The sequence below is a fragment of the Coregonus lavaretus genome (assembly GCF_964263955.1).
Source record: "Coregonus lavaretus genome assembly, chromosome: 10".
Taxonomy (NCBI): domain Eukaryota; kingdom Metazoa; phylum Chordata; class Actinopteri; order Salmoniformes; family Salmonidae; genus Coregonus; species Coregonus lavaretus.
The window spans coordinates 56,143,416-56,287,594 of NC_139997.1; the positions used below are offsets into that span (position 1 = coordinate 56,143,416).

At 43.0% G+C, this 144,179-nt stretch overlaps 5 protein-coding genes, 1 long non-coding RNA gene and 1 pseudogene across 7 annotated transcripts; 5 read left to right on the forward strand and 2 right to left on the reverse strand.

The window, feature by feature from the left end:
- Positions 1 to 24,019: 24,019 nt before the first annotated feature.
- LOC311136061 (forkhead box protein I3-B-like) lies at positions 24,020 to 25,365 on the reverse strand (the record flags this gene model as incomplete). Its single annotated transcript, XM_084170124.1, has 2 exons — positions 24,020 to 24,567; positions 24,771 to 25,365. 2 exons carry the CDS (start codon positions 25,363 to 25,365, stop codon positions 24,020 to 24,022), a joined length of 1,143 nt encoding a protein of 380 aa, XP_084026250.1.
- A 7,207-nt stretch (positions 25,366 to 32,572) lies between these two features.
- LOC311136661 (lymphocyte cytosolic protein 2-like) lies at positions 32,573 to 53,239 on the reverse strand. The gene is made up of 21 exons (XM_084170876.1): positions 52,984 to 53,239; positions 52,778 to 52,840; positions 52,562 to 52,608; positions 51,890 to 51,955; positions 51,768 to 51,796; positions 51,604 to 51,644; positions 51,267 to 51,471; positions 51,027 to 51,124; positions 50,863 to 50,929; positions 50,652 to 50,753; positions 50,540 to 50,565; positions 48,782 to 48,801; positions 48,431 to 48,532; positions 46,335 to 46,359; positions 45,737 to 45,749; positions 45,509 to 45,599; positions 41,906 to 41,949; positions 41,696 to 41,781; positions 36,094 to 36,168; positions 35,689 to 35,838; positions 32,573 to 35,345 (listed from the first exon to the last, which is right to left on the reverse strand). The coding sequence occupies exons 1-21, from the start codon at positions 53,059 to 53,061 to the stop codon at positions 35,208 to 35,210; spliced, it is 1,566 nt and encodes a 521-aa protein (XP_084027002.1). The 5' UTR covers positions 53,062 to 53,239; the 3' UTR covers positions 32,573 to 35,207.
- On the forward strand, positions 42,492 to 45,219 carry LOC311136662. The gene is made up of 3 exons (XR_014613886.1): positions 42,492 to 42,713; positions 43,339 to 44,308; positions 44,542 to 45,219. It is a non-coding gene; the product is annotated as an uncharacterized lncRNA (long non-coding RNA).
- A 3,944-nt stretch (positions 53,240 to 57,183) lies between the features above and the next one.
- LOC311136389 (putative ammonium transporter 1) lies at positions 57,184 to 60,907 on the forward strand (annotated as a pseudogene). Its single transcript has 6 exons — positions 57,184 to 57,252; positions 57,797 to 58,021; positions 58,557 to 58,658; positions 58,753 to 58,869; positions 60,543 to 60,755; positions 60,902 to 60,907. The product of its transcript is annotated as a putative ammonium transporter 1 (transcript).
- Positions 60,908 to 73,376: 12,469 nt separating this feature from the next.
- Positions 73,377 to 80,869, forward strand: LOC311136390 (uncharacterized protein; the record flags this gene model as incomplete). Its single annotated transcript, XM_084170487.1, has 6 exons — positions 73,377 to 73,381; positions 76,499 to 76,582; positions 76,863 to 77,009; positions 80,200 to 80,376; positions 80,456 to 80,618; positions 80,699 to 80,869. The coding sequence occupies 6 exons, from the start codon at positions 73,377 to 73,379 to the stop codon at positions 80,867 to 80,869; spliced, it is 747 nt and encodes a 248-aa protein (XP_084026613.1).
- A 1,269-nt stretch (positions 80,870 to 82,138) lies between these two features.
- LOC311136062 (protein FAM53C-like) lies at positions 82,139 to 93,500 on the forward strand. The gene is made up of 5 exons (XM_084170125.1): positions 82,139 to 82,439; positions 83,764 to 83,985; positions 84,124 to 84,181; positions 88,230 to 89,074; positions 92,275 to 93,500. Exons 2-5 carry the CDS (start codon positions 83,911 to 83,913, stop codon positions 92,542 to 92,544), a joined length of 1,248 nt encoding a protein of 415 aa, XP_084026251.1. The 5' UTR covers positions 82,139 to 82,439; positions 83,764 to 83,910; the 3' UTR covers positions 92,545 to 93,500.
- A 517-nt stretch (positions 93,501 to 94,017) lies between these two features.
- Positions 94,018 to 114,817, forward strand: LOC311136725 (C-terminal-binding protein 1-like). The gene is made up of 10 exons (XM_084170986.1): positions 94,018 to 94,107; positions 94,960 to 95,074; positions 110,211 to 110,365; positions 110,574 to 110,718; positions 110,840 to 111,046; positions 111,296 to 111,510; positions 112,924 to 113,054; positions 113,242 to 113,369; positions 113,643 to 113,763; positions 113,943 to 114,817. Exons 2-10 carry the CDS (start codon positions 95,017 to 95,019, stop codon positions 114,136 to 114,138), a joined length of 1,356 nt encoding a protein of 451 aa, XP_084027112.1. The 5' UTR covers positions 94,018 to 94,107; positions 94,960 to 95,016; the 3' UTR covers positions 114,139 to 114,817.
- The last annotated feature ends 29,362 nt before the right edge of the window (positions 114,818 to 144,179 follow it).

Genomic DNA, 144,179 nt, shown 5'->3' on the forward strand with positions numbered 1-144,179 from the left:
GACCCCACACAATACATCAAACAGAGGATTAACACCACTTACAAATATTCGTAACAGGTGGGTTGTGTTTGTGGTAAACCGTAGGGTAAAAACAAACAAAATGGCCTTACTTAATTTGGGAGCTCCGTTAACAGACGGATCCGGTTACCTTTATACTAACTCCCAAGGAACCTGCCTCAGAAAGCATTTCAAAGGAAGATATACAGAATAATTGATAAACATGTTAAAAAAAACTTGGTAGCGGACATTCCATAAGTCCTGGAAAAAAGAAAATAAACATGTACTTAGTTTGCCCATCTTAATCAGTCCTAAAAATTCTTAATCTTAATCGAGTTTACTGCATCTTGGGCAGGAAGTCTTGATAAAACCATGCATATACAGAATTATACTTCACATCAGATGATACGGTGTCCTGTAAAGCTGAATAGGAACCTTCTAAAGTAAACAATCCCAGTGCCCTTCTCTTGTAATCCTATCATTTTGACCTGTTGCATTGATATATGATCTGTACTAACTGTCCCTGGGACATAAACTAGTCAAAATATGAAACCTGTTGTTTAACAAATCTGCTAGGACCTTCAAAAGTTGGTGCTGGCTTATTAGCTCAATATTCGGTACTAAAAACATTTACTTGAATCTACTTCAATTCTGGACACAGTTCCACATAATGGAAACATATTATTGTTTTAGATGACATTACTTTCTTACTTAAATAATTTGTGTTACGCAAACTATAGAAATGAGTAATAATAATTGGAAATTGTCAAAAACGTCTCTTATTCAATTATTCATACCTCTGTCCCAAATTTCCAGCCTGTTTGAGTTCAGTGAGTACTGGCGACTATCTATTGTTCCACTTATCTCTAACCCAAACACCAGATTGCGGCCTCTAATTTAATATCAGTCCCAATGCTCAATCCCTCTGTTCGTCTTGTGACCTTGTATTGAAACATTTACTCTTCAAATTACTAAGATATTGCATTATTAGAGTGCTATCTGAAAGCCACTAATATTACCATTCACTTTGTTACTTTCACTAGTCTCCATATCTGTTTCCCTCAACTAGGACTCCCTTCTTCCCAATAGGAAGACCTTCAAAATCTCTACTGCTAATGCACACGGATCACCCTCAAACAATGTTCTGCTTTCCCCCCTATTACCAGGTTTAAAAACAAAACAAACATGATAACTTTCTCCGTATTGGAAGGCATTGTTTTCATTTTAGTCTACCCTAACAATGTTACTCTTAATATTTATTATCAATTTCTGTTGGATATTCACTTTCTGCTTCACACTTATTACATGTCTATTATTTTAAGATGAACATGTAATGCGCTGAATTTATAAAATACATTGTTATACCATCAAACTCCACTGATGAGACATGTTATCCTCGTTATCTCGAATGAGTAATTTTACCCTCTGAGACATGTTATCCTAGTTACTAATGAGACATGTTATCATGTTATCCTCGTTACTAATGAGACGTTATCCTCTGAGACATGTTACCCTCGATTGAGATCCTGAGTTATCCTCTACCTGTAGATCCGACGGGCGGTGGTGGACTTAGGTATCTACATCCACACCACCCCATGTGCATCTTCAACGATTCCTAAATGCCTAAAATAACAATAACACCTCGTACTATTATCAGTGGTACAGGCCATGTAGACTTTTCTATCATTACATCCTATGCACCATATGTATCTTCAACAGTTCTCTTGCCGCTACTTCCATATAAAACACCCCGTGCTCAATAGCACTTGTTCTAGTAGTCCCAGACCACGATGGGCAGTGGTGGACGGAACGCCTAGATAACAGAACCGTAGTGCAGAGTGTCTGCAGGTTTTTGTTTTTTCCTTTCAAGACAACCAGATGAGGGGAGTTCCTTACTAATTAGTGACCTTAATTCATCAATCAAGTACAAGGTTGGAGTGACAACCCGCAGACACTCGGCCCTCCGTGGAATGAGTTTGTATGCGTAAAAAAAACATGGCATGCTAGCTCCATCCTGTTGGCGCAGTGGACTAATTCCAGCAATAGAGAGCAGAAGATCACAATGCCACAATAAAAAAAGATGTGTTTTCATGATTAATGCATATTTGCATTATTGATGCACGCCTAAGCAGATGAATTTCCATGTATCCTATCTATGCGTGGAGTTCAAAAGAGTTAACCCAAAATAAGCCAGCAGTGTTATTTAAAGTCTTATTGAAAAATTCAGTGAAAGTTTTAAGGAAGTTGTTCAAAAACCTCAAAATAACCTTTAAATTCTGTTCTTAGTGTGTTAAGAAAACTCAATAATACCATAAAACATTCACAACATTTAGAGAATGTTCTCAGAATGTTATTTCATTACCTTAAAATAACCTATGGAAACTCCCATGAAAACTTTCAGGGAACCAGAGTAAAACGTTCTCAGAACAGGCGAAATTGTCACTTCTGTTCTCAGAATGGCTTCGTTCCCACAACCAATTTGAAACCAAAAACATACGTTACACAACTTCCAAGGAACCAAATGGGTTAGCTAGGACACCGCCTCACACACTACCAACAAAGATATGGGATCAGGGGGAGTGTGTAGTTTAATGGAAGGGATTCTATGAACAACTTAAACTGTTTTCTTAAACTGCCACCTGTGCTGTCAGTCATATACAGTATTTCAGTCAAATACTAAATCAACTGCATTATAATTTGCCATCGTTTCTCTGTACGTGTGTGTGCTTGCGTATGTGTGTGCGTTTGCTGGTGCAGTGCCTGTGTTCTTGTGCATCTGTGTAGGTTTGTGTGTAAAAGTAGGTTGTCAGTGAGCCAACAGGACAACCTTGGGGCGACCTGTTTTTGCTCTCTCTGGCGGCTTGTGGGGACTTGTTCTAAGATCTCTCACCTCTGTCTCACTGTTCATAAACTCCTGTCAGCTCCAGCAGTTGACACCTGAGTAGGGCTGTTGCGGTGACCATGTTACCGCTACACGGCGGTCACCAGTCTTGAAGGCAGTCAAATTCCACGTGACCATTTAGTCACAGTAATTAGGCTTCTCCATGCTCTGATGCTGCTGATGGTCATTAGTAGCCTACCAAACTTGCTAACTGCCTGTACTCAGCACTCTATTGTCCCTCTAATCACTCTGACATCAATGCAAATGTATTCAAAAATGAAATCAAACACTTCATGAGAGCCCATGAGCTCATGTTGCACAACATTTCTATAGGCTATCAATTGCGGGAGAAAACAGAGTGATGGCCTCTATTAAAAAGAGGAGGATCCCATCAGCTTTCTACAGGCTAGGCCTACTATATTTATTTCTCCATTTTCCTAATATTAAGCACATTGCTTATCTTCTACAACAGGAGTATAGCCTACCTGGCTGGCATGAAAATGAACCACGGGAAAAGTGTCCTCCATTCGCTATTTAAGTGCATAGATTTTCCCCGCTGCCCCTGTTTCGAGACAGGTGCAGGATAATGGTCCATTCTAAATCAAAACAAATTTCACACATATTTTATTTAGTATATGTAAAGACAAGATTACATCAAGAATAATCTGATGGGTGACAATATTAGCCTATCACGTGTGAATTATATATTATCACTTGTGAATGATGTCCAGCATAAGAAACGATTCCTTTTTGATTTGCGATTTTTACAAATCATAGTCGCACACCTCATGTAGCCTAGCCCATAGGCCTATATGTTTTGAAATGGTTTGTATCACAACTAAAGTGGCCAAATAACTTCTTAAAATTATGCACATTAATACGCTTTACAAGGGGTGTAGAGCCTAACTGGCATACATAAGCAGTGCGTGAGTTTCAAGTTTGGGGAAGATCATTTTCACCATAAAATGCACCTTAATAATAAAAGCATTACATGCAAAATGTCTTTTGCGGTCACTTTTGATAATGGTGTTTTCCCGCTAATGGAACATTCTCACTTATAGCCTACTGCCATGTGCGCATTGATGCGCTTATAATGTGAAGAAATAGCCTAATAGTTTATCAACATTTAAAGCTAAATGTTCTGATCTGTTGCGTCAGCCACATTGCGAAAAAAAAAAGTTTTTTTGATGCTAGTGGTTGTATTAATTTGCGATCTATCGGATCCCACAACTGTCCCAGACTATGTTTGGAATATTTATTTATCGTACAGAATAGAATAGGTCAACTTTTGTACTACAGTATGGGGGATAGTAGATTGACATAGGCTAGTGCTTTTGCTGTTCATTAGGCCTACTCATCCTGTTGGCTGACGAAAAGTAAATATGGACAGTTCTTCCAATATCTTCAATATGCACCTCGGAATTGGATAAGGATGCGCGCAGTTGTGTCCCTGATGTGTCTGTCTTCACTTGTAGCCTGTGAGAAAGACCCGATCACGTGATGGAGAGCCGTGTGAGTGAGAGGTGCTTAGAAGCGTGCAGCACTCAGGGAGAAGTGCACAACGGCCACTGGCCGCAAAAGGCATGGATCTTTTTTTAGAGTGCATTACGGTAACACAATTTGAGGCATTTTCAAGTGCTTGTCAAATTGTGAATGAGAGACTGATGAAGTGTGTACAGCCTGCGCAAAAAACAAAGCAGAGCTCATGCCTTTCAAGCGACTTTAGTCCTATCATGCAACCTTACAATGTATTAAAAATAAAAACATATAGCTCAACGTTTGTAGGACAACTAAAGTTACATTAATAACTCTAAATTAAGCATAAACTAGTACCTATTTCTTTGTTAACCGCTCAACACAGAATAGCCACATGTGCGCACTCCCTCAACTCGTTTGGAGAAAATATCCTTTCTATTTTATGACTGCCAGGGCTTGTTTCTGTCTCTGTTTGATGTGACCAAAAGGCTACCAGAGAGTATGACGACAGTTTGTCAGAAAAGTGTAACTGGTGAAAGGTCAATGGGAAATGTGACAATTATCCTCACCAAGCCTCTCCAATCCATCTACTGGACCTGGACAACTCAGTATGTTTAAGAGCACAGTAGTAGTTGTGGAGGTTAAACTTGTGTTTGTGGTACCTGGAAATGTGGCCTAGAGGGGGTATGGGGTTTACCTCTGCAGTTTGTCTCTGTTCCCCCTTCCTGGCTCTGTTCCAACAATGGTGAGATGCTGAGATAAGTGTCTGAGTGTTGGAAGACCTAGACTCACTGGATTCCCAGCTAGCACATTTGGTTCCTTGGAAGTTGTGGGAACGTATGTTTCTGGTTTCACATTGGCTGCGGGAACAATCTGAGAACAGAAGTGAACATTTAGCCTGTTCTGGCAACGTTAATTACGTTTTACTCTGGTTCCCTGAAAGTTTTCCTGGAAGGTTTTATTAACGCTCTGAGAATGGAAATTATAGGTTATTTGAAGGTAATTAAATAGCATTCTCTAAATATTGTGAACGTTTTTCCCCCCTTTCCCCCCCCCATTCCAGATACAAACGTATACATACAAACAACAACTTACAGATGCACACAAACAACGACTACGTCTCATCTGCCCAGACCCGCATGTTCACACCTCCATCCCTAGTGCCTGCATTATTGTTTGCCACTTGGCCTTAAATTGTACCAATTTGTTTTTCTCGGTCACCCTTGCAATTTCAATATGTCAATAATAAATCATTAGATTTTTCCATTGTGTTAATGATGGTGGATTGTTTGATTTCCGTTTTTAGTATACATTTTTTCAAGATGAGTGATGAGAAGAGAATCGTCCAGCCCATTGGGTATCTCATTACATCCCCACATGCCATGTCTTGAAATATGCAGATGGATTAAAAGTAAGTTTACATTGTAATACTTCTGAAAGCCAACTTTCTAGCTCCGTCCATAACTTTTTGACTTTATAGCATGGATTATTGAGTCATTGTGTCACGCCCTGGCTCTGGGGACTCTTAAATGTTGAGCCAGGGTGTGTAGTTTCTATGTTAGGTTTTCTATGTTTAGATTCTAGATCGTTTAGATCTATGTTGGCCAGGGTGGTTCCCAATCAGAGGCAGCTGTAGCTCGTTGTCTCTAATTGGGGACCATACTTAGGCAGCCTGTTGGCACCAGTTAGTTGTAATATCTTGTTCTGTATAGGTTTGTTTTGTGTAACCTTTAGACTTCACGTATCGTTTGTTTGTTGTTTTGTCGTGTTCAGTACTTGAATAAATATGTACGCTTATCACGCTGCGCCTTGGTCCTTCTCGTCCGTAAACGATCGTGACAGAAGATCCCACCAACTAAGAACCAAGCAGCGTGTCCAGGAGCAGACAGCCTGGACCTGGGAGGAGATCCTGGACGGGAAGGGATCCTGGACTTGGGAGGAGATTCAGGCCGGAATGGATCGCCGTCCTTGGGAGGAGACAGTGGAGGCGCGGTATAGAGAGGAGCAGCGGCAACGCACAAGGTGCCGGCTGAGGAGGAAGGCTGAGAGACAGCCCCAATATTTTTTTTGGGGGGGGCTAAAAGGGTGGTTGGCGGAGCCTAGTGTTAGAGCAGAGCCAACTCCCCGTACTCATGCTAGGAAGCGTGTGACTGGGCAGGCTCCGTGTTATGTACGTCCTGTGCTAGCACCACACACGTGTCGTGCGAAGTTGGGCATTCAGCCAGGACGGGGTGTGCCGGCTCAACGCTCGTGGTCTCCAGTACGCCTCCTCGGTCCCGTATATCCTGTGCCGGTGCTACGTACTGTATCGCCAGTACGCGTGCACAGCCCCGTACGTCCTGTGCTAATGCCTCACACATATTGTGTGGAGGTAGGCATCCAGCCAGGACGGGTTGTGTCAGCTCTCCGCTCCAGACCTCCAGTCCGCCTCCACAGTCCGGTACGGCCCGTTCCTGCTCCCCGCACTAAGCCAGTGGTGCGTGTTCCCAGTCCGGCCCGGCCCGTTCCTGCTCCCCGCACCAAGCCAGTGGTGCGCGTCTCCAGCCCGGCCCGGCCTGTTCCTGCCCCTCGCACCAAGCCAGTGGTGCGCGTCGCCAGCCCGGCCCGGTCTGTTCCTGCTCCCCGCACCAGGCCAGTGGTGCGCGTCGCCAGTCCGGTACGTCCCGTTCCTGCTCCCCGCACCAAGCCAGTGGTGCGCGTCGTCAGCCCGGTCCGGCCCGTTCCTGTCCCTCGCATCAAGCCAGTGGTGCGTGTGTCCAGTACGGCACGGCCCGTGCCTGTCCCACCGGTTAGCTGCTCCACTCCGGAGCCAGAGTAATCCGCTCCACCGGGGTCCAGTCCAGCTCCGGTCAGCGGATCCACTCCGGAGCCAGAGCAGTCCGCTCCACCGGTGCCCAGTTCAGCTCCGGTCAGCTGCTCCACTCCGGAGCCAGAGCAATCCGCTCCACCGGGGTCCAGTCCAGATCCGGTCAGCGGCTCCAGTCCGGAGCCTGAGCAGTTCGCTCCACCGTCGTCGGGTCCAGCTCCAGTCAGCGGTTCCAGTCCAGACCCAGACATCAGCCCCTCTCCAGGTTCGGGGTCTACCACACCAGGGTCCAGACAGGACTTGGTATGTCGTGGGAGGAAGGAGAGGGGAAGCAGTGCACCAAGGTCCAGACCAGACCAGGGGCGCAACAGGGAGGCGGATAATAGGTGGTGGTCACGCCCGGAGCCGGATCCGCCTCCGAGGCGGAATGCCCACCCGGCCCCTACCCTGTTATGTTTAGGTTGTGCGGTCGGAGTCCGCACCTTTGGGGTGGGGGGGTACTGTCACGCCCTGGCTCTGGGGACTCTTTAAATGTTGAGCCAGGGTGTGTAGTTTCTATGTTAGGTTTTCTAAGTTTAGTTTCTAGATCGTTTAGATCTATGTTGGCCAGGGTGGTTCCCAATCAGAGGCAGCTGTAGCTCGTTGTCTCTGATTGGGGACCATACTTAGGCAGCCTGTTGGCACCAGTTAGTTGTGGGATATTGTTCTGTATAGGTTTGTTTTGTGTAACCTTTAGACTTCACGTATCGTTTGTTTGTTGTTTTGTCGTGTTCAGTACTTGAATAAATATGTACGCTTATCATGCTGCGCCTTGGTCCTTCTCGTCCGTAAACGATCATGACACATTGTTAGTTTTACACTTAAGAATCTGCCGTAAAATCTGTAGAATTGCAAAGAAAAAGCCATATCTCAGACTGGCCAATAAAAAGAAAAGATTAAAATGGGCAGTCTGAGATATGGCTTTTTCTTTGCAACTCTGCCTAGAAGGTCAGCATCCCGGAGTCACCTCTTCACTGTTGATGTTGAGACAGTTGTTTTGCGGGTACTATTTAATGAAGCTGCCAGTTGAGGACCTGTGAGGCGCCTGTTTCTCAAACTAGGCACTCTAATATATTTGTCCTCTTGCTCAGTTGTACACTGGGGCCACCCACTCCTCTTTCTATTCTGGTTAGAGCCAGTTTGCGCTCTGTGAAGGGAGCATTTACATTACATTTACGTCATTTAGCAGACGCTCTTATCCAGAGCGACTTACAAATAGGTGCATTCACCTTATAGCCAGTGGGATAACCACTTAACAATTGTGTTTTTTTTTGTTTTTTGGGGGGGAGGGGGGGGGGGGGGTGGGTTGGAGTAAAGGGGGGGGGGGGGGTAGAATGATTACTTTATCCTATCCCAGGTATTCCTTAAAGAGGTGGGGTTTCAAATGTCTCCGGAAGGTGGTGAGTGACTCCGCTGTCCTGGCGTCGTGAGGGAGCTTGTTCCACCATTGGGGTGCCAGAGCAGCGAACAGTTTTGACTGGGCTGAGCGGGAACTATGCTTCCGCAGAGGTAGGGGAGCCAGCAGGCCAGAGGTGGATGAACGCAGTGCCCTCGTTTGGGTGTAGGGACTGATCAGAGCCTGAAGGTACGGAGGTGCCGTTCCCCTCACAGCTCCGTAGGCAAGCACCATGGTCTTGTAGCAGATGCAAGCTTCAACTGGAAGCCAGTGGAGTGTGCGGAGGAGCGGGGTGACGTGAGAGAACTTGGGAAGGTTGAACACCAGACGGGCTGCGGCATTCTGGATGAGTTGTAGGGGTTTAATGGCACAGGCAGGGAGCCCAGCCAACAGCGAGTTGCAGTAATCCAGACGGGAGATGACAAGTGCCTGGATTAGGACCTGTGCCGCTTCCTGTGTAAGGCAGGGTCGTACTCTGCGAATGTTGTAGAGCATGAACCTACAGGATCGGGTCACCGCCTTGATGTTAGCGGAGAACGACAAGGTGTTGTCCAGGGTCACGCCAAGGCTCTTCGCACTCTGGGAGGAGGACACAACGGAGTTGTCAACCGTGATGGCGAGATCATGGAACGGGCAGTCCTTCCCCGGGAGGAAGAGCAGCTCCGTCTTGCAGATGTTCAGCTTGAGGTGGTGATCCGTCATCCATACTGATATGTCTGCCAGACATGCAGAGATGCGATTCGCCACCTGGTTATCAGAAGGGGGAAAGGAGAAGATTAGTTGTGTGTCGTCAGCGTAGCAATGATAGGAGAGGCCATGTGAGTATATGACAGAGCCAAGTGACTTGGTGTATAGCGAGAATAGGAGAGGGCCTAGAACTGAGCCCTGGGGGACACCAGTGGTGAGAGCACGTGGTGCGGAGACAGCTTCTCGCCACGCCACTTGGTAGGAGCGACCGGTCAGGTAGGACGCAATCCAAGAGTGAGCCGCGCCGGAGATGCCAAGCTCGGAGAGGGTGGAGAGGAGGATCTGATGGTTCACAGTATCAAAGGCAGCAGACAGGTCTAGAAGGACAAGAGCAGAGGAGAGAGAGTTAGCTTTAGCAGTGCGGAGAGCCTCTGTGACACAGAGAAGAGCAGTCTCAGTTGAATGACCGGTCTTGAAACCTGACTGGTTTGGATCAAGAAGGTCATTCTGAGAGAGATAGCAAGAGAGTTGGCTAAAGACGGCACGCTCAATAGTTTTGGAGAGAAAAGAAAGAAGGGATACTGGTCTGTAGTTGTTGATATCGGAGGGATCGAGTGTTGGTTTTTTGAGAAGGGGTGCAACTCTCGCTCTCTTGAAGACGGAAGGGACATAGCCAGCGGTCAAGGATGAGTTGATCAGCGAGGTGAGGTAAGGGAGAAGGTCACCGGAGATGGTCTGGAGAAGAGAGGAGGGGATAGGGTCAAGCGGGCAGGTTGTTGGGCGGCCTGCCGTCACAAGTCGCAAGATTTTATCTGGAGAGAGAGGGGAGAAAGAAGTCAAAGCATAGGGTAGGGCAGTGTGAGCAGGACCAGCAGTGTCATTTGACTTAACAAACGAGGATCGGATGTCGTCAACCTTCTTTTCAAAATGGTTGGCGAAGTCATCCACAGAGAGGGAGGAGGGGGAGGGGGGGGGGGGGATTCAGCAGGGAGGAGAATGTGGCAAAGAGCTTCCTAGGGTTAGAGGCGGATGCTTGGAATTTAGAGTGGTAGAAAGTGGCCTTAGCAGCAGAAACAGATGAAGAAAATGTAGAGAGGAGGGAGTGAAAAGATGCCAGGTCTGCAGGGAGTCTAGTTTTCTTCCATTTCCGCTCAGCTGCCCGGAGCTCTGTTCTGTGAGCTCGCAATGAGTCATCAAGCCACGGAGCTGGAGGGGAGGACCGAGCCGGCCGGGAGGATAGGGGACATAGAGAGTCAAAGGATGCAGAAAGGGAGGAGAGGAGGGTTGAGGAGGCAGAATCAGGAGATTGGAGGGAGAAGGATTGAGCAGAGGGAAGAGATGATAGGATGGAAGAGGAGAGAGTAGCGGGAGAGAGAGAGCGAAGGTTGCGACGGCGCATTACCATCTGTGTAGGGGCAGAGTGAGTAGTGTTGGAGGAGAGGGAGAGAGAAAAGGATACAAAGTAGTGGTCGGAGACTTGGAGGGGAGTTGCAGTGAGATTAGTAGAAGAACAGCATCTAGTAAAGATGAGGTCAAGCGTATTGCCTGCCTTGTGAGTAGGGGGGGACGGTGAGAGGGTGAGGTCAAAAGAGGAGAGGAGTGGAAAGAAGGAGGCAGAGAGAAATGAGTCAAATGTAGACGTAGGGAGGTTGAAATCCCCCAGAACTGTGAGGGGTGAGCCATCATCAGGAAAGGAGCTTATCAAGGCGTCAAGCTCATTGATGAACTCTCCAAGGGAACCTGGAGGGCGATAGATGACAAGTATATTAAGCTTAAATGGGCTAGTGACTGTGACAGCATGGAATTCAAATGAGGAGATAGACAGATGGGTCAGGGGAAAAATTGAGAATGTCCACTTGGGAGAGATGAGGATTCCTGTGCCACCACCCCGCTGACCAGATGCTCTCGGGGTATGCGAGAACACATGGTCAGACGAGGAGAGAGCAGCAGGAGTAGCAGTGTTTTCAGTGGTAATCCATGTTTCCGTCAGCGCCAAGAAGTCGAGGGACTGGAGGGTAGCATGGGCTGGGATGAACTCTGCCTTGTTGGCAGCAGAACGGCAGTTCCAGAGGCTGCCTGAGACCTGGAACTCCACGTGGGTCGTGCGTGCAGGGACCACCAGGTTAGAGAGGCAGCAGCCACGCGGTGTGAGGCGTTTGTGTAGCCTGTGTGGAGAGGAGAGAACATGGATAGGCAGAGGCATAGTTGACAGGCTGCAGCAGATGGCTACAATAATGCAGAGGAGATCGGAATAAAATGAACTAAACATCTGGGAAAGGAGAGAGCGGGGCCTCCCTCACCACAACTCCCAAATATAACTCTCCCAACTTCCACCTCAGAAACTATAATTGTTGTAAACTACAGCGGTTCAATGTTTTCTAGGAATAGACTAACCTAGTTTATTCAGCTAGCTAACTAGGTGCAGTATTATTCAGTGAAAAACGTCCGGGCACCTCGTCATAAGACGCCACAGCCAGCTAGCATGCCGTTCTCCAGCAGCAGGGTTTAGCGCCAATACTCAGCCACAACAACCACCAGTGTATCAACACACAAGCAGATCGTTTGTGTCCGTGTCTAACGTTGTGGGTTAGTCCCGACAGCTTGAGCGAGTCCGTCGTCAACTTATTCAGCCAGTTAGTTAGCTAGAATAGTTAGCAAACTAGCTAGCCATTGCTTTCAGACAAAGAAGAACCCCTCCTTTCACGGCACAAACACACAGAGAGAGCCAAACTAACGTTAACTAGTCACCCATGTCCCGAATTCCTTGAGCGACTCGGGCTATCAATATGTAAAAAAACAAAACTCAAGTGTAGGTTATGACTTACCCCTAGCAGCTACTGTTAGCTAGCCAAGTGCAAAGCTAGCCACTGAATTGACTCAGCCAGTTCGCGTCTGTTCGCTCGGTCGTTCCAGCTATTGTTTACAAGTAGCTATCCAGGTTGCAACAAGCTTGCTAATTTTCAGGCACAGTAGCCACTTGCTACCTAACGTTAACGGTTCAGACAATGAGGTTAGAAAACAGCTGAATGGTAGGCAGTTATTGTATGTAATTATTGTAGGCAGCCAGCTGGCGTAATTACAGGCACTCTCAGGCGTGAAACAACTATACCGTTGCTAATAGCTACTCACCAGCTAGTCCAGGTGGTGAGTTAGCTAGCTTCGTGCTACACCCGGCACCGCCGAATACAATACTAACCTACAATAATTACATACAACAACTACCCACAACAACCCACGATACCTACCTACAATACCTAACTACAATCTAAATACATAGTTTAAGCCTTACTCGACAAAGCCCAAGCTATGTATAAAGCCAAACTTACCCGACGACCTCCTCCCAGCTCAGCTCAGCTCAGCTTTGTACGAGATCTTCAGTTTCTTGGCAATTTCTCGCATGGAATAGCCTTCATTTCTCAGAACAAGAATAGACTGACGAGTTTCAGAAGAAAGTTATTTGTTTCTGTTTTGCTGATGCTCCAGATACTCAACTAGTCTCAAGAAGGCCAGTTTTATTGTTTCTTTAATCAGCACAACAGTTTTCAGCTGTGCTAACATAATTGTAAAAGGGTTTTCTAATGATCAATTAGCCTTTTAAAATGATAAATTTGGATTAGCAAACACAACGTGTCATTGGAACACAGAATTGATGGTTGCTGATAATGGGCCTCTGTACACCTATGTAGATATTCCATAAAAAATCAGCCGTTTCCAGCTACAATAGCCATTTACAACATTAACAATGTCTACACTGTATTTCTGATCAATTTGATGTTATTTTAATAGACCAAAAAAGTACATTTCTAAGTGACCCCAAACGTTTGAACGGTAGTGTAGTAAAAATATTACTTTAAATAGAACCACATCGGAACTTGTGTGCAATGGTCTGTTGAAGTACTGAAATTCCCAAAGAAGAACCTTGTTTCTTAACATTCTCAAAACAATTTGAGAACATTACCTTAAATAGAACCACGAGGAAACCTGTAGGAAATGTTATGCTGAAGTACTGAAATTCCCACAGAAGAACGTTGTTTCTTAATGTTCTTGGAACTATTTGAGAACATTCCCAATGTCAAACCAGTTGGAGAACGTTAAAACGTAACCATGTTTGAACTTTTAGGAAACATTCTGTTAACAACCACACTCTTTTCCAAGCTCTAAGAAACATATGGTTCTCAGAACGTTATGTGCTAGCTGGGTTGTTACCATAGAAATAGAATCACTAGAATCTGCTGATCCCCTCAGACCGCAGCAATTTGGTTCTAGTGATTATTCTTCTATGGTTGTAACTCTATGACTTTACAATATGTTGAGGTGTATCTGTCAGGGGATAAACGCCTCTGTGGTTTGATATGATGGATGACTGTGTTGATGTGTTTGGGTGCAATTGAAGATGTGAGAGACAGGGGGTATCAGTGGATCTGAGCGTCGTCACACAGTCTGTCACCAGAGACTCTCATCAGACAACGAACACGTAATCCTCTCCTCAGACAGGGACTCTGTGGTGCGGGGGTTAGCTGGCGACAGTCGCCGACCTCTCTGTTTCACTATGTGTTTATGTGTGTAGGTTTGTTTACTCCTGTGTGTGCCCGTCCCGTTGAATGAAACCCGTGGGACGAGTGGATGGGTATAGGGGCGAGGCGGTTCGTATAGGGGCTCACAGAGCGGCCCGCCAGGGTGACAAGTGAGGCAGGCTGGGACAAGACCACAGGCAGGCGACCTGGGAGTGGGACACACACTGAAACACATAGGGAGTGCTTCCCCCATATTCTTCTGTCTGCCACCTCCTTAATGGTGCACTTCCACATAAGACTTACCTCACACCATTGTGTCGCCAGTGTTTTATGTTAAAATGATACAATAATGTATATTTCGTCTCTCTCTGTGTTTTCATAATTTTCTGTCAATTCGCAAGTGGCTGAATCTCACCAGAGAAATCATCAGAGCGAGGGAAAAGGTGCCCATCGGTCTCAGTATGTGTAGCCCATGTATCTGATGCTGTCTGGACCAAAAGAGAACAACATGTTTCCGCCGTAGCATTTGATTGATTGATGCCAGCAAGCATTTGGCCTCCCTTGATAAAACATTTTATAAAATAATTAGCCAATCAGGGTTGAGCTGAGCTGAACTGTGGGTTGTCCTGGTGCAGTAAAACGCCCCCCAATGGAGGCCAGTCTGGATTTGGCTTCACAACAATTAAATCAATTTCTAAGCAAAACCTAATTTTCAGAAAAATGTGTCTGTTTCAGGTCTGCTTGTGTTGATGTCCTGCAGTAGCATTTGTCTTTTTAATCCCCCATCCCCGCAGGAGGCCTTTGCCTCTTGGTAGGCCGTCATTGTAAATAAACATTTGTTCTTAATTGACTTGCCTAGTTAAATAAAGGTTAAATAAATAAATACATTTTAAAAAGTAGCTAGCTTGCTAATTTGGCCCTTTCCTAAGCCATGGATGGAGATGGGGATTTGGACTTGTGGTTTTGACTTAGTTCTCTGTGCAGCCCAATGATTATGATGGCGATACTGATCTAACCATACATTAATATGTTGTGCCACTGGCCTGAGACGATTTAAGTTAAATATGTAGCCTAGATGTAGCCTAGTAGGCTCACGTTAACTAGCAAGCTAACCTAGCTGGTTCATTGTTGCCCATTCGAGGATGTTAGGCTAGCAAGCATTTTAGCTAGGTAGCCTATGACAACAAAAACTAAAAATGTACTGTATGACAGAGCCATAGACCATTTTGCCAACATGAAAGAGAGGAGGATGGCATTGGCATTCAACTAGTCTATAAGTAGGATGAGTAACGCACGCACAAACACACACACACACAGACAGAAATCAGTACCATGGACAGCCACATGATTGGACTAAATAGTTTTTGGTATCTTTAAGTGTGTTTTCAGTGTATTAAACTAAGCATATATAGCCTTGTTGATTTGATGATGTTTAAATGTTTAAATTGAAATTATGCTGGAATAGAGAAGACAGTGCTCCTGTTGTCTTTGTTCTGACTTGCGGTAACTCCGTGGTTCTAAATCAGTAGCTGTTTAGTAAACTGTCAAAAACATGAACTTGCTTGACCATGCTGCAGGTGATATAACTGTTTGTTGCATGCAATATTTGCTTTGTGGACTTCACCGGACAGATGTTGCTCTCCAGTTTTGTGATGAAACAAACATACAGTACCATTGAAATGTTTGGACACACCTACTCATTCAAGGGTTTTCCTTAATTTTTACTATTTTCTACATTGTAGAATAATAGTGAAGACATCAAAACTATGAAATAACGCATATGGAATCATGTAGTAACCAACAAATTGTTAAACAAATAAAAATATATTTTATATTTGAGATTCTTCAAAGTAGCCACCGTTTGCCTTGATGACAGCTTGGCACACTCTTGGCATTCTCTCAACCAGCTTCATGAGGTAGTCACATGGAATGCATTTCAATTAACAGGTGTGCCTTGTTAAAAGTTAATATGTGGAATTTATTTCCTTCCTCAACTGAGCCAATCAGTTGTGTTGTGACAAGGTAGGGCGGGGTATACAGAATTTGGTAAAAGACCAAGTCCATATTATGGCAAGAACAGCTCAAACAAGCAAAGAGAAACAGTCCATCATTACTTTAAGACTTGAAGGTCAGTCAATACAGAACATTTCAAGAACTTTGAAAGTTTCTTCAAGTGCAGTTGCAAAAACCATCAAGCGCTATGATGAAACTGGCTCTCATGAGGACCGCCACAGGAAAGGAAGACCCAGAGTTACCTCTGATGCAGCGGATACGTTAATTAGAGTCAACTCCACCTCAGAGTGCAGCTCAAATAAGTGCTTGACAGAGTTCAAGTAACAGACACATCTCAACATCAACTGTTCAGAGGAGACTGTGTGAATCAGGCCTTCATGGTTGAATTGCTGCAAAGAAACCACTACTAACGGACACCAATAATAAGAAGAGACTTGCTTGGGCCAAGAAACACGAAAAATTGACGGTGGAAATCTGTTCTTTGGTCTGATGAGTCCAAATTTGAGATTTTTGGTTCCATCCGCCGTGAGACGCAGAGTAGGTGAACAGATGATCTCTGCATGTGTGGTTCCCACCGTGAAGCATGGAGGAGGAAGTGTGATGGTGTGGGGGTGCTTTGCTGGTGACACTGTCAGTGATTTATTTAGAATTCAAGGCACACTTAACCAGCATGGCTACCACAGCATTCTGCAGCGATACGCCATCCCATCTGGTTTGGGCTTAGTGGGACTATCATTTGTTTTTCAACAGGACAATGACCCAAATAACACCTCCAGGATGTGTAAGGGATATTTGACCAAGAAGGAGAGTGATTGTGTGCTGCATCAGATGACCTGGCCTCCACAATCACCCGACCTCAACCCAATTGAGATGGTTTGGGATGAGTTGGACCGCAGAGTGAAGGAAAAGCAGCCAACAAGTGCTCAGCATATGTGTGAACTCCTTCAAGACTGTTGGAAAAGCATTCCTCGTGAAGCTGGTTGAGAGAATGCCAAGAGTGTGCAAAGCTGTCATCAAGGCAAAGGGTGGCTACTTTGAAGAATCTAAAATCTAAAATATATTTTGATTTGTTTAACGCTTTTTTGGTTACTACATGATTCCATATGTGTTATTTCATAATTGTGATGTCTTCATTATTATTCTACAATGTAGAAAATAGTAAAAATATAGAAAAACCCTTGAATGAGTAGGTGTGTCAAAACGTTTGACTGGTACTGTATGTGTAGTTTAATTTATTCTGTCACTGTGTGACTGTTGTCTTTTTGTTGTCACGGCCTTATTGTATATCACGGTGGCGTATGAACGAATGGGTTATAGAGCAAACAACTAAATTATCACAAGATAGATTGTAATATGGCTTTTTTACTGGCTTGGCGTGGCTTGGCTTCCTCAGTGATTTTACCCACGCACCACTACTGCATAAAACACTGGCGACACACTGGTGTGTGGGTAAGTCTCCATGGAGATGCTGGTGAAAGCGTTCATATCATCATCTTATCTGTTCTATCAAGTTTTACATCAGTGCCTCTTGCGATATCTTGAGGTGGCCTGCCAAATACAATATAATCTAGCTTGTGTGCATTAGCTGACAAGCATGGTTGTGTAACATTGCTTCTGTCCCTCTTCTCTGCCCAACCTGGGCTTGAACCAGGAACTTTCTGCACAAATCGACAACAGTCAACCTCGAAGCATCGTTACCTATTTCTCCACAAAAGCCACGGTCCTTGCAGAGCAAGGGAAACAAGTACTTCAAGGTCTCAGAGCGAGTGACGTCACCGATTGAAACGCTAATTAGCTAGCCATTTTACACCGGTTACACTCACCCCCCTTTGACATCCTCTTTCTCTGCAGCAACCAGTGATCCGGGTCAGGGCACCAATGTAACGTATTGCTTCTGTCCCTTTCTTCACCCCATCCTGGGCTTGAACCAAGGATGCTCTGCACACATCGACAACAGTCACCCTCAAAGCATCATTAGCTATTTCTCCACAAAAGCTGCGGTCCTTGCAGAGCAAGGGAAATAAGTACTTCAAGGTCTCAGAGCGAGTGACGTCAACGATTGAAACGCTACTAGCGCGCACCGCTAATTAGCTAGCCATTTCACACCGGTTACAGTTGCTTAGGGATGTCCTCAAGTTTGCACCATCCAAAGGTCATCTATCTATGTGTTGTGATCAATGATGTATACAAACCCTGTATTGCTGATGCTATGTCATTGGGAGGCTTTGAAGCCACCGGTCTGCCATATTGGCACTCCCCAGTAGGCGTGTCAATACAATTAAATGTATATAAGTATATTTTTGTTGTTGTAGTGGGCACAGTAACATTAGTTATCTCTAAAAATTATACTTTAAGAAAAAAACAAAAACATGTTTTATTTGTATGTTTAGTTCAAATAATATAATTTAAAAGTATGCATTAAGGTGTCTGTAATAGAATAAATGTGGCATTTTGTTTTGCCATTAATACATGCATTGCTATAGCTTGCAAAATAGTTTTTTACACCGGTGGGGGAGTGCCAAGATGGAGGCAAGGTGGCTTCAACACAGCGCCCCTGTCAGTAATATAGTGTATATATAAATAATTGGTTGTGACCCATTTCCTTCCTCTAATCTTATCAGACAGTATTTGAACTAATGCCACTTTTCTGTTTTATAAATTGATCCATAACCTTCAGTATGAATGGGGAAATAATGGATGTACTGCACATAATAGAATATTGGAAATAAAAGGGTTGTAAACAATCCTAAAGTATTGTCATTCCATGTCTTGTGTTTGAAATGGATCAGCATGGATTGTGTACAAGAGCCTTGAGAGTACAAGAGAGTGTACATGACAGTGTACATGAGCCTTTTGTTATGTGATCTGGACATCTGAAGTGGGCCATAGAAACCCACTGAGCCCTCTGGTTTCATCAGATACACAGTAGAATTAGCATTAGTCTAAAAAGGTGAAGTGGAGAGTAACTGTTGTAAACCCCAAATAAACACACTTACAATACAACAAAAGTAAAGTGAAAAATTTCATTAAGTTCAGTGAAATCAGTAAGACACAACATTTTTGGTAGTTAATATAACATATGTAACGCCAGACAGGCAACTGGGGTCATGTTTTCTCAATCCAAGTATCACTTTGGCAATGTGCTGTACCACCCATATTCCTATGCAAATTGTCTGGAGCTATAATTGTAGGAATAACAAGAATGAGCACTGGGCCAAATTTATCAAGGATAATGTCTGTGGTAAGAGGAATATTGTATCAACAATGGCACCATTTAAGATCATGTTTCCCGGGGCAAAGCACTGCAGGCCAAAACTGGATTATGTTCTGACATATATAAAGAAACGTGTAATTAATTTAGCGATATTTTAGATACATAAATTCCAACTGAAGACAATGTATGTTTGGGTTTAACGTCAGTCTAACCGAACAATCCCCCAATGATGCTTTTGTTCTTCTACAATACCTGCAATAAGAGAATACTATCTGGGGCAAAGTCATAATCAACTTTCTCAAATGTCTTAAAATGTAATTAATATCTTTGATGCTTTTACTCAACACTGATCATATTTTTGAACAGTACCAAACAAATAAAAACACAATTGTCTTCTACATACGCTGTATCCTTCTTCTTCTTTCTTTGGGTGGATCCAACAGTTTGTTCCAGACCTGTATGATTGAGCTCGAGGGCATAGTGAGGTGTTCATCTCTACCCGCATCAGCATCAGTGTTTACCAACAATACAGTCCTATTGATGTGGAATGTGTCAGTAAACACAAGGCACACTTACTGTGTCGTTGGACGTGAGGCATCTCGTCAGACTTACACATCTGAATGGGGGGCCCATCTTACCAAGGGCAGATAGAGATAGCATTATGCCTGCCCTGTTGTATCACCAAAGATGAAGGCTTGTGTCATTTATAGGGCGGGGTCAATAAGGTGAAGAGAAGTGTGTGTGTGTGTGTGTGTGTGTGTGTGTGTGTGTGTGTGTGTGTGTGTGTGTGTGTGTGTGTGTGTGTGTGTGTGTGTGTGTGTGTGTGTGTGTGTGTGTGTGTGTGTGTGTGTGTGTGTGTGTGTGTGTGTGTGTGTGTGTGTGTGTGTGTGTGTGTGTGTGTGTGTGTGTGTGTGTGTGTGTGTGTGTGTGTGTGTGTTTGTGTTTGTGTTTGTGTGTGTCTGTGTGCGTGTGTGTGTGTGTGGCACATGCCGGCCTTATCAATGTATTAGTGTTGACTGGGTGATTATTGCCCCAGTGTTGCCAGGCTGGGATCTTGGTATTAAGATCCACATTATTCTCCCCCACCTCTCCTTAATTAGAGTCATTGAGTGATTGACCCAGTTGGGATGGTAGCACACCTTTCTCTTTGTCAAATGGGTTTACTGGTTTGGATTAAAAGTACTCACATTAGGGTTCGTACAATGAACTGTGCATGTGGTGTATTACAGAAATATACTTAAATGATTACTCAGAAATTACCTACCTACATTATGATCATATGTAACTTCCTAAAACAACGTAATACATGTGCAGGTGGACATTGATACAAAAGGAGATGACAGTTGAAAAATATTGTTTCAGCATAGGACACAACATCAATAAATCACAGTCAAACTGTTCAACCCTGTCTTTTGGGATACAATACTGGTCCAAAGTTATTTTAAGCAACTGGAGAGAAATAACTTCTTAACAAAATATAATGTCTGATAGAGCCTTTTCATGTCAGAGAATGTCAGCAGGTCTTTTCAAATGAAAATAAAGAACCTGCCTGAATTGACGTGGTAGTGATGAAAAGGCCTTTTTGATCAAGACACTAGAAATATTGATATAAGACAGTGAATCAGGAGAGAAGCATTTGAACAGGTAACTGGTGTTAGACTGAGCGGGTGGATGAGCAGAGAGACGTGTACAGTGAACAGGTAGAGGGGGCCGGGGTTTCAGGATGCCGTTTGCCCCTTTTGGCCTCAGATGGGCACCTGCTGTGAGCTAGAGACACCTGTGAACTAGAGACAGACCACCGGCACATTCCACATGTCACACAGGACAGATTAATCCCCTCATTTACAACCATCTGGCAGCTGTTGATCTATTTGACTTGTTAGAGACATTCATTTACATATTGGGTTTTTATATGATTATTATATATATTTTTTCTAATCCAGGAAAATTGTTTATGTGTAGCAATTGTATTTATCTCAATTAAATCGGCATGGCTAAGACCTTTAAACATAGGGAGCCTGAGCTGGTTACAGCATCCTGTATTGAGATGGGGATTTTTTCCCCTACTGTCATGCAGAAAGCTAAAGGCAAAATCTCTATCTTTCCCCATAAGCAACACTGACAGATACAATCGAAGAGGCTCAAGACCATAAACACAGGGCACACTTACTGTGTCGTTGGTCGCGTATTAATCACCTCTTTATGACACATCTGAAAGGGGAGGGCTGTTTCATCCAGTCAAAATAGTATTGTGTCAATAAAAACACACAAGGATGGGGTTCCTGGAGCATGTGGGTGGGGTGGTGGCGGGGATGGGGCTATAGTTAGAGATGTGTGGCCCATGCCATTCTTATCAGTGTTGACTGGGTAATGACGAGCCTGCTGTTGTCATGCGCTGACAGAGGGATTGGACGCTTGCCTCTCTGAGGGTTCATTAGGCTAATAAGACAAGGTAGGGTGATTACTGTATATCACCTGATCAGGTGGGGTAAATACTGATTATCACGACTCCTCACGAGAAGTCTCTCTAGACAGACAGGTTGCCTCCCGCAATGTACCAATGTCTGCTGTTGCTCCTAAGTCTGGGTTTCCAAGACTATATCACGAGGCCTCTTTCAGCTATCAAATTGAAATCTTTGACTCACTCTTATATCTTACATTTTCGATACTGCAGAAGTGTGGAGTTTACTTAGCACAAGTAAGAGTAAGGACACATACTGTATTGATGTTTGACACAATTTAGTGTCCAAACCAACCATTCACAATCACTCTTCTTCTCTAAGTGAGGAAAGGAAGCATCAAAGTAAAGAACAGAGGCGAATGATTATACCTGTGAAAATCACACAACCAAAACAACTAAGACAAGTGATCATGCTTCCATGTTAAGGGAACCCTCTTCTCCCTTCGCTCTCCTTCCAGACTGAGTAGTAACAGGAGAGGTGTGGAATGAGGGGTGTGAGGAGAGGAGAGATGGCTTGGAGGTGAGGCCTGTAGAGTAGAGAGTATCATTACCCACGTGTCCCTCTCTCCAAGTGGTGATCTCTGAGAATGATCTTAAACAAACACTTCCCCCGTCTCCTCATTATCCCCTTCATTTTCTCACTCCATGTTTCTCTCGTGCCTCTCCACAGATCCACGTGGGAATGGTTCCTCAGACCTGTCCTCTACTCGTCCTTTGCTGCCTGCTACTCAGAGGGAGACATGGGGTGCTGGTTCCCACGGCTCTAAGCGTTGGGCTACAGATGTTGACCTCAGCATCTCACAGACCTCCTCAGTGGTATATGTTGAGTTTACATGTTTTTTAGCTCATGTAAATATTGGAGGTGAGATTTTAATGTTACAGTCAGCAGTTTTTACATTGTGCTGAGATGAAAGCAAATAAATACATGCCATATACTGTATGTAATGAGACAAGTCTACTTTCACATTGATTCCCAAGTTAAACATTTACATTTTACATTTTAGTCATTTAGCAGACGCTCTTATCCAGAGCGACTTACAGTTAGTGAGTGCATACATATATATTTTTTTCATACTGGCCACCCGTGGGAAACGGTACAGTTGTACAGTTGTGGATACTCTACAAAATGGCATAGAGAAGCTAAAAGAAGCTTCAAGCCAATAGTGTGCTAGAGAGATCTTGAAGTCTACATGTAATAATGTGACTTGAACAGAACTCAATTTGAATTGTAAAAAGGGTTGGGCAGAGTGGGGACAGGTGTGTAGTCTACATTTTACATGTCCAAAGGAGAAAAGAGGCCATCCAAAGTTGAAATGCCACACCCACCTCCAAACCCTTGCAGAAGAGTTCATGGAGTTGTTTAAAGATTGTATTTACCAATATGGGAAATATAATACAATTGCAAATAGCCTTTTAAAGTTTTCAGGAGTGCTGTTCATATAGTTTAAAAGGAAACCGATCTGTTAAATCAGTGCTAGCTGTGCCACTAGAGATCCTGGTTCGAATCCAGGCTCTGTCGTAGCCGGCCGCGACCGGGAGACCCATGGGGCGGCGCACAATTGGCCCAGCGTCGTCCAGGGTAGGGGAGGGAATGGCCGGCAGGGGATGTAGCTCAGTTGGTAGAGCATGGCGTTTGCAACGCCAGGGTTGTGGGTTCGATAAAATAATGTATGTGCTAACTGTAAGTCGCTCTGGATAAGAGCGTCTGCTAAATGACTAAAATGTAAATGTAAATGTTAAATATGTTATTATATCTCCAAAAGCATGGCTGACTGATGGTGAGAGGCATTAGCTTATACCCTGAACCCAAGAGAGGCAAATAAAGGGTGACTGAGGTGAGGAGAAGTGACTGTAGCTGTAAGTGGGAGCAGAGGACAACCTTGAGGAACAAGTTCTGTTGCATCTATCTTTTTTTCCCTGGCTCTCACCTGGCTCTCCCCCCCCGTTCAGTGTTTAACGGTTTCTTTGCCTCGCTCATTTCACACCCTGTCTCTCAGATTATTGACTGTAATGGGAGCTTGACTTGTCTTATCTCAAACAAAAGCACTGGCAATCAAATCTTGATAAAACTGCATGATATGTACCATCCTAAATAGGTATTTCAGAATTAATCATGACCCCACATTTTTTTTAAAGTGTGACCATATACTGTATTTGCCTCTTTTATTCTGTTTTCATGCAATAAATACTCCCCGAAAAATAGCATTGAGAATTCTTATATTTGTTGTTCTTTATTTTACAAATATGAAAACGCATGATGACAGGACATTTATGTACATCACAAACAAAACCCACTAGTTTTTTATTAAAGCCAAGAATCCCTCAAACATTTTACAGATAGTTCAGTTTATATTATAAAGACAATATATGGAACCCGCAAACAATATGCATATGTACAATCAATTAAGAGAGAAAAAAAACATTGTAAATCACCTTCTTTAGTATGAGTTCAGTGTAGTTTCATTCTCTGCTGGGGAAGACATTGCAGTGAGAGTTTGCCGCCCTATGGTGTACAGTAGCTCTTTCAGTTGTTCTTTACACCTCTGTGCCTTCCTGTGGGTAAAGCATTGAGGCAGAGTCCAAGGCTGGGTATAACTGGCTGCTGAGCCGGCTGAGGACAGAGTCCCTGTAGCCCCCAGGGTAGAGGGGAGGGGAGGAGGTGATGGTAGGCTGCTGTGGATGGGACATATGGACCTCCCAGTGAGGCACTGTATCGTTGGGAGAGTAGGAGCCGTATCCTTGGGACGGAGAGGCCCGTTGGAGTACCTCTATAGGCAGGCTGGGTCTGTGGAGGGTATCTGCCACTACTGTGTTTGATACTGCCTCCACTTCAGCCATCTGAGACAGGAAGCTGTTCAGGCAGAGGGAGGGGGCTGAAGAGATGGGGGAGGGGCCAAGGTCAGAGGAGCTGGACACATCACTCATGTTGTTGGGGTGTTTGGGGCTGGACTCTAACGACTCAGAACCTGAGGAGCCCCCGTCGCCAGGCAGGGATTCCGACTTCCTCTTCCTCTTGCGACGGAAGTTGCCATTGTCGAACCTCTTCTCACAGTTGGGGTCCAAGGTCCAATAGTTACCCTTGCCTATAAGGAGACACATAAGACATGTTTGTTAAGGAATTGCTCTCACATAGTTAGGCAACAGTTAATATCAGTCTGAGACACATTACACCATTTTTTAAAGGTTATAAATGTATACATTTCCCTTTTGTAAATCAAAAATTGTGTAAACATGGAACACCTTGAAATTAAAAGACACATTTTTAAAACCAAGGAAATGTTCTTACCTGGATCATCCTCATCTCGGGGCACCTTCTTGAAGCAGTCATTGAGGGAGAGGTTGTGGCGGATAGAATTCTGCCACCCGGCCTTGCTCTTGTTGTAGAAGGGGAAGTTGTCTGCTACATATTGGTAGATCTGGCTCAGGGTGAGCCGTCTCTCTTGGGCCCCATGGATCGCCATGGCAATAAGGGCAGAGTAGGAGTAGGGTGGCCTGACCAGCTTCATCAGCTCTTCCTGAGAGGGCATGGAAAACCAGCTCAGGTCCCCGACACCACCCCCTGCTCCGTCAGCACCCAGATAGGGCCTCTGCATGTTGTAGTGTTGGGGTACATAGGGCCCACAGACTGGCCCCGTGGGTCCCCCTAGGTAGGGAACACTGTTGAGCTCTAGGCCATTGAACCACAGGTAAGGGTTGGTAGGAGGGCTGGTGTAGTCTCCCAGGTCGTAGGCAGGAGGGGTGGCCTGCTGCAGGCTAGGCAGGGCTGGAGGGCTGTAGAAGCTGTCGCTGTACAGGCTGAACTCTGGAGACTCCTGTCCCAGACTGGGGTACTGGGTCCCACATGGAGGTGGAGAGAGGCTCTGTGGCACAAACGACATCATGCTCACCCACAGACTGGTCCTTGGATTGGCAGCTGGTCTCTTCAGTCTGATAAATGGCTCTGGTAAAAAAAATCTATTGATCTCACTTTTCTTCAGTATTATCTGTTCCTCTGTTTCCAGCTAAGAGGTGTATTTGCCTTTCTCTCTGTTCAATACTATTTTGTGTCCAGTACAGGTGCATCACAAGCTGCCAACTGTCTCACCTGGTCAATTTATAGTACTACAGCGACACCCACGTTTGCTCTGATTGGTTGTTTCTGTAATCGTGTCACACTTTGCATTTGAGTGAGTTTAGGCGTGGAGGATTCCCTTTGAATAGAAGGTGGAATTCCACCAGTACTCCACCAGTAGTTAGTCTAAGCTCTGTGAAATGTTTTGCAATTTTAATTGGACACCCACCCAGTCACTATGGTTAAGAACATGTGAAAAGTGGTTGTTTTACAGCATAATGGGAAATTGGTGCTAAATTTACAAATATTACAGTAATTTAAAAGCAGGTATAACAATTTCGACTCCAATATAATAGGTCACTTATTCTTTGGAGAAAGCCTATAGATGGGTTAGCTAACAACATCAAAATGATGCGCACGCTTCAATTGGGCAGAAGTCCGTGAGTTGTTGTGATTCTGGGTGGCCAGATAGCTACCAACAATGAAAATAAACTGCCATGTGGGGAATAGTAAGTGACTCGTTTCAGCTAGTTTCATCTTGTTCTTGATACCCAACCTGGTCTCAGAGCATTTCGTATTATTCTGTATGTAAATCCGAGACACTACTTTTAGTATGATATGGTATGTATTCATTTGTGGATGTCCATCATCTATTTCAGATGATATGTTCTGAATTATAATTTGTACATTATGTTCCGAATTTGCTAAATGTACAATATGTTACGAATAGGGCCTAAAACTAAGTTTTCTGTCTACCAGCCACTGTGGCAACTAGATAAAAAAAATCTACCAGCAACTAAGATTGTTTTACCAGCCAAAATATTTTTTACAGATTAATTACACCAAAAAACACTAAACAAAATGGATGAGCATGCTTTGTAATGTTTCTTAAACAAGGAATATATTACTATTAAGAAGTAATGTGGTATATTGCTCAATTTAATTTAATATTTTGTGACCTGTCTTTTAACAAAAATATCACAGATGAGACAAAAATGTTCAGCTGCCCCTTTAAGGTTACCTTGGTAGTGGGGCCACTCAATTCCTCAAGTGAGCCTGTGAGAATCTCACTAGTAGAGGCCGACTATATCTCTTCTCTTCGCTAGCAGTGGAAGCAAACTCAAACAGTGAAAAACAACCTAACTTGTGAACAAAACAATGTAAATATCAAAGAAGCACGAGGATAAAGTCTCACTTTAGTAGTTAGACCAGCTGTTATGCCTGTGCGCATTGCTTCTAAAAACTAATCTTTCCCCAGCAGGCAGTGTTGCTGCGCGAGGTGGGTTAGCTATAACGTTAGGATTCCTATTTATTTGTGCATTACCAGATATTAAACAAAATGGCAGAAATACTTAGATTTGTAGAGCCCTGTGTGTGACCATCCGCCAACGTGGCTGGTGAATTAGACATTCATAACCGCCAATGACAAAATCTACCCGCATTTGGCGGGTGGGGGGTGTTAATTTTAGGCCCTGTTTACGAATTTGCAAAATGCACAATATGTTACAAATTTGCTAAATGTATGATATGTTACGAATTCCAATTTGTTGTGACTAAAGGGTTAAGGTTAGGGGACGGGTTAGCTAACATGCTAAACATGTAGACAATGCCAAAATACATTTTAAAAAATCTGGATGCTCATCACAAAATGTACAGTTAATGTATGTTTTTAGTTTCTTCAGGTAATGATTTGCTGGGTAATACTTATGGATAATTCTGAAAGAGACCTTTTGACCAGGAATTTGTGTGGTAATAACCAAACCTTTTTCCAACAGATATTATTTAAACAATAAGGCCCGAGGAGGTGTGGTGTGTGGCCAATATACCACAGCTAAGGGCTGTTCTTAAGCACGACACAATGCGGAGTGCCTGGATACTGCCGTATTAACTGGTTACCAAAGTAATTAGAACAGTAAAAAGTTGTTTTTGTTGTCATACCCGTGGTATACGGTCTGATATACCGCAGCATTCAGCCAATCACCATTCAGGGCTCAAACCACACAGTTTATAATGACAAATGAATTCCAGTAAGTTGTAACATCAGGAATAGATACAACATCCCTTTGAAATAAAGCATGTATAGATCTGTCATTGAACTGAGGGAGCAAGGAGAAACACATTTTTCCTACTGGATAGTCAACTGGACAAAGCAAGGGTATTTCAAAAACGTGAGGTCTGGTTACACTTCTAAACAGCATGTGAGTTCCAGATGGAATAGTATCAGACTATGGCGTACTATCAAGGATAGCGTATATATTGTTCTTGTTTGTTTGTTTGTATACTTCCTGTATGTATACTGGTGGTTTGTGCAAAAAAAACTAAATAATAATAATGCAAAATTAAATAAATGTTAACAGAATTTTTTTTTTGCAGAACTGGGCGATTTCCGCTAGATGGGCCTGCTGCAAAGTCAAAATTGGCTATATAGTAAAAATTAGCTTTTTGGTCTTAATTTAAGTTTAGCAGCTTGGTTAAGGTTAGGTTTAAAATATGATTTGATGACTTTGTGGCTGTGCCAGCTTGCACTCTGCAGAGCTGCGTCTAGTAGGCTACATGAGACATCCCAATAAATGCCACCTGCAATTCTCACTGCATGTTTTTGTCAACTGGGTGCCAGATAGTTGGTCAGTCAGATTTCTGCTGCAGAATGTGAAGACAGATGCTGTTCTCCATCTAGCTAACTACAGGTAAAAGTCAGTAAATTAGAATATTTTGAAAAACTTGATTTATTTCAGTAATTGCATTCAAAAGGTGTAACTTGTACATTATATTTATTCATTGCACACAGACTGATGCATTCAAATGTTTATTTCATTTAATTTTGATGATTTGAAGTGGCAACAAATGAAAATCCAAAATTCCGTGTGTCACAAAATTAGAATATTACTTAAGGCTAATACAAAAAAGGGATTTTTTAGAAATGTTGGCCAACTGAAAAGTATGAAAATGAAAAATATGAGCATGTACAATACTCAATACTTGGTTGGAGCTCCTTTTGCCTCAATTACTGCATTAATGCGGCGTGGCATGGAGTCGATGAGTTTCTGGCACTGCTCAGGTGTTATGAGAGCCCAGGTTGCTCTGATAGTGGCCTTCAACTCTTCTGCGTTGTTGGGTCTGGCATTCTGCATCTTCCTTTTCACAATACCCCACAGATTTTCTATGGGGCTAAGGTCAGGGGAGTTGGCTGGCCAATTTAGAACAGAAATACCATGGTCCGTAAACCAGGCACGGGTAGATTTTGCGCTGTGTGCAGGCGCCAAGTCCTGTTGGAACCTGAAATCTCCATCTCCATAGAGCAGGTCAGCAGCAGGAAGCATGAAGTGCTCTAAAACTTGCTGGTAGACGGCTGCGTTGACCCTTGATCTCAGGAAACAGAGTGGACCGACACCAGCAGATGACATGGCACCCCAAACCATCACTGATGGTGGAAACTTTACACTAGACTTCAGGCAACGTGGATCCTGTGCCTCTCCTGTCTTCCTCCAGACTCTGGGACCTCGATTTCCAAAGGAAATGCAAAATTTGCTTTCGTCAGAAAACATGACTTTAGACCACTCAGCAGCAGTCCAGCTCTTTTTTTCCTTAGCCCAGGTGAGACGCTTTTCGCGCTGTTTCTTGGTCAACAGTGGCTTGACACGAGGTATGCGGCAGTTGAAACCCATGTCTTTCAAGCGTCTCTTGGTGGTGGATCTTGAAGCCCTGACTCCAGCAGCTGTCCACTCCTTGTGAATCTCCCCCACATTTTTGAATGGGTTTTTTTTCACAATCTTGACTAGGGCGCGGTGATCCCTATCGCTTGTACACTTTTTCTGACCACAGTTTTTCCTTCCCTTTGCCTCTCTATTAATGTGTTTGGACACAGAGCTCTGAGAACAGCCAGCCTCTTCTGCAATAACCTTTTGTGTCTTTCCCTCCTTGTGCAATGTGTCGATGGTCGCCTTTTGGACAGCTGTCAAATCTGAAGTCTTCCCCATGTTTGTGTAGGCTTCAGAACTGGACTGAGAGACCATTTAAAGCCCTTTGCAGGTGTTTTGAGTTAATCAGCTGATTATTTTGTGGCACCAGGTGTCTTCAAAATGTAACCCTTACACAATATTCTAATTTTGTGACACACGGAATTTTGGATTTTCATTTGTTGCCACTTCAAATCATCAAAATTAAATGAAATAAACATTTGAATGCATCAGTCTGTGTGCAATGAATAAATATAATGTACAAGTTACACCTTTTGAATGCAATTACTGAAATAAATCAAGTTTTTCAAAATATTCTAATTTACTGACTTTTACCTGTATAATAAATAACTCGTAACAATGCTACTGTTTATAGTGATCTTTATTTAGGGACAGTGCTAAAGTGGTGAGAGTATTTGTGATTGTGAAAATGATTATCAAAGGAATTTCGACAGGAGAGATCACATGGATCTTCTTGCCTTGGCTAGCTAGCTATCTATACGCCACCCTTGGGCCAGCTAACGTTTGCTGGCTAGCTAGCTAGATAGCTAACCTTTTGTTCACAGTACATTTAGCAGAAAGGGTCTAGCTATATGGTAACTTTTGATCAGAAATACCATGGCACAATTATTTTCATGTGGTAGCCTAGTTAGCCACGGTTTGCAGGCAGCATCAAGTAACCTTCAGTCTTATGTAACCATACCAAACGTAACAAATGATACTCATTTGTATCCTGGGTTTTAATTTACTATGTTATGTCTATTCTATGAGACCAGGCTGCATGGCTCCAGAGAGCTTGATGACAATTACATTTTAGTCATTTAGCAGATGCTCTTATCCAGAGCGACTTACAGTTAGTTCAAACCATTTTTTAAATTATTTTTTTATACTGGCCCTCCGTGGGAAACGAACCCACAACCCTGGCGTTGCAAGCGCCATGCTCTACCAACTGAGCTACACGGCTTCTTCATGCAGAATAATTCATTTTTACTTAGACAGGGACGTATGTACAGTGGCTCGCGAAAGTATTCACCCCTGTTGGCATTTTTCCTATTCTGTTGCCTTACAACCTGGAATTAAAATATATATATATATATTTATTATTATTTTTTTTTTGGGGGGGGGGGGGCTAATCATTTAATTTACACAACATACCTACCACTTTGAAGATGCAAAATATTTTTTTGTGTGAAACAAACAATAAATAATATTTTTAAAAAAAGAAAACTTGAGCTTGCAATTACAGCTGCAAGTCTCTTGGGGTATGTCTCTATAAGCTTGGCACATCTAGCCACTGGGATTTTTGCCCATTCTTCAAGGCAAAACTGCTCCAGCTCCTTCAAGTTGGAAGGGTTCCGCTGGTGTATAGCAATCTTTAAGTCATACCACAGATTCTCAATTGGATTGAGGTCTGGGCTTTGACTAGGCCATTCCAAGACATTTAAATGTTTCCCCTTAAACCACTCAAGTGTTGCTTTAGCAGTATGCTTAGGGTCATTGTCCTGCTGGAAGGTGAACCTCAGTCCCAGTCTCAAATCTCTGGAAGACTGAAAACAGGTTTCCCTCAAGAATTTCCCTGTATTTAGCGCCATCCATCATTCCTTCAATTCTGACCAGTTTCCCAGTCCCTGCTGATGAAAAACATGGATGGTGTTCTCGAGGGGATGAGAGGTGTTGGGTTTGCGCCAGACATAGCGTTTTCCTTGATGACCAAAAAGCTCAATTTTAGTCTCATCTGACCAGAGTACCTTCTTCCATATGTTTGGGGAGTCTCCCACATGCCTTTTGGCGAACACCAAATGTGTTTGCTTATTTGTTTCTTTAAGCAATGGCTTTTTTCTGGCCACTCTTCCGTAAAGCCCAGCTCTGTGGAGTGTATGGCTTAAAGTGGTCCTATGGACAGATACTCCAATCTCCGCTGTGGAGCTTTGCAGCTCCTTCAGGGTTATCTTTGGTGTTTGTTGCCTCTCTGATTAATGCCCTCCTTGCCTGGTCCGTGAGTTTTGGTGGGCGGCCCTCCCTTGGCAGGGTTGTTGTGGTGCCATATTCTTTCAAAAAAATGTATAATGGATTTAATGGTTCTCCGTGGGATGTTCAAAGTTTCTGATATTTTTTTATAACCCAACCCTGATTTGTATTTTTCCACAACTTTGTCCCTGACCTGTTTGGAAAGCTCCTTGGTCTTCATGGTGCCGCTTGCTTGGTGGTGCCCCTATCTTAGTGGTGTTGCAGACTCTGGGGTCTTTCAGAACAGGTGTATATATACTGAGATCATGTGACAGATCATGTGACACTTAGATTGCACACAGGTGGACTTTATTTAACTAATTATGTGACTTCTGAAGGTAATTGGTTGCACCAGATTTTATTTAGGGGCTTCATAGCAAAGGGGGTGAATACATATGCACACACCACTTTTCCGTTTTTTTTAAACAGGTTTTTCTTTTCATTTCACTTAACCAATTTGGACTATTTTGTATATGTCCATTACATGAAATCCAATCCATTTAAATTACAGGTTGTAATGCAACAAAATAGGAAAAACACCAAGGGGGATGAATACTTTTGCAAGGCACTGTACCGCCATGGACTTTTTCGGGGTGAGCGAAGGTTTTGATTTCAGTGATCCATGCAGGCTTTACTGCAAACATTTCTGCACAGTCATGGGTAATTCGAGCCTGAATTTGGGCAAACAGAGGCATACGGCAGTTGGATAGTTTCTGCTCTTCATCATTCGTGAACATGGAAGTTGCTCCCAAAGATACATCCCACCTTATCAGCTCAGAGTTGTCGCTCTCAAGTTGCCTGCAAGGACAGGTAAAGTGTTCGATTATTCATTTCCAGGAGAAAAAAAATATTGGAGGCTGCCAAGGATGGCAGTTAGTGGGATTAAGTAATCCTCTCCTGCTGTGCTGACACAGACATAACAGCATGTCTGTCTCTCCAGGGGGTTTATATTGTCTGCTATTGTATTTGACATACTGTATGCTTTAGATCTTCTCTCTAGGCAGAGGAGTCAGGTTTCAAATGTATTACACAAGGCTTGTGTAAATTATAACAGACAAATGAGAGATTAGGGACATAAAGCTTTTATACACAGATTATGATTCCGGTGGTGAGGCATTATGTTTTACAACAGGTTAGTGGTGCAGATGCAACATACTTACATTTTTTAAAACATGTATTAATTTTACACTGCCAGAGCAGCAGTGAGACAACCCTTTTATCATCTTCTATGTTTCAGGCAAGTTAGAGAAACAATGGAAGTCGTTGACAAAAGTCAATTTAAAAAATGGGGAGAATTTGGCACAGAGGTCAGTAAAGTTTTTTTAGTGTGCCACCATCAATGACCAATGATTTGTAGAATTTCTGCCACAAGTTTCCAATAAAAAAAATAAAAGCTTGTTTAAACAGTGAATACAGCTACAGTTGAAGTCGGAAGTTTACATACACTTATGTTGGAGTCATTAAAACTCGTTTTTCAACCACTCCACAAATTTCTTGTTAACAAACTATATTTTTGGCAAGTCGGTTAGGACATCTACTTTGTGCATGACACAAGTAATTTTTCCAACAATTGTTTACAGACAGATTATTTCCCTTATAATTCACTGTATCACAATTCCAGTGGGTCAGAAGTTTACATACACTAAGTTGACTGTGCCTTTAAACAGCTTGGAAAATTCCAGAAAATGATGTCATGGCTTTAGAAGCTTCTGATAGGCAAATTGACATAATTTGAGTCAATTGCAGGTGTACCTGTGGATGTATTTCAAGGCCTACCTTCAAACTCAGTGCCTCTTTGCTTGACATCATGGGAAAATCAAAAGAAATCAGCCAAGACCTCAGAAAAAAAACTGGTTCATCCTTGGAGCAATTTCCAAACGCCTGAAGGTACCACGTTCATCTGTACAAACAATAGTATGCAAGTATAAACACCATGGGACCACGCAGCCGTCATACCGCTCAGGAAGGAGACGCGTTCTGTCTCCTAGAGATGAATGTACTTTGGTGCGAAAAGTGTGAATCAATCCCAGAACAACAGCAAAGGACCTTGTGAAGATGCTGGAGGAAACAGGTAGAAAAGTATCTATATCCACAGTAAAACGAGTCCTATATTGACATAACCTGAAAGGCCGCTCAGCAAGGAAGAAGCCACTGCTCCAAAACCGCCATAAAAAAGCCAGACTACGGTTTGCAACTGCACATGGGGACAAAGATCGTACTTTTTGGAGAAATGTCCTCTGGTCTGATGAAACAAAAATATATAATGACCATTGTTATGTTTGGAGGAAAAAGAGGGATGCTTGCAAGGCGAAGAACACCATCCCAACCGTGAAGCACGGGGGTGGCCGCATCATGCTGTGGGGGTGCTTTGCTGCAGGAGGGACTGGTGCGCTTCACAAAATAGATGGCATCATGAGGAAAGAAAATTATGTGGATATATTGAAGCAACATCTCAAGACCTCTGTAGCTCAGCTGGTAGAGCACGGCGCTTGTAACGCCAAGGTAGTGGGTTCGATCCCCGGGACCACCCATACACGAAAAATGTATGCACGCATGACTGTAAGTCACTTTGGATAAAAGCGTCTGCTAAATGGCATATTATTATAAGACATCAGTCAGGAAGTTAAAGCTTGGTCGCAAATGGGTCTTCCAAATGGACAATGACCCCAAGCATACTTCCAAAGTTGTGGCAAAATGGCTTAAGGACAACAAAGTCAAGGTATTGGCGTGGCCATCACAAAGCCCTGACCTCAATCCTATAGAACATTTGTCGGCAGAACTGAAAAGGCGTGTGCGAGCAAGGAGGCCTACAAACCTGACTCAGTTACACCAGCTCTGTCAGGAGGAATGGGCCAAAATTCACACAACTTATTGTGGGAAGCTTGTGGAAGGCTACCCGAAACGTTTGACCAAAGTTAAACAATTTAAAGGCAAAGCTACCAAATACTAATTGAGCGTATGTAAACTTCTGACCCACTGGGAATGTGATGAAAGAAATAAAAGCTTAAATAAATCATTCTCTCTACTATTATTCTGACATTTCACATTCTTAAAATAAAGTGGTGATCCTAACTGACCTAAGACAGGGAATTTTTACTAGGATTAAATGTCAGGAATTGTGAAAAACTGAGTTTAAATGTATTTGGCTAAGGTGTATGTAAACTTCTGACTTCAACTGTACATAATGGAACATAGTGTCAGATATTAAATAATATTGTTTTCATTTAACCATTAAACAATGCAGGAAAGAAATACTGTTTTATTTAGAAGCGGATAAAATTCCATATTATGAAAGCTCAGCAGTTGTGACTGACTGTTTAAACCACTATTTCCTTACTTGGATAATTGCATGTAACAGGAAAATAAGAGAGCAACAAACATTTACAGAACTACACACGGACATGTTCAGCTTCTGTGCTTTCCATACTCAAATAAATATATAAGTAGAGAAAAAAAAACGACAAATATTGTTGAACCCGTATTGACTTTTCTTTTTGAGGTCCATAGAGTAAACAGTTGACAGTGGCGTACTCTTCATCCAAGAGTCACTTGGCTTTACATGAAATGACTGTACATGTAAAGACAATGAACTGGAATTCAAAGGTTGCATAATTAATTCCCCCATAATGTTAGTGGTATTATTTTATTAAAACCAATGTGAATCTTGACTATTGCTCCATGTCATTGTTCTCCCTCCCCCAGGTGTCTATTAAAATGATGGATGGAGACCTGCTGGGTAGATCAGAGGACACTGGTTCTGCTGACCTGATTCACGGTTCTTAGCATCAATCAGCAGAAGTGGTGACTGTCTGTAATGGTTGATGATGTGTGCCACCATCAGAAAGGTCTGAAACATAAAACATGAACCCATCCATTAGTAGGGTTTCATTGAGCCGTATCATAACAGAAGCTGAAACATACTGTACATGTCAGATGGCTGTACATCTAATCAAATCTTCTAGTTGATGTTTTGGCAAAAAGTACTATATAACAAACTTTCAGATTACATATACATGGATTCAGTTCACAAAGCTCAATACGTCATCCCCAGAGTGATTGATAATATGATATAGAATTACACATATTACTCTGACTTGTCATAATTAGGGCTCTGAATTTATTTCTGACCATGTGACATGATCAGGAACAACTCCTGGCCCTGGTCAGGATGAATGAGGTAGATAATGTACCTCTGAGGCCTTAAGACCAGTTCCCAGCAGAAACTCATTCTGTTCGCAGCGAATCTGGATATTGTAGACTTTGTCCTGGTAGAGTACCATGAGCGTATAGGGCTGGATGGACGAGCGTTTCGAACTGTCTCGTACCAGAAATGCACCATCCTAATAGGCAAATGAAACAGAAAAACATTGCTCATCATAGTGGTGTTTGTGCTGTATTCTATCACCACAGAGCACTGGTGAACTATACACATTTAAAAAAAAAAATATTGACATTGGACTATATATGATATTTCATTGTCCCCTTCAAAAACCATTGTCACGTTTAATCTATGAGTACAGTGCATGAATGAGAGTTTGCCTGTTATTACAGTCAACCAGGTGTGTGAGTGATATTGGCAGCAGAAGACGTCTCACCTTGTTGACCTGTCTGAGACAGCCCTCTGCTTGGCCCCGCGTCACCTTGCCAACGTACCACTGAGGGTTCATGTCCTACACATTCACACAATCACACATCAATACTATGGGATTTGTGACTTTGTGACCTGTTGATCATTTCTGTAATAGGCTTCAGACAAAAACCATGACACAACAAACATTTGATACATTTGCAACGTTTCCACATTTTTCAATATAAATGATTTGTCGTCTTTTGATGAACATATCAATAATATTTTTTACATCTTCGGAACATTGCAAAAATCAGAAACATTTGGTCCAAAAATTTTGCAGAAAAGCTAATCCGTGCTTTTGTCACTTCTAGATTAGACTACTGCAATGCTCTACTCTCCGGCTACCCGGATAAAGCACTAAATACAACTTCAGTTAGTGCTAAACACGGCTGCTAGAATCTTGACTACAACCAAAAAATTTGATCATATATTACTCCAGTGCTAGCCTCTCTACACTGGCTTCCTGTTAAGGCTAGGGCTGATTTCAAGGTGAGTTCCTCCTGAGTGGCGCAGTGGCGCAGTGGTCTAAGGCACTGCATCGCAGTGCTAACTGTGCCACTAGAGATCCTGGTTCGAATCCAGGCTCTGTCGCAGCCGGCCGTGACCGGGAGACCCATGGGGCGGCGCACAATTGGCCCAGGGTAGGGGAGGGAATGGCCGGCAGGGATGTAGCTCAGTTGATAGAGCCTGGTGTTTGTAACGCCAGGGTTGTGGGTTCGATTCCCACGGGGGGCCAGTATAAAAAATATATGTATTCACTAACTGTAAGTTGCTCTGGATAAGAGCGTCTGGTAAATGTAAGGTTTTACTGCTAACCTACAAAACATTACATGGGCTTGCTCCTACTTATCTCTCCGATTTGGTCCTGCCATACATACCTACACGTACGCTACGGTCAAGATGCAGGCCTCCTTATTGTCCCTAGAATTTCTAAGCAAACAGCTGGAGGCAGGGCTTTCTCCTATAGAGCTCAATTTTTATGGAATGGTCTGCCTATCCATGTGAAAGACACAGACTCGGTCTCGACCTTTAAGTCTTTACTGAAGACTCATGGTGAAAGCCAAGGCACTGGAGCGACGAACCGCCCTTGCTGTCTCTGCCTGCCCGGCTCCCCTCTCTCCACTGGGATTCCCTGCCTCTGACCCTATTACGGGGGCTGAGTCACTGGCTTGCTAGTGCTCTTCCATGCCGTCACTAGGAGGGGTGCGTCACTTGAGTGGGTTGAGTCAGACGTGATCTTCCTCTCTGGTTTTGCGCCCCCTTGGGCTCGTACGTTGGAGGAGATTTTCGTGGGCTATACTCAGCCTTGTCTCAGGGTAGTAAGTTGGTGGTCTGTTGATATCCTTCTGGTGGTGTAGGGGCTGTGCTTTGGCAAAGTGGGTGGGGTTATATCCTGCCTGGTTGGCCCTGTCCGGGGGTATCGTCGGACAGGGCCAGTGTCCACGACCCCCCCTGTCTCAGCCTCCAGTATCTATGCTGCAATAGTCTATGTGCCAGGGGGCTAGGGTCAGTCTGTTATACAGTGCATTCAGACCGCTTGACTTTTTCCACATTTTGTTGTTACAGCCTTATTCTAAAATGGATATACAGTGGGGAGAACAAGTATTTGATACACTGCCGATTTTGCAGGTTTTCCTACTTACAAAGCATGTAGAGGTCTGTAATTTTTATCATAGGTACACTTCAACTGTGAGAGACGGAATCTAAAACAAAAATCCAGATTATTAATTTGCATTTTATTGCATGACATAAGTATTTGATACATCAGAAAAGCAGAACTTAATATTTGGTACAGAAACCTTTGTTTGCAATTACAGAGATCATACGTTTCCTGTAGGTCTTGACCAGGTTTGTACACACTGCAGCAGGGATTTTGGCCCACTCCTCCATACAGACCTTCTCCAGATCCTTCAGGTTTCGGGGCTCTCGCTGGACAATACAGACTTTCAGCTCCCTCCAAAGATTTTCTATTGGGTTCAGGTCTGGAGACTGGCTAGGCCACACCAGGACCTTGAGATGCTTCTTACGGAGCCACTCCTTAGTTGCCCTGGTTGTGTGTTTCGGGTCGTTGTCATGCTGGAAGACCCAGCCACGACCCATCTTCAATGCTCTTACTGAGGAAGGAGGTTGTTGGCCAAGATCTCGCGATACATGGCCCCATCCATCCTCCCCTCAATATGGTGCAGTCGTCCTGTCCCCTTTGCAGAAAAGCATCCCCAAAGAATGATGTTTCCACCTCCATGCTTCACGGTTGGGATGGTGTTCTTGGGGTTGTACTCATCCTTCTTCTTCCTCCAAACACGGCGAGTGGAGTTTAGACCAAAAAGCTCTATTTTTGTCTCATCAGACCACATGACCTTCTCCCATTCCTCCTCTGGATCATCCAGATGGTCATTGGCAAACTTCAGACGGGCCTCGACATGCGCTGGCATGAGCAGGGGGACCTTGCGTGCGCTGCAGGATTTTAATCCATGACGGCGTAGTGTGTTACTAATGGTTTTCTTTGAGACTGTGGTCCCAGCTCTCTTCAGGTCATTGACCAGGTCCTGCCATGTAGTTCTGGGCTGATCCCTCACCTTCCTCATGATCATTGATGCCCCACGAGGTGAGATCTTGCATGGAGCCCCAGACCGAGGGTGATTGACCGTCATCTTGAACTTCTTCCATTTTCTAATAATTGCGCCAACAGTTGTTGCCTTCTCACCAAGCTGCTTGCCTATTGTCCTGTAGCCCATCCCAGCCTTGTGCAGGTCTACAATTTTATCCCTGATGTCCTTACACAGCTCTCTGGTCTTGGCCATTGTGGAGAGGTTGGAGTCTGTTTGATTGAGTTTGTTGACAGGTGTCTTTTAGACAGGTAACGAGTTCAAACAGGTGCAGTTAATACAGGTAATGAGTGGAGAACAGGAGGGCTTCTTAAAGAAAAACGAACAGGTCTGTGAGAGCAGGAATGATTACTGGTTGGTAGGTGATCAAATACTTATGTCATGCAATAAAATGCAAATGAATTACTTAAAAAATCATACAATGTGATTTTCTGGATTTTTGTTTTATATTCCGTCTCTCACAGTTGAAGTGTACCTATGATAAAAATTACAGACCTCTACATGCTTTGTAAGTAGGAAAACCTGCAAAATCGGCAGTGTATCAAATACTTGTTCTCCCCACTGTATATTTTTTTTATCCTCATCAATCTACAGACAATATCCCATAATGACAAAGTGAAAAAAACAAAACAGATATACCTTATTTACAAATATTCAGACCCTTTGCTATGAGACTCGAAATTGAGCTCAGGTGCATCCTGTTTCCATTGATCATCCTTGTTTCTACAACTTGACTGGAGTCCACCTGTGGTAAATTACATTGATTGGAGATGATTTGGAAAGGAACACACATGTCTATATAAGGTCACACAGTTGACAGTGCATGTCAGAGCAAAAACCAAGCCATGAGGTCAAAGGAATTGTCTGTAGAGCTCAGACAGGATTGTGTCGAGGCACAGATCTGGGGAAGGGTACCAAAAGATTTCTGCAGCATTGAAGGTCACCAAGAACACAGTGGATTCCATCATTCTTAAATGGACGAAGTTTGGAATCACCAAGACTCTTCCTAGAGCTGGCTGCCCGGCCAAACTGAGCAATTGGGGGAGAAGGGCCTTGGTCAGGGAGGTGACCAAGAATCCAATGGTCACTCTGACAGAGCTCCAGAGTTCCTCTGTGGAGATGGGAGAACCTTCCAGAAGGACAACAATCTCTACAGCACTCCACCAATCAGGCCTTTATGGTAGAGTGGCCAGATGGAAGCCACTCCCCAGTAAAAGGCACATGATAGCCCACTTGGAGTTTGCCAAAAGCCACCTAAAGGACTCTCCGACCATGAGAAACAAGATTATCTGGTCTGATGAAACCAAGATTGAACTCTTTGGCCTGAATGCCAAGCGTCACATCTGGAGGAAACCTGGCACCATCCCTATGGTGAAGCATGGCGGTGGCAGCATCATGCTGTGGGGATGTTTTCAGCGGCAGGGACTGGGAGACTAGTCAAGATCGAGAGAAAGATGAACGGATCAAAGTACAGAGAGACCCATAATGAAAACTTGCTCCAGAGCACTCAGGACCTCAGACTGGGGCGAAGGTTCACCTTCCAACAGGACAACGACCCTAAGCACACAGCCAAGACAACGCTGGAGTGGCTTCGGGACAAGTCTCTGAATGTCCTTGAGTGGCCTAGCCAGAGCCCGGACTTGAACCAGATTGAACATCTCTGGAGAGACCTGAAAATAGCTGTGCAGCGACGCTCCCATTCAACCTGAGAGCTTGAGAGGATCTGCAGAGAAGAATGGGAGAAACTCCCCAAATACAGATGTGCCTAGCTTGTAGCATCATATCCAAGAAGACTCGAGGCTGTAATCACTGCCAAAGGTGCGTCAACAAAGTACTGAGTAAAGGGTCTGCATACTTATGTAAATGTGATATTTCCGTTTTTCATTTTTAATACATTTGCAAACATTTCTAAAAATCTGTTTTTGCTTTGTCATTATGGGGTATTGTGAGTAGATTGATGAGGGGAAAAAAAACAATTTAATCAATTTTAGAATGTAACAAAATGTGGAAAAAGTAAAGGGGTCTGAATACTTTCCAAATGCACTGCATCTGATGTAATTCTCCTGTCTTATCTGTTGTCCTGTGTGAATTTAAGTGTGCTCTCTCCCCTCCCAGAGGACCTGAGCCCTAGGACCATGCCTCAGGACTACCTGGCCTGATGACTCCTGGCTGTCCCCAGTACACCTGGTCGTGCTGCTGCTCCAGTTTCAACTGTTCTGCCTGCGGCTATGGAACCCTGACCTGTTCACCGGACGTGCTACCTTGTCCCGGATCTGCTGTTTTCGTCTCGCTCTCGACCTCTCTCTCGACCTCTGAATGCTCGGCTATGAACAGCCAACTGACATTTACTCCTGAGGTATTGACCTGTTGCACCCTCTACAACCCTGCTGGTCATTTATGAACATTTGAACATCTTGAAGAACAATCTGGCCTTAATGGCCATGTACTCTTATAATCGCCACCCGGCACAGCCAGAAGAGGATTGGCCACCCCTCAGAGCCTGGTTCCTCTCTAGGGTACTTCCTAGGTTCATGCCTTTCTAGGGAGTTTTTCTTAGCCACCATGCTTCTACATCTGCATTGCTTGTTGTTTGGGGTTTTAGGCTGGGTTTCTGTATAGCACTTTGTGACATCTGCTGATGTAAAAAGGGCTTTATAAATACATTTGATTGATTAAATGCTCAATTACCATTATTTGCATATACATTATTGTATGAGGGCCTACTGAAATATTTGATTTATTCAATAGGATCTGACTAGTCTCACAGAGTCAAAGGGCTCAGCTTGTAGACACTACAGCTATTAAGACTAGGGGCTGCAGCCAGAATCTACAATACTCCCTTAGAAGAACAATACAATGGCGCTACCTACTGAGCTATGCAAGTCATTGCATCACTAGATCAGGTTCAACGTAAGTACGTTCATATTCGAGAGTCTGTCTGTCTGTATGGTAGGCGGTCACCTGTTCATCCTCTTGGTCTGCCGGTGGGGGCATAGAAGCTTGCACAGGTAGCGGCGCGGGCATAATCTTGCTCCTGTGTGAGAAAGCTTACAAAGGAAAAAGGAGAATCCAATCAGTTATCAATCGAGAAATTGTGAGTCATATTTACACAGTATCCTTTACCACGGTAGTGTCTGATAATGGGGACTGAAGTGAAAATACAGCACTCACATGCCTGCAGTCTTGAAGCACTTGAAGCGATATTAGGTGACAAACTGGAGAGAGATGGAACAAGAGTTTGCAGATTACCATTCAAATGTGTGCACCTTTTAATTCCATCACCTCTGCAAAATTATGTCCTCCATATAAACCATATAGCCATTTTCCTTCCTAACTTTGACATGACAAAACAACTGATCTTACCTGCAGTTGTGTAAAGTAATGTTACTGTACTTAAGTAGTTTTTTGGGGTATCTGTACTTTACTATTTATATTTGTCGACTTTTACTTTTACTTCACTAAATTAAAAAAATAAGTATACTTTTACTCCGATTCATTTCCCCTGACACCTTCGTTACTCGCTACAAAATCAAATCAATCTGAAGCTGGAAGAAAAAAACGAATCATGTTGGAAAAAATATGCAAGCAACATCGGCGAGTCGGCACACTCATGGGTGAACTTGTTTTGCAATGCAGCAGGCGACGACATTCAGAGTTGATCCAATCCTCATCAGTTTGGGCAAATCCAAGGGTCCTAAAGTGCAAAGGCCAAACACCGGGAGCCTGTCACTTGCAAAACAGTCATCCACTCAGTAGCACTTTGGCCAAGCGTGTCCGAAATCGCACAATCATGTCAGACATCGCTCTACCACCACCTCCCGATGAAGACGAACACCCTTCGCTGTATCTAAAATAAATGTTTTATTTTCTCAGAATGAAGGATTCATCCTACCGGTTGAAACGTCTGTTATGTTTACCAAAAGTTCAGGAAATACTAGCGTTCAAGAACTCGCCTTCGAAGCTAACAAAACACATTGAGGTAAGCCTACTGTTAGCTTGCTAGCTAGAATAACGTTAGCATGCTAGCTAACCTTGCTAGCCCACATTTGCTAATGCAACAAGCAGTGTTCGTTGATGCTAGCTAATCCTATATACCTAAATAGTTCACTAGCTAGTAGCTACCTACTTTAGCTGGCTAAAATGTGCCCAGATTCGAAAGCTTTGTTAGCTAACGCAATCTAACTAAACTGACACGAGCTAACTAGCTGGCTTGTTAATAAGCTAGCTAACTAGTAGGTTTCCAAATCTGGGCACATTTTAGTCAGCTAGCGTTAGTCTAGCCAAATACATTTTCTGTGAACACCTGGTCTAGCTAACTAACTAATGTTAGCTTTCGGGTGTTAGCTAGCCATTTTATTAATTGTGTTAGTTGATAAAGTTGTTCCTACCTAGCTAATTACTGTAGACTTCAGTTATTGTCTTAACCTACTAGCTAGATCAATTAACATAGTTTTTTCTCATTGTAATATTAAATGGTGGTCACAAACTCTCACTTAACTAATGTTTATAGCTTTAAAATTAGGATCCTATACCTTAAGTATTTGGTGATGGTAGTTATGTAGCTAAGTAACAGTCTTTCTCTTTTCCTTTTCTTCTTATTTCAGAGAAAGCATGTACACCATCTTAAGAAGTATGGAGAACTGATGGCAAACACACTGAAGAGAAAACATGCCCCTAAGACTCCCTCCCCCACCAGGCAGAGCGCATTACTGAAGACAGTCTCAAAAATGCATAGACAAAGCTGTGGTGAAGTGTGTGGTCCAAGGGCTCCAACCATTCGCTGTTGTAGAACAAGAACCGTTCAGAGAGTTTGTCCAGGATCTGCAGCCTAACTCAAAGATCTTATCATGGCCCACCCTGCGCTCCAGGATTGATGAAGCCTCCACGGAAATGAAGAAGGTGACTGAGGCCATGAGAGGAGTTGACCGCATCGCCACCACCACCGACTGCTGGTCTGCAAGAAGACGGAGCTTCATTGGTGTCACAGCCCACTGGATAGACCCTGACAATCTCAACAGATGCTCTGCAGCCCTGGCCTGTAAACGGTTGAGAGGATTGCATACCTTTGACGTGTTGGCAGGCGCCCTAAATGACATCCATTCTGAGTTTGAAATCCGGGGTAAGATTGTGAGAACAACAACAGACAACGGCTCTAACTTCTTGAAAGCTTTCCAAGTTTTTGGAGAAGATGAAAACCCCAAGACAGTGGAAGCAGTGGGTGGGGAAGCAGCTCAGCCAGGACAGGAAGATGGTGAAGAGGAACAAGAGGAGAGTGAAGAAGTGGAGTTTGTTGATGTGGCAACGATCCTGAATGAAGATGATGGTTTTGAGTACCAGCGTCAAAGACAAAGGTGAGGCGGCCGTCAGAGTTATCAACTACCAACCTGCTGATCACAAAACTTGACCGACTCAAGTTGTCCCTGAAGTACTGTAAGCCTCTGGTGGATGCGCTACAACTGGGACTGAAGAAGCACTTCAGCTACATGTTTCACGACCCTGAGCTGATCGCAGCTGCAATCCTTCTCCCCAAATGCAAAACAACGTGGGCAAAGGATGACGCCACCATCAGAATGGGTAAGACAACATGGTTAATTAACAGTATTTTATTATTCATAAACAACTGTGTATAGTGTACATTTTGACACTTCATAGATTTGAGAACCACCCATTTAAACTACAGTCCTGACTTTGTGGTTCAGTCCAATGGGTAGCCTACTTAGCCCTGTTGCTTGGTTTATATAGATGGGGATGGATTAATGTAGGCTCATAACGGCCTGATTTCTATTGTCATCTTCCTTGTATATCAGGAATGGACTACATCAAGGACCACCTGGAAGAACCCTTGCTACAGCTAGGTGATGGCACCAGTTCATCAGATGAGGAGGACTTCTTCTCAGCTGGATGGATACCTGGCCTGTTCAGCTGATCATATGGAGTTGCTCAAGTCCTTCCCGTCAGTCTGTAAGCTGTCTCTGAGGCTAAACACACCCTTACCTGCATCAGCTGCATGTGAAAGGCTGTTCAGCATTAACGCTAGCAAGCCCAAGGACACGGATGCCTTATGCGTTTTGTTAATTTATGTTTAGAATTCACAAGTTATAGGTGTCCTTGTTACAAAGGCATGACCTGACACACTGATTTGTAATACAGTTCTATCAGTGGTGATGTCCTCATATTCCTACAGTGAGGTTGTGTGCAGTTCTGTACATGTACTTTTGATAAGCTCATCAATTTTTTATGTATAGGGTTCTATTATAGGATGTTTTTTCTAAAGCAAAGTGACTGTGATTGTAAGTGCTTACGTTTACTGGCTATATTCCTTTGTAATTAAGGAATAATTATATTTAGTCTGTACGAGATGTATTTTGAAGTGATGCCTATTTGAGAATCCACGTTCTTTCTTTTTTTTATCTGAGCTCTTGTGTCTGTAAGATTGTTACCTTTCAGAAAAGCTCAAACCAAATAAAAGGTCTGGCTGTTTTGGATTTACGGCTCTTACGTTTCATACTTTTACTCAAGTATGGCTTTTGGGTACTTTTTACACCACTGCTTAATATAAGGAATTTGATGTATAACATTTTACTTTTACTCAAGTATGATGATTGAGTACTTTTTCCACCACTGTACTTGAGTACATTTAAAAACAGATACTTTTAGACTTTTACTCAAGTAGTATTTAACTTGGTGACTTTCACTTTTACTTGAGTAGTTTTCTAAGGTATCTTTACTTTTACTCAAGTATGACAATTAAGTACTTTTTCCACCACTGCTTACCTGTCTGAATGTAAGTGCAATCCGGGGAGCATTGGTCTAGGGAGCCCTGGTCTAGGAAATGTGTTGGAGATGAAGGGTTTGGCCATGGGCACTAGAAGAGAGATACATATAATCATTATGAGAACTAAATACATACTGCATAGTCCTTCAAGGTAAAACAGGATGAAGATGAAGTACAATGTAAAGTCCCCTTATACAAGAAGAAAAAGCTTTTAGAAAATGGCTTACCTTCATCTCGTACCTGTTGATGACATAAGAGAGGAACATGGTATGAGGTGGAACTGCAGCCTTTTCTCAAGCCCCGTTTATACCTGGTGCTAACATGAGTCCTTTGTTTTGATCTTGTCCACATACTGATTGTGCCCACTTTTTCAGATGTGTCTACACATGGTATTAAAATGTATTTTATCTGTCCACTATGTCCGCATTGTGACCGAATTTCCTGGTTATTATTTGAAGGGATATTCTTTCAAAAGAATATGTATTTATTTTAAAACACATGACACCTGTCAATGATTTTAGAGGGCGGGATATTTATGATTTTAAATGTTTTCACTATCCAGATCCATCTACACTTGCAAGATATCCAGAGACACAATGAGTGCCTGACGACCTCCAGAGGTGGTCAGGAAGATCTGATCACAATGCGTATTTTATTTGTTTACTATATCTGTCAAATGTGGGCACAATCAGAATGTGGACAAGATCAGGACAAAGGATGCATGTTAGAACCAGGTATAAACAGGGCTTTAGTGAAGCTAAAGATAGTTTCAAAATCCTTATTAGCAACTTCCACCATTGTGGTGATCCCGTGAAATAGCCTTACCTCATTTCTTGGATCAGGCACATATCTGCAACAGAAATGGACGTTACAGATGAATGAGTTGTTATATTAACTTGCATATTGCTAATTCGTGTCAAACTGAGTAAGCGAGCACAAAGATTTGGCCAAATATGTGCAACAACCAACAAATCAAACGAAACACGGATGGAAAACTGGAAGGGTAATCATAAAACGATTCACATGTTGTGATGCAAAGAGTTTCTCCTTTGTACCACAAGCAAAGGTCCTACAAAGCTGTGATCTGTGGCAGTGATTCACCCCAGCTCAATTAGCTCCCACTAAGTAAACAACCACAATTCCACTCCGCCACCCCATTTATTCCTGATTGAGTGTACTGTACTTCCCTAACCATTGAACACAGTGTGTTTATTTAAGGATCAGTTGATATGTAATGTACAGTGAGGGAAAAAAGTATTTGATCCCCTGCTGATTTTGTACGTTTGCCCACTGACAAAGAAATTATCAGTCTATAATTTTAATGGTAGGTTTATTTGAACAGTGAGAGACAGAATAACAACAACAAAATCCAGAAAGACGCATGTCAAAAATGTTATAAATTGATTTGCATATTAATGAGGGAAATAAGTATTTGACCCCTCTGCGAAACATGACTTAGTACTTGGTGGCAAAACCCTTGTTGGCAATCACAGAGGTCAGATGTTTCTTGTAGTTGACCACCAGGTTTGCACACATCTCAGGAGGGATTTTGTCCAACTCCTCTTTGCAGATCTTCTCCAAGTCATTAAGGTTTCGAGGCTGACATTTGGCAACTCGAACCTTCAGCTGCCTCCACAGATTTTCTATGGGATTAAGGTCTGGAGACTGGCTAGGCCACTCCAGGACCTTAATGTGCTTCTTCTTGAGCCACTCCTTTGTTGCCTTGGCCGTGTGTTTTGGGTCATTGTTATGCTGGAATACCCATCCACGACCCATTTTCAATGCCCTGGCTGAGGGAAGGATGTTCTCACCCAAGATTTGATGGTACATGGCCCCGTCCATCGTCCCTTTGATGCGGTGAAGTTGTCCTGTCCCCTTAGCAAAAAAATACCCCCAAAGCATAATGTTTCCACCTCAATGTTTGACGGTGGGGATGGTGTTCTTGGCAGATTCTTGGTCATAGGCAGCATTCCTCCTCCAAACACGGCGAGTTGAGTTGATGCCATCTGACCACATTTGGTCTCATCTGACCACAATACTTTCACCCAGTTCTCCTCTGAATCATTCAGATGTTCATTGGCAAACTTCAGATGGGCATGTATATGTGCTTTCTTGAGCAGGGGGACCTTGCGGGCGCTGCAGGATTTCAGTCCTTCACGGCGTAGTGTGTTACCAATTGTTTTCTTGGGGACTATGGTCCCAGCTGCCTTGAGATCATTGACAAGATCCTCCCGTGTAGTTCTGGGCTGATTCCTCACCGTTCTCATGATCATTGCAACTCCACGAGGTGAGATCTTGCATGGAGCCCCAGGCCGAGGGAGATTGACAGTTATTTTGTGTTTCTTCCATTTGCGAATAATCGCACCAACTGTTGTCACCTTATCACCAAGCTGCTTGGCGATGGTCTTGTAGCCCATTCCAGCCTTGTGTAGGTCTACAATCTTGTCCCTGACATCCTTGGAGAGCTCTTTGGTCTTGGCGATGGTGGAGAGTTTGGAATCTGATTGATTGATTGGTTCTGTGGACAGGTGTCTTTTATACAGGTAACAAGCTGAGATTAGGAGCACTCCCTTTAAGAGTGTGCTCCTAATCTCAGCTCGTTACCTGTATAAAAGACACCTGGGAGCCAGAAATCTTTCTGATTGAGAGGGGGTCAAATACTTATTTCCCTCATTAAAATGCAAATCAATTTATAACATTTTTGACATGCGTTTTTCTGGATTATTTTGTTGTTATTCTGTCTCTCACTGTTCAAATAAACCTACCATAAAAATGATAGACTGATCATTTCTTTGTCAGTGGGCAAACGTACAAAATCAGCAGGGGATCAAATACTTTTCCCCCCCTCACTGTATATGACATGATGTGTGTCTGGAGCTGTGTTGTATGGAGTATGAAGGGAGGCTGGGTGCACTGCAGACCTGTTGCCCACCGATGAGCTGCTCCTGATGACTCTAGCTGACACAGGGAGGGGAGGTTTGGGCATCCTGGGAGGGTCTGGACTCCTCTCTTCTGCCTGAGGCCTGGAAAGAGAAGGTATGTGAAGTCAGATGTTCCCAGACAGTTCAGTGTAGTGAGCATTTCAGTTATAGCTTGTTTAATTTCTTAAGAAAAGGTACAGTTCTATTACTGAGTGTATGTACAACAAATGTGGCACGTATACACGTGCAGTCACAATTCAAACAGGGAAGGAGGTGCATTGTCAATGACATGAAATAGAATTGAGAGAAGTTATATGAAGGAAAGCAATAGACAAAAAAAAAATGAATTACCTCCATAAATGTGGAGCAGGCTGCGTGTGTGAGGAAAAACAAACATGTCATACACTTCATTGTGAAATCTTCCTATTTCAAACTATTAGTAAAGATTCTGGGATGGCCTTTAAACACTCACATATAGACATGCCTATAGCAGTTATATAAAAGCAAAATATAACTTCAGCAAGCACATAAAATATATAAACTCAGCAAAAAAAGAAACGTCCTCTCATCGTCAACTGCATTTATTTTCAGCAAACTTAACGTGTAAATATTTGTATAAACATAACAAGATTCAACAACTGAGACATAAACTGAACAAGTTCCACAGACATGTGACTAACAGAAATTAAATAATGTGTCCGTGAACAAAGGGGGGTTCCAAATCAAAAGTCACAGTCAGTATCTGGTGTGGCCACCAGCTGCATTAAGTACTGCAGTGCATCTCCTCCTCATGGACTGCACCAGATTTGCCAGTTCTTGCTGTGAGATGTTACCCCACTCTTCCACCAAGGCACCTGCAAGTTCCCAGACATTTCTGGGGGGAATGGCCCTAGCCCTCACCCTCCGATCCAACAGGTCCCAGACGTGCTCAATGGGATTGAGTTCCGGGCTCTTCGCTGGCCATGACAGAACACTGACATTCCTGTCTTGCAGGAAATCACGCACAGAAAGAGTGGTATGGCTGGTGGCATTGTCATGCTGGAGGGTCATATCAGGATGAGCCTGCAGGAAGGGTACCACATGAGGGAGGAGGATGTCTTCCCTGTAACGCACAGCGTTGAGATTGCCTGCAATGATAACAAGCTCAGTCCGACGATGCTGTGACACACCGCCCCAGACCATGACGGACCCTCCACCTCCAAATCGATCCGCTCCAGATTACAGGCCTTGGTGTAACGCTCATTCCATCGACGATAAACGCGAATCCGACCATCAGTGAAGAGCACTTTTTGCCAGTCCTGTCTGGTCCAGCGACGGTGGGTTTGTGCCCATAGGCGACGTTGTTGCCGGTGATGTCTGGTGAGGACCTGCCTTACAACAGGCCTACAAGCCCTCAGTCCAGCCTCTCTCAGCCTATTGCGGACAGTCTGAGCACTGATGGAGGGATTGTGCGTTCCTGGTGTAACTCGGGCAGTTGTTGTTGCCATCCTGTACCTGTCCCGCAGGTGTGATATTCGGATGTATCGATCCTGTGCAGGTGCTGTTACACATGGTCTGCCACTGCGAGGACGATCAGCTGTCCGTCCTGTCTCCCTGTAGCGCTGTCTTAGGCGTCTCACAGTACGGACATTGCAATTTATTGCCCTGGCCACATCTGCAGTCCTCCTGCCTCCTTGCAGCATGCCTAAGGCACTGTCACGCAGATGAGCAGGGACCCTGGGCATCTTTCTTTTCGTGTTATTCAGAGTCAGTAGAAAGGCCTCTTTAGTGTCCTAAGTTTTCATAACTGTGACCTTAATTGCATACCGTCTGTAAGCTGTTAGTGTCTTAATGACCGTTCCACAGGTGCATGTTCATTAAATGTTTATGGTTCATTGAACAAGCATGGGAAACAGTGTTTAAACCCTTTACAATGAAGATCTGTGAAGTTATTTAGATTTTTACGAATTATCTTTGAAAGACAGGGTCCTGAAAAGGGAACGTCTCTTTTCTTGCTGAGTTTATGTATATTTATCTTCACTTGACATTGAGCGATGATGTAGGGATGAGAAGAAAGTTGTTTGGACACAATATAGGACTAATCAGAACATAATCAAATTTTATTCTCACCCTATCTGTTGTGTTCAACTTCCTTGCTGTGTGGACAAACAGAGCAGGTGTAAGAACAGACAACTACTGTAGTAAACTTTTGCTTGCTAGGTTTGGATTGGTGTGAGAGTACCTGGTATTGGAGAATCATTAAGGCTTGTTCGATCCAGTTTGGTGGGCTTTATTCTACGGTCAATTGGTGGAGCAGGAGGAGCACTTGAGAAAGGAGCAGGCACTTTGAAAGACAATACAAAAAGACAAGGTAAAAATCTAAACAAGTGACTAAAAAGTGTTCAAATGCTGTATTTATAGTGAGATATTAACATTCCAGAGTGTACACTTACTCTTGCCAGGTAGTCTGCCAGGGCGCTGGGGAGATTGCTCCCTTCTGGGTGGGGGAGGCTCCACTAGCTGCAGATACAAGGAGTTTAACGTAATGGTGAGGGACTGAGTGAAAGGAGAGAGTGGAGGATTGAAAGAGGGGTGCAGTCAGAGGGAACATACTTACACTAGGGCGACTGGCGGAGGGGAGTGGAGGACCAGGCCCAGGGCGTTGAGGTGGTGGAGGTGGCTGGCTTAGAGCTGTACCGCGGTGCGGGGTACTATCTAAACACAGACAGACATACATACAGACAGATAGATGCAAACATTCACACACAAAATATAATCAATGTGGGACAATACAAAGACACAACATATGTCCTTTGTGAGAGGAGAGCAAGGCAGTGTTGTACTGATGTCTCCGTACCAATGTAGTAATCGTCAGCATTGCGCTTGGCAGCACAGAGCTGATGGGGAATCTCATCAGGCGGCTCAGACGGAGGTGGCTCATAGTCGTTGTCACTGTCCTCACCTCCAACCTCCGGCCCCTCTGTTGGTGACTCGTAATCGCCCCCACTGCCGTCATCAGCATCAGCATCTGGGCTCTCATAGTCATCGTCACTCACCTCATCCTGGGAGTGACAGACAACCAAGTTAAATATTGATGAAAAGATAAATAATCCAGAGAGGAACAAGACACTTGAACTGAATAAAACAGGGAGGAATGGAATGCAGTAGAGTAACATAGCCAAAGACAGACTTACAAATTCATCAGGTCCCCAGGGCTGAACCTCTTGCGATGTATCTGCAGTAAGTAGCAGTACAATGGTAAAATTGCCCATTTATCATGTTCCAATTGCTTCTATGTTGATCATAATAACTTGATCTAGGGTAAGGTCTATCCTTTCAAATTCAAAATCATCCATACCTGGTTCATTATATTTTGGTGCTGCAGATCTAGAGAAAATACAGAGGAGAGCAAGGTTGTGCTTGGATATTGCTTTGAATTAAACTACTTATGTTGAATAGCTAAGAATTGCAATAAGTTACCTTTTAGTAAAGAATGGCCTTTTTTCTTCTTTCCTGTTGATTTCACAGCAGATTTTGGAGATGAGTCTGTAAAAAGAGCAGACAACATTGTGGCAGTCAATACTGCTACCATATTTTGGAGCAAACAGTGTTTCCATCTTTTGTCACACAGTCGCGTATCGACACAGTCAATAATTCCCTTATAGTTTTGTTCTGAGCATTTGTCACATGTTCAATATTGTGAGCAGTGATTGGTGAGTGCTACTTGAGTCCGCCTGTGACAGGATGTGGTATCTTAAGTAGATTGAAGTTTCAATGTCATGCTTTGGCTCTCCAATTTGTATTTTAAAATAAGGCACCCTACCACTCTCCTCCCTATCTGTCTATCCCTCTGGTCGTTCTTGGTCCCCCTCTTTACAGTTTCCTGCCCTAAAACATTCATGTTGCTCCATTTTTTTTTTTTATCTCTGTTGAATAGTTTCCTCTCCCTGTGCAATTATCATACTTCCCAACATTTTCATTGTTCAGGGGCATAAGAAGCTGAGTGGTCTTCATTTTGCCTCACAATGGTCCACCCAAAAGTGTACCTGGGTGCCTATGCTGGTTTTCCGTGTGAGCATGTAAAAATGGTTTGATGTAATTGTTGAAATGTTCAGTTTCACATAATTAAAGAAAAAGTAATGGAATACTCACGGTGAATGGATTTTGGGGAATTTCTGAAGCTCATTTTCACTCATGTTCTACAAAATGATAGATTAAGTATTTCCATCAAGTGATATATTACATGACAGTCCCCCCCCCCCCAAATAAAATGAAATCCTTAATCAAAGATTAATTATTTTGTCTTCTAGTCCAACTATACAAGGAAAACATGGGAAAATGGACACACATTTGCTTCATATCACTTACCAAGAACCTTTGCCCATTTATTTTACATTTCATGATGACTTTGTCACATCCACTTAACTCCAACTGTAAATTCAGAAAAAAATGAATTAATATGGGCACTGTTAAGTAGCTTTGAATATGATGTTGTAAGACAGAGAATTAAGGAAAGCTTTTACAGGTTGTGAACTGTCAACAAAAGGTGCAAAATTAACCTGAAAATGACTTACCCTCCTCATGTAGTCTGACAATTGGTGTGGATTCCAGCCCATGACCTCTGACTTGGATGGCACTCGGTCAAAACTCATTTTTCCCCCTCTGTCTTCTGAATATAAATTAAATATTTACAAACTCCTTTGAAAGACAGCTGGCTTGGACACCTCCTCTGTTACGGTGCAGTCATATCCATAGCCATGTTTGACTTCGAGGCCTGTCAGAAAATGGCTCCTTGTATCTTGCTGTGACGCCCTTGGCAATGCTCTGTCTGGCGCTGTGTGGAGGAAGTGTGCAGCCTGAACCGTGTTCAGAGAAATAAAATGGGAAGATATCACTCTTTCACAACACAGAAAAGAGGCAGAACAACACCCACCACTATCTGAGGGCTACAGTAGAAAAAAAATAGAATATTCTGTGAAATCGTGTCAGGTGTGATGTCAAGTGCCTGGTAGGTGATGAAATCCATCCATCAAGAGTTATGTATGATCTGAAGTCCAGACAACAGCAACACATACATTTAAATGTCAATATTTTCAAAGTTAAGTTAGTCAGTTCTCAGAGCTCTGAGAAAAGAAAGAAAGCAAACTTCCTCTTGCGTTTCCTGTCGATGATGACAGTAGTGGTGGCAACAGCAAGGGGAAGTACAGCCCCTTTTAAGAAGAATACCAGTTAACATAGATAGGAGTAGAACATACACAATAGGCCTAATGACACTCTCTAACATACATACACACACACACACACACACACACACACACACACACACACACACACACACTTCACATACATTGGTGCTATTACTTTAATGATTTGAGACTTCTACAAGGTCATTAACTTGTAAACAAGGTCCAAGACCAAGGCCAGTCACACAGGCCTTTTGCACGCTCCTCGGGGAGGTCCATTATTACGTAGCTAGCTAATCACACAGGTAAGGATCTTTGATGTAATAGAAGCACCAGAATCTATGTATCGTGTCTGCCTCCATCACGATCAATCACTCACAAGCCTGAAAACGTGAACAACACATAGCTAATGTGCTTATACTTGTAGCTATTTGTTTAGCTAGCTACTTGCTTTTTTTTTCATTGCATAGTTAGCTAATGGTTGCGCTAACGAACCTGCTAGCAAGCTAATAGCTATTTGTGCTATCAAGCTACAGCTGGCTAGCTGTATAGACAGACCTGTCTTTGGACATGGCTTTCTCTGACTCGATGTGTTCATCCTCCTCTGCAGCTTCTTTGCATTGTGTGAGTATGGTTCATGAATCTGGCTGTCCAACGGGCAAGCTAGGTAGCTTGCTAGTTAGAAACAGTGGGGGGAAAAAGTATTTAGTCAGCCACCAATTGTGCAAGTTCTCCCACTTAAAAAGATGAGAGAGGTCTGTAATTTTCATCATAGGTACACGTCAACTATGACAGACAAAATGAGAAAAAAAATCCAGAAAATCACATTGTAGGATTTTTTATGAATTTATTTGCAAATTATGGTGGAAAATAAGTATTTGGTCACCTACAAACAAGCAAGATTTCTGGCTCTCACAGACCTGTAACTTCTTCTTTAAGAGGCTCCTCTGTCCTCCACTCGTTACCTGTATTAATGGCAGCTGTTTGAACTTGTTATCAGTATAAAAGACACCTGTCCACAACCTCAAACAGTCACACTCCAAACTCCACTATGGCCAAGCCCAAAGAGCTGTCAAAGGACACCAGAAACAAAATTGTAGACCTGCACCAGGCTGGGAAGACTGAATCTGCAATAGGTAAGCAGCTTGGTTTGAAGAAATCAACTGTGGGAGCAATTATTAGGAAATGGAAGACATACAAGACCACTGATAATCTCCCTCGATCTGGGGCTCCACGCAAGATCTCACCCCGTGGGGTCAAAATGATCACAAGAACGGTGAGCAAAAATCCCAGAACCACACAGGGGGACCTAGTGAATGACCTGCAGAGAGCTGGGACCAAAGTAACAAAGCCTACCATCAGTAACACACTACGCCGCCAGGGACTCAAATCCTGCAGTGCCAGACGTGTCCCCCTGCTTAAGCCAGTACATGTCCAGGCCCGTCTGAAGTTTGCTAGAGTGCATTTGGATGATCCAGAAGAGGATTGGGAGAATGTCATATGGTCAGATGAAACCAAAATATAACTTTTTGGTAAAAACTCAACTCGTTGTGTTTGGAGGACAAAGAATGCTGAGTTGCATCCAAAGAACACCATACCTAATGTGAAGCATGGGGGTGGAAACATCATGCTTTGGGGCTGTTTTTCTGCAAAGGGACCAGGACGACTGATCCGTGTAAAGGAAAGAATTAATGGGGCCATGTATCGTAAGATTTTGAGTGAAAACCTCCTTCCATCAGCAAGGGCATTGAAGATGAAACGTGGCTGGGTCTTTCAGCATGACAATGATCCCAAACACACCACCCGGGCAACGAAGGAGTGGCTTCGTAAGAAGCATTTCAAGGTCCTGGAGTGGCCTAGCCAGTCTCCAGATCTCAACCCCATAGAAAATCTTTGGAGGGAGTTGAAAGTCTGTGTTGCCCAGCGACTGCCCCAAAACATCACTGCTCTAGAGGAGATCTGCATGGAGGAATGGGCCAAAATACCAGCAACAGTGTGTGAAAACCTTGTGAAGACTTACAGAAAACGTTTGAACTGTGTCATTGCCAACAAAGGTTATATAACAAAGTATTGAGAAACGTTTGTTATTGACCAAATACTTATTTTCCACCATAATTTGCAAATAAATTAATAAAAAATCCTACAATGTGATTTTCTGGAGAAAAAAATTATCATTTTGTCTGTCATAGTTGACGTGTACCTATGATGAAGATTACAGGCCTCTCTCATCTTTTTAAGTGGGAGAATATGCACAATTGGTGGCTGACTAAATACTTTTTTCTCCCACTGTAAGTAAACTAAGCTCTTATTAGATTTATTTTTGTGACCAACTTTTTATTTAATGTTGTCTTTTTTTTTCAGGGGTGGTGGGGGGTGGGTACAGTTTAAAAAACAATCAAAGAAATGCATACAAAGACAACCCCAACCCATTCCCCACCTCAGTCACCATCCACCTGACCGCATCCTCCCACCCCACCCGGAAACCACGTTATCCAACCCGGCTTGCACCATTTGACTAGCTCCATTCATTCTCCACTGGTTAAATGGGAGAGAGTGAGGTGGTTGCCATCTTAGAGCCAACATTTTTCGCTCCAGAAGTGCTGCCTGCCAGCAGTAATCTTCTCTGATTGATTGAGAGATTGAAGGGGCTATCAACGTTAAGTAACAAAATAGATGCAAAGCATTAAATATTTACATTCATGCAAATCCAAATTAAATTTTGTAACTTTGCCCCAGAAGCATTTAACTGCAGGGCACTCCCACATCCTATGAAGGAACAGTTAGAAGTTGGGGCCAATTTCATCATAAAACATTTCCTTGGTGTTAAATACAGTCTGAGATTATGGGATGCCAAGCTCATATTTTTCCATATTCTGTTCCAGTTAAAGGGTTGCTCAGATTCAGTTAGGTCTATGGACCATACTTTTTTAATATAAGCTTTCCAAAATGTGTTTATATATATTATAGAGATCAGTCCATTCGGGAGCCCGGATAATTTATTTATAAATCCCATTACTGGATGATTGGGTAGTTGGGTTTCCCAAGGGACTCCATACGCCAGCATAGCTATACAAAATTGTTAATATAGAAAAAAGGAGTTGCCTGGTAATGTGTATGTATCTTTGTGCAGACTCTCCTCTGTTTTAGGGGGCCCCTATAATAATGTTTTCCAGATGTTTCCGCAAGCAGAGCCAAGTTCCTCTAACACACCATTTGCACATGTCAGCAAAATCATAAACTGTTTAGATACTACACTCCAAATAGAGATTGTGTGAGCAATAATAGGACCAAAGCACAGTTTACATTGTTTAAGGGATATATCAGTGAAGACCACCTCTTCCAGGGCAATAGGAGACACCATATTTCTCTCTATACTCAGCCAGGGGCAGAAGAAACATGTCTAAACCAATTTAGGATGGGGCGAGACGCTAATGCCTGGAAATACAATTTAAAGTTTGGTATGGATAGTCCTCCTACATTTTTCCCTCTTTGTAAATTTGTTAATTTTATCCTTGCCATATAAAAGCTCTTATTTGTGTATAAACAATTATTATAACTAATACCTACAACTTTGATTGCACATGACTCAAATTTGGGTTTGCGTTTGTGGAGGCTGACAAGACAGATCCAAAGAACGTCTCCAATGTCATATTTAAAAATGTTTAGCAGACAGTTGAAAACAAATTGAACGTTTTCACAATTTGTTTCCAATGGTGGGTGGTGGGGGGGCACTTATCTTGAGCTGCACACCCAATTTAGGATTTTTTTTTTGCCATCTTCAATAACACCTTTTGCAATATGTAAATGTTAACTGTGAAGAAGATCATTGTGTAAGTGTTTAATCTATGAAGAATCAAGAATCACATCCAAAAAATGAGACTGATATTTCAGGCTACTGTAGCTGTCACATGCTCACAGGCCTCCACTGACACCAACCCATAAACAGGTTGTAAGCTTTATGCTTGCATGCATGCTGCTTGCTGTCTTGACAGCAGTTGTTTCAATAGCACAGTTTCCACTTCCTGGTGACTGATGTGGCGTAGTGGGAGTTTGTGAACTATGTTTACAGGTCAAAGAAGAAAATGAGTAGGTGACTGTTTAGGTCATGAAGATCTTTAAATCTGCTGGAAAAAAGTATTCATGCTTTTATGCAAAACAACTGACAAAACAATAGGCCCCACGGGTAAAGCAAAGTTCACTATTTCTTTTAACCCCTTTTCCATCCCTTGTTTGCTTCCACAGTTGTCACTTTGCTGGCCCTGCATTTGTCTTTAGGGAGCATAACACTGTTATCAGAACCCAATTCTTCCTCACACTGGACAACACAAACATGGTGCACTTCTTCTTCAACTATGTTCGCTGTGCTGTGGCCACTACTCTGGCACTAGGGGCCGCCAACAAGAGGACAGAACCCATCGGCTACTTCATTCTGCAGGGTTGGGGAGTGACTGATTACATGTAATCTGATTACTAAAACCCAAACTAATTAGTTACGTTACAAGCAAGAATATTGTAATCAGATTACAGATATTTACAAAAAATGATATGTTACTTGTTGATTACTTTTAAATTCAGATGTATACGAAAAAATACATTATGACACCTTGCTGTTTTCACAATGACATTCAATTCAGCATTAAAAAATGTGCACAAGTTTAAGTTTGTTCCACCTGAGCGAGTCTGACCACAAGTCAGAGACCACTATGATGACACCCTAAATGTGTTTGATGGATTGTTTTTGTCTTCTTCTAATGCATAAGGGGAAAGTAATCCAAAAGTTCCGTTACTGATTACAATTTTGGACAGGTATCTAGTAACCGATTACATTTAGAAAGTAACCTACTCAAACCTGCATATGTTTTCTCAGGTATTCTCACTCACTGATTCTAAAACCACGGTTTTTGTGCCACTTTCTCTCAACTCAATACTTTTGAGGTGAGGTTTGTTATATGGCTTGTGTTGAGAGTTTTCTTGCTTTCTCAGAACTAATCTACCCCCTGGCTTGTCACTGTGTCTGGGACCAGCAAGGCATCTTCAGTCAAACTTCCGCCTCCTACCCATCACAGGTGTGAACCAGTCACATACCATACTCAAATTCAGGATTTAGGTATGTATTATAAGCAGAGAGAGTATCTCGTATTGACCCACATCTCTGTTCAGGACTATGTAGGCATCAATGTGATCTTGCTGGGTTGTGCAGCCATCTCACTGCAGGTTATAGGATCACGGGCTTGATGCTGGAGTCCCCATTTCAAAGGCCATCAGAAGACTACACAAGTAGATTCTGTTACATGCTTCTGCATCCACCAACTCCCTGGGGTTTTCTCGCTTGGGCAAAGGACCATCTTCCATCCTCTCTCCTCCGTGACCCGGAAACCGATAAAGGTAGAGTGGTCAAAGAGTGTGTCAATTCGTTAGTAGGCAAACGGAACAGCGTCCTCCCCTCCTCGATAGCCACCTTTCATCAAGTATACTCATGTGTATCCTACCGCAGAAGAGTTTTGAAATCTGCCCCCCCCCCCTTTGAATCAGCTTTTGTTTTGTCAGAGGAGAAAAACGTACACACATTTAACAATATGCTACATATTGTTTTATCTATTTAATGTCTTGCACAACTAACTTAATTTGTTTTTAGCATCCACATTAAAAAATACTACAGTACTTACTATAGAATTCTGTAGTAAACTGTAGTACAGTGCATTCGGAAAGTATTGAGACCCCTTGACTTTTTCCACATTTTGTTACGTTACAGCCTTATCCTAAAGTGTTTTAAATTATTTTTCCCCTCATCAATGTACAGACAATACTCCATAATGACAAAGCAAAAACAGGTGCCTTTTTCTGAGGAGTGGCTTCCATCTGGCCACTCTACCATAAAGGCCTGATTGGTGGAGTGCTGCAGAGATGGTTGTCCTTCTGGAAGGTTCTCCCATCTCCACAGAGGAACTCTGGAGCTCTGTCAGAGTGACCATTGGGTTCTTGGTCACCTCCTTGACCAAGGCCCTTCTCCCCCAATTGCTCAGTGATGAAGGACACTGTGCTCTTGGAGACCTTCAATGCTGCAGAATGCAAATGCACTGTATACTGTAGAATAGTATACTACACACTGTAGTATCCCTCGATCATGTGTAGTACTTACTATAGAACGTTGTAGTATACTGTAGAATACTATAGTAAATACTACAGTATTATCCGCAAAAGAAACTGTAGTAAATACTACAGTAATGTAACAGTAATGTCCACAAAAACACTACACTTTAACTATAGTAAATACTACCGTATTCAATTTGCATATACCGTGCACATTCCCCTCCCCATATCCCAATTTGTGCAGCCCATAAGTGAGAAAGCCAAGTATAGACCATATATTGTGTTCCATACTTTTACCCATGTACCAATAGGTTCCCTTCTTTGTGAGGCATTGTAAAATCTCCCTGGTCTTTGTGGTTGGATCTGTGTTTGAAATTCACTGCTCGAGTGAGGGACCTTACAGATAATTGTATGTGTGGGCTACAGAGATGAGGTAGTCATTCAAAAATCATGTTAAACACTATTATTGCACACAGAGTGAGTCCATGCAACTTATTATATGACTTGTTAAGCACATGTTTACTCCTGAACTTATTTAGGCTTTAGTAAAGTCCGCAAAATCACTACAGTGAATACTATAGTATTTATACCATAGTATACTATAGTATTTTTTCATGTGGGCACTTTACACATTTACTTTGGGATCCACCCCTGTAAACGTAATTTGCTTAATGATGCGCGAGTGGAGAAGGACCGTCTCATTTCAAGCAAGCGCATTCACATCCACTTTCCCTCTCCTCGATTAACTTTGACCTGTTTCAAAAGGAGGCGAAAGAGGACGGAGGAGAGAGGACGCAGGAGGTGAGCACATCTAATTGATAAAAGGCGCTTATGTCTCCCTTGTGTATGACTGTTCATAGATGGCGGTGCTGGGAGGATGCCTTCAAATGCTGGGCTTCTTGGGCCTGGTGATGGGCGCTCACCCCCATGTGTTGGATGCTGATGAAGGCTGGGCACTACAAACCTGCTGCATGCCGCTTCAAGCGGAGGACTCTACGGACTATTGGTCCAACGCATCGACAAGAACTACTATGATCTCGACAGCATGCTCTCTGGGGCCATTGCTGGCATGGGTAACACACTTCGGGGCTTGAAGTTGTTGTCTGTCTGTTCTGATTGCACATAATCCAAGGGGCTTACATTGACCAGTGCATTATCAATAACAAAGCATTTCTTTTTACGCTGACTTCAGAGTCCTGTCCTTCCTTGGTGTTTACAGGTGTGAAGAAACCTACAGTACATGCCTGGTGTGGCAGTCATGTGTGGGGCCAGTGGTTCTCTCCTCTTTCTCGGCTTTTGCCATTCCTCTGTGCTGTAAAGGTGGATATCTCCCGTCCCCAAAACCCACATGAATCATGTGTCTCACTTTCTTTTTATATCAGGATACTTAATTCCAGGGGTCTGGGTTTTATGCTTGCTGGTTTATTCTCTAATTATGGGGCTCGTGGAGGAAATAGCCAGGTGAGGAATAAAACAGAACACCCTGAATCTGATAGAATAGTACAGACAGCAAAGTTTTCTTTTTGATCAAATACATTTCTTTAGGTAATTTGTCTTTCTTTGAGAAACCAAACCCTGAGAATCCTATCATATCAGCCATTTCATCGTTCTCCTGGAAGAGATCCTCCTCTGCTTTCTGCTTCTTTTCTTTCTGCTTCTCTTTCTTTCTCTTTCTCCTCCTGGGAAAATAAGTAGCAGGGATACATGCTTTCACTATTTGTTGTAGCATAGCTTTAAAGCCATTAAACTCAAGTGTTTTACATGCTGACCAAACCGGCTCCGCGCGTTTGTCTGCATGCGCATGTTGATTCTGTCTATCCCCACCCGATGCGTTCATGACACGCAAGTCAAAATACCAAAACCGAACTGTGAAGCAACTATATTAATTTTGGGACAGGTCGAAACACACATGAAAAGTTCATGGACATCTATCTAGCATGCTGCTGCTAGCTACTTTGTCCTAAGGGATTAACATTGGGTTGTTATTTCACCTGAAATGCATATGGTCAATTTTTTTGCTGGATCTTTGTAGAATTGTAACCCATTTTGAGTCATACAAAATCATGTGTTCTCTACTCTTCTCTACTAGTTTTTTTAAATTTTGTTTTTAAAAAATGTATCTCTCCTCGTACATCATCCTTCTTCTTCTTCTTCTTCTTCTTCTTCTTCTTCTGTGGATTTTATATGGAGGTTGGCAACCAACTTTAAGGTGAATTATCGCCACCATCTCACAGATAAAGGTTTCCACTATTTACCACAGCCACAAAGTCAAAATATGTGGCTATATCGGTGCATGGATTTTTTAAGGTTAATTTAAGGTTAGGGTTAGGCATATGGTTAGCAGAGTGGTTACGGTAAGGGTTAAAATCACATTTCAAGAAGGGAAATTGTAGAAATAGGTGGGGTTTATGACTTTGTGGCTGTCGTAACTAGTGACGACCCAGCTAGAACAATGAGACGGAAGCATCCGGTTGGCATTTACACTCACAACCAAATATTGTGATGAGAGGAAGCCCAGTGGCCGGCAGTAGTAGAAGATGGAGCAAGATGGATTTTGGCCGATGTTTTGCTAATTTTCTCATCTATGAAACATTTTCATCTCATTACAGTTTTCTGTTCTTCCATGGCCTACATACTCACCAGACATGTCACCCATTGAGCATGTTTGGGATGCTCTGTATCAATGTGTATGACAGCTTGTTTCAGTTCCCGCCAATATCCAGCAACTTCGCACAGCCGTTGAAGAGGAGTGGGACAACATTCCACAGGCCACAGTCAACAGCCTGATCAACTCTATGCGAAGGAGATGTGTCGCGCTGCATGAGGCAAATGGGGGTCACACCAGATACTGACTGGTTTTCTGATCCACGCCCCTACATTTAAAAAAGGTATCTGTGACCAACAGATGCATATTTGTATTCCCAGTCATGTGAAATCCATAGATTGTGGCCCAATACATGTATTTTAATTGACTGATTTCCTCATATGAACTTTAATTCAGTAAATCTTAGAAATTGTTGTATGTTGCGTTTAAATTTTTATTCAGTGTAGATGACAATGTTGTACATACTCACGTTTCTTGCCATTGACGGGGTCCAAGATGTTGATGGAATCCTTCACGACACAATCACACACATTGCAGTAGTACCTGAACGTGAGAATAGAAGATACTAGCACTCATAATGCTTTTATCACACGCCTGTATCACTGTTGTCAAAAAGACAAGGACCTAACTAATACAGCAATTAGGTTTAATCTGTATCAAACAATTAAATGCATACAACCATTAGATAAGGGAGTGAAAACCCATTGTGAAGTTAATTTCAGGAGTATCTTTGGATGACAGCCTCTTACCCCCCCATCTCAACCTGTGTTGTGGTCTTGGTGATAACAATGGTATTCCCCAGCTTGGACTCAATTACCATGTTTTTTGTCCCTCTCCTCATTGAGTCGTTTTTGAGCCAGTTGTTCATACTCATCTTTCTCCCACTTTCGTAGAAAATCATTCTTGCTGCTATTACTGCCACCACCACCACAGTTAGTTTGAGAAATGCATGATGACACAATACATTTCAACACAGAACATCCGATTTCTTCAAGCACAATTGCTTTTACTTATAGCATTTACTTGCTACGTACATTCAGTTAGACAAAGAAAAACAACAGCCATTGGTAACACACGCTTTGCTAGCCCAAGATGGCTTTAGCCGGCTTCATCACAGTTGCAGCCGACAGTATTTTTCAGTGACAACACGTTTCTGGCGGTCTTCACAGGTGTTCGGAGCATGCTAGAAAGCTAATTAGCACAGGTGGTCCCTCTGTCTTCTGTCTGTCGTAAACGCGCTGTAACATGGAGATATGGCCGAGTGGGAACACTAACCCTAACCCTATAAAGGTGAGTATCAATTTAACGTTTTATTTTTGGATTTAAAACATCTTTCTGATATGAAAGATAAGGTCCTTATGCTTCCAAAACCGCAAGCAATGCGTGTTAACAAAACTCTGCTGTGCAGAAGGCGCCTTATGTGTAATGTAATGGAACTGAGAGTCAAATCAAATCAAATCAAATTTTATTGGCCACATGCGCCGAATACAACAGGTGTAGACATTACAGTAAAATGCTTACTTACAGCCCTTAACCAACAGTGCATTTATTTTGTAATAAAAAAGTAAAATAAAACAACAAAAGTGTTGAGAAAAAAATTGCATAAGTAAAATAAAATAACAGTAGGGAGGCTACATATACAGGGGGGTATCGGTGCAGAGTCAATGTGCGGGGACACCGGCTAGTTGAGGTAGTTCAAAATTGTCAAAGACTCCAGCCACCCTAGTCATAGACTGTTCTCTCTGCTACCGCACGGCAAGCGGTACCGGAGTGCCAAGTCTAGGTCCAAAAGACTTCTCAACAGCTTCTACCCCCAAGCCATAAGACTCCTGAACAGCTAATCATGGCTACCAGGACTATTTGCACTGCCCCCCCCACCACATCTTTTTACGCTGCTGCTACTCTGTTAATTATTTATGCATAGTCACTTTAACTCTACCCACATGTACATATTACTTCAACTACCTCAACTAGCCGGTGCCCCCGCACATTGACTCTGCACCGGTACCCCCCTGTATATATAGCCTCCCTACTGTTATTTAATTTTACTATTTTTTTCCTCAACACTTTCTTGTTGTTGTTTTACTTTACTTTTTTATTTAAAATAAATGCCCCCGCCTGTCGGGCACGGCTTTCTCTGGTACACAGCAGGCCGGAGGAGGGGGCGACACCATGTGATAGCTAGCTAACTAGCAAGATAGCTCACGGTGTCACCACAAATAGAACAATGAGACAGATATTTCACCGGATGTATAAATGTGAACCAAATATGGTAGTGAGAGGAAGCCCAGTGGCCGGCAGTAGGAGAAGATGGAAGGGGATGGATTTTGGCCAACATTCTGCCAACTTTGTCATTGATTAAACATTTGTTCTCAATACAGTTTTCTGTTCCCAAAACTAGAATATGTTATGAACAGAGTGGACTAGGTTTTGTAGACTTTACCCTTTGCCAAAGTTTTACAAAATCGCATTGTTTAGAAGGAGTGCAAAAGCGAATGGCATTATTGCACACGCGCACTTCACAGAGTAGGCGTTCCCTAACGGAAATATACAGATGTATGCTAGAATGGGCCAATAGGATCTCGCTAGCTCGTGCTTGGCTCTGCCCACCTCCATGCTTGTTCTGCCCACTATGACTCATTTGTTCCCATTGGAAATGACAGGCTGTGGTCTATCTTGGTTTTGTAATAAAAATATTTTGTGTCACTAACTAGCTAGTTAGCACACATTGTCACCCCAGCCTCCCGCCTGCAGTGCTAGCGGGAGGCGGGGGCGACCGGTAGACAGTGTCCTTGGCCCCCGCACGGTTTTCTCGGGTACATAGCAGGCGGGAGGTGGGGGCAACAACGTGTGCTAGCTAACTAGCAAGCTAGCACACGGTGTCACTAACTAGCAAGCTAGCTAGCTAGTTAGCACACAGTGTTGCTCCAGCCTCCCGCCTGCTGTGTACCGAGAAAACCATGCCCGACAGGCAGGGGCCAAGGACACTGTCCGCCATTGTTTTGGTAAGGGCTCGGAGCATAGCTCAATCACAGATAGAACATTAAAATATTTGTCTCAATGGCTCGGAGTGATAATAATAATAATAATAATAATAATAATAATAATAATAATAATATGCCATTTAGCAGACGCTTTTATCCAAAGCGACTTACAGTCATGTGCGCATACATTTTTACGTATGGGTGGTCCCGGGGATCGTAATATCACTCACCCAAGAAGGCTCAACCAATCATCCAACGTATAAAATGACTTTGCCTTTGGCTGTCCTACGAAAGGACATTTCGCCCACTGTGACCAAAGCAAATTAGCAAACATGGCTCTGGTGGGACTCTTTTTTTAAAAGACGGGGGCAGCCATTTTAAACAGACCAACAACCTTCAAGAATGGTGCCGGTCAAGTGCCCTCCACATCAATGTGGAAAAGACAAAGAAGCTGATCATCAATGGCAACAACATGCCAATGTCCCAACCGCTCTCTCTGAACGACCAACCAGTGGAGGTGGTTGAGTGTTTCAAATACCTAGGGACACAAATTGATAACAAGCTGACTTTTACAGAGAATGCAGACTGTATTTTTTTCAAAGCAAGCAAGCGCCTGTTTTTAAAAGAAGGCACTGGCTGTCGTTTGCATCCCCTCCCACCCTCTACACCCTACAGAGGCTTCCCTCTGGCCGGCGCTTCAGAATGCGTATGGCCAAGAAGAACGTGTTCAAACATTCATTTGTTCCTTGTGCTTTTGGACTACTATATGCAATGTAAATTGTATCTGTATATGTACTTAAATACAGTGGGGGAAAAAAGTATTTAGTCAGCCACCAATTGTGCAAGTTCTCCCACTTAAAAAGATGAGAGAGGCCTGTAATTTTCATCATAGGTACACGTCAACTATGACAGACAAAATGAGAAAAGAAAATCCAGAAAATCACATTGTAGGATTTTTAATGAATTTATTTGCAAATTATGGTGGAAAATAAGTATTTGGTCAATAACAAAAGTTTCTCAATACTTTGTTATATACCCTTTGTTGGCAATGACACAGGTCAAACGTTTTTCTGTAAGTCTTCACGAGGTTTTCACATACTGCTGCTGGTATTTTGGCCCATTCCTCCATGCAGATCTCCTCTAGAGCAGTGATGTTTTGGGGCTGTCGCTGGGCAACACGGACTTTCAACTCCCTCCAAAGATTTTCTATGGGGTTGAGATCTGGAGACTGGCTAGGCCACTCCAGGACCTTGAAATGCTTCTTACGAAGCCACTCCTTCGTTGCCCGGGCGGTGTGTTTGGGATCATTGTCATGCTGAAAGACCCAGCCACGTTTCATCTTCAATGCCCTTGCTGATGGAAGGAGGTTTTCACTCAAAATCTAACGATACATGGCCCCATTCATTCTTTCCTTTACACGAATCAGTCGTTCTGGTCCCTTTGCAGAAAAACAGCCCCAAAGCATGATGTTTCCACCCCCATGCTTCACAGTAGGTATGGTGTTCTTTGGATGCAACTCAGCATTCTTTGTCCTCCAAACACAACGAGTTGAGTTTTTACCAAAAAATTATATTTTGGTTTCATCTGACCATATGACATTCTCCCAATCCTCTTCTGTATCATCCAAATGCACTCTAGCATTACTGGCTTAAGCAGGGGGACACGTCTGGCACTGCAGGATTTGAGTCCCTAGCGGCGTAGTGTGTTACTGATGGTAGGCTTTGTTACTTTGGTCCCAGCTCTCTGCAGGTCATTCACTAGGTCCCCCTGTGTGGTTCTGGGATTTTTGCTCACCGTTCTTGTGATCATTTTGACCCCACGGGGTGAGATCTTGCGTGAAGCCCCAGATCGAGGGAGATTATCAGTGGTCTTGTATGTCTTTCATTTCCTAATAATTGCTCCAACAGTTGATTTCTTCAAACCAAGCTGCTTACCTATTGCAGATTCAGTCTTCCCAGCCTGGTGCAGGTCTACAATTTTGTTTCTGGTGTCCTTTGACAGCTCTTTGGTCTTGGCCATAGTGGAGTTTGGAGTGTGACTGTTTGAGGTTGTGGACAGGTGTCTTTTATACTGATAACAAGTTCAAACAGGTGCCATTAATACAGGTAATGAGTGGAGGACAGAGGAGCCTCTTAAAGAAGAAGTTACAGGTCTGTGAGAGCCAGAAATCTTGCTTGTTTGTAGGTGACCAAATACTTATTTTCCATCATAATTTGCAAATAAATTCATAAAAAAATCCTACAATGTGATTTTCTGGATTTTCTTTCCTCAATTTGTCTGTCATAGTTGACGTGTACCTATGATGAAAATTACAGGCCTCTCTCATCTTTTTAAGTGGGAGAACTTGCACAATTGGTGGCTGACTAAATACTTTTTTCCCCCACTGTATCCAGTGCAGTTGGGACAGCGGTCAGTTATGCGTGAATGTATCGATGTCCTCTATGTTTTTAGTGTATGCAATATGATCGACTGACTGGTTTAAACATGTATGATGTGAGACTGTACTGTCGTGGTCAAAAGTTTTGAGAATGACACAAATATTAATTTTCACAAAGTCTTCTGCCTCAGTTTTTATGATGGCAATTTTCATATACTCCAGAATGTTATGAAGAATAATCAGATTAATTGCAATTAATTGCAAAGTCCTTCTTTGCCATGAAAATGAACTGAATCCCCAAAAAACACTGCATTTCAGCCCTGCCACAAAAGGACCAGCTAACATCATGTCAGTGATTCTCTCGTTAACACTGGTGAGAGTGTTGACGAGGACAAGGCTGGAGATCACTCTGTCATGCTGATTGAGTTATAATAACAGACTGGAAGCTTTAAAAGGAGGGTGGTGCTTGAAATCATTGTTCTTCCTCTGTTAACCATGGTTACCTGCAAGGAAACACGTGCCGTCATCATTGCTTTGCACAAAAAGAGCTTCACAGGCAAGGATATTGCTGCTAGTAAGATTGCACCTAAATCAACCATTTATCGGATCATCAAGAACTTCAAGGAGAGAGGTTCAATTGTTGTGAAGAAGGCTTCAGGGCGGCCAAGAAAGTCCATCAAGCGCCAGGACCGTCTCCTAAAGTTGATTCAGCTGCGGGATCGGGGCACCACCAGTATAGAGCTTGCTCAGGAATGGCAGCAGGCAGGTGTGAGTGCATCTGCACGCACAGTGAGGCGAATACTTTTGGAGGATGGCCTGGTGTCAAGAAGGGCAGCGAGGAAGCCACTTCTCTCCAGGAAAAACATCAGGGACAGACTGATATTCTGTAAAAGGTATAGGGATTGGACTGCTGAGGGCTGGGGTAAAGTCATTTTCTCTGATGAATCCCCTTTCCGATTGTTTGGGGCATTCGGAAAACACCTTGTCCGGAGAAGACAAGGTGAGCGCTACCATCAGTCCTGTGTCATGACAACAGTAAAGCATCCTGAGACCATTCATGTGTGGGGTTGCTTCTCAGCCAAGGGAGTGGGCTCACTCACAATTTTGCCTAAGAACACAGCCATGAATAAAGAATGGTACCAACACATCCTCCAAGAGCAACTTCTCCCAACCATCCAATAATAGTTTGGTGACGACCAATGCCTTTTCCAGCATGATGGAGCACCTTGCCATAAGGCAAAAGTGATAACTAAGTGGCTCGGGGAACAAAACATCGACATTTTGGGTCCATGGCCAGGAAACTCCCCAGACCTTAATCCCATTGAGAATGTGTGGTCAATCCTCAAGAGGCGGGTGGACAAACAAAAACCCACAAATTCTGACAAACTCCAAGCATTGATTATGCAAGAATGGGCTGCCATCAGTCAGGATGTGGCCCAGAAGTTAATTGACAGCATGCCAGAGCGGATTGCAGAGGTCAAGAAAAAGAAGGGTCAACACTGCAAATATTGACTCTTTGCATAAACTTAATGTAATTGTCAATAAAGGCCTTTGACACTTATAGAATGCTTGTAATTATACTTCAGTATACCATAGTAACATCTGACAAAAATATCTAAAAACACTGAAGCAGCAAACTTTGTGAAGACCAATACTTGTGTCATTCTCAAAACTTTTGACCACGACTGTATGTGATCCTTTTAATGTAAGGTGATGCCAAAGAAACATTTCCATCCTGGATGGTCAATAACATTTTATTTTATTATATTTAAAAAATGTTAGCTGACATGGGTTAATTGACTGACTATGAGTGGCTGACATAACAAGAGAAAAACTGCTGATGCGCAACCTGTCACGATCGTCATAATGAACGGACCAAGGCGCAGCGTGATATGAGTACATACTTTAATAGGTACTTTCAATATAACACAAAACAACAAAAACGATACGTGAAGTCCTCAGCCATAACACAAACCTACACGGAACAAGATCCCACAAAAGACAAGTGCACAACAGGCTGCCTAAGTATGGTTCCCAATCAGAGACAACAAGACACAGCTGTCTCTAATTGGGAACCACCCCGGCCAACATAGAAACACTTAAACTAGATCGTGAACATAGAAAACGAAACATAGACACTACACAAAGAAACTAACACCCTGGCTCAACATACAAGAGTCCCCAGAGCCAGGGCGTGACACAACCACATTTCGAAATAGTACCTTGTGTATCCTGCTATTCGAACTCACAACAGTAAGTTGAGACCCGACTGAGTTCCAAAAATATATTTATTTAATTTTTTTCAACCTTAACCCTAGCCTTAACCACACTGCTAACCTTATGCCTAACCCAAACCTTAAATTAAGACCAAAAAGCTAATGTTCTTTTTAAATGAATTTTTCAGATCTAGCCAATTTTGACTTTGTAGTCGTTGCAGGACGCCATTTTGTTCAGGTCGGTGCTATTCCAGTCCTTGGAAAGTCCCCACCCTAAACTCTAACCTTAACCCCATACCCTAACCTTAACCATTTCACATTTAAACTTAAATGGGGTAGGGAAGTAAATTGCAGTTTTTATAGCAAGCGCCCTGTTTTTATTACCAAAATAAATAGCCTATTTCCCCTATTCATATCAAGTAGTAGAACCATCAGATCCTCCTCTCCACCCTCTCCGAGTTGGGCATCTCCGGCGCGGCTCACTCTTGGATTGCGTCCTACCTGACAGGAGAATCTGTCTCCGCACCACGTGCTCTCACCACTGGTGTCCCCCAGGGCTCAGTTCTAGGCCCTCTCCTATTCTCGCTATACACCAAGTCACTTGGCACTGTCATATCCTCACACAGCCTCTCCTATCATTGCTAAGCAGACGACACACAATTAATCTTCTCCTTTCCCCTTTCTGATAACCAGGTGGCGAATCGCATCTCTGCATGTCTGGCAAACATATCAGTGTGGATGACGGATCACCACCTCAAGCTGAACCTCGACAAGACGGAGCTGCTCTTCCTCCCGGGGAAAGACTGCCCGTTCCATGATCTCGCTATCACGGTTGACAACTCCGTTGTGTCCTCCTCCCAGAGTGCAAAGAGCCTTGGTGTGACCCTGGACAACACCCTGTCGTTCTCCGCTAACATCAAGGCGGTGACCCGATCCTGTAGGTTCATGCTCTACAACATTCGCAGAGTACGACCCTGCCTTACACAGGAAGCGGCACAGGTCCTAATCCAGCCACTTGTCATCTCCCGTCTGGATTACTGCAACTCGCTGTTGGCTGGGCTCCCTGCCTGTGCCATTAAACCCCTACAACTCATCCAGAACGCTGCAGCCCGTCTGGTGTTCAACCTTCCCAAGTTCTCTCACGTCACCCCGCTCCTCCGCACACTCCACTGGCTTCCAGTTAAAGCTTGCATCTGCTACAAGACCATGGTGCTTGCCTACGGAGCTGTGAGGGGAACGGCACCTCCGTACCTTCAGGCTCTGATCAGTTCCTACACCCAAACGAGGGCATTGCGTTCATCCACCTCTGGCCTGCTGGCCCCCCTACCTCTGCGGAAGCACAGTTCCCGCTCAGCCCAGTCAAAACTGTTCGCTGCTCTGGTACCCCAATGGTGGAACAAGCTCCCTCACGACGCCAGGACAGCGGAGTCACTCACCACCTTCCGGAGACACTTGAAACCCCACCTCTTTGAGGAATACATGGGATAGGATAAAGTAATCCTTCTACCCCCCTTTACCCCACCCCCAAAAAATTTATTAAATAAAATTGTAAAGTGCTTGTCCCACTGGCTATCATAAGGTGTAAGTCGCTCTGGATAAGAGCGTCTGCTGAATGACGAAAATGTAAATGTAAAATGTAGATTTATCATATAATACATTTTCTAAACAAAATCTAACCCCTTTCTTTGAATTTTCGCCTGATTTGATGGAATAACTGATTGCATTGCATTAAGATAAACAATCACATTGTTATCTGCTGTACATCAGGTAAGATTGTTAAATAAATTACTTTAATCATACTGGGATGCGAACCAAAGAGGCATTAACCAACCCCTAAAATAGCAGCACACAGGGAACAGGGATCGCAATGTTACTCAGTCAAACTACACGTGATAGAATGACAACAAAAAAAACATACAGATAACTGCACCTTTAATTGCGTGCGGTTTCGACGCGTATTGGCGTTTTGAGGAAACGTGTAGTTCAGTCCAAACCGTAGGCAACGTAACAAACATTCAATCGAACTGAACGCACCCAAGATGAGGCTGGCGCACACCCCTGCCGCCCCGCCCTGATGGCGCCTGGCGTTAATTTAAGACCTGTCCTTGCAGTAATGACGCATTTACTGCAGACAAATTCATCATGTCAACACGTGTCGAAACCGCATTTCAAGGTCCATTAATGGAGCCGAGGTCTGTATGTTCTTTTTTGTCATTCTATCATGTGTAGTTTAAAACAACCCTACTGACTCGACATTTAAGATGATTAGCCTATTTTCAATATTTACATGACCGAAAATCCCCTGTCCATGAAGTTGCCTACCACTTAAATTGTTTGTTTTAGTTTTATCTGCCACTAATTAATGTCACCATTAAGATGATCACATAATTGATTCTGACAAATTGCTTAGGCCTTCCCCCAAAGTGTAATGCAAAGTGGTATAGTTTAACAAAGAAACTCAAAATCATGTATATCAATGACAGGCACCTCCAGCCCTGGGGGGGCCCTGATTGGTTACCTTTGCCGCTAGTAAACACCTGAATCCAAGAATAAATTAACCATGGTCTTTAGTTTAGAACGCAATTAGTTTAATCAGGTGTGTTAGCTATAGGGCTGAGGGAAAAGTGACACCAATCAGGCCCCCGATGACTGGAGTTGCCATCCCTGATGTATATTGACAGAGTAACATTTTGGTCCCTGCTCCCTGTGTGCTGTTGTTTTTAGGGGTTGGTCAATGCCTCTCTGGTCTGGCATCCCAGAGCTGCCCCCTGGCTTCAGGTCCAGAGCAACTACTCATTCATGCAGCCCTGAACCTTGGCTTCTTCCAGGCTGTAGCTCTGTGTATGACAGTCTGGTCAGGTAAGGTGGCAGGAGAGCCCTCTAATTGAGATACCAGAGTTTCTTTGTTGATTGAGCACAACAGCCAAACTAAAAACATACCCAGAGAAGCAGGTTTAGGCCAAAAAAGATGGTGTACTTTTAGACTAGCCAGCAGATCCGACTCGCTTGCTTACAGCTGCACTCGGGTAAGACAGCATTCCTGTGTAGTTTAAGAAACGAAAAATGGCTCGGAAAACGTACCTCAATCCAGGAATAGAAGAATGCGTTGTACACCGAATTGTCCTATTAGCCCAACTGTTACAGAGGAGATTGTACAACTGCTAGTTTACGGAAAACTGTCTATTTCGTCCTCATGCTAGGTAGCAGAAGCCACAGCAGCCATTTTGGAATGGCAGTGTCAGCCAATCGGCTCATTTGTTGTTCAACGCGACGTGCAATTCCATAATGGCTGCTGTGACTACTGCTAGCTAGCACGAGGACAAAAACGGCAGTTTACGTAAACAGCAGTCTTTCAATCTTCTAGGTGTTTTCAGTTGGGACAATTCAGAGGACCACTCCACAGATCAACGAAGAGACAGATATTTCACTTGATGTATATATGTGACTCATCCGGTTGGAGTTTCAACTCACTACCAAATATGGTGAAGCCCAGTGGCCGGCAGTGGGAGAAGATGGCGTGAGATATATTCTGGCCAAACTTATCGATGAAACATTTGATCTCCATACAGTTTTGTTTCCAAAACTAGAATCTGTAGCAGAAGACTGCGTTTTGTACTTTGCCAAAGTTTATTAAAAATGGTTGTTTAGGAGTGAAAGGGCGAATTGAGTTATAGCACACGTGCACTTCAGAGTAGGCGTTCCCTAACGGCAATATGCAATAAATGCTAGAACGTGCCAATAGGATCTCACTAGCTTGGCTCTGCCCACCTCTTGCTTGGCTCTGCCCATTGGATTAATTTGCTCCCATTGGAAACGACAGGCTCTGGTCGATCTTAGGTTAGTTAAAAAAAATATTTGACTAAGCATTTCTCATCCCTGGATTGAGGTACATTTTCCGAGGCATATCTCGCGGCGGCTCTGCAGGGTCTTAATCTACACAGGAATGCTGTCTGACCCTAGTGCAGCTGTAAGCAAGCGAGTCGGATCTGCTGGCTATCTTTACACAGGCAGAAAATGAACAGCGGTGCTTTAACCAATTTCAACTTTTATGCCTTTCCCTAACACTAACCCTTACCTTCACCTTACTGAAACTATACCTAACCTAACCCTTGTTCCTTAACCTAACGTTAAAGGTAGACTCAGCTAAATTAAGGACGCCACGAGCAGCACCGCAGATATTGAGATGCAAGACTTCGCTGTCACACACAGTGTCTGTGCATGGGTTCGCTTCACTCTGTTCGAGTGTGGTAGGTACAAAACACTGCGGGGAGTTTAGCCTTGCGCTTCAACGCTCTTAGTTTCGGAAATTGACCCACTATGCCATTTACTTTGTGCACCTACGTCATATTGCTGATTCTACCTTTAACCCTGACCTTAATTAATTTCAACCCCTATGCCTACTCTTAAATATTTGTTCAGTCGGTTGAATATCCATTTCCCTACTTTTTTATGTTTATCACGTTTTTAATCACCAGTTACTGTCCCTTTTTAGTAATGCAGCCCCAGCCATGCCTCCCTCACCCATGAATGGTGAAAGGGGACCTACTATGCAAAAGCCTCGCAGGTACTGTTCATGACTATGGTATTCCAGCGCCTGCCTTGGACTTCCACTCATCAGGGTTGTATATACACTGCTAAAAAAAATAAAGGGAACACTTAAACAACACAATGTAACTCCAAGTCAATCACACTTCTGTGAAATCAAACTGTCCACTTAGGAAGCAACACTGATTGACAATACATTTCACATGCTGTTGTGCAAATGGAATAGACAACAGGTGGAAATTATAGGCAATTAGCAAGACACCCCCAATAAAGAAGTGGTTCTGCAGGTGGTGACCACAGACCACTTCTCAGTTCCTATGCTTCCTGGCTGATGTTTTGGTCACTTTTGAATGCTGGCGGTGCTTTCACTCTAGTGGTAGCATGAGACGGAGTCTACAACCCACACAAGTGGCTCAGGTAGTGCAGCTCATCCAGGATGGCACATCAATGCGAGCTGTGGCAAGAAGGTTTGCTGTGTCTGTCAGCGTAGTGTCCAGAGCATGGAGGCGCTACCAGGAGACAGGCCAGTACATCAGGAGACGTGGAGGAGGCCGTAGGAGGGCAACAACCCAGCAGCAGGACCGCTACCTCCACCTTTGTGCAAGGAGGAGCAGGAGGAGCATTGCCAGAGCCCTGCAAAATGACCTCCAGCAGGCCACAAATGTGCATGTGTCTACTCAAACGGTCAGAAACAGACTCCATGAGGGTGGTATGAGGGCCCGACGTCCACAGGTGGGGGTTGTGCTTACAGCCCAACACCGTGCAGGACGTTTGGCATTTGCCAGAGAACACCAAGATTGACAAATTCGCCACTGGCGCCCTGTGCTCTTCACAGATGAAAGCAGGTTCACACTGAGCACATGTGACAGAGTCTGGAGACGCCGTGGAGAACGTTCTGCTGCCTGCAACATCCTCCAGCATGACCGGTTTGGTGGTGGGTCAGTCATGGTGTGGGTTGGCATTTCTTTGGGGGGCCGCACAGCCCTCCATGTGCTCGCCAGAGGTAGCCTGACTGCCATTACGTACCGAGATGAGATCCTCAGACCCCTTGTGAGACCATATGCTGGTGCGGTTGGCCCTGGGTTCCTCCTAATGCAAGACAATGCTAGACCTCATGTGGCTGGAGTGTGTCAGCAGTTCCTGCAAGAGGAAGGCATTGATGCTATGGACCGCCCGTTCCCCAGACCTGAATCCAATTGAGCACATCTGGGACATCATGTCTCGCTCCATCCACCAACGCCACGTTGCACCACAGACTGTCCAGGAGTTGGCAGATGCTTTAGTCCAGGTCTGGGAGGAGATCCCTCAGGACACCATCCGCCACCTCATCAGGAGCATGCCCAGGCGTTGTAGGGAGGTCATACGGGGACGTGGAGGCCACACGCACTACTGAGCCTCATTTTGACTTGTTTTAACCCTCCCGTTGTCCTAGGGTCAAAATGACCCGCCACTGTGTTGAACCAACTTTATTTGCTCCTGTAAGTCGCTCTGGATAAGAGCGTCTGCTAAATGACTAAAATGTAAAATGTAAATGTAAATTTAATTTTTATATTTTTGGGATCATTTGTGAGGAGGCAGTGAGACTTTAAAGAAAGTATCACTGCCTCCTTCTCACAAATGTTCCAAAAAATATAAAAATTAAATAAAGTTGGTTCAACACAGTGGCGTGTCATTTTGACCCTAGGACAACGGGAGGGTTAAGGACATTACATCGGTTGGATCAGCCTGTAGTGTGGTTTTCCACTTTAATTTTGAGGGTGACTCCAAATCCAGACCTCCATGGGTTGATACATTTGATTTCCATTGATCATTTTTGTGTGATTTTGTTGTCAGCACATTCAACTATGTAAAGAAAAAAGTATTTAATGAGATTTATTTCATTCATTCAGATCTAGGATGTGTTGTTTAAGTGTTCCCTTTATTTTTTTCAGCAGTGTATTAGTGCACACGGAGCAAAATGTCTTCCAAATGAAAATATACATTTCTTATTGGACAAGTTCACTTAGTCCCTTCCCGTTTAGGTCAGTTTTCTTCCACGTTACCGTGAGTACTCTAACCTGACCTTTTGTCTGGTTGCTTTTCCCATCAGGTCATCCATCCTTGAGCGATGTATCCTAAGGATGTCTACTGCCAGTGTTGCTGTTGGAACCGAGGACATGGATGGTATCAGGAGGTCAGTATGAAAAATGTATGCACTCACTACTGCAAGTTGCGCTGGGAAAGAGTGTCTGCTAAATGACTAAAATACAGATCATTTTTATTTTCTTGTCAACCTAAAGAGCACAATGAAGGGCCTCAGTACCTCAATCGGTGGAATACAACCATTTACCATTCTACATTACCCTTCCTCTTTTGAAATGTATTGCATGTTCTCTATTTAGATGGAAAATTCCATGCACAATATTATTTCCACCAATATTATAGGGGAAATCATGGAGGCTTGTTTTTGCTAGGTCCCAGTCAGGGATGCGGTGGGTCCCACGAAACCTGGATCCAGCTCACACAGAAGGCAATGAATCGGTTCTGAAACGACGGCAGAAACAGATTCAGTACGGCAAGAACACGTCTGGCTACCAGAATTACCTGGAGCAAGTTCCCAAGTATGACAACTGATTATTCTACAATACATTTTTATTGTAACTAGGTTCTGAAAGGGAGCTGATGGCCTGTGAAGAGCCCACAAAAACACATTTACTGAACTGTTTATTGGTTTAAACCTACAGTGCATTCGGAAAGTATTCAGACCCCGTGGCTTTTTCCACATTTTGTTACGTTACAGCCTTATTCTAAAATAGATTTTTTATTAAAGAATCCTCAACAATGTACACACAATACCCAATAATGACAAAGCGAAAACAGGTTTTAAGAAATATTTGCGACTGTATTTAAAAAAAAAAAAAAAAAGATACCTTATTTACATCAGTATTCAGAAACTTTGCTATGAGACTTGAAATTGAGCTCTGGTGTATCCTGTTTCCATTGATCATGCTTGAGATGTTTCTACAACTTGATTGGAGTCCATCTGTGGTAAATGCAGTTGATTGGACATGATTTGGAAAGGCACACACATGTCTAAATAAGGTTCCACAGTTGACCGTGCATGTCAGAGTAAAAACCAAGCCATGAGGTCGAAGGAATTGTCCGAAGAGCTCCGAGACAGGATTGTGTCGAGGCACAGATCTGGGGAAGGGTACCAAAAAATGTCTGTAGCATTGAAGGTCCCCAAGAACACAGTGGCCTCAATCATTCTAAAATGGAAGAAGTTTGAAACCACCAAGACTCTTCCTAGATCTTGCCGCCCGGCCAAACTGAGCAATCGGGGGAGAAGGGCCTTGGTCAGGGACGTGACCAAGAACCTGATGGTCACTGACAGAGCTCCAGAGTTCCTTTGTGGAGATGGGACAAACTTCCAGAAGGACAACCATCTCTGTAGCACTCCACCAATCAGCCCTTTATGGTAGAGTTGCCAGACGGAAGCCTCTCCTCAGTAAAAGGGACATGACCGCCCGCTTGGAGTTTGCCAAAAGGCACCTAAAGACTCTCAGACCATGAGAAACAAGTTTATTTGGTCTGATGAAACCAAGATTGAACTATTTGGCCTGAATGCCAAGCGTCAAGTCTGGAGGAAACCTGTCACCATCCCTACGGTGACGCATGATGGCAGCATCATGCTGTGGGGATGTTTTTCAGCGGCAGGGACTGGGAGACTAGTCAGGATTGAGGGGAAAGATGAATGGAACAAAGTACAGAGATCCTTGATGATAATAACCTGCTCAGGACCTCAGACTGGAGCGAAGGTTCACCTTCAAACAGGACAATGACCCTAAGCACACAGCCGAGACCTACGCAGGAGTCTCAATGTCCTTGAGTGGACCAGCCAGAGCCCGGACTTGAACCCGACCGAACATGCTCTCTGGAGATACCTAAAAATAGCTGTGCAGCAATGCTCCCCATCCAACCTAACAGAGCTTGAGAGGATCTGCAGAGAAGAATGGGAGAAAATCCCCAAATACATTTTTACATTACATTTTCGTCATTTAGCAGACGCTCTTAATCAGAGCGACTTACAAATTGGTGCATTCACCTTATGATAGCCAGTGGGACAACCACTTTACTATATATATTATTTAAAAAAAAAAATTTGGGGGGGTGGTAGGATTACTTTATCCTATCCCAGGTATTCCTTAAAGAGGTGGGGTTTCAAGTGTCTCCGGAAGGTGGTGAGTGACTCCGCTGTCCTGGCGTCGTGAGGGAGCTTGTTCCACCATTGGGGTGCCAGAGCAGCGAACAGTTTTGACTGGGCTGAGCGGGAACTGTGCTTCCGCAGAGGTAGGGGGGCCAGCAGGCCAGAGGTGGATGAACGCAATGCCATCGTTTGGGTGTAGGGACTGATCAGAGCCTGAAGGTACGGAGGTGCCGTTCCCCTCACAGCTCCGTAGGCAAGCACCATGGTCTTGTAGCAGATGCGAGCTTAAACTGGAAGCCAGTGGAGTGTGCGGAGGAGCGGCGTGACGTGAGAGAACTTGGGAAGGTTGAACACCAGACGGGCTGCGGCATTCTGGATGAGTTGTAGGGTTTAATGGCACAGTCAGGGAGCCCAGCCAACAGCGAGTTGCAGTAATCCAGACGGGAGATGACAAGTGCCTGGATTATGACCTGTGCCGCTTCCTGTGTAAGGCAGGGTCGTACTCTGCGACTGTTGTAGAGCATGAACCTACAGGATCAGGTCACCGCCTTGATGTTAGCGGAGAACGACAGGGTGTTGTCCAGGGTCACGCCAAGGCTCTTTGCACTCTGGGAGGAGGACACAACAGAGTTGTCAACCGTGATGGCGAGATCATGGAACGGGCAGTCCTTCCCCGGGAGGAAGAGCAGCTCCGTCTTGCCGAGGTTCAGCTTGAGGTGGTGATCCGTCATCCACACTGATATGTCTGCCAGACATGCAGAGATGCGATTCGCCACCTGGTTATCAGAAGGGGGAAAGGAGAAGATGAATTGTGTGTCGTCTGCTTAGCAATGATAGGAGAGGCTGTGTGAGGATATGACAGAGCCAAGTGACTTGGTGTATAGCGAGAATAGGAGAGGGCCTAGAACTGAGCCCTGGGGGACACCAGTGGTGAGAGCACGTGGTGCGGAGACAGATTCTCGCCATGCCCACCCAGAACTGTGAGGGGTGAGCCATCCTCAGGAAAGGAACTTGTCAAGCTCAATGATCAACTCTCCAAGGGAACCTGGAGGGTGATAAATGATAAGGATGTTAAGCTTGAATGGGCTAGTGACCGTGAGAGCATGGAATTAAAATGAGGAGATAGACAGATGGGTCAGGGGAGAAAGAGACAATGTCCACTTGGGAGAGCTGAGGATTCCTGTGCCACCACCCCGCTGACCAGATGCTCTCGGGGTATGCGAGAACACATGGTCAGACGAGGAGAGAGCAGTAGGAGTAGCAGTGTTTGTAGCGTCATTCCCAAGAAGACTCGAGGCTGTAATCGCTGCCGAAGGTGCTTCAACAAAGTACTGAGTAAAGGGTCTGAATACTTATTTTTAATAATTTTGACAACATTTCTAAACCTGTTTTTGCTTTGTCATTATGGGGTATTGTGTGTAGATTGATTGGGGGGGGGGGGGACTATTTAATCAATTTTAGAATAAGGCTGTAACGTAGTGGTCTGAGAACTTTCCGAATTCACTGCTACTTGCGAACACAAAAGATGGAAATAAATGTAAGTCTCCGTCACGAGAGTGGGTGGAATATGTATTTTTGCTTGTCTCCCCTCTCTCTGATAATAGGCGTCTGAGAATCCCTGGGCTGCACCCATCCACTCCAAACAAATATAGAAAATACAGCCGCCGATCTTGGGACATGCAGGTTCGTCTTTGGCGGAGAGCTCTGCATGGGTGGGACCCTCCATCTAAAGCGCAGAGAGAAGCCAAGGGACTGGAAGGACAGGACCCTGTTGACCAACTGTAGGTATTGGGTGATTTTACGTTTGTAATGGTATTTCATTGTCTTAAGTTGACCTCATCGTTGCTTGACTATATGCAGGAAGGGGTTGCTTGAGCAGATGAATTGCAAGCTATATGAAGACAGTGGTGTTAAAGAGGGGGCCAAAGGGAGAGGGGTGCCTTCAGATTCAAAAGCCCCCTTCTCCCCTAAACCTGCTGGAATGTCATTCAACAGTCCCTGGATGCTGCCCCATGGATCCCAGGTCTGAGTTTTACTGTTCTTAGGTTAGCAGGCATTTTCTTGTTTGGAGACATCCATTCACTGTGTGGTTTGGTTCTTTAGGTGGATGTGTCTGGTCCTCAAGTCCCATCCAAGCCAGGCTTGGGGTACTCCTTTAGCAGTGGCCTAACAGCTGAAGAGAATGTTTTGGGGTGGCTGAGATTTCTCCTGGAAACGGACCACGATCAACAAGTGCCCATGCAGGGAGACCGGCTACCGTGGAAACCATACTGATCATGGCTGTCAGTCACAGTGGTATATCTCTGGGGTATATCCTAATAGACTTGCAGGGGTACACTGGGTGTTGTGTTGACTGAAATAAGTGATTGCTGTAAAATATTGACCACACACTTTGTAATGTCAGTTTGGGTCCCTTTTTACACACTTATTGTTTGGAATCAAACACACTTTTTAAGCAGTATATGCTTCACTAATGGTGTACCTAGATGTTTATTTGGACCCACTATTATTCTTCACTTTTTTGCACCATTTACTTGTTTATTTACTTGTCTGTCCCAATTACATTTTATTTATGTTAGGTTTTCTTCATGGCCCAACCCTTTAACACCAACGTTTCTCTCTTCTCACCCTGCCAATTCTGTTTTCTCTGTAAAGAGTAAAGAGGTCTTAAGCTTTATGTTGCTTTTGGCCCACTATCCACTTCACCATGTTCACCAGTCTGTGACCCAACTGACTGTCAGGCTCTACTGCCTCATGCACAATCTCTCCTGCCTACCTCGGATGTTTTTCTAAAAACAGAATGTTGATGCGAAATATGCTATCACTTTGTTTTGTCGTTTTTTTAAAATGATTTTCTCAGTTGTCATTTGTTACAACCTGAGTACTGATGCAAAGCGAAATTAATAAAGATGTGTTCAAAATTGAATATGTGGAGAATTAACTTTTTCCACACACAATTCTCAGGAGATTTATCCACAATAGAAATGTTTGGAATGTAGGCAGTGTCCGCAAAGTTGGCTTAATGGGTCTCCGGGATTGGGACACAGCGCTGAGCGCTAACGTCTTGCGCTTTCATTTGGCCCGTCCAACATGCAACACTAACTGCAGTATTCAAAGCATCCACAAGATTACGGTATACGCTATTTCTTGTACTTGCCTCACCAATACCTTGTACGGTAGGATGATATCGAGACCCTTCAGTAGGTAATATGAAAAGTGCCATATCCAGTATTAAGGCGTGATTGTAAAATTGTCCCAGGGCCTATCAATTTGTCACAAGTTAACTGATCCTAATATAGCGAACTACAAGTACCACACGTTATAGCCATCTAATAACCCTCCGTCTGTTCAGTCAAAGTTGTGCCATTTTCAAGCATGAATGAACTCTTGCGACTTGACAACCTTTAAAAAAATGTAATCCATGGTTTTAAAATTCTACGCTATTGCACGTCAACTACATTAAATATTTTGTTTGAATTATCATTGAATGCGCCCATTCTCACGCAGTGATGTTATTTATAAATTCCAATCGCTCACTGGCTTGAACGTTTTTTTATTTATTTTAAATGGACGACTGAATTGATTGTACGCTATGCTATTTTTCTAAGACTATGTCTTGTATATTTCAATGGCACGTTGATTATGACGTGCATGTTATGTTCCAGATATTGTAATCAACGAATGGTCTGGTACATGTTATGCTTTTAATAGGTCAATAATATCCGAGACGCATAGACACTAGTGTGGCTGCTAGTCGCATGCTGCACAGGGTCCAAATTGGTTTATCCTTCCCGAGCAGTATTTAATCCTTGTCTGAGGTCCGGTGGTGTTCTTGGTCGTCAAGGTAAGAACGACCATTTAATCAAGTAGCCGTTACAAAGAAAGGTTATTGATAGCAGCTTTATTTCTCTGAAATGTCTAGCTGCATCATATTCTGCATGGCCGTGTTTTGCTAGCACGCGTCCTAGAGACAGCACAGCGGTCCAAGGCTGTAGCAATATATGCATGCAATGGCTAGTGATTAAATCGGATAGTGGGGAGTGGGTAATTCATTGTTTATTTATTACAGGATAACAAGCTATTGTGTTTTCGTGAGTATGTGTGTTTGTCTTCATAATCAGTTAAATGGACGTACGCTAAGCTAGCTAGCTTGCTAACCATATAAAATGACGATTAGCGTTAGCTAACGGAGCTCACTTAGTATCAGATTGTCACAGTGCGGCTTGCTATTGCTAACGTTAGCCATCTTGACTTAGCTAGCTAAGTGAATGCTTCATATTCTGTGAAGGGGTTTAGACCGACCTTCAAAACGATGATATACTAATTGTGAATGAATAGCTAGCTACCACGCATTGCTCATTTGAAAGGTTTGTAATGGACAGCAAGTATACCATAATTTAGATATCTACTATTTATGTAGCTATCATTCTTGCTTTCCAAATGCCCTCATCAAAATGGTAGCTACCTGGCTAGCTAAGAAGCTTTTTCTCAATCTGTTCCGTTGCAAATGTTATTATTGAGTGAAGAAGAGCATGCCAGTTCTTGATAGATCATGACATGCTTGGTACTTTGCCAGATTGGACCTCAGTATGCACCCTTTTCAAATTCACGTATCCATAATCCAGGTTACTGGTTGAGGTGTTCGTTTTTGGTTACATTTTCTGGTTGTTGGACATGTGCCTAGTGATCTTGAGAAGGTATTTAATAAACCCCGAGTGGCATCAGGCAGGCCATCCCTGGACAACAGGCCCCTTGAGTCGTTGTACTTGCTTTCCCCAGGCACCTGTCACCATTATTTCTGCACTCACAGAGATGGTGTGTCTGAACACATCAGTGAGCACGTTTGGTCAGTGGTTGAGCATCTAAAGACCTGTTAAAGTTATGGCAGTCCATCTTCTAGGTCTGGAAAATACCAAATTTTGACATCTAGGCCTATTTTGTCTACTTCGTAAGATACAGAGAAAGTGATGGGTTTACCAAAAGTCAATATGGCGAACTGTACAGAACATGAATATGTGATTATTACAAATGTCCGAAAACATTAACAGTTTTTTTGCATTTGAGAGGTACCACCACTGTTTGAAAACCCCTGCACTGTCATTTCCTGTTGAGAAAACAAAAGTGGTTCCAAACTAACAGTGGTCCTGCTGTCGGACTTGACTGTTCAGGTGAGCTGACTACAGTGATGATCATGTCCCAGTGAGACTGGGCAGGGCAACCTGGCCCAGAGGAGGAGTGGAGGTGCCAGAGAAGCTCTGCCGCTCACAATTAGACAAACAGACAGAGGGACACCCCCCTGCTCCTCGCAACCATGCATGGTCACACTGATCATCGAGCATCTGCAGAAAAGTAGTCTGGACAGCAACGCTCACCAAAGGGCCCTCAACGTGGTAAGGTGTCTTCACTTGTGTCAGCCTATGACTCTGCTTGCATGTCCTTGTCTTAATTGTAACACAGTGCTCAGCTTTATGACCATTTATGTCTCTTGCTGTCAATTGCTCCTCCAAATGAACATGTCTGTCTTCCAGTCTCAGCTGGACCCCAACAACCTAGGAATTTGCTGGCCTACAAATGGATTGATGCCTGGTGAGTATGTACAAGTAAAGCCACTTAGCCCGTTATTCAGCAATGTCTTGCATTAGGCATTGCAACTTTGGCTTTGCACTGTGCCAAGTTAACGAGAACAGACTAATGGAGGTTAATTCCAAATTACAGAAGGGAAATGGTTCTATAGCTCGTTAACAAACAGGAAACCACATTACGTAATCTATTACATGCATGTACCTTCTCAGGCTGATCATGCAAAGGGAGTCTTCTTAAAGGTAGACTCAGTGATACAGTGCATTCGGACCCCTTGACTTTTTCCACATTTTGTTACGTTACAGCCTTATTCTGAAATTGATTAAATTGTTTTTTTTTTACCCTGATCAAGCTACACACAATACCCCATAATGACAAAGCAAAAACAGGTTTTTATACATTTTTGCAAATGTATTAAAAATAAACAACTGAAATATGACATTTACATAAGTATTCAGACCCTTTACTCAGTACTTTGTTGAAGCACCTTTGGCAACGATTACATCCTCAAGTCTTCTTGGGTATGATGCTACAAGCTTGGCACACCTGTATTTGGGGAGATTCTCCTCTGCAGATCCTCTCAAGCTCTGTCAGGTTTGATGGGGAGCGTCGCTCCACAGCTATTTTCAGGTCTCTCCAAAGATGTTGGATTGGGTTCAAGTCCGGGCTCTGGCTGGGCCACTCAAGGACATCGAGACTTGTCGCGAAGCCACTCCTGCGTTGTCTTTGCTGTGTGCTTAGGGTCGTTGTCCTGTTGGAAGGTGAACCTTCGCCCCAGTCTGAGGTTCTGAGTGCTCTGGAGCAGGTTTTCATCAAGGATCTTTCTGTACTTTGCTCCGTTCATCTTTCCTTCGATCCTGACTAGTCTCCCAGTCCCTGCCGCTGAAAAACATCCCCACAGTATGATGGTGGTGGCAGCATGCTTCACCGTAGGGATTGTGGCAGGTTTCCTCCAGACAGAACTCTTTGGCCTGAATGCCAAGCGTCACATCTTGGTTTCATCAGACCAGAGAATCTTGTTTCTCATGGTCTGAGAGTCCTTTAGGTGCCTTTTGGCAAACTCCAAGTGGGCTGTCATGTGCCTTTTACTGAGGAGTTGCTTCCGTCTGGCCACTCTAACATATAGGCCTGATTGGTGGAGTACTGCAGAGATGGTTGTCCTTCTGGAAGGTTCTCCCATCTCCACAAAGGAACTCTGGAGCTCTGTCAGAGTGACCATTGGGTTCTTAGTCACCTCCCTGACCAAGGCCCTTCTTCCCCGATTTCTCAGTTTGGCCGGGCGTCCCGCTCTAGGAAGAGTGTTCGTGGTTCCAAACTAATTCCATTTAAGAATGATGGAGGCCACTGTTTTCATGGGGATCTTCAATGCTGCATAAATGTTTTGTTACCCTTCCCCAGATCTGTGCCTCGACACAATCCTGTCTCGGAGCTCTACAGACAATTCCTTCGACCTCATGGCTTGGTTTTTGCTCTAACATGCTGTGGAACCTTATATAGACAGGTGTGTGCCTTTCCAAATCATGTCCAATCAATTGAATTTACCACAGGTGGACTCCAATCAAGTTGTAGAAACATCTCAAGGATGATCAATGGAAACAGGATGAACTTGAGCTCAATTTCGAGCAAAGGCTCTTAATACTTATGTAAGTAAGGTATTTTTATTTTGTAATACATTTGCAACAATTTCTAAACCTGTTTTCGCTTTGTAATTATTGGGTATTGTGTGTAGATTGATAAATTAATTTAATCAATTTTAGAATAAGGCTGTAACGTAACAAAATGTGGAAAAGGGGAAGGGGTCTGAATTCTTTTTGAATGCACTGTATGTACAGCAGTAGATATACTAGAGTAAGCTGTCAAGAATCCAGTGTATGTGTATATATATATATATATATATATATATATATATATATATATATGCAGTGTGTATAAACAGCGTAACTAAGATGTAAAGTAGTAGAAATATTAGAATGAGCAATGTCGAGAATACATTATTTAAATACACACTACAAAACCCCATGGTAAAATGGATAGAATTGTAAGAAATTAGCTTCCGGACCAGTGTCAAGCTGCAACTACATTGTATCAGGAATGAATTGCCTTTTTTCCATTTTCTCACATATCATTGAATTAAATAAACCTCAACAGTAGTTTCTATTAATGTTAGAGCTGGGCGATATGGACAAAAATCCATATCACAATAAATTGACTGAATTATCACAATAAATAAATAGAACGATAAGTCTAACAATGTGCACCATAGTTACGTTAGTATACTTTTAACTGCTACTACTACTTTGAATGTTGTAGTTATCAAATGTCCCGTTAGCAATTGCCCAAATTAGCAGACTTTTTTTTAAACTTCACATTTCTCTAGTATAGTAAAAAAATATATAGCTCAAAAAAATAAAGGGAACACTTAAACAACACAATGTAACTCCAAGTCAATCACACTTCTGTGAAATCAAACTGTCCACTTAGGAAGCAACACTGATTGACAATAAATGTCACATGCTGTTGTGCAAATGGAATAGACAATAGGTGGAAATTTATAGGCAATTAGCAAGACACTCCCAATAAAGGACTGGTTTTGCAGGTGGTGACCACAGACCACTTCTCAGTTCCTATGCTTCCTGGCTGATGTTTTGGTCACTTTTGAATGCTGGCGGTGCTTTCACTCTAGTGGTAGCATGAGACGGAGTCTACAACCCACACAAGTGGCTCAGGTAGTGCAGCTCATCCAGGATGGCACATCAATGCGAGCTGTGGCAAGGTTTGCTGTGTCTGTCAGCGTAGTGTCCAGAGCATGGAGTCGCTACCAGGAGACAGGCCAGTACATCAGGAGATGTGGAGGAGGCCGTAGGAGGGCAACAACCCAGCAGCAGGACTGCTACCTCCGCCTTTGTGCAAGGAGGAGCAGAAGGAGCACTGCCAGAGCCCTGCAAAATGACCTCCAGCAGGCCACAAATGTGCATGTGTCTGCTCAAATGGTCAGAAACAGACTCCATGAGGGTGGTATGAGGGCCCGACGTCCACAGGTGGGGGTTGTGCTTACAGCCCAACACCGTGCAGGACGTTTGGCATTTGCCAGAGAACACCAAGATTGGCAAATTCGTCACTGGCGCCCTGTGCTCTTCACAGATGAAAACAGGTTCACACTGAGCACATGTGACAGTCTGGAGACGCCGTGGAGAACGTTCTGCTGCCTGCAACATCCTCCAGCATGACTGGTTTGGCGGTGGGTCAGTCATGGTGTGGGTTGGCATTTCTTTGGGGGGCCTCACAGCCCTCCATGTTCTCGCCAGAGGTAGCCTGAGTGCCATTAGGTACCGAGATGAGATCCTCAGACCCCTTGTGAGACCATATGCTGGTGCGGTTGGCCCTGGGTTCCTCCTAATGAAAGGCAATGCTAGACCTCATATGACTGGAGTGTGTCAGCAGTTCCTGCAAGAGGAAGGCATTGATGCTATGGACTGGCCCGCCCATTCCCCAGACCTGAATCCAATTGAGCACATCTGGGACATCATGTCTCGCTCCATCCACCAACGCCACATTGCACCACAGACTGTCCAGGAGTTGGCGGATGCTTTAGTCCAGGTCTGGGAGGAGATCCCTCAGGAGACCATCCGCCACCTCATCAGGAGCATGCCCAGGCGTTGTAGGAAGGTCATACAGGCACGTGGAGGCCACACACACTACTGAGCCTAATTTTGACTTGTTTTAAGGACATTACATCAAAGTTGGATCAGCCTGTAGTGTGGTTTTCCACTTTAATTTTGAGGGTGACTCCAAATCCAGACCTCCATGGGTTGATACATTTGATTTCCATTGATCATTTTTGTGTGATTTTGTTGTCAGCACATTCAACTATGTAAAGAAAAAAGTATTTAATAAGATTATTTCATTCATTCAGATCTAGGATTTGTTATTTTAGTGTTCCCTTTATTTTTTTGAGCAGTGTATATTTGAGTGGTCGGTTTGGTCCATGTCGATAATTTTCGGTTTATCATCCCAGCTCTAATTAATGGTATCATCTTTCTCCTTATTCTCATAGAGAGCAGTTATTGGCAGCTCTGCCCTCCCTCCAAGCCTGGCCTGCAGGGTGTGCTGAGCTCCAGCTTCCCCCCCTGCCCTGTCCCTCTGGTTCCCCCCGAAACTCACCTGGCAGAGGGGGAAGCCCTGCACCGGCCCCTGGTCCCAAGCACCTCAGTGACAGACCTGTCTTTTCCAGGTGCACCCCCTCCCCCCCCGCCACCCCCCAAACGCCACTGTCGTTCACTGTCCGTGCCAGAGGACCTTTCACGCTGCCGTTATACCTGGCGGCCCAGCGCCTCGAGGGTCTGGACACCTGTGAATCGCCAATGCCACAGTGGAGGGGGAGCGGGGGGACCTTGTCCACTTCGTGCTCCTAGCTCGTCTCTAAACTCTTCACTATACTCTTCTTCAAGCCCCACATTCTTTAGCCTTGCTCTCTCCCCTGACTCCCCACTGCCCTGGAATTTCCCATGGGACCCCAGTGACACTGCTGGAGGAGGCGCCTGCTGCTGTTTCTTCCCCTCCCCGTCGTCCTGCTCCTCTTCTCCGTCCCCGCTCCACCCTCCCCCTCCTCCACAGCGACGCTTCTCTCTGTCCCCTGTCCTTATCAGAGAGGCTGCCGCCCAGTTCCTGCCCCCGCCTCCAGTTCCACCGCAGCGTGCAGCACCCCCTCCGGCTGTGCCTGCTTCGCCCTCCTCTGCCTGCAGCACCCCGTCCTCGCTTCGCCGGGCCATCCCCCCTCAGCTCCCGCGCTGCCACTCCCAGCCCTGTGACCTGCTCCTTCTCAAACCGGGCCTGAAGCGACGCCGTGACCCAGACAGACCATTTGCCCGGCCAGTACTGGATTTCACCAAGATGACTCAGGTAAACAAAATATCATTTAAGGGTCAGGAAATGAATAGAAATGGTTGCTGTATGTAGATCGGTGGAGGTGGATCATGCCCTCTTCTAGCCAGAGGAAGGTTGTTAATTTGAAGGTTAAAGTGATAGTTCACCCAAATTACATAATGGAATATTGGTTTCCTTACCCTGTAAGCAGTCTATGGACAAGATATGACCGCAATGCATGGGATTTGTGCCACAAAGGCTAAAACATTAGCATTCGGAAACAGTGCCAGGGAAACGAAACCTGACCACTCTTAGTTGTTGTGGAAATTGACCCACTATGCTGTTTATTTTCTGCACCTACGTCATATTGCTGAGTCTACCTTTAACCTTAATTAATTTAGACCCCTATGCCTAATCTTAAATGTTTGTTCAGCAGGTCGAATATCCACTTCCCTACTGTTGCAGAAATTGACCCACTATGCTGTTTACATTCTGCATCTACTAGGGGTGTGCCGACATGGCCGTACTCTTAGTCATATCCGTAAATTGACAGTTGAATATCGGATGATACTTGTGATCGGAAAAAAAACTAAAGCGTTTTAATATGCCTAAATAGATGTTGGCAAAATACCTCCCTGCAGATTAGGAACAGCGCGCGAATGGGTGTATGTGTGTCCTCAATTTGCAGCAGGCAGCCAAGTTTGCAGTAACTCAGTCAGAATGCGCATCAGTGTTTAATATTTTTTCCCTACCCTTGCCCCGCTTGTTAGATATTATGCACATTGATAGCTTGATAGCAAACGTCCTCGCCATGCGATTTATCATAGTAGCAGGCATCAACAATCTAAATGATCAGACCGAAATGATGATGCGAGTGGACGGATTCACTCTCTCCAATCAGAGCAGCAGGATCAACATATATCCCGCCCTTCTCTTTACAGACAGGCAAACTAGCCAGTTGAGTTATTTAGACCACGTAAAACCTCGCACATGACTGACTGACATGAGAAAGATGCATGCTGGCACACAAAAATTACGTTTTTTCAGATCATGGATAATTAAAAAAAATACTCTGATCATAATCGTATCCAGAAAATTGCCCATATCCATTACGATACTTGTTTTGTCCGACTACTCGGCACACCCCTAGCATCGACGTCATATCGCAGAGTCTACCTTTAAGGCTCAAAAAGCATCCTTGTTAAACTTGTCAAATCACACAGTCTAACCGTACTGTAAGAAACATTCCATTTCATCAGCGAGATGGACCATTTATCTTTACAACATCAATAGACATGCAGAGGCAACGTTCACCCATACCTCCATTCTTAGAATACAGACCACACCTGTGTATTATTGTTCTTGTTACCCATCGTCCCAGGCCACAGATGTCTCTTCTGCTCCCATGCCCCAGGGTGCCAATGGCTCTCAATGTAGGCAATGCCAGGCCAATGTTATACTGTACACCAAGACTCACTCTTGAATGTATTTGCATATAATTTACATGCAGCTGCAGAAAGTCTGGCATCCCTTTTCAGTGTACCCACCCAGTCACCCCCTCACATTAAAAAAACAAGGTACGCTACACTTAAAAGTTGCAGGTTAATTTAGCCCGAATCCTTTACATGTGGTGTATATGTAAAACAGTTGTTCTGGTTAGGTTTAGAATAGTCTCTTTCAGCAGCCACAGTCATTGGAAGAGCTTATTAGAAGAGTTTGAGTCGGGCATACGAGACTAGGCTTACACCTACAGTATTTGGTAGTTCAACCCCATATATTCAAGTTAACAATACGAGCCCAGTTCATTTTCAGGGAGATGTGGCATCATATTACCCTTGTTTCTATTGTTAGTTCAGGATTTTCTTTTAAAATGTGACAAACTAAACTGCTGCGCCCATGTTGTAAGAATCAGAAAGATTATGTATGATGCTTCATTTTTCCACTTCCTAACCAGTTATATCAACTTGGTATCATTTGATTTGGGTTGTTCCATATGAATTCAATAATTTTCTGACTGCACCCCTTTAGATTTGAACGAAACCTTCCATTCAAGTTTGCCCATGGTAGAAGTGGTCAGAAAGGGACATTTGGACCGGAGTGCCAAAACATTTAGGAGATAGAGGTGCTCAAAGTTGACCTGTTTTGCATACCCCACCCTACCATGAGACATCATCCATGTTTTCATTACTGAAAAATATTTACATAGCCTATTTTACCGTCATCGGTTGAGATGCAGCATTCTCTTGAGTACCTGGTGGGTGTCATTTCATTCATAGAAACAGAATTCATAGAATGGACCTATCCCTTCAGACAACTTCAATTTAGCTGGTACACTATTGACATTTAATTTAATTTTTATGTTTAAATTACTACCAGAAAGATGGCCACCAGTCCACCCACCGTTGAATGTCAACATTTAATGAAAATGTCTATATTTCAATGATTTCAATAGGTTTTCTATGGAAGATTGACAGTTTAATTTTAAACAATGGATATTCCCACTCAAGTCAACGTTATCTGGTGTGTGGACCTCCAACCATCTTTGTGGTACCATTTGAAAGTTGAAATTACAATTTTATTCACGTTTTAGTTCATTTATCAACCAAAACATTAGCTACAGATTGTAACACCAGATATTGTGATTTAACCCAAAAAATTGGCTATCCATTTAGGTTAGGTACTGTTTGGTGTAGCACAGAGAATTTTCTACCAACCTTGGCGATACTGTCTTCATCCTCGATTCGTGGAAACAAGAGTCTCAATGTCCTTGTCTAGTTGCAGGGGGTCCATTTTTTTAATTTAGAAAATGCTCTGTTATTTAAATATATTTTTTTGCTCCGTGAAAAAAATCCAACAATGTGTACGCCGCCATCTTAAGTTTTTAGGTAATTTATGTTCAAGTCATGAAGACATGGATGTCTCATGGTAGGGTGGGTTTGCAAAATGGGTTAACTTTGAGCACCTCTATCTCCTGAATGTTTTGGCATTCAGGTCCAAAAACTTTCTGACCACTTCTACCATGGAAGGTTTTGTTCAAATAAAAAAGGGGTGCAGTCAGAAAGTGATTGAAATCATATGGAGCAACCCTTTACCTATTTCTGTATCATGAATAGAGAACATGTGGTTTGAATGCAGTCCAGAATGTAGACTGCTCTTGTCTTTTTAGAGAGGGATGATACATGTGTAAACAAGGCCTTGTTCTCTCTTAAATGTTTATCCTATTTGTGTATTTTCAGACTCGCAGTACAGACCCCTTGAGTGGAATGGAGCGTGGGAGGCTGGCTTGTGGAGGGGATGTTTGCATGGGCTTTGAGCCTTTTTTGGGGGACTTCAGAGGGTCGTGTTCACCAGCAGAGGGGCTGGGAAGGACAAGCATTGGACCTCTAAGTGAGAGTGACGAGGAGGGGGAAGAGGGGGAGGAAGACCCTGATCGAGAAGAGTGTCAGCCGAGTGTCTTTGAGAGGGATTGTACAGAACTAGATTTGAGCCTAATTGAAGAAAATTAAAATCTTTCCCCTTTACCGCCAGCATTCAACACTCCACCCTGCTACACTTCATCGGCAGGGCTCTCAGGAACACGACTTCTCTCTCATGGGATGAGCTGGGGTATATATAATCTCATTGACAATGGTCATGATTTGACTTCTACCAATAATAACAATTAATTCAGGTAGCCATGGATGCTGTCCTTCCATCAGAGTACATTCCAGAAACAGTTGCTGAAACATTCTTGTGAATAATCTGAATGCTGGAGATGCCAGCTATTCCCGTAGTGTGTTGGATGTCTTCTTAATGCACCCTCACAGACTAGGATGGAATTTGGGAAGACTAACACGCTTCTGGTTGCTTTCTTTCTTTTACATGACTTTCCTCTCAATTGCCTTTTTTTGGTACAGTAGTAAGACTAGACTTTCTTGAATGATGGTGGTGAATTGAATATCTGTGTTTTGTTCAGTTTGATGCAAAAGGAAAGTATGGCATTGCAGTTTTCTTTCTGCGGTCCTATTAGTTTCTGGTAAAGAATCCATATGATTCAGCATAAGCCTTAAGACACCATATTTGTTCTGTTAACAAAAAAATACAACTATGAAAAGGAAATTAATTGTGTAGATATTAGTCCTTTCATTGTTTCTTTTCTGCAGTTTCTTTTATTTTATATTTTTTATCTATACGACTCATCCTCTGAAAATAGAGATGTATAGACATTGATAATGAATGCACTGTTTGACAAGTTAAACAAAAACATAAAAATGGAAGCAACCACTATTCTGAGGGCACATTGTAATATTGTATTATACAGCGATCATTTGTTGAAAACAAGTTGTGTAAAGATGGTAGCTGGGAGACCTGGGGCAGGCCATTGCTGTCTTTTAGAGATGTTTTTTATTGTATGTGTTAAAAAGATGGCAATTTCAAACTCCGTTTTGAATAAATAAAGTTTATTGGAAATTATTTTACAAGGAAAGGGAAGTGTCCAGTGAGCTTTTTTGAAAATATTATTGAAATAATGTGTGTATACATGCTTGATCTCAGGCATGCATGTCAGGTATCAGTCCACATCCACCATGAATGAGTAGCCCCCATCTATCACTGTCCACCATTAGTGGCAGTGAGTGATGATGGAACATAATGCCATGACGTCAGAAATACCCTGCATCTGATGCTCCTCATCTTCAAGTAGCTCAGTAATAGAGTCCGCTCTTGTCCTTTCTGTGACTGCCCTCCACTAAAATCACTTGAACTGTTGCGATTAAATTGGGCAATAAATGGGAAACGGAAGTAGCAGCCTGCCTGTGGTTGAGAATACATTATGATCTTTGCCATCTTTAAAAAAACTAATCACCCTCAAATGTGGTCCCTGACCAATCAGAGTCGGATGCAATACCCCTGTGTTACGTGAAGGCGCCACACTCAACTAACAGCGGTTTATCGAGGCTTCTCTTCATTCTGTGACTCGTCCGTCACCTGACTCCTCTGAACAAACTGTTGGATTCATGACTAGCCGATCAGTGAGAAGACATCACCTCATTTTGACCCCACAGCACTAAGAACAGAACCTGCACTACTTGGTAATGAATTAACCGTAGCTAGCTAACGTTACCGATTAGTGCTCTGATCTGATCCAACAGCAATGTTACTGCTCCGTAGTCGTCGTCTTATTATTCTATTGGAAGCAAAAAATAGTTTTTCGCCGCCTGAACTTGTGTGTTGATGTATGCCTGTGTTTTATCAGTGCTAGCTAGCTTTATTAGCTTACTAGCTAGCTGATAGCTTTGTAAAACAGGCCTGTTTTCGCGAACAGTATCACGTTTGCTTGGTGTTAGGTACGCTAACTAGCCTTGTTAGCCACACTACTTTCTTGGCTACCGACTTTGAATTGTTAGGCTAGCTAACTACTTTTTATTTAGCTAACGTTAGTTAGGCTGCTAACAGTTATCCAACTCGCTAACAACATGTAGCCAGCTATAGTACCTAGTTAACGTTAAGTAATTTGTAAATTATTTAGCTAGCTACATAAACTGGAGCTTGTGTTTTGCGTTATTTGCTAGCTAGTCAACGTTAACTAAGAAGCCAGAATAGTGTGAAAGTTATGGAAATAAATGAGTTAGGTAGTTAGCCCCTAATTAGCTGTGTTGGCTCTTGCCAGCAGTGGAAAATGATGCTAGCTAGCTAGGGTTAACTAAAATAGTTAGTTAGTAAAAAATAAAAATCCAAGCAGAGATAAGTCAACTTTATTAGCCATAGTTACGTCTAGTCTCGTGGCTAGCAACTTTATGAATGGTAGCTAAGCCTGTCACGTAACGTTAACTAATTTAGATAGATATTGAAACGCTGTTCATTTTATTTAGTCTACAGGTTTTTACCGGTACACATCATTGTTCCCCGAGAGATGTTTTGACTATTTGTCTTGTGCCTCACAGCTAAGCCTTTGGCTTTGGTCTGGTCTGTTTGTGCTTTGGCTGGGGTGAAGAACGCCGATGGCTCTCATGGATAAGCACAAAGTCAAGCGACAGAGGCTGGACCGCATTTGTGAAGGTCAGTAACGTTAACGTTACATACTTTCCCCCCGTATGTTAGGGACTGACAATCCACGTGTACAAGCTTCTGTAGCTAGCGAACATAGATAAGGATTCTTGAAAATCTGATTTTTTAAATCTCCAATGTAGAATGGCCTGATGATTGACCATAGACATAAATAGGTGATGGACAGCATGAAGTTGTGCTTGACTTCATTATGGCAGACAATGGGAGCATTCCTCTGCCCAGGCGTGACTGACAAATGCCAGATTTTACGTATAAACTAACCGCATATGTTATGGCAATCTGTCAATTGATGAAACAGTCGATGAAGTGACACGCAACAGTTGATTAATGCATGCAGCATCTGAGCAGGTGAATGCGACCAGTGTTATACTCCTGCCCAATTTGTGAAGGGAAGGGTTCTCAATGACTGATTCAATAACTGATCTAATTACATAAACAGCAAAAGAGGGAGGGTGCCTGCCTGTGGTCCTTCTACATGTTGCCTTTGTCAAGTCATTACTGTCTGTTTAGGTTACATACATTGATAACAAACAGGAGTGCATTCGAAAAGTATTCAGACCCCTTCACCTTTTCCACATTTTGTTACTTTACAGGCTTATTCTAAAATGTACCCCATAATGACAAAACAAAAACAGGTTTTTAGAAATGTTTGCAAATGTATTAAAAACAAACAACTTATATACATGAGTATTCAGACCTTTTGCTATGAGACTCAAAATTGAGCTCAGGTGCATCCTGTTTCCATTGATCATCCTTGAGATGTTTCTACAACTTGATTGGAGTCCACCTGTGATAAATTCAATTGATTAGACATTATTTGGAAAGGCACACACCTGTCTATGTAAGGTCCCACAGTTGACAGTACATGTCAGAGCAAAAACCAAGCCATGAGGTGGAAGGAATTGTCTGTAGAGCTCAGAGACAGGATTGTGTCGAGGCACAGATCTGGGGAAGGGTACCAAAACATTTCTGCAGCATTGAAGGTCCCCAAGAACACAGTGGCCTCCATCAATCAGCTGCTGGGTTTGCTGTTATTGACAGAGGTTTGGAAGTCTTTCTTATTGGTATATTAACTAATTTACTGCGGCAGGCCAAAACTCCATCACACCAAAACGGGCTGAAATTTCAGGTGGTCTTTTCAAACTGCTCTTACACTTAAAGGGCATTATCATCATTTTCACAGTATTATTCCAACCAGTGTGGATATATGTAGATAGATCTATCTACTACAGGAAAATCACAGTTCTGAAAGCACTGGGCCTTTTTTATATTTTTTTATTTATTAGAAAAAGTCATTCAAGGTTTTACACGTGGTTGGGCTATGTTTTATTGTTATTTTTTCTTCAATAGCATTTGGCATATTATACACTTTATTATGAATCTAGTTTACTGCATATCAAGTATCTGCCACTTCCTCTCTGCTTACCTCGTGTCAAAATAAAAGTCCCACACAAGTTATTCATTTGTTGTCCACAAATGGCTCACATGCAGGACTACCTAACCTAGCGTCTCAATGCTAAAAAGCTTTGTTTTGGTTGGTTAAGGCTGAATTGTTCCTCCCTCTGATTGGAGCAGGGGGCAGGCAGAAGGAGGAGGGTGTTTGCCTGGGATTGTGCCAAGCGAAAGCATTCTGACAGTAACTGTAAGTGGAGAAGGAGAGGAAGAAAGGCTGGTCAACTGCAGCATGCAAGGTTAGAAGGATGAATGTCTTTTTTTTTGTTTTTCTGGGGCGAGAGGGAGGAGGGGAGGAGGAGGCAGGGGTAGATGGATATGACAGAGTACAAATCTGCTATTTGGTTTAGCATTTTTGTCGTTGTGGTCTCTTCTAGTATTGTGTGTGTGAGATGGATTGCTCTGGAGCTTGTGTGGCAGGGGGCTGGGTGGGGTCCTGCAGCATTATCAACCACCCCTCCCTGCGAGCTCACTTACATCCACAGAGCGGCAGGCGGAGGGGGAGAATGAATGAACGCTGAATGAATGGCATTGTGTGCATGGCCCTGCTGCCGGTCAGACCAGGCTTTCTACACACACCAACACACAGTCACATGGTCATACACACACACTGCCAGGTGTCTGTCTCCAAGACCATATGGTGCATGTGTGTTGCCAGCTCTGCGCTCTTTCTGTGCCTTTTTTTTTGTCCTCCTTTAGGTTCATTTGTAATCATGCCTTCGTCTTTTTGTCTAGATAGAAATTGGTACATTTTGTAGGTTTAGTGAGCGCTCTGCTTTTGTGATGTGTGTTTATATATTGTGCCAAATGCATGTGAAGATTTGTCAGACTAGCGCCTTATTACAGCTATGTTTCATTTTCTGGGTCAGATTAGAATGAGCCAAAAAGCAATGTCTTTCTCCATGAGTTGTCCTTGAGGGGGAATGATGGAATTTGTTGGCAAACAGAACACTTATCTGTACTTGGAGCCTTCATATTAAGCAAAGGAAGTAATTGACAGTCACAAGTGTTGTGGTCTGTGTGCGCGCAGTGCTGTTGCGTTGAGTATCGCATTCTCGTCTCTTTTTAAGCATCAATAATGTCTAGGCTACACTGATTATCCTTAGCTCTGCAGAAATCTTAGCTCCACATAAGGCCCCTTGTGTGCCTGTTAATTTTGTGTGAGGGTTATTTGGCACTCCCTGTCTTTAGTTGCTGAAAGACTGGGTCTTGTCCATCTATGCTACACTCTGGATTAATCGGTTGGGCTACTGACCATTCACTGCTGCCCAATTTAGATTGTTGGTGTCAATACAACACATTAAGATTGAAAAAGCCCATACATCAATGTGTCAATGGCTAAACGCATACAATATCACACAGTTCTTGGGGGAGGGTAAACTAACTTGTTGTTTTGGTTAAGGTAATGATATCTCTTACATAATTGAGTTTGCTTGTTTAGGCTATTTGTCTGTTTGGGCAATATGTTGACACGCATTCCATGATCAATTGTGTTTAGTGTCATGATTTAGAAAAACACTTGCAGTTGCAATTTTTTGCTTGTCATTGAGTTTTCTGCAGTCTCTACTTGGCACTCTGGTATTAACGTTTTAGAGTGGCACTATTGGCGTGGGTTGGCATTCTCTACTGCCCTTCAAGTATTAGCAGTGAGTTAAATTGCTGCATCACTTTAGGGGATTTCTCAATATCACATACATACTGCACTGACAACTGTTAATGAATTATCTTCCAGCTATCTCTATTAGGGATGGGCACGGTTATTCGAATATCCAAACTGAAATTATTATTCCATTACTTGGGAGAGTATTCATTTTTGAAAAAATCAATAAAATAAGGCCTATTTTAACAATGAAAAAGCTTTGTATAAAATAATCTGTGACATTGCTACATAGCCTACAGGGATAGACCATGACATAAGAAATGTTAAAACAGCAGTTTGAATGCGCCCCATAAAATAGATGCACCGGTAGCCTACACGCGTTTTACACCTTTAGCTTGTTGTTATTGTCGGTCAATGAAAGTGGTGCTACAGTCAAAGGCTCCATATGAGAAAGTGAAGTTGGATATTTCTAAATGGAAATCCAATTACGGAATTATGTTGGCTAAATTATTGATTAACAGAGAGCCTGTTGTTTCTCATGAATGGAGTTGTTGTAGACAAGTACAGGGAGCACAGCAAAATAGCCTCAATTAGCCTTGCTACTGTAGCTAGCTAGCTTATTTACAACGATTTGATGCAGTCAAGACAGGCACTACCAGATGGTATGATAAATAACCTATGGCAGCAACAAGTTTGTCTAACTAGCGCAAGTCTGTTTGGCTACTCACTCGCACTCTCTCTGCCACACACACACTGGCCCCTGCTACTCGAGTCTGGCTAACAAGTCTCCATTGAAGTAAAAAAAAAAGAAAAGACATGCTTTAATACATGTTCCGACTATCCGGATAGCTTAAAAAATATCATGATATCTGCTAATGTAAAAAGGGCTTTATAAATACTTTTTGATATTATTCGAATAGTGAAAACATTTCAAATGCCTATCCCTAATATCTGTCTTTGCTAATTTAGGTGTATATCTTATGTATGTTTATTTATGAGATGTTTGTGGCTATAGGGCAGGCAGGCTGTGTATTGTTGCGGAAAGGCAGGGGTCTCTGCCTCCAGACATGGAGAAATGTAGGTCATGATAACTCAACAAGCCTGTGCCCCCAAACCCACCCATCTGCTAATCAGAGTCTCCCCTGATTGGGGGTTGGAGGACTGCCATGTCTGTATTTGAGAATGAAGCAGACAGCTCTCATGTGAACAAGTAAGTACACCTCCTGGAAAGTGTCTTATTTTTTTTAATCTTTACATATTTGGACAGATGAGACGTGTAATCTTCACTTAAACACTTGACAGATAAAGGTAACCTAATTTAACAAATGACACTGAAAGATTATACTTTGCAATCATTTATTCATCAAAAATCAACAAATGCAATTCCATGGTGCGGAAAAAATAAGTACACCCCTAGTTTCAATAGCTTGTGTTGCCCTCTTTAGCTGAAATAACGTAATGTAGACATTTCTTGTCACTGTCTATCAGTCTCTTACATCGACTGGGAGGACTTTTTGCCCACTCTTCTTTACAGTACTGCTTCAACTGCGTCATGTTCGAGGGTTTTCTTGCATGCACGGCCCGCTTCAAGTCCCCCCACAGCATTTCGATAGGATTGAGATTTGGGCTTTGACTCGGCCATTCCATAACCCGCCATTTCTTATTTTTGAGCCATTCTGTTGTAGCTTTGCTTTTGTGTTTTGGATCATTGTCCTGTTGCAAGAGCCATGTTCGGTTCAGCTTTTTGACAGATGGCCTCACATTTTCCAAAAAAATTCTCTAGTACAATATAGAATTCATGGTTGACTCAATGATGGCAAGTTGGCCAGGCCCTGAGGCAGCAAAGCAGCCCCAAACCATAATGCCACCGCCTCCATGCTTTACGGTTGGCATGAGGTTCTTCTGTTCAAAGGCAGTGTTTTGTTTTCGCCAAACATGGCGTCTGGCATTGTGGCCAAACAACTCCACCTTTGACTCACCTGTCCAGAGGACATGTTGCCTGGCAAACGTCAGTTGTCTTGATATTCTTTTTTGAGAGCAGAGGCTTCCTTCCTGACCTCCCATGCAGGCCAAGTTTGTGCAGTCTCTTTCTGACAGTTGTCTCATGCACTTCGACATTGATTGTGGCAAGAAAGGCCTGTATATCGCTTGATGTTACCCTGGGTTTCTTAGAGACTTCTATGAGCATCTTTCGGTCAGCTCTTGGGCTGAATTTGGTGGGACAACCTGTCCTAGGTAGATTGCCAGTGTTCTGGAATTTTCTCTATTTGTAGGTGAGCCGTCGGACAGTGGAATGATATACATTTACATCATTTAGCAGACGCTCTTATCCAGAGCAACTTACAAACTGGTGCATTCAACTTATGATAGCCAGTGGGACAATCACTTTTATTTTATGAGGGGTGGGGTAGGGATTGCTTGGAAATGGGTTTGTAACCCCACTCATACTCATGGGCATCAATAACCTTTCTTCTGAGGGCCTCGGGTAGGTATTTTCATCTTGCCAAACCAGACCAAGTTTCTAATCTTTATGGAAGGCTGGACCCTCTGTAATGATTTTCTAACCATTTGCACCTGTTTTGGTGCACCTGATTCTAATTTTAGCCATTTTATGTGATCGTAAATGTAGTGGTGTACTAACTTTTTCCGCATAAGGAAAAGGCATTTTTGTTTATTTTAATTGCATAACATTTTAAATTATAATTTTTTTGTGATTTGTTAAATCGGGTTACCTTTATCAATGAATGTGGTGGGAATTTAGCTCAGATATCCATGTGTCCAAATATGTAAAAACAAATCGCTTTCCAGGGTGTACTTATTTTCACATGACTGTATATACAGTACCAGTCAAAAGTTTGGACACCTACTCATTCAAGGGTTCTTCTTTATTTTTCGTATTTTCTACGTTGTAGAATAATAGTGAAGACAAACTATGAAATAACGCATGGAATCATGTAGTAACCAAAAGTGTTTTAAGATTCTTCAAAGTAGCCACCCTTTGCCTTGATGACAGCTTTGCATGAGGAACGTTCATGAGGAACGCTTTTCCAACAGTCTTGACGGAGTTCCCACATATTCTGAGCACTTTTTGGCTGCTTTTCCTTCACTCTGCGGTCCAACTCATCCCACACAATATCAATTGGGTTGAGGTCGGGTTATTGTGGAGGCCAGGTCATCTGATGCAGCACTCCATCACTCTCCTTCTTGGTTAAATAGCCCTTACACAGCCTGGAGATGTGTTTTGGATCATTGTTCTGTTGAAAAACAAATGATAGTCCCACTAAGTGCAAAGCAGATGGGATGGTGTATTGCTGCAGAATGCTGTGGTAGCCATGCTGGTTAGGTGTGCCTTGAATTCTAAATAAATCAGTGTCACCAGCAAAGCACCATCACACCACCACCTCTATGCTTCACGGTGGGAACCACACATGCGGAAATCATCCGTTCACCTTCTCTGCGTCTCACAAAGACACTGCAGTTGGAACCAAATTTGGACTCATCAGACCAAAGGACAGATTTCCACCGGTCTAATGTCCATTGCTCGTGTTTCTTGGCCCAAGCAAGTCTCTTCTTATTATTGGTGTCCTTTAATAGTGGTTTCTTTGCAGCAATTTGACCATGAAGGCCTGATTCACGCAGTCTCCTCTGAACAGTTGATGTGTCTGTTACTTGAACTCTGAAGCATTTATTTGGGCTTCAATCTGAGGTGCAGTTAACTCTAATGAACGTATCCTCTGCAGCAGAGGTAACTCTGGGTCTTCCTTTCCTGTGACGGTCCTCATGCGAGCCAGTTTCATAGCACTTGATGGTTTTTGCGACTGCACTTGAAGAAACTTTAAAAGTTCTTGAAATGTTCCAGATTGACTGACCTTCATGTCTTAAAGTAATGATGGACTGTCGTTTCTTTTTGCTTATTTGAGCTGTTCTTGGACTTGATCTTTTACCAAATAGGGCTATCTTCTGTATACCCCCCCTACCTTGTCACAACACAACTGATTGGCTCAAACGCATTAAGAAGGAAAGAAATTCCACAAATTAACTTTAAAGAAGGCACACCTGTTAATTAAAATGCATTGCAGGTGACTACCTCATGAAGCTGGTTGAGAGAATGCCAAGAGTGCAAAGCTATCAAGGCAAAGGGTGGCTACTTTGAAGAATCTCAAATATGAAATATATTTTGATATAACACTTTTTTGGTTACTACATTTAATAGTTTTGATGTCTAAACTATTATTCTACAATGTAGAAAATAGTACAGAAATAAAGGAAAAACCCTTGAATGAGTAGATGTGTCCAACCTTTTGACTGGTACTGTGTGTGTGTGTGTGTGTGTGTATACACAATGCATTCAGACCCCTTGACCCCCCCCTCGTAAATCTACATACAATAACTCATAATGACAAAGCAAAAACAGGTTTAAAAATAAATAAATCAGAAATAATAGATTTACGTAAGTATTCAAACCCTTTACTCAGTACTTTGTTGAAGCACCTTTGTCAGCGATTACAGTCTTGTCTTCTTGGGTATGAAGCTACAAGCTTGGCACACCTGTATTTGAGGAGTTTCTCCCATTTTTCTCTGCAGATCCTCTCAAGCTCTGTAAGGTTGGATGGGGAGCGTCGCTGCACAGCTATTTTCAAGTCTCTCCAGAGATGTTTGATTGGGTTCAAGTCCGGGCTCTGGCTGGGCCGCTCAAGGACATTCAGAGAATTGTCCCGAAGCCACTCCTGCGTTGTCTTGGCTGTGTGTTTAGGGTCGTTGTCCTGTTGGAAGGTGAACCTTCGCCCCAGTCCGAGGTCCTGAGAGCTCTGGAACAGGTTTCCATCTCTGTACTTTACTCCATTCATCTTTCCCTCGAGCCTGACTAGTCTCCCAGTCCCTGCCACTGAAAAACATCCCCACAGCATGATGCTGCCACCACCATGCTACACCTTGGGGGTGGTGGCAGGTTTACTCCAGACTTGACGCTTGGTATTCAGGCCAAAGAGTTCAATCTTGGTTTCATCAGACCAGAGAATCGTTTTCTCATGGTCTGCGAGTACTTTAGGTGCCTTTTGGCAAAGTCCATGCGGGCTGTCGTTCCTTTTACTGAGGAGTGGCTTCCGTCTGGCCACTCTCTACCATAAAGGCCTGATTGGTGGAGTGCTGCAGAGATGGTTGTCCTTCTGGAAGTTTCTCCCATCTCCACAGAGGAACTCTGGAGCTCTGTCAGAGTGACCATCGGGTTCTTGGTCACCTCCCTGACCAAGGCCCTTCTCCCCTGACTGCTCAGTTTGGCCAGGCGGCCAGCTCTAGGAAGAATCTTGGTGGTTCCAAACTTCTTCCATTTAAGAATGATGGAGGCCACTGTGTTCTTGGGGACCTTCAATGCTGCTGACATTTTTTGGTACCCTTCCCCAGATCTGTTCCTCGACACAATCCTGTCTCGGCGCTCTAGTGACAATTCCTTCGACCTCATGGCTTGGTATTTGCTCTGACATGCACTATATAGACAGGTGTGTGCCTTTACAAATCATGTTCAATCAATTGAATTTACCACAGGTGGACTCCAAGTTGTAGAAACATCTCAAGGATGATCAATGGAAACAGGATGCACGAGTTCAATTTCGAGTCTCATAGCAAAGGTTCTGAATACTTATGTAAATAAAGTATTTCAGTTTTATTTTTAATAAATTAGCAAACATTCATCCCCTTTGGTTATGGCAAGCCTAAGTAAGTTCAGTGGTAACTTTCTTAACAAGTCACATAATAACTGGCATTTACTCACTCTGTGTGCAATAATAGTACTTAACATGATCTTTGAATGACTACCTCATCTCTCTACCCTACACATACAATTATCTGTAAGGTTCCTCGATCGACCAGTGAATTTTAAGCACAGATTAAACCACATAGACCAGGGAGGTTTTCCAATGCATCGCAAAGAAGGGCGCCTATTCGTAGATGTGTATAAATCAATGAAGCAGACATTGAATATCATTTTGAGCATGGTGACGTAATTAATTACACTTTGAATGGTGTGTCAACACAGTCACTACAGAGATACAGGCGTCCTTCCTAACTCCGTTGCCGTAGAGGAAGGAAAGTGCTCAAGGATTTCACCGTGAGGCCAATGGTGACTTTAAAACAGTTAGCGTTTTAATGGCTGTGTTAGGGAAAAACTGAGGATGGATCAACAACGTTGTAGCTACTCCACAATACTAACCTAAATGACAGAGCATAAAGGAGGAAGTCTGTACTGAATACAAATATTCCGTAACATGCTTCCTGTTTGCAATAAGGCACTAAATTAAAACTGCAAAGAAAATTGGCAAAGGAATTACCTTCATGTCCTGAATACAAAGTGTTATGTTTGGGGCAAACCCATCCAACGCAACCCACCACTCTTCATATTTTCAAACATGGTGGTGGCTGCATCATGTTATGGGTATGCTTGTCATCGGCAAGGACTAGGGGTTTATTTTGGTTGACAAAAATAAATGGAATGAAGAGCTAAGCACAGGCAAAATCCTAGACAAAAACCTGTTCTGCTTTCCAACAGACACTGGGAGACAAATTCACCTTTCAGCAGGACAGTAACCTAAATCACAAGACCAAATATACACTGTAGTTGCTTACCAAGATGACGTTGAATGTTTCTGAATGGTCTAGTTAAGTTTTTTTATTAAATCGGCTTAAGTCTATGGCAAGACTTAAAAATGGCTGTCTAGCAATGATCAACAACCAACTTGACAGAGCTTGAAGAATATAAAAATAAATGCAAATATTGTACAATCCAGGTGTGCAAAGCTCTTAGACTTACCCAGAAAAACTCACAGCTGTAATTGTTTGCAACAGTGATTTATAAATGTATTGACTCTGCGGTGTGAATACTTATGTAAAGAAAATTCTGTATTTCATTCTTAATACATTTGAAAAGATTTCTAAAAACATGTTTTCACTTTGTCGTTATGGCATATTGTTTGTAGATGTGAGAAACAATGTAATCCGTTTTGAATTCAGACTGTAACACAACAAAATGTGTGATAAGTCACGTTTATTAGGTACACCACCCCGTTCAAATTTTTTTTTAGCTCCTACAGACAGTGAGTCACGTGGCCGTGGCTAGCTATACAAAGCTGGCAGACAGGCATCGAGGTATTCAGTTACTGTTCGATTGAATGTTAGAATGGGGAAAACTAGTGATCTAAGAGACTTTGAGAGTGGTATGATTGTCGTGCCGGTTCCAGTATTTCAGAAATGGCTGGGATTTTAATGCACGACCGTGTCTAGGGTTTACCGAGAATGGTGCGACAAACAAAATAACATCCCATCAGCGGCAGTCTTGTGGGAGAAAACAACTTGTTGATGAGAGGTCGAAGGAGAACGGCAAGTGGTGCAAGCTAACAAGGTGCAAGCTAACAGGCGGGCCACAAACGGGCAAATAATAGAGCAGTACATCAGTGGTGTGCAGAACGGCATCTCGGAACGTACAACTAGTCGATCCTTGCCACAGATGGGCAATTGCAGCAGACGACCACACCTGGTTCCACTCCTATCAGCTAAAAACAAGAAGGGGCTCCAGTGGGCATGCAATCACCAACAGTGGAGAATTGATAAGTGGAAAAACATTGCCTGGTCTGACGAATCCCGGTTCCTGTTGCTTTCATGCTGATGGCAGAGTCAGGATTTGGCGTAAGCAGCATGAGTCCATGGACCCATCCTACCTGGTGTCAACGATACAGGCTGGTGGAGGTGGTGTACCACCATCCAATCTGCAGCAACTGCATGATGCCATTGCGTCAGCATGGACCAAGATCCCTGTGGAATGTTTCAGACTTGTAGAATACACGTCCTCGAAGAATTCAGGCTGTTCTGGAGGCAAAGCGGGGTCTGACCTGGTACTAAATTGGTGTGCCTAATAAACTGTCCGGTGAGTGTATAGTCCAGTAGATAAGCTCCCTGAAAATACCATATTGTTCGATTTGGTATTAGGGATGGGCAAGAGTAATCAAGAACTAAAGTACTCGAACTGACAACTCGATTTATAACCCATTTTTATTATTTAAAAAATTCTTCAAGCTCTGTCAAGATGTTGGGGATCATGGCTAGATGGCTATTTTCAAGTCTTGCCATAGATTTCCAAGCATATTTAAGTCAATTGTAACTTGGCCACTCAGGAACATTCAGTCTTCTTGGCAAGCAACTCCAGTGTAGATTTGGCCTTGTGTTTTAGGTTATTGCCCTGCTGAAAGGTGAATTCATCTCCCAGTGTCTGGTGGAAAGCAGACCGAACCAGGTCTTTTTTTTTTTTTTTTTTTTTTTTTTTCTGGGGAAAATCTCCCCAGTCCTTAACGATTACAAGCATAGCCATAACATGATGCAGCCACCACTATGCTTGAAAATATGGAGTGTAGTTCTCCGTAATGTGTTATATTGGGTTTTCCACAAACATAACACTTTGTATTCAGGACAAAAAGTTAATTGCTTTGCCACTTTTTTTTCAGTATTACTTTAGTGCCTTGATGCATGTTATTCTGGACAGGCTTCCTTTTTTTTTACTCTGTCAATTAGGTTAGTATTGTGGAGTAACTACGATGTTGTTGATCCTTCCTCAGTTTTCTCCCATCAGACATTAAACTCGAATTGTTTTAAAGTCACCATTGGCCTCATTGTGAAATCCCTGAGCAGTTTCATTCCTCTCTGGCAACTGAGTTAGCAAGGACGCCTGTATCTTTTGTAGTGACTGGGTGCATTGATACATCATCCAAAGTGTAATTATTAACTTCACCATGCCCAAAGGGATATTCAATGTCCGCTTTTTAATTTATTATTACCCATCTACCAATAGGTGCCCTCCTTTGTGAGGCATTGGAAAACCTCCCTGGTCTTTGTGGTTGAAATTCACTGCTTCACTGAGGGACCTTACATTTATTACATTTACATTTTAGTCATTTAGCAGTGTGTGGGGTACAGAGATGAGGTAGTCATTCAAAAATCATGTTAAACACTATTATTGCACACAGAGTGCTTCCATGCAACTTCTGTGACTTGTTAAGCACATTTATACTCCTGAACTTATTTAGGCTTTCCATAATGAAGGGGTAGAATACCTATTAACTCAAAGCATTTCAGCTTTTAATTTTGTATTAATTAGTAACAATTTTGAGAAACATAATTCCACCTTGAAATTATGGGGTATTGTGTGTAGGCTTGTGACCAAACATCTCAATTTGTTCAATTTTAAATTCAGGCTATAACACATCAAATTGTGGAACGTTTAGGGGTGTGAATACTTTCTGAAAGCACTGTATGGCATATTTAGGCCATAATATTGTGTTCTCAATAAACAAAAAAATGTTAAGCCATCATTAGGCGTTATGTACCAATTATTTATTGAAATACTGCCATGTGAAACCTGTCCTATTTGGCACCATGGAACTAGTTGGTGGGCATTTTGGAAAACTGCTGCCTGAGAGTGTAATAGGTTACATTTGCAACGGCACTATCGCTTTATTGGGACATATCCTGGCTTTTTGTAGAAGTGTTGTGGTCATCATAAAGGGATTTAGCTAAAATGGGTTACTTCTGTCCCTGCTGGTTTTACATAGTGACTTGTACAGGGCAGTATTCCTGTCGCATTTCTTAAGTGACAGTATATCATAGTGTAATCCGTAGACTTCAGGGAACACTTAAATCATGTTTCTAGAGTGTAAAAGCTAACTTTGTACACTGCTCAAAAAAATTAAGGGAACACTTAAACAACACATCCTAGATCTGAATGAATGAAATAATCTTATTAAATACGTTTTTCTTTACATAGTTGAATGTGCTAACAACAAAATCACACAAAGTATCAATGGAAATCAAATTTATCAACCCATGGAGTTCTGGATTTGGAGTCACCCTCAAAATTAAAGTGGAAAACCACACTACAGGCTGATCCAACTTTGTAATGTCCTTAAAACAAGTCAAAATGAGGCTCAGTAGTGTGTGTGGCCTCCACGTGCCTGTATGACCTCCCTACAACGCCTGGGCATGCTCCTGATTAGTGGCGGATGGTCTCCTGCGGGATCTCCTCCCAGACCTGGACTAAAGCATCCGCCAACTCCTGGACAGTCTGTGGTGCAATGTGGCGTTGGTGGATGGAGCGAGACATGATGTTCCAGATGTGCTCAATTGGATTCAGGTCTGGGGAACGGGCGGGCCAGTCCATAGCATCAATGCCTTCCTCTTGCAGGAACTGCTGACACACTCCAGCCACATGAGGTCTAGCATTGTCTTGCATTAGGAGGAACCCAGGGCCAACCGCACCAGCATATTGCATCTCCCGAGTGGCGCAGTGGTCTAAGGCACTGCATCGCAGTGCTAGCTGTGCCACTAGAGATCCTGGTTCGAATCCAGGCTCTGTCGTAGCCGGCCGCGACCGGGAGACCCATGGGGCGGCGCACAATTGGCACAGCGTCGTCCAGGGTAGGGGAGGGAATGGCCGGCAGGGATGTAGCTCAGTTGGTAGAGCATGGCGTTTGCAACGCCAGGGTTGTGGGTTCGATTCCCACGGGGGGGCAGTATGAAAAAAAAGAAATATATATAAAAATAAAAGAATGTATGCACTCACTAACTGTAAGTCGCTCTGGATAAGAGCATCTGCTAAATGACTAAAATGTATATGGTCTCACAAGGGGTCTGAGGATCTCATCTCGGTACCTAATGGCAGTCAGGCTACCTCTGGCGAGCACAGGGAGGGCTGTGCGGCCCCCCAAAGAAATGCCACCCCACACCATGACTGAACCACCGCCAAACCGGTCATGCTGGAGGATGTTGCAGGCAGCAGAACGTTCTCCACGGCGTCTCCAGACTCTGTCACATGTGCTCAGTGTGAACCTGCTTTCATCTGTGAAGAGCACAGGGCGCCAGTGGCGAATTTGCCAATCTTGGTGTTCTCTGGCAAATGCCAAACGTCCTGCACGGTGTTGGGCTGTAAGCACAACCCCCACCTGTGGACGTCGGGCCCTCATACCACCCTCATGGAGTCTGTTTCTGACCGTTTGAGCAGACACATGCACATTTGTGGCCTGCTGGAGGTCATTTTGCAGGGCTCTGGCAGTGCTCCTCCTGCTCCTCCTTGCACAAAGGCGGAGGTAGCGGTCCTGCTGCTGGGTTGTTGCCCTCCTACGGCCTCCTCCACGTCTCCTGATGTACTGGCCTGTCTCCTGGTAGCGCCTCCATGCTCTGGACACTACGCTGACAGACACAGCAAACCTTCTTGCCACAGCTCGCATTGATGTGCCATCCTGGACGAGCTGCACTACCTGAGCCACTTGTGTGGGTTGTAGACTCCGTCTCATGCTACCACTAGTGAAAGCACCGCCAGCATTCAAAAGTGACCAAAACATCAGCCAGGAAGCATAGGAACAGGAAGCATAGGTCACCACCTGCAGAACCACTTCTTTATTGGGGGTGTCTTGCTAATTGCCTATAATTTCCACCTGTTGTCTATTCCATTTGCACAACAGCATGTGAAATGTATTGTCAATCAGTGTTGCTTCCTAAGTGGACAGTTTGATTTCACAGAAGTGTGATTGACTTGGAGTTACATTGTGTTGTTTAAGTGTTCCCTTTATTTTTTTGAGCAGTGTATTTAGTACACCACTTTGAAAGTGAAAATATAAATATTTTACTGTCATTTCTGATGGGTTTTCAATGTTACGATCATAAAGAACAAAACAAATGCCATATGTTTTTGGTTGTGTATCGAATGTGTTCCCCAATCAATCTTAAACATGCAGATGTTGAGGGGAAACTGTAGAAATTGTTGACAGTTAGACCATCTACATGATCACATGTGGTCCTCTGTAGCTCAGCTGGTAGAGCACGGTGCTTGTAACGCCAAGGTAGTGGGTTCGATCCCCGGGACCACCCATACACAAAAATGTATGCACGCATGACTGTAAGTCGCTTTGGATAAAAGCGTCTGCTAAATGACGTATTATTATTATTACATAGGCCTGTCTGATTGACGCTATAGAAAGACATGGGGGATCCCATTTGACAATGCCCATGTCTATTTTATGTTGATTGGTTGTATTTGTCTAGGCATTCGCCCCCCGATTCTGAATGGGCCGATGCACCCGCGCCCCCTGGTGGCGCTGTTGGATGGGCGCGACTGCACCGTGGAGATGCCTGTCCTAAAGGACGTGGCCACGGTGGCCTTCTGTGATGCCCAGTCCACCCAGGAGATCCACGAGAAGGTAACCAACTATCTCTCCCAGCACCATTACTCTCCTATACACCAAGTATCTGTCTGCACTTTTAAGTCGGGGAAATGGATGCTTCATGAACCTGTCTTTTTATGTGGTGGGGGGCTATTTCCAACTCAATAGAGCTTGGGAAAGTATTTGCTCTTTTAGTGCAATGGTAGAATAAGGATATGTCTGAACACTCTCCCTGGTGCTTCAGGTGCTGAATGAGGCAGTGGGTGCCCTGATGTACCACACCATCACCCTGTCGCGGGACGACCTGGACAAGTTCAAAGGCCTGCGGATCATTGTGCGAATTGGCAGTGGCTTTGACAACGTGGACATCAAGGCTGCGGCTGAACTAGGTTGGCTACTGGAACAATACTTAGCTTCACCACCCCTCCAGCCTACATACTACACCCATCCATCCACCTTTAATATGTATCATAACTAACCGCTGTCTCCTCTGTGCTCTGTCGTCCTCAGGTATAGCGGTGTGTAATGTGCCTGCGACATCAGTGGAAGAGACGGCGGACACGTCCATGTGTCTGATCCTGAACCTGTACCGCCGCGTCACCTGGATGCACCAGGCTATGAGAGAGGGCACCAGGGCTTCCAGCGTGGAGCAGATCAGGGAGGTGGCCAGCGGCGCTGCCCGCATCCGGGGAGAGACTCTGGGCATCATCGGCCTGGGTGAGGAGGGAAATGATTATTGTCTTAGCAAGGGCTCTCTGCAAGTGCAGTCGTCATAGGACATATGTTAATTGAAGTTATCCTAATGTGATCTGTTTCAAAGTTGCAGTGTCTTTTTATTATTGGTGTCCTCACAGATCCTTTTAATGTATATTTAAAGCAAATAATTGTAGTTTTCTGAAGTAGTGAGCGGCTCCTCTCACCGCTACTCCGTCCTCCAGTCTGAGTGTATCTGTGCTTGTGCCGCAGGGCGAGTGGGCCAGGCTGTAGCGCTGCGGGCCAAGGCCTTTGGCTTCAGTGTGATCTTCTACGACCCCTACCTGCCAGACGGAGTGGAGCGCTCTCTGGGCCTGCAGCGAATGGCCACCCTGCAGGACCTGCTCATCCACTCTGACTGTGTGTCACTGCACTGCAGCCTCAACGAGCACAACCATCACCTCATCAACGACTTCACCATTAAACAGGTATAAGACACACGCAGACTAGTGTTGCAAGGTATACCGAAACTTCTGTACTTTTTTTTAGATTCTCAAACATGGAAAAAACGGTTTGGTACTAGAATTTGTTACTTTCGGTACTTCTGTCAAATGTGTCTCATGGATCAAGCCTGTCTAACAACACAGCCCTTATTATAGCGCGCACCGTGCCTCCTCCACTTACACCTCGATCACACCGATAGCGTCATTGCGCAAAATGTCACGCAGCATCATCTGGATATGTGTGCAACAAAAGTTCAACATTCACCTTCTGCTACCATTTCTGTCAAGCCGTCGACGCATACAGTTTGACGTATGCACCACACAACGCACTGCCTCTGCAACGCAATGCTGCAAGGCAAACGCAGCGTTCCATTGGAAATGAATGTACTTCTGGTGTACAAAAAAATGCAATGACGCTGTCGGTGTGATCGAGGCGTTACTCATTGCTAGCCTGCACTGGGAGTCTGGGCTGCATCATGTTAGCTCCCCGCTCATGCTGCACAGAAGTGAACTCTTGAATAATGGGACACAGCATGTAGCCATTTTGAAACTGTCAATACAGGCTAGAACACTTTACAATAGAAGATGATACCGGTAGCTTCCAGCTTTGTAGGCTAACTTTCCTTGCTAGCTTACAGCTGAAGCTATCATCAATTCATTACCCTAGTACTTTGCGTTATGGTTTGCATATTATCACAAACAAAATATGCTGATTTCTTAGCTGATTGCCATGAAAAACGTATTGGGTCTCTCACGTTTCTCCCAAAGATTATCAGCGAACTGACTGAAATGACTGCCTCGTGAATGACGTCATTACTGGTTAAAGAGACGGCGCACATCTTTATAAAATAAGCTACTTCTATGCGAATGTTGTTGATCAGTACAATAAAATAAGTCCCAAATGGAAGGGAAACAGATTGTCATCTAGCCCCATGAAATCAGGCAAAACAAGCTCAATAACTCAATGCATGCATTCACCTGTATTGTAGCTAGGCCTAGGCTGCATCTTGATTTACCCAGTTTATCAATAGATACCATTCAAATAAATGCTAACCATTATGTAGTTAGATTAGTAAAAACAAAGTCAAAATGACTATAATTGATTTATTAATGCATACTTGGCTGTCTCTGAAAAATGTATGTAAGAAATTCAAAATGTCATGATATTCAACTCAAAAGATGCCTAACGATTGCCGTGGTATCGTTCTGGTATCGCGTATCGTGATGGTATCAAGTATTGTGATACTAAACCTGGTATCGAAGTCAAAATTCTGGTATCGTGACAACCCCAACACACACGTAAACACCATTCCTGCCACCCACAACACCCTCATTATCAATGCGTTTAGGTTATTTTTGTCTGCATGGCTTGCTGACTGTGATCTGTCGTATGTGCAGATGCGTCAGGGAGCATTTTTGGTTAACACGGCGCGAGGGGGCCTGATGGATGAGAGGGCCCTGGCCCAGGCACTGAAAGAGGGCAGGATACGGGGTGCTGCCTTGGACGTACACGAGACAGAGCCCTTCAGGTCAGCTTCCTCCCAGCCCACAGGCACTTAAAGCCTCCTCATCCTGCTTATCCCAGTCATTTAAAACGTGCAAACAGTAACTGGTTTGAAGGTTGTGCTTCACCATTTTAAAAAGTCTCTCTATCAACACCCCCTTGCACACACTCTTTAATCTGTCTCACTGGTCTGTTGATCTATCCATCTCCAGCTTCTCTCAGGGCCCATTGAAGGACGCCCCCAATCTGATTTGCACTCCTCACGCATCCTGGTACAGCGAGCAGGCGTCACTCGAGGCGCGGGAGGAGGCAGCTAGAGAAGTGCGCCGGGCCATCACAGGTATTCAGTTATGCAAGCCTCCGTGTATAACAGAGTATTTATAGGCGTTAGGCACATACACTAGGGAACAATGATACATTTCCATTTCTGCGCAGAGTGAACAACAGTCTGTCCACTTGAGACTTGGCACGGTAGCCCTAACCACTAAGTGATATAGTTTATGTATTACAGCCCAGCTGTTTTTGTAGTCCAGCCCAAAGAACCTTATCAAGAGTTGTCATTAAGTAGCCTTTGATCAGTTAGCTTGACTGTTGTGGTGGTTTATTCCGACAGGCCGTATCCCTGACAGTCTGAAGAACTGTGTGAACAAGGAGTATCTGATGGCAACGCCCCAGTGGCCTGGCATGGACCCTGGGGCTGTGCACTCAGAACTCAACGGAGTTACTGATTACAGGTACGACCAGACTTTGTTTGAGACTGTTAAGAGGGACAGTAAGCACCTGTAGGTAATAAATGAGTGACAGTAAAGAGAACTCCAGGTATCGATGACATCTGGCTTGTGTTCTATGACCCTAGAAAGATAATTCCATATCATTTCTAATTCTTCTGACTCAACCCCTCATTTGTCAACAGGTTCCCTACTGGTCTAGTGGGAGTGGGAGTGGCAGCAGGAGGCCTGACAGGGGCAGGCACTGCAGTGGAGGGAATTGTTGCAGGGAACCTGGCTATGGCACATGGGATTGCTCCCGTATCCCGACCTCCCCACACACCGTCGCCGGGGCAACCCTCTAAAGCAGAAACAGACAGAGACATGCCAACGGACCAATAGCCCCGCCCCTCACCCCCAACTGTCCCCAATCCCCCTCTCGTCCGCAATCGCCCTCTCGTCCACAACATTCCGTCGTCACCCTTCATGTTCATGCAAGCAGATAGACACTAGTATTGAGGTCCATTCTGACCCGGCTTTGGTCCCATCCAACAAAACGGAATCCTTCAGGAGGGACCAGTCTGCAAAGACTCCCTACCCTCATCCTATTTTCTCTCATCCAGAAAGCAATAAGTGGATTACTCAAGGATTTTTTCCCAGTTTGCTTTTAAACCCCTCTGTGTCTGACTTTCCTGTGGCTCAGTGTTTTTGTAAATTACTCCTTTATGGAGGGAAACCTGTTAATGTTTTTTCCTGTGTTTTTTGTTGTATCAATTGCTGTTTGACATGCTATAAAGTGAGGCATACGTCTGGAACGGTATTGAAGATGAATTATGTTTTTTCCACTACTATTTGTTCACAAACCTTACAAAGGATTTTATAATATTGGGCTTAATACATTTCTAGTTATCACAATAAAAGTGGCTGACTTTTTATGAGCTTTTTGACATGAATTGAATAATATCGCAAGATATGCCTCTGCTGATAAGTGAAATGCATACAATGTTTGTCAAGACACCCACCTACACTTATTTTCTCTGTTGCTCTTAACCTCTTTTCATGATTAAATATATAGATCTTCTTTGTAGTTGCCAAGACTAGAGGGGCGGCGGTCTTCTTACCTTTCTGTTACCTTTTATATGTTACCTTTGGATATGAATAGAACATGAAAACAATATCTTTGCCAAGTACTCAAATGATCTATCCTGCTTCAGCACTCCAGTATCGCCATTGTCCCACCAAAAGTGTCCGCTGTCATTGACGCTGGAATTTTAGGGGTTAATCTTGTGTACATACTGCAGGCATTGAAACTTATTTTACCCATATGGATTCCACAGTGGCTGTCAATCTCAAATCGAATAATCAGGCTTCAAGATATCCAATTTGTTTACTGACTATCAAGGCAAGTATAAGAACGGATGAAGTGGAAAATATAGTATAATTGGGTGTGTACTTAGCATTGCAGTCTGATGTGGGTAATGAAGTCCCTTATTGTATAAGGTCAGCGATTCCGATATGCTAGTGGCAAAGCCATAACACCCCAACAGTAGTCTGGGTACTAGTCTGTTTAGCTATCATTACACTCCTTGTTATGCTAAACCGAATCATCTTTGGCATATGTCACGGAGTGGAATATTAGCTAAACAGACTGGTACCCAGTTTACCCCCACAGGCCTACAGTCATTGAAAATCAAGGGAGTTTATACATTCCACTGGCACAGCTTCAGAGTTGTGTAAGTGTGTTACTGGAGAGGGGGGATGTGTGTGAGGAGGGCAGCCTCCTATAATGCCATGCTTGTAATCGGGTCATTTACAACCGGCAAAGCAGTGGAATGGAGTTCTGTCGTCTTTGGCCACAATGATCTGTAGAATTTCATTTCAACCAATGCTCGTAATGGCACACTGGCCAGGTATAGGGAAATGCCTTTGTTATACCTCATTAACATATTTAATGTAGCTTACTATGTTATTCCTCTTAACAGATACTGCTGAGATCTAATACCAATCATTTTAAGTATGTGAAATCACTGTTGACCCATCTGTCAGTAAGATGCATGCTTTACTCGGTTTCAGCAGATTTATCTGATTAACCAAAAGAAAAGAAATCCTCCCTGATGAGTCTTGACCTCCATACTCATAATTTTGAAGTTGTCTTGTGGTATGTTTTGCTCTTTCTTATGGGTATTAATTAATTAGTAATTAGAAGCCCCCCAGAATTAAGAAATTAGATTTACTTGCTTTGATGGAGATACAACAGAATGAATAGTTGTCCTTGCCTATTTCATCAGACAAGTTTTATCATTGACATTGCAACAGAGAATATGAACAGAAAAGGGGAATCAAACATTGTTGCTAAAGTGGACTCGTTGCTGACACCCATATCAGTTTATGTTTATATGCAGAGGTTGTACATTGAGCTACACAGCTGTGATGAATGCCTTATCCTGGACCTAGGGTTTAACTCAGTGTTATTAACTTCCCACCCTCCCTAACAGGGTGCTCCACTCCGCTCCTTTCTAGCCAAGTTAGATAGAGTTTAGATCTGTATTCTGAAGACTGCATCTTGACACCCCTAGTAGCAGCATGAATAGAGCATTAAATCAAATGTTATTTGCCACATGCGCCGAATACAACCGGTGTAGACCTTACAGTGAAATGCTTACTTACAAGCCCTTAACTAATGCAGCAGTAAAATAAAATAACAGTAGGGAGGCTATATACAGGGGGTACCGGTACAGAGTCAATGTGGGGTAATTGAGGTAATATGTACATGTGGGTAGAGTATCTCTTAGGGTTCGTTCAAGCATATGATCCTGTTTTATGTAAACTGATCATTTTAATTATCTGGAAAACAGCAAATTGAAATTAGCTGAGGGGGGTGGGACGGATGGGAGAGAGATCAAATCTTTAGTAATGGAATTCATGTGGTTCAAATCTGATGTGCTTGATGCCTGGATAATTTACATTACAACATAAAGAAATGTCATGTGCATTAGGCTATTCTATTTCATGTTTAGATTTAATCTCAATCAGACTGCAAAATGAGAACAACCCAATACATTTGTAACTAGGATTTATTTGGAACTTTTTAAATAGAAACAATCATTGTGATGTAAGCTTCTACAAAGTATTTTAATAAAAAGTCATGTTCCTCTGAAATGTTTCAGGCATGGTAATGCATTTTTGTCAGTCAGATTTTATGATTTATTTTCATTGGTTTGGTCTCAGATTATTAATTCACAATGGTAAAAGCTTTCCATGCAATAATTAATTGCATTGCATTTTAGCGTTTGAAAAGCTATCACATTTATAATTTCCAGTAATCCTCAGACAGAGAGCAATCCTGCGGATTTCAAAAAGCCAACCTTGCGCGCTCAAATAGTGTGTGATTGCGGCCTGCAATTCGGGGCTTTCCTGCATGTGGGCATTCCTCCATCTGCAGGAACAGATGTGGGTCAAAAGAGAAATCAAAGTATTATCAGAGTTTTTTTGTTTAGGCTATGCCATTATTTTAGTAGTATAATTAATGTGCAGTATTTTACCTTAAAATGTATGTGTAATCTGCTGATGCGTTGGATAGCAGATGTTACAGATATACCAGCCACCCCACCCCTCTCTTTATCAAAGCTGTGAGGAAGTGATGTAACAAATAGACACTCGCCATAACGTTAACAGAACTGTGGGAAAGCAGTGCTCGGCAGGCGGGGGCGAAGGACTATGGCCTTCTATCAATTAGATGTGCTCACCTGTGTCCTCTCCTTCGTCCTCTCTCGCCTCCTTTTGAAAAAGGTCCAAGTTAATCGAGGAGAGTGAACATGGATGGAAATGCGTTGCATGAAATGAGACGTTCATTATCCACTCGTGCGTCATTAAGCTAATGACATTTACAGGGGTGGATCCCAAAATAAATGTCCAAAGTGATCAAATTAAGTTTGTTGTGCAGGACATTTTATAGATAAAACAATAAGTTATTTTTTAAACGTGTGCATGTTTTTCTCCTCTGACAAAACAAAAGCTGATTCAAAGAGGGTGTGGTAGATTTAACAACTCTTCCGGGGTAGGATACACGAGTATCCTCGATGAAAGGTGGCTATCGAGGAGGGGAGGACACTTCCGTTAGCCTACTTACGAATTGACACATTCCTTGACCACTAGACCACTTATCAGTTTCCGGGTCACAGAGGAGGGAGGACGGAGGAGAAAGGACAGAGGGCGGTCTTTTGCCCAAACAAGAAAACCCCAGTGTCTACCGGTGTTTTAGCTAGCTAGCTACAAGTGTCGCCCCGCCTGTGTACCGGAGGCAAAATTTCATTTTGTAGGGTAACCGGAGTCAAATTCATTGGGCGCGTTCGACATTGCAACCAACTTTAAAGTTTAGACTGACTGATCTACAAATCACCTTGCATCCTAAATCACTACTCAATCTGTTTGTGTTTGTGAATAGAGCCCCATAACCAGCTTGCTCTCTGCTCTCTAGGTTAATCTCTCTGTAGGTGATAGCTTTTTTATGGAAGGTTTAGGAATCGCTTCCTTTTAGGTGGTTGTAGAATTGAATGGCTCTTTTCTGGATTTTGTTCAATAGCGGTTATCGTCCTAATTTTGCTCTGCATGCATTATTTTGTATTTTACGTTAGAAGATGTTTTTCTGAATTCTGCACGCAGTCTCAATTTGGTGTGTGTCCCATTTTGTGAATTCTTGGTTGGTGAGCGTACCCCGAGACCTCACAACCATAAAGGGCAATGGGTTCTATAACTGATTCAAGTATTTTTAGCCAGATCCTAATTGGGATGTTGAATTTTATGTTCCTTTTGATGGCGTAGAAAGGGGCCTTCTTGCCATGTCTCTCAGATCGTTCACAGCTTTGTGTAAGTTACCAGTGGTGCTGATGTTTAGGCCGAGATATGTATCGTTTTTTTTGTGTGCTCTAGGGCAATGGTGTCTAGATACCATTTGTATTTGTGGTCTTGGCAACTGGACCTTTTTTGGAACACCATTATTTTTGTCTTACTGAGATTCGAGTGCTGCTTTAGAACCTCCTTGGTTGGGGACAGAAGCGCCAGATCATCAGCAAACAGTAGACATTTGACTTCAGATTCTAGTAGGGTTTGGCCGGGTGCTGCAGACTGTTCTAGTGCCCTCGCTAATTCGTTGATATATATACATTTTGAAGAGGAAAGAAAGAAATCTGTGTGTTTTTTGCCAATTTTAACTGCACACTTGTTGTTTGTGTACAAGGATTTTATAATGTTGTATGTTTCCCTCCCAACACCACTTTCCATCAATTTATATAGCAGACAAAATATTTTTTTTAAATCAACAAAGCATGAGAAGACTGCTTTTATTTGGTTTGTTTGCTTGTTATATGTTGATGCATATCCGACGGTAGTTATTACTAAATTTGTCTCCACTTTTGTGGATTGGGGTGATCAGTCCTTGGTTCCAAATATTGGGGAAGATGCCAGAGCTGAGGATAATGCTGAAGAGTTTAAGAATAGCCAATTGGAATTTGTGGTCTGTAAATTGTATCATTTAATTTAGGATACCATGAACACCACAGGCCTTTTTGGGTTGGAGGGTTTGTATTTTGTCCTGTAGTTCATGATTGGTTGAGCCTTCTTGGGTGCGTGACATCACTCCAAGTCCTTACCAAAACATAAAACAATGCCTGGTGGACAATTTCTCTTCCCTCGGATCGAAAACCAGTAGTAATTTAAAAGGTACATCTAATATTCCCGTACCCCAATAACATTGTTGCTGAGGGCGGCTTGTTAGAATAGCTACAGAGTTTGAATCAGTGGCTTCCGTCTGGCCACTCTACCATAAAGGCCTGATTGGTGGAGTGCTGCAGAGATGGTTGTCCTTCTGGAAGGTTCTCCCATCTCCACAGAGGAATTATAGAGCTCTGTCAGAGTGACCATCGGGTTCTTGGTCACCTCCCTGACCAAGGCCCTTCTCCCCTGACTGCTCAGTTTGGCCAGGCGGCCAGCTCTAGGAAGAATCTTGGTGGTTCCAAACTTCTTCCATTTAAGAATGATGGAGGCCACTGTGTTCTTGGGGATCTTCAATGCTGCTGACATTTTTTGGTACCCTTCCCCAGATCTGTGCCTCGACACAATCCTGTCTCGGAGCTCTACGGACAATTCTTTTGACCTCATGGCTTGGTTTTTGCTCTGACATGCACTGTCAACTGTGGGACCTTATATAGACAGGTGTGTGCCTCTCCAAATCATGTCCAATCAATTGAATTTACCACAGGTGGACTCCAATCAAGTTGTAGAAACATCTCAAGGATGATCAATGGAAACAGGATGCACCTGAGCTCAATCTCGAGTCTCATAGCAAAGGGTCTGAATACTTATGTAAATAAGGTATTTCTGTTTTTTATTTTTTTATACATTTGCAAAAACTTCTAAAAAAAAGACTGTTTTTGCTTCATCAATATGGGGTGTTGTGTGTAGATTTCTGAGGATTTTTGTTTATTTAATCCATTTTAGAATAAGGCTGTAACGTAACAGAATGTGGAAAAAGTCAAGGAGTCTGAATATTTTCCAAAGGCACTGTATATATCTGGCACACCTGTCTAATTTATGTGTATTCTACATCACTATGAACATTTTAAGTTATTATTGGGCATAGGCCTACTACAATTATATTTTATATTGGTATGGTCATACCAGAGCTGGCACCACAGGTAAAAAAGTGGTGTGGCAAAATTAGTATTTTCTGGGGCCTATCATGACCTGGTCAGGTAAAACTGGGTCCTATTCATAGGCTGACTTGTTATAGATAGCGTCCCTTTTCATCTGTGTTATGACTATAGGGCTGGGGGTTTTCTTGTCGGTCATGTGAATTGGAAACACTCCTGGCCTAAGGTGGATCAAATCCTTTCAAACTACCTCGAACCATGTTATTATTCATTCTGAATCTGATGTCAAGAGAGCCTTACACAACAACTTCAATGGACATAATACTCTAGTTTAGTGAACTACTATAGCAGGACTGAGCGTTATGTAAAGAATGGTTACAATGTCTTTAAATATTAATTACACTTTATACACACACAATGTTATAGAAGCCCTGATGTTACAGAAGCCGTCAAATTATTTGCGCACAGAAGCAAGCACCAACAAGCTTCAGATGTGCATTGAGTGTGGGAAATGCGCTCTACAAATTAAATATTATTATTATTATTATTTTTATTATTATTATTAATCAATCAGATTGTATTTATAAAGGCCTTTTTTACATCAGCAGATGTCACAAAGTGCTATACAGAAACCCAGCCTAAAATCCCAAACAGCAAGCAACGCAGATGTAGAAGCACAGTGGCTAGGAAAAACTCCCTAGAAAGGCAGAAACCTAGGAAGAACCCTAGAGAGGAACCAGGCTCTGAGGGGTGGAGATTATAACAGTACATGGCCATAAAGGCCAGATTTTTCTCCAAGATGTTCAAACGTTCATAGATGACCAGCAGGGTCAAATAATAATCACAGTGGTTGTAGAGGTTGCAACAGGTCAGTACATCAGGAGTAAATGTCACTTGGCTTTTCATAGCCGGGCATTTAGAGGTTGAAATAGCAGGTGCAGTAGAGAGAGAGAGAGTTGAAAACAGCAGGTCTGGGACAAGGTAGATAGTCCGGTGAACAGGTCAGGGTTCCATAGCCGCAGGCAGAAGAGTGGAAACTGGAGCAGCAGCACGACCAGGTGGACTGGGGACAGCAAGGAGTCATCAGGCCAGATAGTCCTGAGGCATGGTCCTAGGGCTCAGGTCCTCCAGGATGGGAGGGAGAGAGGGAGCATACTTAAATTCACACAGGACACCGGATAAGACAGGAGAATAACACCAGATAGAACAGACTGACCCTAGCCCCCCGGCACATAGACTATTGCAGCATAGATACTGGAGGCTGAGACAGGTGGGGTCGGGAGACACTGTGGCCCTGTCCGACGATACCCCAAGACAGGGCCAACCAGGCAGGATATATAACCCCACCCACTTTGCCAAAGCACATCTACTACACCACCAGAGGGATATCAACAGACCACCAACCTACTACCCTGAGACAAGGCTGAGTATAGCCCACGAAGATCTCCTCCACTGCACGAGCGAGAGGGTGCGACAAACCGGACAGGAGGATCACGTCAGTGACTCAACCCACTCAAGTGATGCACCCCTCCTAGGGACGGCATGGAAAGCACCAGTAAGCCAGTGACTCAGCCCCCATAATAGGGTCAGAGGCAGAGAATCCCAATGGAGAGACAGGAACCGGCCAGGCAGAGACAGCAAGGGCGGTTCGTCGCTCCAGTGCCTTTCCGTTCACCTTCGCACCCCTGGGCCAGACTACACTCAATCATTGGACCTACTGAAGAGATGAGTCTTCAGTAAAGATTTAAAGATCGAGACCGAGTCAGCATCTCTCACATGGATAGGCAGACCATTCCATATAAATTGAGCTCTATAGGAGAAAGCCCTGCCTCCAGCTGTTTGCTTAGAAATTCTAGGGACAATAAGGAGGCCTGCGTCTTGTGACCGTAGCGTACGTGTAGGTATGTACGGCAAGACAAAATCGGAGAGATAGGTAGGAGCAAGCCCATGTAATGCTTTGTAGGTTAGCAGTAAAACCTTGAAATCAGCCCTAGCCTTAACAGGAAGCCAGTGTAGAGAGGCTAGCACTGGAGTAATATGATCAAATATTTTGGTTGTAGTCAAGATTCTAGCAGCCGTGTTTAGCACTAACTGAAGTTTTATTTAGTGCTTTATCCGGGTAGCCGGAGAGTAGAGCATTGCAGTAGTCTAATCTAGAAGTGACGTTTCTGATTTTTGCAATGTTACGAAGATGAAAAAGCTGTCCTTGAAATATTATTGATGTGTTCGTCAAAAGAGAGGTCAGGGTCCAGAGTAACGTCAAGATCCTTCACAGTTTTTTTTGAGACGACTGTACAACCATCAAGATTAATTGTCAGACCCAACAGAAGATCTCTTTGTTTCTTGGGACCTAGAACTAGCATCTCTGTTTTGTCCGAGTTTAAAAGTAAAACATTTGCCACCATCCACTTCCTTATGTCTGAAACACAGGCTTCCAGGGTAGGCAATTTTAGGGCTTCACCATGTTTCATCGAAATGTAGAGCTGTGTGTTGTCCGCATAGCGATTTCCTAAATTAGCCATTAATGGAGATAGGGATTTGGACTTGTGGTTTTACTTAATTTTCCATACTGGCCAATGATTATAACGGTGATTCTGATCCAACCATAAAGTCATACATTGTGCCCCTGGCCTGAGAGGATGGAAGTTCAACATGTAGCTAGATGTAGTAGGCTAATGTTAACTAGCTGGCCTGGTGCATCGTTGTCCATGAAAGTTAGGCTAAAGAGCAAGCGTTTTAGCCAGGTAGCCTAGGACAACAAAAACTAAACACGTGTACTGTATGACAGAGTCATAGACCATTTAGGCAACATGAAAGAGGAGGATGGCATTGGCGTTTCTCTACAAGTAGGGTGAGCCAACATGTTTTTTTCTACTTGCACACACACACACACACACACACACACACAGAGAGAGAGAAATCAGCACCATGAACAGCCACCAGTGCTTAATTTGTAAATCGGGAGGTGCCGGAACAAACAGTGAGCACCAGAGGGGGGTGACCTGGGAGTTCTGAGGTACCGGAATGCATAAAAAATATATATCTCCTTTATAATAAAGCATTGCGTTCATGTCATCGCATTTGCATAGTGGCATAGAACAATAGAGTAGAGGCACTTACAGAAGTTGCACATATGGGGTACACTTATATAGTAGCATAATGTCCGGGAAAATGTTGGCCTTTTATAAACGCATTTCATGCAATTCTACATCATTTTAGGTGACTGGAGACTTTGGCAGAATCTTTGTTCATTCCACACAAATGATCGAAATGGCAGGCTACTTTGACACTGACAAACGGAGAATTAGAGACCAACAACAACGACCTTGTCTTGAATCCATCAGTAGCCTAGGCCTAGGTGTGTGGAGACACATATTGTAGGCTACAATATGAGGAGGAAATTATAGTCCTAAAACTGCTTTCCAGTTTCACTGACTCACCCAATGATGTGCAGCTCACTCACTGGGGATGGCCGATGCACTCGTGCCAAAAGCCTCTCTCTCTTTTTTGTTTGGAAGTTGATCAAATATTTTGGTGGCCTACAGCATAGTCTAAATAAATTATTAAGTGCAACGCTTGAGAGAATAGAGTTTAGGCTCATGTCTATCAGAGCAGAGAGGGAGAGAGATCATAGAAAGTGAATCTCATTCTAGTTATGTGAGAGATACTGGCATGCTTCTCACACAGCCACCGTCACGTCGCTACGCGTTGGTATCATACATATACTATGCCCACATACTCTAGTATAGCTGTGGGGCTTACAAGTCTGAATTTCTTATAGCCTAATTTTCAAGACATCAATGTACAGCAACATTTTTAGGCATCACTGCAGAACACCCGCCATATGCATATGCACACATTCTCAGCTGTGGGGCTTACAAGACTCGAATTTCATATACTTTTCAAGACATCAATGTAGCAGTAGAACAAACATATCACAATCATTTGATTTGATATCAGAATATAATTCAAATAAAATAAATCAATGTAGGCTACAGCAGAACACATTATAATATATAGGCCTCCTGCCTATGTGATAATATGAAGCGCATATTCAGATTAACTTCACAGTACAGAACAAGTTTGTAAAGACAAAATATGTTCCTATCTTAGTTTTCCAGAACCTCCCACAACACAGCTTGTGTGGCTTCTCCTCCCTATGTCTTGTTTTGCTCCTGGTGTCTGTGACACATCTGTGTCCTTTAGCAATCCATGACCTCACATAGGGGACTGGGTTGAATTTGGTCAGGGGTGGGCCAACGTTCAGAAAGAGTAGCCCCGATATGGTGGAGGTATGCAGAGAGGCGCGGGTTGAGGTGCAAATCTGATTCATTTGAGAAAATCCCCGCTCGCATTCTGCACTGGAGATGGGGATGGTGCTGACCACCATCAACAGCTCTTTAAGTCCATCTGGAAAGGCTCCTTTATCATTACCATTAGTGTCCCTGTACTGCCTGTAGGCCCGTGGACTGTCAATGCCAAACCGCTGGCAGAGAAATTCTCTCTCTGTTTCTCCATACAGTGCTCCTGCGTCCTCCGTACACACCATCACATGTAATTCCAATTAGGATTTTGGAGAGAAAGTCCTCAGTAAACGTTACACCCTCTAATGCAGATAACAGAGTATAGACAATTCCCCCAGCAGATAAATCCTCCAGTTCCACAAGATCAACAAAAATGTTTGCTGGTACGTCCATATCTGCCAGCTGAAGTCTGATGTATACAATCAAGGCACTCTTTTTATTCAAACTAGTAGCCTCATCAAGGCAGATTTTGGGAGAGCACTGTACTATTCTTTCAAATAGGTTTTGTTTCATTTCGGATGAAATATGTTGCTGTATGTTGGAGCAAGCAACATTGGAATGGAGAATTCTCCCCATGTCATGTCCATTTAACTCCTGACAGTCCATTTCTTGCTCAAAAGCGTGAGCGGGTCTGTGACGTCTAGCCTCCTTGTAAGCTGTTCGGAAGACTGGCTGTAGTGTCGATGTTTTTATTTTGAGCGTTAACTGTCCTCTTTGCCTTGTCTACAATGCTTGCTGCCTCTAAATGGGCCTTGGTTTGGGCATGTTCAAAAACCTTTTTTCTGAGGGCTCTTTGTTGCTTTTTTATGTCGGAGGCAGAGGATGTTACTGTACATTCCACCCACTCTTTTGCTAGTTTCATCCCTCCACAGTCTTTTCCGGGCCCAAACTCCCTACCTTCTTGCATGTTGTACAGCCCAGCTTTGAATCTTGCTTGACACGACAGGGGTTATAAGTTTGCTTGGTCTTGAACTGAGCCTCCGTCCAAATTGTACCTGCTCCGGGCACTTCGTCGGTGGTTGATAGCCTTTTCTTATTCATTTTTGATTTGGCTTTCCCTCAGTTTCAAATTTAGTAGGGCGATGACTAGCCTAGGCTCCGTGACGTCATTGCGTAGGGACCTCTTCACTAGCTGACCACAACTGCCAAGACCTGTTTCAAGATCAGTTACTTACCTCTCCGGCCCGCCCCATAACCTATATGTACAAATAAGAGAGCAGGTCTGAAATCAGTGTGGAAGGATTAGGATGAACTCTGATCGCTTTTTTAAAATGTTTACAGTGCAAACAGTGAACAAATTGTATAAATAATGCCGCGTGAGGTACCGGAGTCGGGCAAATAGGTGCCGGAACAAAAGAGGTCAAATCTGACAACCACATCATATAATCGTTTTTGGTATGTATTAGTTGTCACTGTATTAGACTGAGCAGGATTGAGTAGGTTACTTTCTAAAAGTAATTCGTTACAGTTACTAGTTACCTGTCCAAAATTGTAATCATTAACATAACATTTCGAATACCCCAAACTCAGTAACGTAATCTGATTACTTTCAGTTACCTTTAGATTACTTTCCCCTTAAGAGGCATTAGCCAATTTAACAACATCTATTGTAGGATAATTCAATGTTAGAGTTTACATAGCTGGCCATAAACGGGTGTTGCATTTTACTTTATGGGTTGGTTATGTAGGCTTCTTCTAACCCTTTGCTTTCTACTACAGATAATAATACGATTAGGCTATATTTGATTTTGTTTTATTAGGATCCCCATTAGCCGACGCCAATGGCGACAGCTAGTCTTACTGGGGTCCGACACATAACGAAAAATACATTACAGACTGTTAACATATAGACTAATATGTTATAAATTGTGTTCTTACACTGGTACAGTTATGCCCTATGAGAGATGTACAACTGCGCATGTGCGAAAATAAAGAAAGGGCATTTTCCCGCGTTCTGGTTGAAACACCAACGATGAACATGTGTGTGTATTCCTCCGTTAAGTAAGCCGGTATTCCTGTCCTGAAGATGACAGCACCAACACAGACAAAATAATTTACAATTGACATACATTTAAAAACATGAACATGTAGTGTGCATGTGTGTGCATCTATCAGTTACACATAAATGTCAGTACATACACACAACAAGTAGGTCAAATGGGGGAGAGGCGTTGTGCGGTGAGGTGTTGCTTTATTTGTTTTTTGAAACCAGGTTTGCTGTTTATTTGCGCAATATGACGTGGAAGGGAGTTCCATGCAATCATAGCTCTGTATAATACTGTATGTTTCCTTGAATTTGTTCTGGACCTGGGGACTGTGAAAATACCCCTGGTAGCATGTCTGGTGGGGTAAGTGTGTGTGTCAGTGCTGTATGTAAGTTGACTATGCAAACAATTTGGAATATCCAACACAATGTTTCTTATAAAAACAAGAAGCGATGCAGTCAGTCTCTCCTCAACTCTTAGCCAAGAGAGACTGTCATGCATAGTATTTATATCAGCCCTCGGATTACAATGAAGAGCAAGATGTGCCAGAGCAAGATGTGCCGCTCTATTCTGGTCCAGCTGCAGCTTAACTAGGTCTTTCTTTGCAGCACTTGACCACATGACTGGACAATAATCAAAATAAGATAAAAATAGAGCCTGCAGGACTTGCTTTGTGGTGTCAAAAAAGCAGAGCATCTCTTTATCACGGACAGACTTCTCCCCATCTTTACAACCATTCAATATGTTTTGACCATGACAGTTTAGAATCTAAGGTAACACCAAGTAATTTAGTCTCCTTAACTCGCTCAACAGCCACAACATTCATTATTTTTATTTATTTTTATTTAACCTTTATTTAACCAGGTAAGCCAGTTGAGAACAAGTTCTCATTTACAACTGCGACCTGGCCAAGATAAAGCAAAGCAGTGCGATAAAAACAACAACAACACAGAGTTACATATGGGATAAACAAAACGTACAGTCAAAAACACAATAGAAAATATATATACAGTGTGTGCAAATGTAGTAAGTTATGGGGGTAAGGCAATAAATAGGCCATAGTGCAAAATAATTACAATTTAGTATTAACACTGGAGGGATAGATGTGCAGAAGATGATGTGCAAATAGAGATACTGGGGTGCAAATGAGCAAAATAAATAACAACATGGGGATGAGGTAGTTGGGTGGGCTAATTACAGATGGGCTGTGTACAGGTGCAGTGATCGGTAAGCTGCTTTGACAACTGATGCTTAAAGTTAGTGAGGGAGATAAGAGTCTCCAGCTTCAGAGATTTTTGCAGTTCGTTCCAGTTATTGGCAGCAGAGAACTGGAAGGAATGGCGGCCAAAGGAGGTCTTGGCTTTGGGGATGACCAGTGAGATATACCTGCTGGAGCGCGTACTACGGGTGGGTGTTGCTATGGTGACCAATGAGCTAAAATAAGGCAGGGATTTGCCTAGCAGTGATTTATAGATGACCTGGAGCCAGTGGGTTTGGCGACGAATATGTAGTGAGGGCCAGCCAACGAGAGCGTACAGGTCACAATGGTGGGTAGTATATGGGGCTTTGGTGACAAAACGGATGGCACTGTGATAGACTACATCCAATTTGCTGAGTAGAGTGTTGGAAGCTATTTTGTAAATGACATCGCCGAAGTCAAGGATCGGTAGGATAGTCAGTTTTACGAGGGCATGTTTAGCAGCATGAGTGAAGGAGGCTTTGTTGCGAAATAGGAAGCTGATTCTAGATTTAACTTTGGATTGGAGATTCTTAATGTGAGTCTGGAAGGAGAGTTTACAGTCTAACCAGACACCTAGGTATTTGTAGTTGTCCACATATTCTAAGTCAGACCCGCCGAGAGTAGTGATTCTAGTCGGGCGGGCGGGTGCAAGCAGCGTTCGAATGAAGAGCATGCATTTAGTTTTACTAGCGTTTAAGAGCAGTTGGAGGCTACGGAAGGAGTGTTGTATGGCATTGAAGCTCGTTTGGAGGTTTGTTAACACAGTGTCCAATGAAGGGCCAGATGTACTCCTGAGTGGCGCAGTGGTCTAAGGCACTGCATCGCAGTGCTAACTGTGCCACTAGAGATCCTGGTTCGAATCCAGGCTCTGTCGCAGCCGGCCGCGACCGGGAGACTCATGGGCGGCGCACAATTGGCCCAGGGTAGGGGAGGGAATGGCCGACAGGGATGTAGCTCAGTTGATAGAGCATGGCGTTTGCAACGCCAGGGTTGTGGGTTCGATTCCCACGGGGGGCCAGTATAAAAAAATATGTATTCACTAACTGTAAGTCGCTCTGGATAAGAGCGTCTGCTAAATGACGTAAATGTATACAAAATGGTGTTGTCTGCGTAGAGGTGGATCTGAGAGTCACCAGCAGCAAGAGCGACATCATTGATATACACAGAGAATAGAGTCAGCCTGAGAATTGAACCCTGTGGCACCCCCATAGAGACTGCCAGAGGTCCAGACAACAGGCCCACCGATTTGAAACATTGAACTCTATCTGAGAAGTAGTTGGTGAACCAGGTGAGGCAGTCATTTGAGAAACCAAGGCTATTTAGTCTACCAATAAGAATGCGGTGATTGACATGGGCAAGTTGCAGCGGAGGGTGCAGAGCTGCTGGCCGGGGTAGGGGTAGCCAGGTGGAAAGCATGGCCAGCCGTAGCAAAATGCTAGTTGAAATTCTCGATTATCATAGATTTATCGGTAGTGACAGTGTTTCCTAGCCTCAGTGCAGCTGGGAGGAGGTGCTCTTATTCTCCATGGACTTTACAGTGTCCCAAAACTTTTTGGAGTTAGTGCTACAGGATGCAAATTTCTGTTTGAAAAAGCTAGCCTTTGCTTTCCTAACTGATTGTGTATATTGGTTCCTGACTTCCCTGAAAAGTTGCATATCGCGGGGGCTGTTCGATGCTAATGCAGTACACCACAGGATGTTTTTGGAAGGAGACGCGTTCTGTCTCCTAGAGATGAACGTACTTTGGTGCGAAAAGTGCAAATCAATACCAAAACAAGAGCAAAGGACCTTGTGAAGATGCTGGAGGAAACAGGTACAAAAGTATCTATATCCACAGTAAAACGAGTCCTATATCGACATAACCTGAAAGGCCGCTCAGCAAGGAAGAAGCCACTGCTCCAAAACCACCATAAAAAAAAGAGACTACGGTTTGCAACTGCACATTGGGACAAAGATCTTACCTTTTGGGGAAATGTCCTCTGGTCTGATGAAACAAAAATATAACTGTTTGGCCATAATGACCATTGTTATGTTTGAAGGTAAAAGGGGATCGCTTGCAAGCCGAAGAACACCATCCCAACCGTGAAGCACGGGGGTGGCAGCATCATGCTGTGGGGTTACTTTGCTGCAGGAGAGACTGGTGCACTTCACAAAATAGATGGCATCATGAGGAAGGAAAATTATGTGGATATATTGAAGCAACATCTCAAGACATCAGTCAGGAAGTTAAAGCTTGGTCGCAAATGGGTCTTCCAAATGGACAATGACCCCAAGCATACTTCCAAAGTTGTGGCAAAATGGCTTAAGGACAACAAAGTCAAGGTATTGGAGTGGCCATCACAAAGCCCTGACCTCAATCCTATAGAAAATGTGTGGGCAATGCTACCAAATACTAATTGAGTGTATGTAAACTTCTGACCCACTGGGAATGTGATGAAAGAAATAAAAGCTGAAATAAATCATTCTCTCTACTATTATTCTGACATTTCACATTCTTAAAATAAAGTGGTGATCCTAACTGACCTAAGAAAGGGAATTTTTACTAGGATTAAATGTCAGGAATTGTGAAAAACTGAGTTTAAATGTATTTGGCTAAGGTGTATGTAAACTTCAGACTTCAACTGTATCTGTTCTTAGTTCTGAATTTTTTGAATGGGGCATGCTTATTTAAGATGGAGAGGAAAGCACTTTTAAAGAACAACCAGGTATCCTCTACTGACGGAATGAGGTCAATATCCATCCAGGATACCCGGGCCAGGTCAATTAGAAAGGCCTGCTCGCTAAAGTGTTTTAGGGAGTGTTTGACAATGATGAGGGATGGTTGTTTGACCGCGGACCCATTACGGACATAGGCAATGAGGCAGTGATCGCTGAGATCCTGGTTGAAGACAGCGGAGGTGTATTTAGAGGATAAATTAGTCAGGATGATATCTATGAGGGTGCCCATGTTTACGGATTTAGGGTTGTACCTGGTAGGTTCCTTGATAATTTGTGTGAGATTGAGGGCATCTAGTTTAGATTGGAGGACGGCCGGGGTGTTAAGCATATCCCAGTTTAGGTCACCAAGCAGTACGAACTCTGAGGATAGATGGGGGGCAATCAATTCACATATGGTGTCCAGGGCACAGCTGGGGGCTGAGGGGGGGGCTGTAGCAACTGGCAACAGTGAGAGATTCAGCTGAGGTCTAGAACATAGAGAATGATTTGTACTAAATACAATGCTCTTAGTTTTAGAGATGTTCAGGACCAGTTTAGTACTGGCCACCCATTCTAAAACTGACTGCAACTCTTTGTTTAGGGTTGCAGTGATTTCACTAGCTGTGGTTGCTGACGCGTATAGGGTTGAATCATCAGCATACATTGACACACAGGCTGAAATATAATAGTACAGCTCCCACAATCTTCTTATTATCAATTTATTTCAGTCAATTGTGTCAGTGCAGTACATGTTGAGTTCCCTTCTCTGAAAGTCTGTTGTTAATTTGTTTATAGATAGATAGCATTGCCTGAGGACAAACACTTTCTTTACATTAAAAACCAAAGTCTGTCAGATTTCCAGTCATTCCAATTAATTTAATACCCTTTGATCTTCAAGAAAAGGACTTGGAAATTTGGAAATATGGATTAGCCAAATTGTTTTACCTGAGCCTAACCCCAAAACTAAGGATGTATTAGCCTACTTATTAGCCCCATAGGAGAACCCTTTTTGGTTCCAGGTAGAACCCTTTTTGGGTTCCATATAGAACCCTCTGTGGAAAGGGTTAATGGTTCTTCAAAGGGTTCTCCTATGGGGACAGCTGAAGAACCCTTTCAGGTTCTAGATAGCACCTTTTTTTTCTAAGAGTGTACCGAAAGTGCTAAATGTGAAAAAGTAATGCCATGCGCTGCATTTACTATAGGCCTATTGTTTACGTTTTTGTTGGTGCCACTTTGATATCTAAATAAGCTATTTAAGTCTATCAAAAGTGTACGAATTTGAGCATGTGTCCATTAGGCCTATGGAATTTTTTTAAAAATCATAATGAATGAGATTGAGCATCAAAAACCCCACTCGTGGCCGTCTTATATTAAACTTGTTTTTGACAATACCACTGAGGAGTTTAGATGGGAGGAACTCCCTCAAACTTTTATTCCAAAGGCTGGGATCTGTACTATTCAGCTGTTGCAAGAGATCATTTTTCACTGGCTGTCCACAGGTCGTAAAAATACGTTTAATTAATGTCTAATTGTGGGGTCTTTGATGAACAAAAGTGTCACAATACATAGGGGCATATTTATAAAATGTATAAAAAACTTTTTTTACTAAGTCGTTCAAATTAGATACTAAGTCGTTCAAACAAGATAATTTCAAGTCAATTGTTTTTTTGTGTGTTTTTTTTCCTTTTTCTCTTTGCCTCTTCCTCTTTGACAAATATCCACTTTGTTAGATCAGAATTGTTGAATGTGCGGCAATGACGGACGGCATCACAGTGTCCTGAGTTCCATCTATATGTGCAATTTTTAAACAATGGTTGTTACTGGTGCTTTCAAAGTTGGTTATATTATATACAATTTGAAAGGTAATTTCATGACCTTTCAGAACCATTTTTTTGTCTGGCTCATGGACTACATATCTCTGTCTATGAATTTGAGAGTGGTTACATTTCTCCAGCCCCGTCCTTCAGCTTTTTACAGAAACAGTGTCAGGGAGTGAACAGTATATGTTTGGATGAAACACCAAACTTAAAATTTGATATAATAAATGATCTAGCTAGATAATTATTAGGGTGTTAGGTGACACGACAAAAAATGGACACTGTGAGATTCTACAATAAAACAGTGGGGGTAAAAAATACATTTTCACTAAATGTCAATAATGTGGTCATCAAAATGCATAATAAATCATTTAAAAACATGAATGTGGCCATTTCTAAAATTCCCATTACTGTATGTTGTGATATTTAGTGACCACAGGAGGTTGGTGGCACCTTAGTTGGGGAGGACGGGCTTATAGTAATGGCTGGAATGGAATCAAAGGAATGGTATCGAACTCATCAAACATATGGTTTCCATGTGTTTGATACCATTCCATTCACTCCATTCCAGCCATTATTATGAGCCGTCCTCCCCTCAGCAGCCTCCTGTGTTAGCTACGCGATATGATCCCAAATGTAAAGCAACATTCAGATCTGTGGGATAGCTCTTTTTGTGAAGCCCACAAATTCTGGTGAGTTTATATTTACTCTTTGGGGAGGGTAGCCTACTATTCCTCAACCTACCAGAATAAGATCAATGTAACATTGCCAAAAAGTATTGGAATTCTAATTTCATAAATTCTTTGTAGCTCTGTTTACAGTATTTTTGTGACCAAAGATGACTTGTTGACTGAAAAAACATTATCTCAATGATGTACTATTATAGAATATATACTATATGTATAACAGTTTAAGTAAAAAAATCTACATGTGTAGAAATAATTGACAAAATAAATGTCTCCCAACTGTTTTAAATATGCATGAGCCCAATGTGAATGAAGTGTACTTATTGTTTATCTTGTTTGCTTTAATATATCTTGATTGAAGTGTTTTTACCCTTTATTTGCTTCTTGAAATTACAGTTGCAAACACTCAGCCCTTAGAATGGTATTGGTGATGGGAGCATTTGTAGTTTTCTTCTTGAACAGCAGAGGGCCCAATTTAGTCATAAAAGTTATGTGGATGATACAAGGACAGAACACACTAGACAGGTGCCTTTTTGTTTGTAGAGAGTCATTTCAATATTCTCCTTTTATACTTAAAATGTTTTACCCAGCACCTAGATTATCTACTTTGTCATGAGTTTTAATAGTGTGATTTCTTGCCAATAACCCCATACCATTAACATAACATTGCAGTGAATTATTCTTTAGGTATTTCAGCAGGCATTTTTAATTTCACATCTCTGGGTGAAGCATGGACATTTGTAATGAAATACATGCATATTCATTCTGTACAGTTATCATTTGTTTATCAGTGTTAGGTATTGTCAAGTATATTGTACTTAATCACAACAGGACATGTCAACAAACATAAATAGCAACTTTATATCTTCTTAAATTGATGTTTTCTTAACATTACTGAGGCTAGGTCCCTTCAAAGTCTTCATATTTCATAATGATCATGACTGGTAAAGGATTTCAAAGAAAGATGCTGGCTGGGAGGAGGAAATACCATCTCACCAGAGAGAGGTTTAGATTCGTTTATTAGTCACATGCACAGGGTCGGGGGGTTCTGAGTGATGGAAGCCGGGAGAACAGGATGTAGCTTGGGTGGCTGAGGTCCTTGATGATCTTCTTGGCCTTCCTGCGACACCTGGTGTTGGAGATGTGTTTGGCTGAGCGTACCACCCCCTGTAGAGCCTTGCGGTCAGCGGCGGTGGAGTTGCCGGACCAGGCTGTGATGCAGCCCACAGTATGCTCTCGATGGTGCTCCTGTAGAACACTGTGAGGGTCCTCGGGGAGGTTGAAGAGTCGCTGTTGTGCCTTCTTCACCATGATGTCCGTGTGGTTTGACCATTTCAGCTCCTCGGAGTTGTGTACACTGAGGAACTTGATGTTTTTGACTGTCTCCACGGCGGCCCTATTGATGAGGATGGCGTGCCCAGCCTGGTTCCTCCTGAAGTCCCCAATCAGCTCCTTTGTTTTGCTGATGTTGAGGGAGGGGTTGTTTACCTGGCACCACACCGTCAGAGTGCCTACCTCCTCTCTGTAGACTGTCTCGTTGTTGTTGGTAATCAGGCCTACTACTGTCATGTCGTCAGCAAACTTGATGATGGAGTTGGAACTGTGTGAGGCCACACAGTCATGGGTATATAGGGAGTACAGAAGGGGACTGAGGACGCACCCTTGTGGGGATTCCGTGTTGAGGATCAGTGTGAAGGGGGTAAAGTTGCCTACCTTCACCACCTGGGGACGGCCCGTCAGGAAGTCCAGGACACAGTTGCATATGGAGGAGTTCAGTCCTAAGGCCATGATCTTTGTGGTGAGATTGGAGGGCACTATGGTATTGAAGGCCGAGCTGTAGTCAATGAACAGCATCCTCACATATGCATTCCTTTTGTCCAGGTGGGTGAGGGCAGTGGTGGAAAAAGTACCTAATTGTCATACTTGAGTAAAAGTAAAGATACCTTAATAGGAAATGACTCAAGTAAAAGTGAAAGTCACCCAGTAAAATACTACTTGAGTAAAAGTCTAAAAGTATTTGGTTTTAAATATACTTAAGTATCAAAAGTAAATGTAATTGCTAAAATATACTTCAGTATCAAAAGTAAAAGTATAAATAATTTCAAATTCCTTATATAAAGCAAACCAGACGGCATCATTTTCTTGTTTTTTATTTACTTACGGATAGCCAGCGGCATGCTCCAACACTCAGACATCATTTACAAATGAAGCATGTGTTTAGTGAGTCTGCCAGATCAGAGGCAGTAGAGTTGACCAGGGATGTGCTCTTGATAAGTGTGTGAATTAGGCAATTTTCCTGTCCTGCTAAAAATTCAAAATGTACTTTTGGGTGTCAGGGAAAATGTTAGGAGTATAAAAGTACATAATTGTTTTTAGGAATGTAAAAGTAAAAGTTGTAAAAAACATAAATAGTAAAGTAAAGTACAGATACCCCAAAAAATGACTTAAGTAGTACTTTCAAGTATTTTTACTTAAGTACTTTAAATCACTGGGTGAGGGCAGTGTGCAGTGGAATGGTGATTGCGTCGTCCGTGGATCTGTCGGGGCGGTAGGCAAATTGGAGAGGGTTGAGTGTGTCTGTGAGGGAGGAGGTGATGTAATCTTTGACTATAGCCTCTCGAAGCACTTCATGATGACGGAAGTGAGTGTTACGGGTCAGCAGTCATTCAGTTCAGTTACTTTCCCTTTCTTAGGCATGAATCTCTCTGCTACTGAGTTGGGGTTCCTTCTCAGTCGCCCACAGAGCAGAATGAGATCAATTGTTGCAGTTGATAGGCTATATATTATAGCTGCAAATGGTTAGGTCAAAATTATAACGCTCAGAAATAGATGGTAGGGATGCTAATCAGTTTATCCTACCCCACCCGATTCCTCCACCTTTTATCCATCAGTTACCCACCCTGACATTTCAGATCCATGTTGTGAGATCCCAACAGGGTCTGGCGTTCCCATTTACTGTAGATTGCTGTGATGATAATTAGCCCTGCAGGCTGATTGATGCCTTGTCATTTTCAGACAATCACCAAACATGACTACAGTAAACTGAGCTATATCAAAGCTACAACTTTGGGGGTCTGGGGTGTTGTATGTGTGGACATGTGAAATTAATTAGAGAATGGACCAGCACTACAGTTTAATTCAGATTCTGTATCAAATGCATTGAGCAGCTAATAGCCATGCTGAAGCCCAGGGCTGCCTTTAAAGGTTAAAGGGCTGACGTTTATTTAATAATTAATTGCGTAAATATCAATTTATAGAGTGACATGTGGCTGCCATGTCTCATCCTGTAGCATCAATTCATTGGGAATGATTACCTACGTTTATAATGTCACATAACAAGCACTTGCCACAGGGTATTACAACTTTAGAAGTGATGCTGATAGAAAATGTAAATTTTATCAAGACATATTACATTGTCTAATAGACAGATACGATTTGCCACACAAGGCTATGCTGCTGTGCGTAGAATAAAGTGTTTAGGACATTTGGCCCTTATGTTTAGCGGGAACATTACTTCAGTTGATGTTTTAATGGTAGAGACACAGACCGTTATCACGTTCATGATTACGTTTGTGATTAAAACCAATTGAATCTAAGGAATAGTTTGGGGCTCTTTATTTTGATGCACGTTCAAACTAAAAATATACAGAGTCCTATAAGTGTATTATTTTAAAGGGGCAGTGCAGTCAAAAACCTACATTTTCCTGTTAAATGTTTTTTCTACCACACTGTCAGTTTGAAATAACACTCTGTGAAAATTATGATAATGCCCTTTTAGTGTAAGAGCTTTTTGAAAAAATGCTTGGAATTTCAGCCTGTTCAGCTGGGATGGAGTTTTTGGCCCACAGTATGACATCATCATCAGATCTGATTATTCTGACCAATAACCAGTCATCTTTATTTGCATTTATACAACGGGTGGGGTCTAATCCTGAATGCTGATTGGTTAAAACCGCATTCCAGCCGGTGTCTATTCCACAAGTTACCACTGGTTAAATCTATGATGTTAAAATGCCTATTTACTCTGTTCCATTTGACTGCACAATTCACTGTCTCATCAGCCCAGCCAGGCAATTTATAAACTCCACTATAAAAAGCATCTAGAGATTATCTAACATTTCTTTTAGACTAACATTTAGTTTTCAAGAGCTGAGATTTATATAAACCTTGCTGTCTCTCCGACATTTGCAACATTGTTTCAATATTCAAACTCGATCTCCAGCTGTCGCATAGTAATGAACGTGTCGGGATGAGACAGACAGCCAGGCAGGCAGCCTTTCTCAGCCAGTCGAAATCATGAATCAGCATATTTTTTTATGGATATATACAAAGAAACATCAATAGAGAACAGGTCAAATGAAACGAAGTGCAGCTAGTTTGCAGTCTTTCCTGCTTCATTTTTGTGATTGTGTTAGCTGAGCTGTGTTTTTGGCTAGCTCCTATGAACAACAGTGTCCTGACGAGAGAGCACATTTTCTATACCAGGTGAAATCTGTTGGTAACCCTTTGTATAAAAGTGATAATGCCCTCGAAGCCGGTGTTTTGAGGATATATTGGCAAGGTTTGCCGGCAACACCCGTGCCAATATATCCTCCAAACACCAACTTTTTGGGTATTATCACTTAAATGTGTCCTCCTACTTTGAAGGGGTAAGCGGGATAGGCTCTAGAGTCTAGACCAGGGGTGTCAAACTAATTTTGCCCCTGGGGCCGCATTCAGTCTTCAACAAGGTCCGTAGGGCCGCACTGATGTTTGAAAAATATTTCCTTGCCGTCAAAATTAGCAAAAATAGTCCTCTATCCACTGTTTTTGGAATTTTCTATGCTCCGGTGATTATTAGCGAGCTGGACACAGTCAATTAACTGTATGAATTTAGGTCCATTATCATTTCTACACAGTTTCGATTCGGTCATTTTAAAGTATATTGAGTGGGAGAACTTGCACAATTGGTGGCTGACTAAATACTTTTTTCCCCCACTGTATATATATATATATATATATATATATATATATATATATATATATATACAGTTGAAGTCAGAAGTTTACATACACTTAGGTTGGAGTCATTAAAACTTGTTTTTCAACCACTCCACAAATTTCTTGTTAACAAACTATAGTTTTGGCAAGTCGGTTAGGACATCTACAAGTAATTTTTCCAACAATTGTTTACAGACAGATTATTTCACTTATAATTCACTGTATCACAATTCCAGTGGGTCAGAAGTTTACATACACTAAGTTGACTGTGCCTTTAAACAGCTTGGAAAATTCCATAAAATGATGTCATGGCTTTAGAAGATTCTGATAGGCTAATTGACATCATTTGAGTCAATTGGAGGTGTACCTGTGGATGTATTTCAAGGCCTACCTTCAAACTCAGTGCCTCTTTGCATGACATCATGGGAAAATCAAAAGAAATCAGCCAAGACCTCAGAAACAAAATTGTAGACAAGTCTGGTTCATCCTTGGGAGCAATTTCCAAATGCCTGAAGGCACCACGTTCATCTGTACAAACAATAGTACGCAAGTAGAAACACCATGGGACCACGCAACCGTCATACCGCTCAGGAAGGAGACGCGTTCTGTCTCCTAGATATTAATGTACTTTGGTGCGAAAAGTGCAAATCAATCCCAGAACAACAGCAAAGGACCTTATGAAGATGCTGGAGGAAACAGGTACCAAAGTATCTATATCCACAGTAAAACAAGTCCTATATCGTCATAACCTGAAAGGCCGCTCAGGAAGGAAGAAGCCACTGCTCCAAAAGCGTCATAAAAAAGCCAGACTACAGTTTGCAACTGCACATGGGGACAAAGATCGTACTTTTTGGAGAAATGTCCTCTGGTCTGATGAAACAAAAATAGAACTGTTTGGCCATAATGACCATCGTTATGTTTGGAGGAAAAAGGGGGTAGCTTGCAAGCCGAAGAACACCATCCCAACCGTGAAGCACGGCGGTGGCAGCATCATGTTGTGGGGGTGCTTTGCTGCAGGAGGGACTGGTGCACTTCACAAAATAGATGGCATCTTGAGGAAGGAAAATTATGTGGATATATTGAAGCAACATCAAGACGTCAGTCAGGAACTTAAAGCTTGGTCGCAAATGGGTCTTCCAAATGGACAATGACCCCAAGCATACTTCCAAAGTTGTGGCAAAATGGCTTAAGGGCAACAAAGTCAAGGTATTGGAGTGGCCATCACAAAGCCCTGATCTCAATCCTATAGAACATTTGTGGGCAGAACTGAAAACGCGTGTGGGAGCAAGGAGGCCTACAAGCCTGACTCAGTTACACCAGCTCTGTCAGGAGGAATGGGCCAAAATTCACCCAACTTATTGTGGGAAGTTTGTGGAAGGCTACCAGAAACGTTTGACCCAAGTTAAACAATTTAAAGGCAATGCTACCAAATAGTAATTGAGTGTATGTAAACTTCTGTCTCACTGGGAATGTGATGAAAAGCTGAGTTGTGATGAAAGCTTAAATAAATCATTCTCTCTACTATTATTCTTAAAATAAAGTGGTGATCCTAGCTGACCTAAGACAGGGAATTTTTACTAGGATTAAATGTCAGGAATTGTGAAAAACTGAGTTTAAATGTATTTGGCTAAGGTGTATGGAAACCTCCGACTTCAACTGTAGTCCCCTGTAGCTCAGTTGGTAGAGCATGGCGCTTGCAACGGCAGGGTTGTGGGTTCATTTCCCACGGGGGGCCAGTATGAAAATGAATGCACTCACTAACTGTAAGTCGCTCTGGATAAGAGCGTCTGCTAAATGACTAAAATGTAAATGTATGTATGAGGTGAGCATGCATTGGTGCTCGGCAGATTTCACAGGCTGCTGAACACACCACAATACCAGATAAACACTTTCAGACATAATTAGTTGGATTAAAACGTGGAATAGGGAACTTAGACACCTGAAGCCTTTGTATGAGTACAGTTGCAGGATTCTTCCATTGCCTTGCTGCTCCCAGCTTCCTGCCAGCAGTGACCCTCTGATCCTGTGTTAGAAACAGCAGTGGTCAGATCACAGGACCTCTCATCTGTAGCCCAGACTCTAGAGCCTATCCCTGCTTACCCTAAGCACACAGCCAAGACAACGCAGGAGTGGCTTCGGGACAAGTCTCTGAATGAGTGGCCCAGCCAGAGCCCGGACTTGAATCCGATCGAACATCTCTGGAGAGACCTGAAAATAGCTGTGCAGCGACTCTCCTCATCCAACCTCACAGAGTTTGAGAGGATCTGCAGAGAAGAATGGGAGAAACTCACCAAATACAGGTGTGCCAAGCTTGTAGTGTCATACCCAATAAGACTCAAGGCTGTAATCGCTGCCAAAGGTGCTTCAACAAAGTACTGAGTAAAGGGTCTGAATACTTATGTAAATGTGATATTTCTGGGGGTTTTTCCTTTTCTTTTTTCTTCTTCAAAAAACCTGTTTTTGCTTTGTCATTATGGGGTATGTAGATTGATGAGGGGGGGAAAAACAATTTAATCCATTTTAGAACAAGGCTGTAACGTAACAAAATGTGGAAAAAGTCAAGGGGTCTGAATACTTTCCGAATGCACTGTTTATATATTATTATAATTATTATGTTTGACAACCCTGGTCGAGATAACCCTATCCGCCAATCAGGGCACTGTATGTAAATATATTTACATTTGTATCAACACGCCCACACAATCAGACTGAGCATTTCAATGGCAAAAGGAGGCTCTGGGAAACAAATGATACAAAATATATTTGAAGTTATTTTCATGAAATAAACCCAAACAGTGATTTATTAGACATACAGTGATGATTTAAAATACAATTAAAAAGACTGCATGGGGGCTTTAATATTTCAGGATTGGGTGCATATAAATGATTATTCGACTGAATACATAACATAGGTTACTGTTCTGCTTTGCCTTTCGCCATGCTCTCAATTCGGATCTCCCCCTACTGAGAGATGAAAACTGCTGCAATTACAGGTTATTTATGGGGAATTTGTGATAATTAATGCTTTTGAAATCTGCTATTATTAGGTTCTCATCGTAGTTCTTGTGTGGTTTTTATTCATACTTTTATTTTGTATTCTATTTTCTATTATTATCTACAGTGGGGAAAAAAAATATTTAGTCAGCCACCAATTGTGCAAGTTCTCCCACTTAAAAAGATGAGAGAGGCCTGTAATTTTCATCATAGGTACACGTCAACTATGACAGACAAAATGAGAAAAAAAAATCCAGAAAATCACATTGTAGGATTTTTAATGAATTTATTTGCGAATTATGGTGGAAAATAAGTATTTGGTCAATAACAAAAGTTTCTCAATACTTTGTTATATACCCTTTGTTGGCAATGACACAGGTCAAACGTTTTCTGTAAGTCTTCACAAGGTTTTCACACACTGTTGCTGGTATTTTGGCCCATTCCTCCATGCAGATCTCCTCTAGAGCAGTGATGTTTTGGGGCTGTCGCTGGGCAACACGGACTTTCAACTCCCTCCAAAGATTTTCTATGGGGTTGAGATCTGGAGACTGGCTAGGCCACTCCAGGACCTTGAAATGCTTCTTACGAAGCCACTCCTTCGTTGCCCGGGCGGTGAGTTTGGGATCATTGTCATGCTGAAAGACCCAGCCACATTTCATCTTCAATGCCCTTGCTGATGGAAGGAGGTTTTCACTCAAAATCTCACGATACATGGCCCCATTCATTCTTTCCTTTACACGGATCAGTCGTCCTGGTCCCTTTGCAGAAAAACAGCCCCAAAGCATGATGTTTCCACCCCCATGCTTCACAGTAGGTATGGTGTTCTTTGGATGCAACTCAGCATTCTTTGTCCTCCAAACACGACGAGTTGAGTTTTTACCAAAAAGTTCTATTTTGGTTTCATCTGACCATATGACATTCTCCCAATCCTCTTCTGGATCATCCAAATGCACTCTAGCAAACTTCAGACGGGCCTGGACATGTACTGGCTTAAGCAGGGAGACACGTCTGGCACTGCAGGATTTGAGTCCCTGGCGGCGTAGTGTGTTACTGATGGTAGGCTTTGTTACTTTGGTCCCAGCTCTCTGCAGGTCATTCACTAGGTCCCCCCGTGTGGTTCTGGGATTTTTGCTCACCGTTCTTGTGATCATTTTGACCCCACAGGGTGAGATCTTGCGTGGAGCCCCAGATCGAGGGAGATTATCAGTGGTCTTGTATGTCTTCCATTTCCTAATAATTGCTCCTACAGTTGATTTCTTCAAACCAAGCTGCTTACCTATTGCATATTCAGTCTTCCCAGCCTGGTGCAGGTCTACAATTTTGTTTCTGGTGTCCTTTGACAGCTCTTTGGTCTTGGCCATAGTGGAGTTTGGAGTGTCACTGTTTGAGGTTGTGGACAGGTGTCTTTTATACTGATAACAAGTTCAAACAGGTGCCATTAATACAGGTAACGAAGAAGTTACAGGTCTGTGAGAGCCAGAAATCTTGCTTGTTTGTAGGTGACCAAATACTTATTTTCCACCATAATTTGCAAATAAATTCATAAAAAATCCTACAATGTGATTTTCTGGATTTTTTTTCCTCAACTTGTCTGTCATAGTTGACGTGTACCTATGATGAAAATTACAGGCCTCTCTCATCTTTTTAAGTGGGAGAACTTGCACAATTGGTGGCTGACTAAATACATTTTTTCCCCACTGTATATTATTATTATTATCACTGCATTGTTGGAAAGAGCTCTCAAGGTAAGAATTTCACTGTACTGTTTTACACCTGTTGTATCCTGTGCACGTGGCGAATAATCTTTGAAATTTGAAACTAGGTTTTTCTTCAGGCTTATTCATGCCCAAAATTGCACTGCAATCATGCTGTTATGGTACAGCTTTCAGTTACTTGTGTTCCACTAGCAAGAAAGTGAGTGATGGATGGATTCACATGCTTCTCTCATAAAATGAGGAACCAACAGTTTTGGAACAAATAAGACGTCATACTGTAATCATACTGCATTATAGTCAAATGATCATGTAACACCATATCACATTTACAGTGAGATAAAATGCCCTTCTCCACCGGCTCTGGGCACTTTAGCAGCATTAACAATATTATCAATTAATAATTTCTAAATATCTTCTCTGCATGACCTATTTCATTTTATTCATTTTCATTATTTTAATGGTCTCATTCTAAGCATAAGACATTGTGAGAGTATATCCTGTGCCATCATATATGTTCATGCCTTCCTGCTAATTTCAGATAGCAGCACAATTTATTGGGGGAGAGAAATTGAAATGTTTGTTCATAAGGGGTCAGAGAAATCCAGTGATGTTACAATGTTGCCCAGTTCTTTGGACCGTAAAGTAAGACTAACGTGGAAACACCTTGTTGAGATGTCCTGTGTCAGCTTGTTACTGCTCTAGGTTAATTGAAGGAGTACTTACTCGTAATCCCAAAGACTGTTGTAGTTTCTGAGAAGAGACTCTGGGAATTCTGGACACATTTTGGACCTACCCTTCCATTTACCTTCACTAGTCACAAAAGGAAGGCAATGGAGACTCCTTAGAAACAATACCAAAGTTAGGAAGAGAGAATAACATTCATAAGTATGCAGTAAGATACACGCATCAATATCCTTTAATCTACTTTGTTGTGTCAAGCTGGATTCCTGTCACGAGACCATAGCCACATGACACAACAAACAGTCAAGAACCCAAGCAAATAGGTCACGACAGCCTCAAAGAGAGGCATTACAACATGCTCATTTCCTGTTGGAAACCAAATATAGATCTGTTCGAGGTGACATTATAGTGAACAACACATTAGACACAGCAATACAGCTGCTCTCACCATTCAAATTAGATCACCCAAAAGAAGCAGAGAATCTTTAAACACAATGTGTGTTTGTGGAGATGGGGGATGAGTCATCAGTGGTGCTGTAATGATTAATCTGATCCTTCCATCCTATTTGTTCCACCTTAACCCTTCCAACTGGTCTCTCTTGTTTCCTTCTTTTCACAACGGCTGGAATCGTCCCAGAGTCACACAAACACATACAAGCACACACATTCATCCCTGCATTATGACCATAGCTATCAC

Excerpts from the sequence above, each read along its gene's own strand:
- LOC311136725 (XM_084170986.1), top strand. The coding sequence starts at position 95,017 with ATGGCTCTCATGGATAAGCACAAAGTCAAGCGACAGAGGCTGGACCGC. Across the intron at positions 95,075-110,210 it reads GCTGGACCGCATTTGTGAAG|GCATTCGCCCCCCGATTCTG; the intron begins GTCAGTAACGTT and ends GTATTTGTCTAG. Across the intron at positions 111,511-112,923 it reads ACGACTTCACCATTAAACAG|ATGCGTCAGGGAGCATTTTT; the intron begins GTATAAGACACA and ends TCGTATGTGCAG.
- LOC311136062 (XM_084170125.1), top strand. The coding sequence starts at position 83,911 with ATGGTCACACTGATCATCGAGCATCTGCAGAAAAGTAGTCTGGACAGC. Across the intron at positions 83,986-84,123 it reads ACCAAAGGGCCCTCAACGTG|TCTCAGCTGGACCCCAACAA; the intron begins GTAAGGTGTCTT and ends TCTGTCTTCCAG. Across the intron at positions 84,182-88,229 it reads TACAAATGGATTGATGCCTG|AGAGCAGTTATTGGCAGCTC; the intron begins GTGAGTATGTAC and ends TTATTCTCATAG.
- LOC311136661 (XM_084170876.1), bottom strand. The coding sequence starts at position 53,061 with ATGAGTTTTGACCGAGTGCCATCCAAGTCAGAGGTCATGGGCTGGAAT. Across the intron at positions 41,950-45,508 it reads TTGCACTTACATTCAGACAG|TTTGTCACCTAATATCGCTT; the intron begins GTAAGCAGTGGT and ends ATCTCTCTCCAG. Across the intron at positions 35,839-36,093 it reads GTCTCAGACAGGTCAACAAG|GATGGTGCATTTCTGGTACG; the intron begins GTGAGACGTCTT and ends TTTGCCTATTAG.